This window comes from Podarcis vaucheri, assembly GCF_965113315.1.
Source record: "Podarcis vaucheri genome assembly, chromosome: 4".
Taxonomy (NCBI): domain Eukaryota; kingdom Metazoa; phylum Chordata; class Lepidosauria; order Squamata; family Lacertidae; genus Podarcis; species Podarcis vaucheri.
In genome coordinates, this window is record NC_138762.1 from 7567492 (window position 1) to 7710741 (window position 143250).

General features: G+C 45.9%; 3 protein-coding genes and 2 long non-coding RNA genes across 7 annotated transcripts in view; 2 read left to right on the forward strand and 3 right to left on the reverse strand.

The window, feature by feature from the left end:
* Positions 1-423: 423 nt before the first annotated feature.
* LOC309530423 (uncharacterized protein) lies at positions 424-57030 on the reverse strand. The gene is made up of 3 exons (XM_082219387.1): positions 56950-57030; positions 9097-9223; positions 424-2088 (listed from the first exon to the last, which is right to left on the reverse strand). The coding sequence occupies exons 2-3, from the start codon at positions 9128-9130 to the stop codon at positions 578-580; spliced, it is 1545 nt and encodes a 514-aa protein (XP_082075513.1). The 5' UTR covers positions 9131-9223; positions 56950-57030; the 3' UTR covers positions 424-577.
* LOC309530613 lies at positions 15310-18875 on the forward strand. Its single transcript, XR_014218769.1, has 3 exons — positions 15310-17121; positions 17500-18718; positions 18803-18875. It is a non-coding gene; the product is annotated as an uncharacterized lncRNA (long non-coding RNA).
* Positions 46303-74063, reverse strand: LOC309530296 (uncharacterized protein). Of its 3 annotated transcripts, XM_082219049.1 has the most exons (6): positions 74044-74063; positions 69191-69683; positions 68921-69002; positions 68553-68635; positions 54296-54422; positions 46303-50272 (listed from the first exon to the last, which is right to left on the reverse strand). In XM_082219049.1, exons 1-6 carry the CDS (start codon positions 74046-74048, stop codon positions 48006-48008), a joined length of 3057 nt encoding a protein of 1018 aa, XP_082075175.1. In that variant the 5' UTR covers positions 74049-74063; the 3' UTR covers positions 46303-48005. The 3 variants fall into 3 exon arrangements, with proteins under 3 accessions (XP_082075175.1, XP_082075174.1, XP_082075176.1); XM_082219048.1 differs by lacking the exon at positions 74044-74063 and having other exon boundaries at positions 69191-69790; XM_082219050.1 differs by lacking the exons at positions 68553-68635; positions 68921-69002; positions 69191-69683; positions 74044-74063 and adding an exon at positions 55756-56257.
* A 258-nt stretch (positions 74064-74321) lies between these two features.
* On the forward strand, positions 74322-79804 carry LOC309530635. Its single transcript, XR_014218794.1, has 2 exons — positions 74322-74695; positions 78712-79804. It is a non-coding gene; the product is annotated as an uncharacterized lncRNA (long non-coding RNA).
* Positions 79805-91111: 11307 nt separating this feature from the next.
* Positions 91112-143250, reverse strand: part of PGM2L1 (phosphoglucomutase 2 like 1) — a 53070-nt gene continuing 931 nt past the window's right edge. Inside the window, exons 2-14 of the mRNA XM_082219342.1 lie at positions 129361-129528; positions 112918-113024; positions 110663-110747; positions 107569-107652; positions 105187-105380; positions 104269-104458; positions 104065-104162; positions 101959-102139; positions 100471-100564; positions 99871-100000; positions 99055-99244; positions 97701-97834; positions 91112-96540 (exon numbers count right to left, since the gene is read on the reverse strand). Of these exons, the coding sequence (XP_082075468.1) occupies positions 96438-96540; positions 97701-97834; positions 99055-99244; positions 99871-100000; positions 100471-100564; positions 101959-102139; positions 104065-104162; positions 104269-104458; positions 105187-105380; positions 107569-107652; positions 110663-110747; positions 112918-113024; positions 129361-129528 (1758 nt within the window). The 3' untranslated portion in view covers positions 91112-96437. The remainder of the gene's footprint in view (positions 96541-97700; positions 97835-99054; positions 99245-99870; positions 100001-100470; positions 100565-101958; positions 102140-104064; positions 104163-104268; positions 104459-105186; positions 105381-107568; positions 107653-110662; positions 110748-112917; positions 113025-129360; positions 129529-143250) is intronic.

Below are 143250 nucleotides of genomic sequence, written 5' to 3' on the forward strand. Positions count from 1 at the left end.
GAAACAAGCAAAGGAGTTTAAAGTTATGAAAAACGGATTTGTTTTTAACTTTTTCTTATTTTTTCTTTGTCTTTTGTATGTTGTATTTTTTATTTTTATTTTTTTTCTTTTCATGTATTTTTTGTTTTTTTATGTATTTTCCTTTTCCATGTGTTTTTGTATTCATGCTTTAAAACTTTAATATTTTTTTTCTTTAAAAAAGAAAAGAGAATGTTTCTCCCAAACTGCAAGTATGCCACAAGTAATGTAGTACAAAATGCAACATGTTATTTTTTATGTGATATCCTATGTCCAGCTATGTGCACTGCTACACTTGCAAATAGCCTTAAGAGGCCTGACATGCAAGTCTCTTAAGATTTACACGAAGGCATATAAATGTACCAAGCAAACACATGTATTTTATGGGGGGCAAAGACCCCTAGGAATTTAAGAGTGGCTGTATTCCCTACACCCACAAGTTTCAGAATGCTTAGAACATAAAAACACAACATAAAAACCCAAAACATCACGTGTTAAAATAGCATTAGATGTCAATAAGAAAAAGGCCTGGTTAAAAAGGTGCAGATTTGCCTGGCTCCTAAAGCTGTATAATGGTTTTTCCGACCTTTGTATGGATTCTTTGGTGGGAAGTGAGTTTAGAGCTAACAGTGAAGCTCTTTCCACATTCCACACACCGATAAGGTTTCTCCCCTGTATGAATTCTTTGATGGGAAGTGAGATGGGAGCTCTGATTGAAGCTCTTTCCACATTCCATACACTGATAGGGTTTCTCCCCTGTATGAATTCTTTGATGGGAAGTGAGATGGGTACTATGACTGAAGCTCTTTCCACATTCCACACACTGATACGGTTTCTCCCCTGTATGAATTCTTTGATGGGAAGTGAGATTGGAGCTGTTCCTGAAGCTCTTTCCACATTCCACACACTGATAGGGTTTCTCCCCTGTATGAATCCTTTGATGGGAAGTGAGAGAGTAGCTATCAGTGAAGCTCTTTCCACATTCCACACACTGATAGGGTTTCTCCCCTGTATGAATTCTTTGATGGGAAGTGAGATGGGTACTATGACTGAAGCTCTTTCCACATTCCACACACCGATAAGGTTTCTCCCCTGTATGAATTATTTGATGGGAATTGAGAGAGGAGCTCCGTCTGAAGCGCTTTCCACATTCAAAGCACTGATAGGGTTTCTCCCCTGTATGAATTCTTTGATGGGAAGTGAGAGAGTAGCTATCAGTGAAGCTCTTTCCACATTCCACACACTGATAGGGTTTCTCTCCTGTATGAATTCTTCGATGGGAAGTGAGATGGGAGCTCTGACTGAAGCTTGTTCCACATTCCACACACTGATAGGGTTTCTCCCCTGTATGAATTCTTCGATGGAAAGTGAGATTGGAGCTGTTCCTGAAGCTCTTTCCACATTCCACACACTGATAGGGTTTCTCCCCTGTATGAATCCTTTGATGGGAAGTGAGAGAGTAGCTATCAGTGAAGCTCTTTCCACATTCCACACACTGATAGGGTTTCTCCCCTGTATGAATTCTTTGATGGGAAGTGAGATGGGTACTATGACTGAAGCTCTTTCCACATTCCACACACTGATACGGTTTCTCCCCTGTATGAATTCTTTGATGGGAAGTGAGATTGGAGCTGTTCCTGAAGCTCTTTCCACATTCCACACACTGATAGGGTTTCTCCCCTGTATGAATCCTTTGATGGGAAGTGAGAGAGTAGCTATCAGTGAAGCTTTTTCCACATTCCACACACTGATAGGGTTTCTCTCCTGTATGAATTCTTCGATGGGAAGTGAGATGGGAGCTCTGACTGAAGCTTGTTCCACATTCCACACACTGATAGGGTTTCTCCCCTGTATGAATTCTTCGATGGGAAGTGAGAGAGGAGCTATGAGTGAAGCTCTTACCACATCCCATGCACTGATAGAGTTTCTTTTCAATGAGATTTTGTTGATGGGAAGTGGAATTGGAGCTCTGACTGCAGCTTTCTCCATACTCCAATTTTTTGTGTGGCTTCTCCTCTCTGGGGATTTTTTCGTGGTCACCTTTGTTCTCGATTTCCAATTCATCACAATCTGCATTGGGGACAAAAAGGGATTTGAGCCTCAGGAACAAATGGAGAAGAACTGAAGGGAGTTGCGTGTGTGTTCATTACCTGTGTTGTTTGTTTAATATGAGATTCGGATGAGTTGTTGAATGTTGCTTTGTTTATATAAAGCAGTGATCAAAATTGTGAAAGACTTTTGGAAAAAAAGTGTATTTCAGAGTTTTTATGGCTTACAACACCACTTCATTTGGAATAATGTCATAAAATTATATATCAATGGAAAGATAATTTGATCAAGAATGCAATCAAGAATGCAATCCAAGAAAGTTTGTTCAATTACCCATATTCTATCAAACGTTATAGCCAAATAACCAGAAAAAGGAAGCACAACTTGCTTTGGTTGACTTTTGTCAGTGTGTTATGTGATTGCTATCAAGTTGGTTGGTTTTTTGTGTTCTTTCATTTAGTGAGGGTGTAAGACATAATAAAATTATAGAAATGGCACAAGGAGTTGAGTGGTCCCCAGAAAGTGATGTAAGATTGTACTATTAAGTGAGCAAGGCTACAGTTATGAAGAAATTAGAAGAGAGATTGGGGAAAACGTAACCAAAGTTGGCCTTTCTATATAGGTATAAGGAGACTCAGTCACTACAAAAGTGACGATCGAAGAATGGAGAGACTGTCCCTACATGACAGAAGAAAATCATCTGGGTGTATACAAGATGACATATAATGGGAAGTTGAGTGCAAGGACTGGTCTAAATTAGAATTCTAAGAAAAAGCCATTGTTATCTCTCAAGCAAAGGTTGAAAAGATGAAACCCATGTTAACTGGACAGTGGAACAATGGGGCAGTGTTATTTGGAGCGATGAGACCCAAATCTCCTTGCTTGGTAGTGATGGCATGAAATACCCGAGGAGAAGAATCAGATAACATTTACATCCTATTTGCATTACACTGACCGTGAAACACCCAAACAGTGTGATGGTCTGGGATTGTATCGCAGCAAAAGGTGTGGGCAGAATTTGCGTCATTAACGGGAATATAAAAGCGGGAATATAATAATAATAATAATAATAATTTATTATTTGTACCCCGCCCATCTGGCTGGGTTTCCCCAGCCACTCTGGGCGGCTTCCACAGAAACCAAAAAAACATTAAAATATCATACATTAAAAGCTTCCCTGAATAGGGCCGCCTTAAGATGTTTTCTGAATGTCAGGTAGTTTTCCATCACCTTGACATCCGATGGGAGGGCATTCCACAGGGCGGGCGCCACCACCGAAAAGGCCCTCTGCCTGGTTCCCTGTAGCTTCGCTTCTCGCAATGAGGGAACCGCCAGAAGGCCCTCGGCGCTGGACCTCAGTGTCCGGGCAGAACGATGGGGGTGGAGACGCTCCTTCAGGTATACTGGGCCGAAGCCGTTTAGGGCTTTAAAGGTCAACACCAACACTTTGAATTGTGCTCGGAAACGTACTGGGAGCCAATGTAGGTCTTTCAAGACCGGTGTTATGTGGTCTCGGCGGCCGCCCCCAGTCACCAGTCTAGCTGCCGCATTCTGGATTAGTTGTAGTTTCCGAGTCACCTTCAAAGGTAGCCCCACGTAGAGCGCATTGCAGTAGTCCAAGCGGGAGATAACTAGAGCATGCACCACTCTGGCCAGACAGTCAGCGGGCAGGTAGGGTCTCAGCCTGCGTACCAGGTGGAGTTGGTAGACAGCTGCCCTGGATACAGAATTGACCTGTGCCTCCATGGACAGCTGTGAGTCCAAAATGACTCCCAGGCTACGCACCTGGTCCTTCAGGGGCACAGTTACCCCATTCAGGACCAGGGAGTCCTCCACACCAGCCCGCCCCCTGTCCCCCAAAAACAGTACTTCTGTCTTGTCAGGATTCAACTTCAATCCATTAGCCGCCATCCATCCTCCAACCGCCTCCAGGCACTCACACAGGACCTTCACCGCCTTCACTGGTTCTGATTTGAAAGAAAGGTAGAGCTGGGTATCATCTGCATATTGATGGACACCCAGTCCAAACCCCCTGATGATCTCTCCCAGCGGCTTCATATAGATGTTAAAAAGCATGGGGGAGAGGACGGAACCCTGAGGCACCCCACAAGTGAGGGCCCAAGGGTCTGAACACTCATCCCCCACCACCACTTTCTGAACACGGCCCAGGAGAAAGGAGCGAAACCACTGTATAACAGTGCCCCCAGCTCCCAACCCCTCTAGACGGTCCAGAAGGATGTTATGGTCGATTGTATCAAAGGCCGCTGAGAGATCCAGCAGAACTAGGAAACAACTCTCACCTTTGTCCCTAGCTCGCCGGAGATCATCAACCAGTGCGACCAAGGCAGTTTCAGTCCCATGATGAGGCCTGAACCCTGATTGGAAGGGATCCAAATGGTCCGCATCCTCCAGGCGTGCCTGGAGTTGTTCAGCAACCACACGCTCAATCACCTTGCCCAAGAATGGAAGATTTGAGACTGGGCGATAGTTGGCCATACTGGCCGGGTCTAAAGATGGTTTTTTAAGAAGCGGTTTAATGACCGCCTCTTTCAGCGGATCTGGGAATGTTCCCTCACAGAGGGAAGCATTCACCACCCCGCAGAGCCCATCGCCCAGCCCTTCCCGGCTAGCTTTTATAAGCCAGGATGGGCAAGGATCAAGGAGACAGGTGGTTGGTTTCACTCGTCCAAGCAGCCTGTCCACATCCTCGGGGGTAACGGATTGAAATTGATTCCATGCAACTTGACCAGACAGGGCTCTAGCACTCTCCCGCCCCAGCCCTGCTCCCACGGTGGTGTCTAGCTCCTTCCGAATATGAGTGATTTTATCTGCAAAAAACGTTGCAAAATCGTTGCAGGAGATCTTGGGGTCTTTACAAGGCCCCGATGGTAAAGGTGGTTCCGTTAAGTTGCGGACCACCTGAAAGAGTCTCCTGCTACTATTTTCTGCAGATGCAATAGAGGCGGTGAAGAAAGTCTTCTTCGCCGTCGCTATCGCCACTTGGTAGGCTCGACGTTGAGCTCTTACCTGTGTCCGGTCAGATTCGGAGTGAGTTTTCTGCCACCGACGCTCTAGCCGTCTCAGCGATTGTTTCATCGCCCTCAGCTCCGAAGAAAACCACGGGGCTGTCCGGGCTCCATGCAATCGGAGAGGGCGCTTCGGAGCCAGACAGTCGATAGCCCTGGTTAACTCCGCATTCCAGCGGGCCACCAGGGAGTCAGCTGAAAGGCCATCAACATGGGATAAAGCATCCCCTACCACTCTCTGGAAACCATTTGGATCCATTAAGTGGCGGGGGCGGACCATCCGAATTGGTCCCACCTCCCTGCAGAGGGGAAGGGTCGCGGAGAAGTCCAGTTGCACCAGGAAGTGATCTGACCATGGCACTTCTTTGGTTTCATTTTTACTTAGTGTCAGATCACCCACGTCGCTAGAGGTGAATACCAGGTCTAAGGCATGTCCATGACTATGAGTTGGGCCCAACTTATTCAGGGACAGCCCCATGGAGGCCATGCTTTCCACGAAGTCCCGAGCGGCCCCTTGTAAGGTCGTGTCGGCGTGGATGTTAAAATCCCCCAGGACAACCAAACTAGGTGTCTCCAGGAGAACATCCGCCACGACCTGAAGCAGCTCGGACAGGGAATCCTTGGTGCAGCGGGGAGGTCGGTACACCAAAAGGAATCCTGTACTGCCCCTATTGCCCAACTTCCAGAACATGCACTCAGAAAACTGGGTCTTCCCAGTAGGACGCCTGGTGCAGACTAATGACTTTCTAAAAATCACTGCAACCCCCCTCCCCGCCCACATGACCTGGGTTGCTGTGCGTAAGAGAAACCTGGTGGGCAGGCGGCAGCAAGGACAGGCCCATCTGTCTCATTCAACCAGGTCTCTGTCACACAAGCCAGGTCAAATCCTCCATCCACAATCAGGTCGTGGATGGCAGTGGTTTTATTCACCATTGACCTGGCATTACACAGCAACACCTTCAGGTTATGTGGGTTTCCCCTGTTGATTCCAGTATCCATCTGGTCAAGGCCAGACCCGGAGGCAGGGATAGTCTTCAAACAACGACTAAACCTGCCTCCTCGGTAATGACATGGTCTGGTCTTAGCGTAACTCCGCCTCCTGCCCATGATCACCGAGATCGGATGTCCCAGTGCTTCCCGCCCTGTGGAACTTGTCCCAGCCATCGTGTTGGCTGGGGCCTCACTCCCAGGCAGCCCTGGTCCCACCCCTTAAAAACAAAACACAAACTATACAGAACCAATAAAACAACAGAAAACAAAAACAGAACAATTACACTAAAATTAATCCCCAACCAAATATCCATTACACCCACCCACCCCCAGCAAGAGAAAAAAGGAAAAAAAAAGAAATACAAATTTAAATTGCCACCGACTGCTTGAGGACATTTTAAAACACATTGGAACAGGGAAGCAATTGCAGAACACTTCCCAGCTTCCCCAAAAGTTTGTTCCAAATAAGGGCCTGGGCCACGCCCCCTGGGCCAGTTGGAGAAGGCCCTGGAAGGGAGCAGGCCCTGCAGTCCTCACCCAGCCGATGGTCCGAGGCTTCCCTGCAGCAGGAGTCCCTTTATAGCCGGGAGAAAGGGCCTGGGCCACGCCCCCTGGGCCAGTTGGAGAAGGCCCTGGAAGGGAGCAGGCCCTGCAGTCCTCACCCTGCCGATGGTCCGAGGCTTCCCTGCAGCAGGAGTCCCTTTATAGCCGGGAGAAAGGGCCTGGGCCACGCCCCCTGGGCCAGTTGGAGAAGGCCCTGGAAGGGAGCAGGCCCTGCAGTCCTCACCCAGCCGATGGTCTGAGGCTTCCCTGCAGCAGGAGTCCCTTTATAGCTGGGAGAAAGGGCCTGGGCCACGCCCCCTGGGCCAGTTGGAGAAGGCCCTGGAAGGGAGCAGGCCCTGCAGTCCTCACCCAGCCGATGGTCCGAGGCTTCCCTGCAGCAGGAGTCCCTTTATAGCCGGGAGAAAGGGCCTGGGCCACGCCCCCTGGGCCAGTTGGAAAAGGCCCTGGAAGGGAGCAGGCCCTGCAGTCCTCACCCAGCCGATGGTCCGAGGCTTCCCTGCAGCAGGAGTCCCTTTATAGCCGGGAGAAAGGGCCTGGGCCACGCCCCCTGGGCCAGTTGGAAAAGGCCCTGGAAGGGAGCAGGCCCTGCAGTCCTCACCCAGCCGATGGTCCGAGGCTTCCCTGCAGCAGGAGTCCCTTTATAGCCGGGAGAAAGGGCCTGGGCCACGCCCCCTGGGCCAGTTGGAAAAGGCCCTGGAAGGGAGCAGGCCCTGCAGTCCTCACCCAGCCGATGGTCCGAGGCTTCCCTGCAGCAGGAGTCCCTTTATAGCCGGGAGAAAGGGCCTGGGCCACGCCCCCTGGGCCAGTTGGAAAAGGCCCTGGAAGGGAGCAGGCCCTGCAGTCCTCACCCAGCCGATGGTCCGAGGCTTCCCTGCAGCAGGAGTCCCTTTATAGCCGGGAGAAAGGGCCTGGGCCACGCCCCCTGGGCCAGTTGGAAAAGGCCCTGGAAGGGAGCAGGCCCTGCAGTCCTCACCCAGCCGATGGTCCGAGGCTTCCCTGCAGCAGGAGTCCCTTTATAGCCGGGAGAAAGGGCCTGGGCCACGCCCCCTGGGCCAGTTGGAAAAGGCCCTGGAAGGGAGCAGGCCCTGCAGTCCTCACCCAGCCGATGGTCCGAGGCTTCCCTGCAGCAGGAGTCCCTTTATAGCCGGGAGAAAGGGCCTGGGCCACGCCCCCTGGGCCAGTTGGAAAAGGCCCTGGAAGGGAGCAGGCCCTGCAGTCCTCACCCAGCCGATGGGAAAATGCATAAACGAAATATGTGAGCCCAGGTGATCATTTCCCAGATACCGAAGCATTTTTATATTTTCAACAGGATTCAGCTCCATGTCGTGTTGGTGCTGTGTGCAAAAGGAGCATTCAAGATAATGATATTTCACTGCCGGAATGGCCTGGGAATAGCCCACACTTTAACCCAATCAGAAATCTTTGGAGCCGACTAAAGAAACTTGTTAATAAGAGGCAACCCAGCAATAAAGCCCAATTAACATAGGCAATAATTCAGTCTTGGTTTCACATTATTACAGCTGCAGAACTAAAGACTTGGTTCACTTCATGGGAAGGCGTTGTAAGGCCGTAATTAAAGCTAAAGGTTACCAATGGTTACACGTTTTTTTCTTTATGACTGCTATTCTAATAAATACTCCTTCATAAAATTCATCGCATTAGATTCTTCATTAAATTATCTTTCCATTGCTATATAATTTTATGGTATTACTCCATACAAAAGTGGTGTCAGGAGCCATCAAACCTCAGAAATACACTTTTCACAGGTTTCCACAATTTCGGCCACTAGGAGAAGTTGTTCATTTTAAAGTTAATGTTCTTTTATATGGAATCAGATTATTATTATTTATGTTTCATGTTTATATGTGTGTTGGAAGCTGCCCAGAGTGGCTGGGGCAACCCAGCCAGATGGGCAGGGTATAAATATAAATTATTATTATTACTACAGTGGTACCTTGATTTAAGAATAGTCCTGTTCCGGAAAGTTTGTAAACCGAGGTACCACTGTATCATCATCATCATCATCACCACCACTGCTACTTTTCCTGAGATTCAATAAGTCTAGCTCTTCTCTGGAATGAATTTTGTTTGGCCCAGTCATGGCATCCCCTCCATCTCCAATGTCAGTCGTCTCTTTGGTCAACCCAAAACTGACAGCAGCAAAAACAAAAGCAGAAAACCTGAAGCTACTTATCTTTCCTAACAATTCTGAAGCTGACATTTAAGATGGCCTGGGAAGTTGAGACCAGCCCAATCGTGGTAGAAAAAGGAATAATTTGAGGAAGATTGCTAAAAAACACACACTGTAATTTACTCTTTATTGTGGGGGTGTTAGGTTCCCAGGTGTTACAGGGGGCGCTGTTGAGCTCTGTGAAAATATATGAGGTTGGTCCATAGAGGTATTTTTTGAATTTCCAGGCAGATATGACGATCCCACAGGGAGCCTTACCGAGAGAGGCCACGATCCCACAATTCTCCTCCATGACGTCCTTATGCAGAGCTCTCTGGTCAGGATCCAGCAACGCCCACTCCTCGTCCGTGAAACGAACAGCGACATCTTCAAAGCACACTGGACCCTAAAAGAAAAAGGAAAATGTCCTCCTCTGAGACAGAAATATGATCTGCTACACAATGCTCTGTTGTTTCCTTCCTGTAAATTGCAGTGTTGTTTCAATAGGATTGCTTTGCTGCACATTTTATTTATGGATGCTTATTTTATTCTGCATTTTAATTATGGGTATTCGTCTTTGTTCAAATAGGTGGCACTCCACCTTGTGTTATTCAAGTCATTCTGCCTAGGCAAGCATTCCCGTTTCCCCAATGGAAGGATCCACATTCTCTTCTCCTCGTGAGCTGTTCTGGGGAGTTCCCACCCAATGCCCTAGAGCCAAATTCAAGGGATTCATGGAGGCATGGAGAGGGGGAGAAATGGGGGGCAGGTCCCATTTTGCAGCCGATGGGGCTGGTTAGGTGAATCCAGGCCACTATTTGTTCTGAGTTGTTCACTACGTAGAAACCAATTTTAGCATTCAGTGATCAATCTGGAAATAAAATAAGCCTATTTTGGATGTCCATCTGTCTTGGATGATCTAGCAGAGATTCCTGCATTGCAGGGGGTCTCCTGGCTCTGAGAGACAAGCAGGGAGGGTGGCTTCTGGCAAAAGGAGAGGGAGCCACCGGTGGCTCTTCCTTACCCTGACTCACCTCTGCCTCTCGACCTTCCTCTCCCACTCGCCTCCTTCCTCTTCTGCCTCTGATTCTGCACTGCATTCTGCCACAGAGTCTCCCAGCTCACTAAGGCCTGTAACCCCTTCAGCTTCTGACACCTCCTCTCCCCAGCCTTCTCCCTTTCCCCCCTCTAACCACCCATCCTTCTTCTACCTCCACTTCTTGGGCTCTCAGCCGTCTTCCCCTCCTGGTTCCCCGGCTGCTTCCTCCCACCATTCCTCTGTCCCCAACCAGTACATGACATTGCTCCATCCCTCAGCCTCTGTCCCCACAAGGCAGCTTCCCCTGACCTGATCTGGTTCCACAGCCGCTGCTTCCCTTCTGCCCCCATGAAAAGACATATCAGGAGGTCTTGCCGGCATCATTCTGTCACCTGCAAGAGACAAAAGGTAAACAGGACGCCAGGAGTGTCTGCTTCTCTCACAGGTGAAACAGGGCATCTCTAACTGCAGATGGGGCTTTGATAAATCCTTACCTGCTGAGAGCATTTGGACGTTTGTGCCCATTTCATATGTTTGTTGTGCAGAAATACATCTCCCCTCCTCTGGACCCTTGTTCCCAACTGTCTCCCACCAAAACAAGATGAAAAGAACCCTCAGATGAGTTGGAAAACCAACAGAATGAGACCAAATGGAGAAAACCACCTTCCTTCTTACCCAGTGGCCTCTCTCTGGTGTCCAGCGGAGGCCTCTCTGCCTCACAGGAATCCAGGTCCATTTCTGCAAAGAGATCCTTTCCCTGAAAAAGAAACACGGATTAAAAACACAGAAAGGTGAGAAATATTAGAAAGAGAATGGCAAAAAGTTGAAGGGTGTGAGGTCTCATTCCATAGATGCTTTCCTAGAAAATGGATGGGTCATCAGCAGATCATTATGGGGTGTTCTCTGTCCTGTTTGGAGCCCCTTGGGAGTATCCAGAGGAAAGTCTCTCTCACCTGCTTTCTCTCCTCTGCCTGACTCAGGAGGAAACCTTCGGCCAGGGCCACCGCCTGGGAACTGGTCTCCACTCCGCATTCCCTCACCCAGCTCTCCATCTCCAGAGGAAGGACAGCCAGGAACTGCTCCAAGATCACCAGGTCCAGTATCTCAGCTTTCGTGTGCCTTTCCGGCTTCAGCCACTGATGGTCAAGGTGGTAGAGTCGGCTGCAAACCTCTCGGGGTCCTTTGGCCTCCTGGCAGCAGAACTGCCTCAACTGCTGGCTCTGCACCTCTGAGCGGAGGGTGTCCTCCTCACCCAGGATCTTCTGCACTGGGTTTTCCCAGAATCCCCCACTGCTCCCAGTTTGGCTGGCATGGCCTCTTCCTGCTTCGGGGCAAGCCGAGTCTTGCTCATCCATCTGTGCTCTCAGGAAGCCTCTGAGAGATCGGAAGGAACCCTTTGGTCTTCTGCCAATTCCTGCCTTTCTAAATGAGAAGCTGCAGCAAATCCTACAAAGCAAATACATTGTTCTGTTACAGAATTTGTGTGTGGGGAGGGAAAATGGTTCCCTGAGCAAGCATGGATGAGTCTTGCTGGGAACCAGAGCTGGACTGCACCGCATTCCAGACCATGAGCTATCTTTTTGAAAAGAAAGAGGAGGAAGAGGAGGAGAAATGAATCTCTAGACTTCTAGCCACGCAAAATGTGGAGGCAACTGAAGGGATTTCTGGGAGATTAATCAACCTGGTTTCTGCAGCCTTCCAGTCAATGCATGAAGTCAGAACCGACTGACAAGGGAGTCATTTGTATTTTGTGAAAACGGATGCTTGGCTCTAGTGGGGGTCTTCACCCAGGGGTCCTCAGGAGTTGCTCCCCAACCCCACTCCCCTGCTTCTGTCTCCTTTTCTTGCACTTGGACTCTCTGCCGCTCTCCAGACAGACTCCTGGGGTGGGGTCCCTTTTTCTTTGCTCTGAGGGCCAGGTATGTATCTGATCAACCCCCTGAGGGCCAAGTGGGCAGAGCCAAAGACATCTCCCTTGATATTTAGCCGGGTAATTTATTATTATTATTCTGTTCACACACACACACACAGCCATTGATGCCAAGGTCCCAGGAGGCTCGGTGAATAGCAGCGCCCATTTCCGGCTGCTTTGCCAGCAACAATCCCTTTGGGACAGAGAGGATGTGGTCCTGGGATGCCCTGCTCTGGGTGCGAGGGGATTGCTGCAGTGGCCTCCCTGGGGAGCTGCCCTTGGAGACGACTGGGGAAACTGGTCTGCAATGCAGCAGCCAGACTAGGGGCTGGGATCCCTCTCTTTGTTCCTGGCCTTCCTCTCCCACCTTTCCTTCTTTCCTTCCTCCACGTGGGGTTTTCTTTGGGGGGGGGGCTAGTCCACCTCCTCCTCCAAACCATTTGCACATACTTCCTCTGTCGTGCAATGAGGCTGAGCGATGTCACACAGAGTTACAGTCCCAGGGACTCCTTTGTTTAAAAAAGGGAGATATTTTCTGAAGGGGGGGGCGGAGGGCCAAGTGAGTTTGGGATCCTCTGATCTCCAGGAAGGAGAGCGTGGCAGACCTGGCCCCTCCCGGATCAGGCCCCCCAGGCACCCTCCCCGGCTGCAGCCCTGGGACCCCCCCCGTCTCCCCACTGCACCCTCTGGGGGGAGAGAGAGGAGACTCACCAGATCCCGGGAGGGGAGAGCGAGGCAGCCCTTGCAGGAGAGACCCCAAAGCAAGGGAAGGACTGGGGAGGGAGGGGCCTTGGCTCTGGAGGACCTGCCCCCCTCTTGCTTCCTGGCCTCTCTAGGAAGGCAGCTCACTTCCCTTTAACCCTTGCCAAGCCGAGTCCCTCCACCTCAGCCCTCTCTCGCTTGGCAGAACCTCAGATTTCTATTATTTTTTATGGATTTAGGGGGCAGCTGCCCCCCTGGCTACGCCAATGCCCAGATATCCTTTTGGGGGTGAGGCTCTTGGCTGGACTCTGAGCATCTCCCTCCCTTGGCCAGAAACCAGAGGAAGAGCTTGCAGGGAAAAGGGCTTTGCAGGAGGCAAGGAAGCTCCTCCTAGAATTCAGGAGTGGAGAGATAGGAGGGGATCCCAGGGTCATCTAGTCCAACCCCCAGCAATGCAGGAATCTCCGCTAAAGCATCCATGGCAGATGGCCGTCCGATCTGTGCTTAGAAACCTCCAAGGAAGGAGAGTCCCCCACCTCCCAAGGGAGACCTTTCCCCTGCCCAACTGCTCTTAGATGTCCCTCAAGGCAGCGGGTCCTGAGTTCTAGCCCTGCTGAAACAATCGCACTGGCTGCCAAGGAGAAACCCAGCGAGGTTCAAAAGAAATAAATCCTATTCTCATCATAAATGAGTAATACTTTCTCATGCATGCTTTTTATGCTAATATACAAAAGTATGCCATTTCCCTTTCCAGAAATGCTTAATTGCTAATTCAAAGGACTGAAAATGGATTGTTGCTATTTTTATGTTTAGGGAAGCTTTGAATATTTGATGGACTATTGTATTTTAATATTTTGTTGGAAGTCGCCCAGAGTGGCTGGGGAAACCCAGCCAGATGGGCAGGGTATAAATAAATTATTATTATTATTATTATTATTATTATTATTATTATTATTATTATTATTATTAAAATTGATCCAGTGAGTTTTCTCCTTTCGAAAGAGGCAGGTGGAATCTCCACTGTTGCTAATAGCATAACATTGAATGGCTAGTGAAATATGGGGAGCCCTAGAGCATCTGCTTGGCATGCAGAATGTCCCAGAGTCAACCCCTGACATCTCCTACAAGGGCTGGACGAAATCCCTGCCTGAAACTCTGGGGAGCTGCTGCCAGTCAGTGTAGACCAGGGGTCCTCAAACTATGTCCCATGGGCTGAATCCAGCCCCCCAGGGTCGTGAATGTGGCCTGCATGGCCATTTCAGAACCCGCCAAGTGTCCGAGGCTGAAAGCATGTATAGATGGTATATTACACCGATTAAGCTAGCAAAAATGTATAAAACATGTAATAAGTGTTGGAAATGTAAAGAAGGATCATTTTATCATATGTGGTAGGAGTGTAAGAAAGTGAAGGGTTTCTGGGAAATGATATATAATGAATTGAAGAAGATGTTGAAATATACATTTGTAAAGAAACCGGAAGCCTTTCTGTTAGGAATAACAGGAAGAGAAATAAATAGAAGGGATAATAAACTTTTTCAATACGCAGTAACAGCAGCAAGAGTATTGATGGCCCAAAAATGGAAACAGGAGGAACTACCGACTCTTGAAGAATGGAGAATGAAACTTATCGACTCTGCAGAACTGGACAAATTAAATGGGAAGATTAGGTATCAACGGGACCACAAGTTCATCGAGGACTGGGGAAAATTTGTAGAATATCTGAAAAGTATATGTGATGAACAAACAACGCTAGTGGGATTTAAAGAGGCTTTGTGAAAGGTAGAGGAGTATTGTTAAACAGAAAGAGTAAAGGTAATATTAAAATGCAATATCAAATTTAGAAAATGTGTAAAAATGGGAAAATACGGATGATTGGCAGAGAAGCTGATGGAAGTCCAAAAAGTTGAAATTTGTGAAAAATGTTTGATATTGGAATTTGTATAATGGAAGAATTTTAATAAAAATTATATATAAAAAAGAAAGAAAGCCTGTCGCCGTCAGCTCAGTCAGTCCCCGCACAGCACTGAGGTAAACGCCACAGGCGTGGTGGCTGCTCTACCAATGAAAGGCCAGGAGTTTCGCCTGGGGATGGGAAAGTGTTGTCTTTTGGCTTGAAGAGTAAAGTTGAGGTTCCTTACGTATACTTTAAAGGTGGGAGAAGGAGGTATAGTCCCATTTCTGTGAGTGGAGCAGAGGTCTTTCCACTCCTGTGATTTACATGCTCTGAAAGTTGGGATCTGTTTTGATATTTAAATTTTTAAAGGGTGGAGTGGAACCAGATATTGACCATCTCCTTAGCCTGGGGAGCCACATTCTGGTAGAAGGAGGCCAGGATTTGCCCCCAAGGCCTGGGATGTCCCTCCTCCCCTGCAGTAGGACTTGGAATCCAGGAGAAAACTCTTGGAATAGCCTTGCCAGGTGCTCAGGGATGGACTCACCTGTCCCCATGTCCTTCTCTTTGCAGATGTGCTGCAAACTGTGTTAAAATGTGACATCAAGCTTTATTTACAGCGGAAAATAACAAAGAAACATGGCGTGAGCTGTCTTCCACATGCGTCTCCTCCTCGGTCAGAGTAGAAGAGTACAAAGGCCAGAAGTGATTTACAGACTGACTTCCATTCTTACACCGACAGTACAGAAGGTGTAAACCTGGATATCATGTTACACTAGCAATGGGAGAATGAAATACTGACAGTTTGGCCCCCAATTTGGTCCAAGACCAAAATCTGCAACCCTCATGGTCCAGGAGTGCCAGGGACTCCGTGGTGGGGGCAGTGGGGGCCGCTTTGGCCGCTTTGGCCCCTGACTCTGAGGCATCTTTCCTCCCGCAGGACGGCCTTTGGGAAAGTGGGGAGGAACAGAAACCAGCAGCCAACAGCATCCCTTCTCTGCTGGCCTTTGCCCAAAGGTTCCCCCATCTCAGAGCAAGTAGCTCTCCCTCGTGGATTCAGTCCTTTCAACACTTCCATCTCCCCAAGAGGCTCCCAAGGCTACTCATCCTCTGCAGTTGAGAACAGACCTAACTGAAAAGAACGGCTTCCTCTTCTGGTGACACCAGAGAATTCTAGAAGACTTTCACCCTTTCCATAACATTATGGATGCACGATTCCCACAGACAAGTTTCTTGGCAAGACAAGGGCCTTCGCTGGCCATAGAGTGTCCTCCTCAGCATCCCCAACGAAGGAGCTGGGTTGCAAGAGCTGCAGCTAATGGAGGGGCTGTCCTCCTCCCTCCCATCTCACCTGGCTGCTAGGTAGGAAAGCAAGACCCAGAGAGAGTTGTGGGAAACCCCGAAACCAGCTTGCTCTGTGCCGGATCCAAAGCTGCGACTAATAGAGAAGCAAGATGGGTGTTGATGCTGTGAGCCCCTCCGTCCTACACTCCGGTTGTGTATGTGAGTAAATAAAACTAGATATCATAAAGACGCCACAGTCTCCGCTGACTTTCGTTCCAAGGAAACCGAAGATGGGAAAGCGCCTGGGACCCCTGGAATCTCACCGCTCAGAGACTGGGGTAGTTTGCAAATACAAACACACACACACAATAATTTGTGCCTGTGTTCCTAATAGATAACTAAGTGTGAAGAGCATGTCATGTGCTTTAGCAACAGCCCTCCTGTAAATAAGGAAATGCAACCCCCATTGCTGGTTGACTCAAAAAAGCAACAAGGGAATCTGCTCTGGTGTCCCATGAGGTCTGTGGGGCCCTTAAGTAAGAGGAGCCATTGCTTTGCTTTCTTTTTTTAAAAAATATATAACTTAATTAAAGAAATTTTAACATAATCAAACATTCAAATTTCATTTTACAATTTTAATTAACACCCCCCCCCCACCATGCGAATTCCCCCAACTTCCCTTCCTGGTTTATAACACCTCTGTTTCTTTTGCTTATAAATTTGTATTCCTTATATATTAAAATGAAGGTTATAACATTTGTCTCTTCTTCTCATTTTTACCTCATAATTGCATTTTCTGTTTGTATTTGTCCATTGTAAGTGTATCACTCAAATCCTGCCAGTGAGTTCATTTCTATGCATTGTTTCTGTATATACATCTTAAAAGGTTCACAATCTTTTTTAAAGTCATTATTGTCCTTCTCTTTAAGTCTCTGAGTTAGCTTCACCATTTCAGCCTATTCCATCAACTTTTCTTGCCAGTGTTCTTTCGCTGCTTTTTCATTGCCTTTTCATTTTGAGCTAGTAAAATTCTGTTGTCACATACATGAAGGGAATTTCCTTATCTTTTGGTAAATTCTTCCCTAAAGTACCTAATAAAAATGCTTCTGATCTTTTAACAAAGGTTATCTTAAAACATTTTTTTATTTCATTATAGATCATCTCCCAATAGGTGGAGCCAGGTCCAGGTGAGGGGGGGTTGCCATGGTGACAAGGACCACAGACTTGCAGGCGGCCATTTTGGGTTAGTAGTGAGGCGAGTGGAGGAGAGAGCAGTTGGTGGCAGTTGACGGAGGACAAGGCGAGGCAAACAGTGGATTCTTATTTTCTCAGTTTCTTATTTCGCTTCTTATTTCATTTATTACTTATTTATTTATTTTTTATTTCTTTCATTTGTTCTTCTATATGTGTTGCCAGTAGAAGCCACAATTCTGTGGGTACTCTAGGTGGCGCAGAAAGCGCCTAGAAGCTCCCAATGTTGGAGTCGGAACTTAAGAGGTTAAGTTTTTCCCATGATGCATCAACATTCTGACGTCAGCTTTCGAAGCTGGGAGGAGTTTTCTGTTCTGTTTCCTCTCGGTTGTTGAGGGAGAAGGACGCAGTTTGTGATGGCTGCAAGGAGTCCTGGAGGTTTCTGAGAAATGTCGCAATAAAGAGCTGTAAATAGACAATCTGATGCTCTGTGTGTCTGTCGGAGGCAACGTGACAGCTTTGACGCTGTGTTTACTCTGCTATGCGTGACCGGAGGAGAGCAGAATGCGCAGCTGATGGAAGCGTGCCGGACCGCTGTTAAGAGCTAAGTTGGGTCGTAAACCAATTAGCAGGTCACGCAAGATAAATATCGTAACACCCAAGAGGTTGAAGTGCCGATCAAACTTCAGTTTTGGGCTCTTTAAATTCCAATTAGCAGTACTGGGGGTGGTTCAGATTCTGGGGCAGTGCTTTTGGCCAGCAGAGGGTGTCACAGGGCCAGCCTACTTTCCCTTTAAAGCAAACTTGGGTCTCCAGCTGGTTTTGGACTATGGCTCCCATCATCCCTAGCTAGCAGGACCAATAGGGAGGGATGATGGGAGCTGTAGTCCGAGAGCTACTGGGGACCCAAGTTTGGGAAAGCCTCTTTTAAAGAAACTTTTGCGTTTTGCCCGGAAAGATGGGACCTGCCCACGTTTGTATTTTCTGGTATTTTGTTTTCTTCTGACCTTTGTGCGTTTTTATTTTTTATTTTTTAAGAGGGCAAATTGAAAGAGAAATTGTATGGCAAGTTGCAGAAGAATAAAAGGTTGTGTTTGGAAAAAAACCAAAATAACCTGGGAGGTGGCCTTGTGGCGACCACACAGGGTCCCCAGACATTTGACAGTCTATTGATCCCTGTGCCACCACTGTGATCGCTTCCCCGCTGCCACCAACCCATTTCTCTTGGGTACACACTGAGTCCAGACAGTTGTTAACATTAAACCAAATAAACAAGTTTATCTTATAAGCATTAACAAGTTTATGGTTTCAGATAATTAACCTTAGTTTCTTTACTGGCCTATACCTTCCTAATACCTTCTAACTGATTATCCCAGCTGTTTAACTGACTCCTCTTCACAGATTCTCTCCCTCTCTCATATCAGACTAGCCCAACCCACAGACTTATCCTCCCTCTCCCTTCTCTAACTCCAGACTCACTTCCTAACAACTCTAAGTCCTCCCCTTGGGTTCCTATTGGTTAATCATTTTACACTTAGTTAACCCTTTCCTTATGACCCAGTATGATGTCACACGCCTAGGAGGGCAAACCCCACAGGCCGCCTTAAATATTTTATGGGGGGGGGGAGACGCCTAGGTCTTTAAGCATTGGTGCCTATTCCTACACCTACAGGTCTCAGGATGGTTACAATATACAAACACAAAACACCAGATGTTAAAAAGGCATTAGATGTCAATCAGCCAAACGCCAGGTAATAAAGGTGCGGATTTCTTGGCTCCTAAAGCTGTATAATGGTTTTCCCGACTTTTGTATGGATTCTTTTATGGGAAGTGAGTTGGTCCTTCTTCCTGAAGCTCTTTCCACATTCCACACACTGATAGGGTTTCTCCCCTGTATGCATTATTTGATGGCAAGTGAGATGGGAGCTCTGACTGAAGCTCTTTCCACATTCTACACAGTGATAAGGTTTCTCCCCTGTATGAACTCTTTGATGGGAAGTGAGACTATGGCTGTGATTGAAGCTTTTTCAACATTCTACACACTGATAGGGTTTCTCCCCTGTATGAATTCGCTTATGGGAAGTGAGACTGGAGCTGTGACTGAAGCTTTTTCCACATTCCACACACTGATAGGGTTTCTCCCCTGTATGAATTCTTTGATGGGAAGTGAGATGGGAGCTCTGACTGAAGCTCTTTCCACATTCCATACACTGATAGGGTTTCTCCCCTGTATGAATTCTTTGATGGCAAGTGAGATCGCCGCTCTTCCTGAAGCTCTTTCCACATTCTACACACTGATAGGGTTTCTCACCTGTATGAATTCTTTGATGAAATGTGAGAATGTCCTTCCTCCTGAAGCTCTTTCCACATTCCACACACTGATAGGGTTTCTCCCCTGTATGAATTCTTTGATGGGAAGTAAGATTGCCCTTCTTACTGAAGCTCTTTCCACATTCCACACACTGATATGGTTTCTTTCCAATGAGATTTTGTTGATGGGAAGTGGAATGGGAGCTCTGACTGCAGCTTTCTCCACACTCTAAATTTTTACGTGGCTTCTCCTCTCTGGGGATTTTATCGTGGTCACCCTTGTTCTCGATTTCCGATTCATCAGAATCTGCAATGGAGACAAAAAGCGGTTAGACACTCATGAACAAATGGAGAAGAACTGAAGGGAGCTGGGGGGGGTGTTCATTACCTGAGTTGTTTGTCATTAACCAACATATTTATTATGAGATTCTGATGTGTTTTTGAATGTTACTTTGTTTGATATACAGTAGTGGTCAAAATTGCGGAAGCCTTTTGGAGAAAAGTGTATGTCAGAGGTTTGATGGCTCAAAACTCTGCTTCTTTTGGAGTAATATTATAAAATTATATATCAATGGAAGGATAATTTAATCAAGAATGCAATTCAACAAAGTTTGCTTAATTATCCATATTCTATGAAACATTATAGCCAAATAACCAGAAAAAGGAAGCACAACTTGCTTAGGTTGACTTATGTCAGTGTGTTACGTGATTGCTAACAAGTTGGTTGGTTTTCTGTCTTCTTTCATTTAGTGAGGTTGAAAAACATAATAAAATTATAGAAATGGCACAAAGAGTTGACTGGTCACCCAGAAAGCGATGTAAAATTGTACTATTACCTGAACAGGGCTACAGTTATGAAGAAATTAGAGGATTGGGGAAAACTTAACCAAAGCTGGCATTTCTATATTTTGGAAGAGGTATAAGGAGACTCAGTGACTACAAAATCAGACCGGTAAAGGCAGGAAAAGGTGCACAAAGGCAAGTGACAATCGAAGAATGGAGAGACTTTCCCTACATGACAGAAGAATATTATCTAGGTGTATACAAGATGACATGGCGCAATGTAATGTGAAGTTGAGTGCAAGGACTGGTCTAAATGTTAGAGTTCTAATGAAAAAGCCATTGCTATCTCTCAAGCAAAGCTTGAAAAGATAGAAGGAGGAGGAGGAGGAGGAGAAGGAGGAGGAGGAGGAGAGTTTGGATTTGATATCTGTCAGGGAACTGACATCAGAGGCACGGGAGAAGGAGAGGGTCTCTGATTCTGCAGGAGAAGGTCCCAGCGCTAGGGGGAGACTCAGCTGGGAAAGAGGGGAAGAGAATGAGTGTAACACCAGGGATCCAGGAGAGCAACGGGACAGGGAGGTGCAGGGGCTCCAGGACTCTTCGTTGGAAGTTAGTGAGGAGAGCCCAAGCACCCCGCTGCCCACGCCCACCCTGCGCAGGAGACTCCCGCGCAGTGAGAGGCGGAGACGCTTAGGCGTCAAACAACTCTTATGTTGGCAGCGCTTTAAGAAACGCCCACAGACAGATTCTACGAGTGACTAAGGGCAGTCACGCTGAGATGGGCTGTGCAGTCCGGAGGGTTTAACCAGGCAATCCGATGCTCAAACGGGGCAGGATTACGCACGAGTAACTCCCAACCACTACAATATCCCACCTTTCACTCCCCTTCAGGAGTCTCAAAGCGGCTAACAATCTCCTTTCCCTTCCTCCCCCACAACAAACACTCTGTGAGGTGAGTGGGGCTGAGAGACTTCAAAGAAGTGTGACTGGCCCAAGGTCACTCAGCAGCTGCATGTGGAGGAGTGGAGACGCGAACCTGGTTCACCAGATTACGAGTCTACGGCTCTTAAGCACTACACCACGCCATGACTAAACCCTTGTAAACTTCAGTTTTGCGCTCTATTAATTCAAATTAGCCAGCAGAGGGTGTCACAGGGCCAGCCTACTTTCCCTTTAAAGCAAACTTGGGTCTCCAGCTGTTTTTGGATTACAACTCCCATCACCCCCAGCTAGCAGGACCAATGGTATTTGTATTTTTTTTGTATTTTGTTTTCTTCGTGAACTTTGTGTGTTGTTTTTTTAAAAAAAATTAAAAATTTTTAAGAGGGCAAATTGAAAGAGAAATTGTATGGTAAGTTGTGGAAGAATAAAAGGTTGCGTTTGGGGAAGAAACAAAACAAAACATGGGGGGTGGCCTTGTGGCGACCACACAGGGTCCCCAGACATTTGACGGTCTATTGATCCCTGTGCCACCACTGTGATCACTTCCCCGCTGCCACCAACCCATTTCTCTCGGGTACACACTGAGTCCAGACACTTGTTAACATTAAACCAAATAAACAACTTTATTTTATACACATTAACAAGTTTATGGTTTCAGATAATTTTTCTTGTCAGTTTCTTAACCTTAGTTTCTTTACCGGCCTATACCTTCCTAATACCTTCTCACTGATTATCCCAACTGTTTAACTGACTCCTCTTAACAGGTTCTTGCACTCTCTCATATCAGACGAGCCCAACCCACAGACTTATCCTCCCTCCTTCTCTAACTCCAGACTCACTTCTTAACAACTTTAACTCTAACTCCTCCCCTTGGGTTCCTATTGAAGCACGTGAAAGTTAGTGGTTTTGGCTAGGTGCACAAAATAAGGATCAAGCAGACGCAGCACTGGAGAATAAGAAGGTGAAGTTTATTGCCAGGCAATAAGGACCCAGTTGGAATATCTTCCAAAGAACTGGGACCCCGATTGACAGAAATACAGGGGTCTTTATACCTGAGCAAATCACAGCAAATCATAGATCATAAGACAATCATGAGGGACTCATAACTTGGTCAGCAAAAATCAGCCAATCAGCAAGCAGTTGTCACGCTTCTAGCTCCTGGTCTAGCACTGGTCAAGCGCAGGGTTCCAGTTCTGCTTTCCAATGCTCCCAGTGACGCTCAGTCCAACCTTTCCCCTAGTTATGACAGGACAGGGAGCTTGGACATTTTGTGGTTTTGCTCTTCCTGTTCTGTGGATTAATTTAGCCTGTATCTGAGGGGAATTTGTACCAGAATCTCTGATTCATGTCTTTCCCCTTTGTCCGGGGTACACAGATGTTTTTAGGGGAAAGGTCGGTTCCTAACTTTGCTGTTTCAAGCAGTTTGCAGTTAGCTAAGGCACAGCTTCCCTTTTGATTCAAAATGGATTATAAGTACTGTAATCCTTGATTCGTGTAAGCATATATGAATATATATTGAATATATTGATTATTGATAACTGGTTATATGGATAGTATAGGGGTAGCCCTTCCTTCCTTGCCTCACTATTGGTTAATCATTTTACACTTAGTTAACACCTTCCTTATGACCTAGTATGATGTCATACACCTAGGAGGGCAAATGCCACAGGGCTCCTTAAATATTTTATGGGGGGGGGAGAGACACCTGGGTGTTTAAGCATTGGTGCCTATTCCTACACCTACAGGTCTCAGGATGGTTACAACATACAAACACAAAACACCACATGTTAAAAAGGCATTAGATGTCAATCAGCCAAACGCCAGGTAATAAAGGTGCGGATTTCCTGGCTCCTAAAGCTGTATAATGGTTTTCCCGACTTTTGTATGAATTCTTTGATGGGAAGTGAGACTGGAGCTCTTCGTGAAGCTCTTTCCACATTCCACACACTGATAGGGTTTCTCCCCTCTATGAATTCTTTGATGGGAAGTGAGGGAGGAGCTATGAGTGAAGCTCTTTCCACATTCCATGCACTGAAAGGGTTTCTCCCCTGTATGAATTATGTGATGGGAAATGAGACTATGGCTGTGACTAAACCTCTTTCCACATTCCATGCACTGAAAGGGTTTCTCCCCTGTATGAATTATGTGATGGGAAATGAGACTATGGCTGTGACTAAACCTCTTTCCACATTCCATGCACTGATAGGGTTTCTCCCCTGTATGAATTCGCTTATGGGAAGTGAGATCGGAGCTCTGACTGAAGCTCTTTCCACATTCCACACACTGATAAGGTTTCTCCCCTGTATGAATTCTTTGATGAGAAGTTAGAATGTACTTCTTCCTGAAGCTCTTTCCACATTCCACACACTGATAGGGTTTCTCCCCTGTATGAATTCTTTCATGGGAAGTGAGATGGGAGTTCTTCCTGAAGCTCTTTCCACATTCCACACACTGATAGGGTTTCTCCCCTGTATGAATTCGCTTATGGGAAGTGAGATCGGAGCTCTGACTGAAGCTCTTTCCACATTCCACACACTGATAAGGTTTCTCACCTGTATGAATTCTTTGATGAGAAGTGAGATGGGAGCTCTTCATGAAGCGCTTTCCACATTCCACACACTGATAGGGTTTCTCCCCTGTATGAATTCTTTGATGGCAAGCGAGATCGCAGCTCTTCCTGAAGCTCTTTCCACATTCTAAACACTGATAGGGTTTCTCCCCTGTATGAATTCTTTGATGGGAAGTGAGATGGGAGCTCTGACTGAAGCTCCTTCCACATTCCACACACTGATAGGGTTTCTCCCCGGTATGAATTTTTTGATGGGAAGTGAGAGAGGAGCTATTGGTGAAGCTCTTTCCACATTCCACACACTGATAGGGTTTCTCCCCTGTATGAATTCTTTGATGGGAAGTGAGATCACGGGTGTGATTGAAGCTCTTTCCACATTCCACACACTGATAGGGTTTCTCCCCTGTATGAATTCTTTGATGGGAAGTGAGATCACGGGTGTGATTGAAGCTCTTTCCACATTCCACACACTGATAGGGTTTCTCCCCTGTATGAATTCTTTGATGGGAAGTGAGAGAGGAGCTCCGACTGAAGTTTTTTCCACATTCCACACACTGATAGAGTTTATTTCCAATGATATTTTGTTGATGGGACGTGGAATGGGAGCTCTGACTGCAGCTTTCTCCACACTCTAAATTTTTACGTGGCTTCTCCTCTCTGGGGATTTTATCGTGTTCACCTATGTTCTCGATTTCTGATTCATCACAATCTGCAATGGAGACAAAAGGGGTTAGAGCCTCAGGAACAAATGGATAAGAACTGAAGGGAATTGGGGGGGGGTCATTACCTGTGTTGTTTGTCATTAACCAACATATTTATTATGAGATTCTGATGTGTTGTTGAATGTTGCTTTGTTTGATATATGGTAGTGGTCAAAATTGTGGAAGCCTTTTGGAGAAAAGTGTATTTCAGAGGTTTGATGGCTGAAAAGTCAACTTCTTTTGGAGTAATATTATAAAATTATATATCAATTGAAATATAATTTAATCAAGAATGCAGTTCAACAAAGTTTGTTTAATTATCCGTATTCTATCAAACATTGTAGCCAAATAACCAGAAAAAGGAAGCACAACTTGCTTAGGTTGACTTTTGTCAGTGTGTTATGTGATTGCTAACAAGTTGGTTGGTTTTTTTGGGTTCTTTCATTTAGTGAGGTTGCAAAACATAATAAAATTATAGAAATGGCACAAAGAGTTGACTGGTCACCCAGAAAGCGATATAAAATAGTACTATTAAGTGAAAAAGGCTACAGTTATGAAGAAATTAGAAGTGAGATTGGGTGAAACATAACCAAAGCTGGCCTTTCTATATTTTGGAAGAGGTATAAGGAGACTCAATCACTACAAAATCAGAGTGGTAAAGTCAGGAAAAGGTGCACAAAGGCAAGTGACGATCGAAGAATAGAGACTGTCCCTACATGACAGAAAAATATCATCTGGGTGTATACAAGATGACATGGAGCCATTTAATATGAAGTTGAGTGCAAGGACTGGTCTAAGGCTAGAATTCAAAGGAAAAAGCCATTGTTATCTCTGAAGCAAAGGTTGAAAAGATTAAACCATTGTTAACTGGACAGCACGGGGCTATCTGTTTAGCCCATTTTAGTGTTGGCTAAGTTCTAAAATCTTCCTGGAGCTTTTAACTGTGTATTGACAAATGTACTTTTTTCTGACTGACGGTCGAATAAAAGGTTGATGATGATGATGGTTAACTGGACAGAGGAACAATTGGATAGTGTTATTTCGAATGATGAGACCCAAATCTCCTTGCTTGGTAGTGACGGCATGAAATACACAAGAAGAATCAGAGAAGATTTACTGTATTTTTCGCACCATAGGGTGCACTGGACCATAGGGCGCACCCAGTTTTTAGGGGGGGAAATCAAGGAAAAAATATTTTTCCCCCAGCCCCAAAGAGCAGCATACAGGCTGCACACAACCTCTCCCTGCCAGAGAGGTTGTGCGCAGCTATGGAAGAAGGCAAGGCAGCGAGCGGGATGGATCCCGCTCGCTGTTTTGGCTTCCCCTTTAGCCCTGCGCAGCCTCTCCTTGCCGGGGGAGGCTGCATGGGGCTAAAGAAGCCATAGCCCCACGCAGCCTCTCCTTGCGGAGGGGTTGCGCGCAGCTATGGAAGAAGGCAAGGCAGCGAGCGGGATGGATCCCGCTCGCTGTTTTGGCTTCCCCTTTAGCCCCGTGCAGCCTCTCCCGTGCAGCCGGAGGGGTTGCACGCGGCTATGGCACAAGCCTGCATTCGCTCTATAGGACGCACACACATTCCCCCTCAATTTTTGGAGAGGAAAAACTGCGTCCAATAGAGCGAAAAATACGGTACATCCGACTTGCATTACACTGACCGTGAAACACCCACATAGTGTGATGATCTGGGGTTGTATGGCAGCAAAAGGTGTGGGCAGAATTTGCATCATTAATAGGAATGTAAAAGCCGCAAAATACATAAATGAAATACTTTAGCCCAAACTGAAGCATTCCACAGGTGATCTTTTCCCAGATACTGAAGCATTTATTTATATATTTATTTTCTATTTCAACAGGATTCAGCTCCATGTCATGTTGCTGCTGTGTGCAAATGGTGCTTTCAAGATAATCCTATTCCACTGCTGGAATGGCCTGGAAATAGCCCACACTTTAACCCAATCGGAAATCTATGGAGCCGACTAAAGAAACTTCTTAGTCAGAAGTAACCCAGTAATAAATCTCAATTAACAGAGACAATAATTCAGTCTTGGTTTGACATTCTTACAGCTGCAGAACTAAAAACTTGGTTCACTTCATGGGGAAGGCTTTGTAAGGCCGTAATGTTGTAAGGCCGTAAAGGTTACCAAAGGTTTCACGTGTTTTCTTTATGAATGCTGTTCTAATAAATACTCCTTCATTAAAGTCATTGCATTACATTCTTCATTACATTATCTTCCCATTGCTGTATAATTTTATGGTATTACTCCACACAAAAGTGGTGTTATGAGCCATCAAACCTCAGAAATACACTTTTCACAAAAGGTTTCCACAATTTTGGCCACTAGTATAAGTTGTTCATTTTAAAGTTAATGTTCTTTTTATACGGAATCATATTATTATTATTATTATTATTATTATTATTATTATTATTAATGTTTCATGATTATATATGTGTTGAAAGCTACCCAGAATGGCTGGGGCAACCCAGCCAGATGGGCAGGGTAGAAATAAAAATTATTATTATTATTATTATTATTATTATTATTATTATTATTATTATTATTATTACAGTGGTACCTCGATTTAAGAACAGTTCTGTTCCGGAAAAGATTAAGTTTGTAAACCAAGGTACCACTGTATCATAATCATCATAATAATCATCACTGCTACTACTACCTGAGATTCCATAAGCCTAGCTCTTCTCTGGGATGGATTTTGTTTGGCCCAGTCATGGCATCCCCTCCATCTCCAATGTCAGTCCTTGTTATGGCTTGGTCTCTCCCACAAACATGAGATGACTCTGGCTGTTAATACCATATTTTTTACTCTATAACACGCACCCGAACATAACACGCACATAGTTTTTAGAGGAGGAAAATCCGTAGGCATGCCACCCATAGGCATTCCCTCCATAACACGCACAGACATTTCCCCTTACTTTCTAGGAGGGAAAAAGTGAGTGTTATGGTGCAAAAAATACGGTAATTTCAGATTTATTGCTAAAACAACAAACTTGGATGGAGCTCTTCTACTCATCGTCCTCCCCACAAGATGGAGTTGCCCAGACTGAGCTCCTCCCCCTTCCCCAGCACGGAAGCCCCCACCTTCTCTTCCAGTATCTTTTGTGCTGGACCACTTTTCAGATCCTACGAAATTGGGCAGAGAATGCTTCCTGCATTCCAGCGTCTGACTCACTTCTGTAGCTCTCACGCAGCTGTCTGTCACTCTGTCTCTCTTTTTCTTCTCCCCTTTGTTCAGAGCTCAGATGACAGTTGCTCTCCCCCTCCTCTCTGCCTTCCGCTGCTAACTCTCCTCTCCCTAGGCCTGCTTCTTCTCTGGCTGGCAGCACCTGAGCTTTGCTGCCAGTCGTCTCTTTGGTCAACCCAAGACTGACAGGAGCAAAAACAAAAACCTGAAGCTACTTAGCTTTCCTAACAATTCTGAAGCTGACAGTGAAGATGGCCTGGGAAGTTCAGACCAGCCCAATCTCTTGGGATGTGTCCAAGGGAAACGGGGGCATTTGGAATTTTTATTGGTTGTTCACCTTTTATATAGACAAATACACACACAAAAACAAACAAAAAACAAAACATGTATAATTTCCGAAAATCTTATTTTCCTAACCCTGCTCGCTGACTTCCCCCCACCCCCTCCCTTGCATCCCTATTCCCAAAATTATGTCAGCAAATTGGTATTTCTCCTCTTAACCATCTTAATATTAGTCCTTTTATAAAGAAAAATATTTTTTTTTCTAAGTTGGACCCCAGTTCCCTTCCATCGATTTCCCATTTTGTCCTAGATAAAAATCATATTAACTGAACCCCATGGTCTTGAGTGTTTTTTTTTTTTTTTTAATTCCATTCTTCCCTCCCTCCCATCCCCGGTTTTCGTCCCTTCCCAATACATGTCCAAAATGTCAGTTCTTAGCCTGGGTTCCTCACGTCCGAGGCTCTCAAGTCTCTTTCAGTCCCTCTCCGCCGGTCTTGTTGGTAGTCCTTTATGTCGGTCATCGAATCTCGAAAGAGTTCTATCACCATCAACCCATAGTCTCTTCCCATAAGGGTGTTTGAAAACAGCTGCTGGAAAATTTCCACAAGGCATAGATCTTCAAGATCAAAGTCAGAGTCAGTGTGGAGGCCCCAATTAATTTCTTTATTTTGAATTCCTGCGTTCCATAAACTCCCGGGGCCTCCACTTTCGTCTTTTGCATCTTTCGCAGATTTGTAGTAGATTTAATCCAAAGGTCTCCTTGCTTATGTTCCACAGGTGTCAGTTTCTGGTTGGTACTTTCCAACTTTACTTTCTCTTTTTCTTGTTTAGTCTCTTCCACTTCTTTAGATATCATTTCCGATGCAGCTGTGGATTCTTTCTCATTCAGGTCCTCACTACATTCAGCAGAACTGCTTGTTCCAGAAGTCAAGGTCATAAGTTGTTTATTCATAGCCAGAGTCTGCTCTTGTAGGATTCCCACCAGCTGAAACATTCTTTCGATTTCCACTAGTATCTTTCCATTCACAGCCATTGTAGTTTCACAGAGTTCCCCCTAGAGGGAATCTGGTTACTTGGTGTTCTTTTCTCCAACAATCCTCTAACTTGTTGTTATTACTTTGTTTCCAACAATTTTAGTTCAATTGTAACTCATTTTAGTCCAGAGGGATCTTAAGTAAGAATTTTTCCACTCTAAACTGTCCGTTTGACAGCTTTGACAGCTGTCAAACTCTGCACCTCTTACACAAGCTCCAAAACAGGACGCTCCCGGGCCCGGGAGGGGGGGTTGTTTACAGCGACAAAGGAAACTTCCGAAACTCCACTCTCCTGCTCAAAATTTCTTTTTTGCCAAATCTTGGAAGTTACTGTCTTTTTTAACTCACCCCTCAAAGGGTAGGCTCTCCAGCTTAGTTCTTATATCGTTGCTCTAGATCGTCTGCAAAGGGGGGGGGGTGCGGACTTCCTTTTAGCACACCCCCCGGTCGTCTCAAATTCACAGGAAAGAATTCTTAAAGTCCAATTCCGTTTTACTCACGGGTTATTCTTTTCAGTCCGAATTTCAAGGAAGGAAGTCAGCGCTCCCCAGTCCTGGCTCGCGGCTTCACTCAACGGAGGTAGCGATCGACTCTCAGCGCCACGCCACCCCCCGTATCCTCTCCGCAGCCTTTAAAAAGGCTCTTCGTGAATCGGGGGGCGCTTAAGGCGCCCACCGAGTCTTCAGTCCGCAGGCTTCCGCGCCTGCGGTTTTTAAGGGTCCCCGCGTCGCCGGCGCGGCAAAGACCCGTCCTCCGTTGAGCCGATTCCCTCCGCAGCTCGGAGGGAATCTGCCATTTCCAGATCGCGCCAACCCGGAAGTTTTTGAAATGGGGGCATTTGGCAGGCTCCCAACTGGCTCCAGCCCACCGGCCGGTAACCAGGCAAACTCCGGTCCTCGGAACAGCATCAAACAGCGACCCGCAGCTTCAGAACTCTTCAGAAGCTGGAGCACCCTCTAATCAGCAGAGTAATTAACTCTTTGCGACAGAAGGGTGGCAGGGGAGGAAACCCAGAATTAAACACAAATTACTTACGGATTCCAAAGAAAGAGGGGGATTCTCTCTGTCAGACTTAAAAATCTATTTTGAAGCTGCCACACTTTGTTGGATTAAAGAATAGATGAAATTAGAAGATACAGATTTAGTAGATTTGGAGGGATTTGATAATGTGTTTGGTTGGCATGCATATTTGTGGGATGATAAATTAAAAGCCCATAAAGCATTTAAAAATCATATAATTCGGAAATCGTTGTATTATGTTTGGATAAAATACAAAGACCTTTTAGAAAGACACCCAGATGGCTTTCACCAATGGAGGCAAAGGCCCAGAAAAAATTAAATATGGATACCAAATGGTTGAGATATTATGACTTATTAATAGAGGAAGAGGAAGGTTATAAATTAGGACCATTTGAGCAAATTAAAGATAAGCAAAATTGGCTACATTACCACCAGTTAACGAATTGTATATACAGTGGTACCCCGCAAGACGAATGCCTCGCTCAACGAAAAACGCGCAAGACGAAAGGGTTTTCTGATTTTTTAGCCGCTTTGCAAGAGAAATTTTCCTATGGGCCTTTCTCGCAAAACGATATTTTTTTTTTGAGTTTTTCCCCACAGGCTCCCTCTAAACTTCAGCGGAGCGGGGCGGGCTGGGAGGGAATCCCTTGGACCCCCGCCGGACTTCAAAAGAGCTGCGGGAAGTCCGGCGGGGGTCCAAGGGATTCCCTCCCAGCCGCCCGCATTTAAAAGCGCTCGGGGAAAGCAGCAAAGCGCGCTGCTTTCCCCGTGCGCTTCTAAAGGCGGGCGGCGGTGAGGGAATCCCTTGGACCCCAGCCGGACTTCAAAAGAGCTGCGGGAAGTCCGGCGGGGGTCCAAGGGATTCCCTCCCAGCCGCCCGCGTTTAAAAGCACTCCGTTCTCCCCCCGCCTGCCTGCAGAAGAGGTTCGAGGAAAGAGGCGAAGGAGCGCTGCCCCTTCACCTCTGTCCCCGGAGCTTGCCGTTCTCCCCCGGCCTGCCTTCAGAAGAGGTCCGGGGACAGACTGTCCCCGGACCTGGTCTGAAGGCAGTCTCCATAGGAACGCATTAATTGATTTTCAATGCATTCCTATGGGAAACCATGCTTCGCAAGACAAAAAACTCGCAAGAAGAAAAAACTCGTGGAACGAATTAATTTCGTCTTGCGAGGCACCACTGTACTGGATAAGAAAAATGGTTTTGCCTTGGAAAAATCTATGTTGGAGATGGAGTTGTTAGATACTGAAGGTAAAAACTTATCTAAAATGTACAAGCTTTTGCTGGAGTGGCATACAAAAGATGAACAAGTTAAATCGATGATGATAGATTGGGCAAGAGATTTAGGACATAACATAATGTTTCAGGACTGGGAAAGATTGTGGAAGAAAGGGGTTAAGTTCACCGCATGTACTTTGTTAAAGGAAAATATTATGAAAATGATGTATAGATGGTATTTGACTCCTGTAAAATTAGCAAAGATGTATCATAATTGTGATAATACATGTTGGAAATGTAAAGAAAAGGATGGAACATTCTTTCATATGTGGTGGACCTGCTCCACGGTGAAAGACTTCTGGGAAAAGATTTATAATGAATTGAAAAAATGTTGAAATATACATTTATAAAGAAACCAGAGACCTTTCTTCTTCGAATAACAGGTTCGGAATTGCCCGAGAAAGATGTTAATCTGTTTTTGTATGCAACACCTGCGGCTCGTATTTTGTTAGCTAAAAAGTGGAAAACTCAAGAATTACCAACAGTAGAAGAATGGCAGATGAAGATGATGGATTGTATGGAGCTAGCCGATCCGAAGAGTCCGCAACCAGAAGGAGGAGGAACACCACGAAGAATGGAAGAAATTTAATGATTATTTAGCTAAATTTGTTAAGCTAAAATAACTGGAAATAGCGTCCAGATACTTAATGGGCTTAGGATTGTATTTATGTTAACTGATAAAATAATATGTTTAATACAAGAAGGAGAAGATTTAAAGATGTTAATGTTTAATTTAAAGGGTATTAAAATTGGGATTTGGAAAACCGTTATAAGGATATGCAATGAAATTCAACTAAGGGGAAACGAGGAAGTCGTTTTACAAAGTAAATAACTGTTATTTTCAATAAGGTTATGATTTATGTTTGTTATGTTTTGTTTGTTTTACGTTTTTGTTTGTCATTGATATTGTAAAAACTAATAAAAAAATTTGGGGGGGGGGAAAGAAGGGTGGACAGAGGCATGTGTAAAGCATATTTACAAGCAGTATATTCAGCATAGATCAAGACAAAGAAAAACATGTCTGCTCTCCTTCATGTCTAAGAGCAGGAAGCATGAGGCAAAAGCTATACACAAACGGAATTTCCCATGTAAACAGAAATGTAAACAGAAACGTGACAGACGATATCTCCACACATCAGTTTAGGTGGAAAGGAACATCAATATCCTAACACAATCATGGTAGAAAAAGGAATAATTTGAGGAAGATTGTTCAAAGAAAAAACTGTAATTTACTCTTTATTGTGGGGGTGTTAGGTTCCCAGGTGTTACAGGGGGCGCTGTTGAGCTCTGTGAAAATATATGAGGTTGGTCACATTGAGGTATTTTTTTAATTTCCAGGCAGATATGACGATCCCACAGGGAGCCTTACCAAGAGAGGCCACGATCCCACGATTCTCCTCCATGACGTCCTTATGCAGAGCTCTCTGCTCAGGATCCAGCAACGCCCACTCCTCGTCCGTGAAATGAACAGCGACATCTTCAAAGCACACTGGACCCTAAAAGAAACTGGAAATGTTCTCTTCTGAGACAGAAATATGATCTGCTACACAATGCCCTGGTGTGTTCTTCCTGTTAATAGTGGTGTTGTTTCAATAGGATTGCTTTGCTGCACATTATAAAAAAGGATGCTTATTTTATTCTGCGTTTTAATTATGGGTGTTCATCTTTGTGCAAATAGGTGGTACTCCACACTGTGTTTTTCAGGTCATTCTGCCTACGCAAGTATTCCAGTTTCCCCAATGGAAGGATCCACTTTCTCCTCTCCTCGTGAGCTGTTCTGGGGAGTTAGCTCCCAATGCCCTACAGTCAAATCCAAGGGGGTCATGGGGGCATGGAGGGCGGAGGAATGGGGGGCAAGCCAAATTTTGTAGTAGATGGGGCTGGTTAGGTGAATCCAGGCCGCTATTTGTCCTCATTTGTCCACTGCTTAGAAACCAATCTGAGCATTCAGTGATCAATCTAGAAATCAAATAAGCCTCTGTTGGATGTCCATCTGTCTTGGATGATCTAGCAGAGATTCCTGCATTGCAGGGGGTCTCCTGGCTCTGAGAGACAAGCAGGGAGGGTGGCTTCTGGCAAAAGGAGAGGGAGCCACCGGTGGCTCTTCCTTATCCTGACTCACCTCTGCCTCTCGACCTTCCTCTCCCACTTGCCTCCTTCCTCTTCTGCCTCTGATTCTGCACTGCATTCTGCCACAGAGTCTCCCAGGTCACAAAGCCCTGTAACCCCTTCAGCTTCTGACACCTCCTCTTCCCAGGCTTCTCCCTCTTCCCCCTCTGACCACCCATCCCTCTACTTCTTGGGCTCTCAGCCGTCTTCCCTTCCTGGTTCCCCAGCTGCTTCCTCCCACCATTCCTCTGTCCCCAACCAGTGCATGACATTGCCCCATCCCTCGGCCTCTGTCCCCACAAAGCAGCTTCCCCTGACCTGATCTGGTTCCACAGCCGCTGCTTCCCTTCTGCCCCCATGAAAAGAAAGATCAGGAGGTCTTGCCGGAATCATTCTGTCACCTGCAAGAGACAAAAGGTGATCAGGATGCCAGGAGTGCCTGCTTCTCTCACAGGTGAAACAGGGCATCTCTAACTGCAGATGGGCCTTTGAGAAAGCCTTACCTACTGAGAGCATTTGGACGTTTGTGCCCATTTAATATGTTTGTTGTGCAGAAATACATCTCCCCTCCTCTGCACCCTTCTTCCCAACTGTCTCCCCCCAAAAGAAGATGAAAAGAACCCTCAGATGAGTTGGAAAACAAACAGAATGAAACCAGACAGAGAAAAACCACCTTCCTCCTTACCCAGTGGCCTCTCTCTGGTGTCCAACGGAGGCCTCTCTGCCTCACAGGAATCCAAGTCCATTTCTGCAAAGAGATCCTTTCCCTGAGAAAGAAACAAGGATTCAAAACAGAGAATGGTGAGAAATACTAGAAAAAGAATGACAAAGACTTGAAGGGTGTGAGATCTCATTCCATAGATGCTTTCCAAGAAAAAAGATGAGACAGCAGCAGACCATTATGGGATGTTCCCTGTCCGGTTTGGAGCCCCTTGGGAGTCTCCAGAGGAAAGTCTCTCTCACCTGCTTTCTCTCCTCTGCCTGACTCAGGAGGAAACCTTCGGCCAGGGCCACCGCCTGGGAACTGGTCTCCGCTCCGCATTCCCTCACCCAGCTCTCCATCTCCGGGGGAAGGACAGCCAGGAACTGCTTCAAGATCACCAGGTCCAGCATCTCAGCTTTCGTGTGCCTTTCTGGCTTCAGCCACTGGTGGCAAAAGTGGTAGAGTCGGCTGCAAGCCTCTCGGGGTCCTTTGGCCTCCTGGCAGCAGAACTGCCTCACCTGCTGGCTCTGCACCTCTGAGCGGAGGGTGTCCTCCTCACCATGGATCTTCTGCACTGGGTTTTCCCAGAATCCCCCACTGCTCCCAGTTTGGCTGGCATGGCCTCTTCCTGCTTCAGAGCCGGCTGAATCTTGCTCCTCCATTTGTGCTCTCAGGAAGCCTTTGAGAGATCGGAAGGAACCCTTTGGTCTTCTGACAAGTTCTGCCCGTCTAAATGAGAAGCTGCAGCAAATCCTACAAAGCAAAGACATTGTTCTGTTACAGAATTTGTAGGCGGGGGGGGGGGCGAGGTAGGATGGTTCCCTGAGCAAGCATGGATGAGTCTTGCTGGGAACCAGGACAGGATTGCACAGCATCCCATACCATGAGCTATCTTTTTGAAAAGAAAGAGCAGGAAGAGGAGAATAACTAAGTCTCTAGCCTTCTAGCATTGCAAAATGTGGAGGCAACTGAAGGGATTTCTGTGAGATTAATCAGCCTGGTTTCTGCAGCCTTCCAGTCAATGCATGAAGTCAGAACCGACTGACAAGAGAATCGTTTGTATCTTGTGAAAAATGGATGCTTGGCTCTAGTGGGGGTCTTCACCCAGGGGTCCTCAGGAGTTCCTCCCCCACCCCCACTCCCCTGCTTCTGTCTCCTTTTCTTGCACTTGGACTCTCTGCCGCTCTCCAGACAGACTCCTGGGGTGGGGTCCCTTTTTCTTTGCTCTGAGGGCCAGGTATGTATCTGATCAACCCCCTGAGGGCCAAGTGGGCAGAGCCAAAGACATCTCCCTTGATATTTAGGCGGGTAATTTATTATTATTATTCTGTTCACACACACACACACAGCCATTGATGCCAAGGTCCCAGGAGGCTCAGTGAGTAGCAGCGCCCATTTCCGGCTGCTTTGCCAGCAACAATCCCTTTGGGACAGAGAGGATGTGGTCCTGGGATGCCATGCTCTGGGTGCGAGGGAATTGCTGCAGTGGCCTCTGTGTGGAGCTGCCCTGGGAGACGACTGGGAAACTGGTTTGCAATGCAGCAGCCAGACTAGGGGCTGGGATCCCTCTCTTTGTTCCTGGCCTTTCTCTCCCACCTTTCCTCCCTTCCTTCCTTCCTCCACGTGGGGTTTTCTTTGGGGGGGGGCTAGTCCACCTCCTCGTCCAGCTTTGGAAAACCATTAGCACATGTTTCCTCTGTTGTGCAATGAGGCTGAGCGATGTCACACAGAGTTAAAGTCCCAGGGACTCCTTTGTTTAAAGAAGGGAGATCTTTTCTGAAGGGGGGGGGGCGGAGGGCCCAGTGAGTTTGGGATCCTCTGATCTCCAGGAAGGAGAGCGTGGCAGACCTGGCCCCTCCCGGATCAGGCCCCCCAGGCACCCTCCCCGGCTGCAGACCTGGGACCCCCCCCCCCGTCTCCCCACTGCACCCTCTGGGGGGAGAGAGAGGAGACTCACCAGATCCCGGGAGGGGACAGCGAGGCAGCCCTTGCAGGAGAGACCCCAAAGCAAGGGAAGGACTGGGGAGGGAGGGGCCTTGGCTCTGGAGGACCTGGCCCCCTCTTGCTTCCTGGCCTCTCTAGGAAGGCAGCTCACTTCCCTTTAACCCTTGCCAAGCCGAGTCCCTCCAGCTGAGCCCTCTCTCGCTTGGCAGAACCTCAGATTTTTATTATTTTTTATGGATTTAGGGGGCAGCTGCCCCCCTGGCTACGCCAATGCCCAGATATCCTTTTGGGGGTGAGGCTCTTGGCTGGACTCTGAGCATCTCCCTCCCTTGGCCAGAAACCAGAGGAAGAGCTTGCAGGGAAAAGGGCTTTGCAGGAGGCAAGGAAGCTCCTCCTAGAATTCAGGAGCCGAGAGATAGGAGGGGATCCCAGGGTCATCTAGTCCAACCCCCAGCAATGCAGGAATCTCCGCTAAAGCATCCATGGCAGATGGCCGTCCGATCTGTGCTTAGAAACCTCCAAGGAAGGAGAGTCCACCACCTCCCAAGGGAGACCTTTCCCCTGCCCAACTGCCCTTAGATGTCCCTCAAGGCAGCGAGTCCTGAGTTCTAGCCCTGCTGAAACCATTGCACTGGCTGCCAAGGAGGAACCAAGCAAAGTTCAAAATAAATAAATCCTATTCTCATCATAAATGAGTAATACTTTCCTATGCATGCTTTTTATGCTAATATACAAAAGTATGCCATTCCCTTGCCCAGAAATGCTTACCGTATTTTTCGTCCCATAGGACGCTCTGTCCCATAGGACGCACCTAGTTTTTTTGGGGGGAAATAAAGGAAATTCCCCCCCTTTATTTCCCCCCCAAAAGCCGGTCGGGGAAACCGAACCAGGTCGAGGAACAGCGGGATGGCGGCGCTGCGCCTCCCTGCTGTCCCCCGAACTTGTGGGGCTGACCGATGTCTGCCCGGCGCGAAAGGGCGCTCTGCTTCAGGGCGCCCCGCCCTTCAGGCAGCAGGCTGCTATCCGCAGCGTGGGGAGCCCTGCAGGGAACTCCCGCAGGGCTGCCTAGGCTGCGGATGTGTTCCCGAAGCCTGGAGAGCAAGAGGGGTTGGTGCGCACCGACCCCTCTCGCTCTCCAAGCTTCAGCGAAAGCCTGCATTCACCCCATAGGACGCACCCAGATTTCCCCTTCATTTTTGGAGGGGAAAAAGTGCGTCCTATAGGGCGAAAAATATGGTAATTGCTAATTCAATGGGCTGAAAATGGATTGTTGTTATTTTTATGAATTACAGATAGGTAGGCGTGTTGGTCTGCCATAGTCAAAATAAAAAAAATCCTTCCAGTAGCACCTTAAAGACCAACTAAGTTAGTTCTTGGTATGAGCTTTCGTGTGCATGCACACTGGTATCTGAAGAAGTGTGCATGCACACGAAAGCTCATACCAAGAACTAACTTAGTTGGTCTTTAAGGTGCTACTGGAAGGATTTTTTTTATTTTTTTATTTTTATGTTTAGGGAAGCTTTTGATATTTGATAGACTATTGTATTTTAATATTTTGTTGGAAGCCGCCCAGAGTGGCTGGGGAACCCAGCCAGATGGGCGGGGTACTATTATTATTATTATTATTATTATTATTATTATTATTATTATTATATTTGATTAGGTGAGTGTTCTCCTTTCTAAATACTTCCATGTCCCCAAGAGGCTCCCAAGGCTACTCATCCTCTGCATTTGATAACAGACCTAACTGAAAAGAACGGCTTTCTCTTCTGGTGACACCAGAGAATTATAGAAGACATTCACCCTTTCCATAGCATTATGGATGCACAATTCCCACAGACAAGTTTCTTGGCAAGACAAGTCCTTCGCTGGCCATAGAGTGTCCTCCTCAGCATCCCCAATGAAGGAGGTGGGTTGCAAGAGCTGCAGCTAATGGGGGGCTGTCCTCCCCCCTCCCATCTCACCTGGCTGCTAGGTAGGAAAGCAAGAACCAGAGAGAGTTGTGGGAAACTCCGAAACCAGCTTGCTCTGTGCCGGAGCCAAAGCTGCGACTAATAGAGAAGCAAGATCTGTTCGGGTCTTGATGCTGTGAGCCCCTCCGTCCTACACTCCAGTTGTGTATTCGAGTAAATAAAGCTAGATATCATAAAGACAACACAGTCTCCGCTGCCTTTCGTTCCAAGGAAACCGAAGATGGGGAAACGCCTGGGACCCCTGGAATCTCACTGCTCAGATTGGGGTAGTTTGCAAATACAAACACACACACAATAATTTGTGCCTGTGTTCCTAATAGATAACTAAGTGTGAAGAGCATGCAGTGGCGTAGCGTGGGTTGTCAGCACCCGGGGCAAGGCAAGTAATTTGCGCCCCCTAACCCGTGGATTTTAGCACTCGAGTCTCTTCCACTAGATTAGCACCCCCCCTCAGATGTTGTGCCCGGTGCGGCCGGCCCCCGCTGCACCCCCCACGCTACGCCACTAAGAGCATGTCATGTGCTTCAGCAACAGCCCTCCTGTAAAATAGGAAATGCACCCCCCATTGCTGGTCGACTCAAAAAAGCAATAAGGGAATCTGCACTGGTGTCCCATGAGGTCTGTGGGGCCCTTAAGTAAGAGGAGCCACTTTTAATAACTGAATTAAAGAAATTTTAACATAATCAAACATTTAAATTACATATATTAGAATGAAGGTTATAACATTTGTCTCTTCCTTCTCATTTTTACCTCATAACTGCATTTTCTGTTTGTATTTTTCCATTACTCAAATCCTGCCAGTGAGTTCATTTCTATGCATTGTTTCTGTATATACATCTTAAAAGGTTCCCAATCCTTTTTAAAGTCATTATTGTCCTTCTCTTTAAGTCTCTGAGTTAGCTTCACCATTTCAGCATATTCCATCAACTTTTCTTGCCAGGGTTCTTCCGCTGGTTTTTCGTCGCCTTTCCATCTTTGAGTTAGTAAAATTCTGGCCGCTGTTGTCACATACATGGTGGGATTTTCCTTATCTTTTGGTAAATCCTTCCCTAAAATTCCTAATAAAAATGCTTCTGATCTTTTAACAAAGGTTTTTTTTTCCATTTCATTATAGATCATCTCCCAATAGGTGGAGCCAGGTGGGCCCAGGTCCAGGTGAGGGGGGGGTTGCCATGGTGACAAGGACCACAGACTTGCAGGCGGCCATTTTGGGTTAGCAGTGAGGCGAGTGGAGGAGAGAGCAGTTGGTGCCAGTTGACGGAGGACAAGGCGAGGCAAACAGTAGATTCTTATTTTCTCAGTTTCTTATTTCGCTTCTTATTTCATTTATTACTTGTTTTTCTCTTCTTGAAGATGTGCCACAGGCTTTCTTCATCCAGCAATGGTGAGTATTGGAGGAAACAAGAGTAGGGAGAGCATAGCTGTCAACGTTTCCCTTTTTTAAAGGGAAATTCCCTTATTCCGAATAGGATTCCTCGCAAGAAAAGGGAAAAGTTGACAGCTATGAGGGAGAGGATCCCTCAGACCTGATCCCCGCTGCCAGGACTCTCAGTTGCGAGGAACTGATAGCATGACTTTTGCTGGAGCCAGAACAAGATCTCTTGCTCCAGGTGATGCAGAGCTGCCAGGCAGCTGCCCTGAGAGGCCTCCACGCCCTTCAGGTGTCCAAGCACCAGACAGCGGAGGCCGTTCTGGGGCCGCCGGAGAGGAGGACCCTGCTGGCTTACGTTCAGGTATCCTGTCTGAAAGGGGAATCATCTTAGGGACTTCCTGTGAAATTCTGCGTCAGGGATGCTGTTCCTAGAATGGAGGTACGTGCAACAGGTCAGTCGCGATCTACAGGTGGATCCACAACTCTGGTCACTGCTCCCTGAGAAAAGCTCCACAACTCTGGGCAAAGACAATGGGTAGATGACTGGCAGGATTTTTATTACTGGGAGTAGATCTCAGCATCTTGGAAGTTGGACGTCCTGTAGCCTTTCTAGGCCTTTTAACCATGGGTAGGAAAACGTTGCACCTGGGCAGAGACGAAAAGGGTCAACCGACGCCAAGGGGTTAAATCCAGAGAAAGAGCTTTATTCTGCCGTGGGGGGGGAGGGGGGCAGAGGCACCTGTGTGATGGATTCACAAAACAGGCCGCAGAAAAAAAACATTTTACAGCAGGTTTTTACCCTTTTCCCCAAACCCCCTTTTCCCCTCTCCCCCTTCACAGGATTGCATAGAAATGTTTCTCTTGTTCCCTGGCTCTGTTCCCGGAAAAGTTTGCAACAATCTAGATGTACTGTTTGACAAGGTCAGCTAGGCCTGAGAAGCGAAAAGGCTTTGTTCTAATTCAGCTACCTTTGTTACATAGAAAGATGCTGAGCTAAAAGCTTTTAGCCTTAGAGAGAGAAAAACTTTGAAAAGTGCAGTTTGAAAAGTGCTTGAGGCTTTGAGGCCTGGCTGGGGGAGGAAATTCACAAACAGTTTTAGGGTAACCTAACTGTTCCCCCTAACTGTTCCCCTTCAGTCCCTGCTATAATGCATAGGTATATACACACAAAACAAAACCTGATAAAATCGATAAAAAACCATTAAATAAAACAACTACTCAGAGACAATTCAGAGTGGGAGAACTCTGAAATTTACCTGTGGAAAGAATCTTGCATGTTAGATTTGGACCTTGGCAACCTTTCTTCCATTGTTGATGGTTCAGTACTTCACCCTTATTTCTCCTTTGGGACCCCCTGGGGCAAAGCTTTAGGGCAACCAACCATTTTACACAAACACACAAAAGGGGTCCTTCTTACTGCCGTTCCCTCAATGGCTCCCAATTTTACAAAAAGAAATTTCAATCAAGTTTCATGTGCAGAGCATAGCTTTGTCACCTCTTGGTTTAAACCTACTTTTTCTTTTTCTTTTTTAAAACTAACGTAGCCACTGTACATGTACAGGGTACATGATTCAGCAATCTATTATACCATTTGAAGTGTTGCATCACCTGACTAAATTACCATTTGAATAAAGCCATGATTGGCTTGTCCTACCAGGGACTCAAGGAAGGCGAAGGGGTAGATTTAAGATTTAAGAGACCAAATTCCCAAGGGCATAAAACCTTTTCAGTTAGTTTAAAATCCCCTTTCCCAGTTTGATGTCCTAAGATGTTTCTGATATGTATGCTTTCCTGTTTCTTTTTGCTTAGCAAGCAGGCTTATAGATCTGAAACTTTAAATAGATCAGAACTTCAACATTCAGACAACCCAACAACTCAACTTTCCCACCAAAAGCCAGTAATAAAAGTTTGGTCAAGGCACATTCCACCTAATTATGAATTTGTATGTGCTTTAAACTTTGGCTGGACTTTAGCCTATTTGAAGTCCGATTTGAATAACAGACAAAGTGATGAAAATCCCCAGATAATCACTCAAATGCTTGATATCGCCAGCTCTGCTCCAAAACATCACTTCCTTCACCTCCCACTTCTTTTTTTTTAAAGTAATATTTATTCCTTTTCCAACAATTTAAACACTACAAAAGAAAAAGAAAAGAACAATACAATACAGAGACACTACATAACACTAACACATTAAGCTAACAATACAAAACAAAAACAGTTTAAAACACATCAAACAATTTCAATATCTTCTCTTTCATTGACTTATTTCAACGACCTCCTCACACCTCCCTTTTTTGTATTCGACTTCTGTTAATTGTTTCAGCAATTCCTTTCCATCTTCCTCTGTTTTCTATCCTATAATTATCTTAACACATTCTAACCTTATTTTTCCCTTTAATATTCTGTTAATCTATTTATACTTAATTCCTTATAACATTTCTACTAAAGCCATATAACTTCATTCCAACATTCTTCTAACATTCATTAATTTTACAGTATTTCTGTAAATAGTCTTTAAACTTTTTCCAGTCTTCTTCCATCAACTCTTCTCCCTGGTCTCGGATTCTGCCAGTCATTTCCGCCAGTTCCATATAGTCCATCAACTTCATCTGCCATTCTTCCCGGGTGGGTAAATCTTGTGTCTTCCAATACTTCGTGATGAGTATTCTTGCTGCTGTTGTTGCATACATTAAAAAAGTTCTATCCTTCTTTAACACCAATTGGCCGACCATGCCCAGGAGAAAGGCCCCTGGTTTCTTCAGGAAGGTATATTTAAATACCTTTTTCATTTCATTATAAATAATCTCCCAGAATGTCTTAATCCTTGGGCATGTCCACCAAAGGTGAAAGAATGTACCTTCAGTCTCATTACATTTCCAACATTTGCTGTCGGGCAAATGGTAAATTTTTTCAAGCTTGACTGGTGTCATGTAGCACCTATAAATCATTTTCATTAAATTTTCTCTTAGGGCATTACATGCCGTAAATTTCATACCTGTGGTCCATAACTGTTCCCAGTCAGCCATCATTATGTTATGTCCAACATCTTGTGCCCATTTAATCATAGCTAATTTCACCATTTCATCCTGAGTGTTCCATTTCAATAGCAAGTTATACATTCTTGACAAATTCTTGATTTTTGGATCTAACAGTTCTGCTTCCAATTTTAATTTTTCCACCTGGAAACCAACTTTTTTGTCCAAATTGTATGCCTCCATTATTTGGTAATAATGGTGCCAATCTCGCACTTTGTTTTTCAATTTTTCAAAGCTCTGCAATATTATTCTATCTCCATCGTGTTCCAGAATTTCCCAATATTTCGGCCATTTGGCCTCCATATTAAGTTTTTTCTGTGCCTTCGCTTCCATTGGTGACAACCATCTTGGGGTTTTCTTTTCTAACAAATCCTTGTATCTTATCCAAACATTAAACAATGCTTTTCTAACAATATGGTTTTTAAACGCTTTATGTGCTTTTACCTTATCGTACCACAAATATGCATGCCAGCCAAATGCATTATTGAAGCCTTCTAGATCCAACACTTCAGTGTTTTCAAGAAGCAGCCATTCTCAGCCAGCAAAAAGCAGCTGATTCATAATAAAGTTTAAGGCAGGGGTCTGCAACCCGCGGCTCCGGAGCTGCATGTGGCTCTTTTACACCTTTGCCTCGGCTCTGGGGCGGATACTAGCGAGGGGAGGAAGCACACTGTGCACCCCGACACTCCCCACTGTGGCGGGTGCTGTACTGGCTGTGACGTCGCATGGGGAGGTGCGTGCGTTAGTCACACACCATCCTGACATCACCTTCCCGCCCGCTGTCAGATCACGGCTCCGGAGATATATTTGTTTTAAATGTCGCAATGGTTTTGCGGCTCCCAGGTTTTTTTTCTTCGGAAATGGGTCCAAGTGGCTCTTTTTGTCTTAAAGGTTGCAGACCCCTGGTTTAAGGTCTGGCAGGGCAAATCCACCTCTTTCTTTGTCATCAGTTAATATTTTAAATTTTATTTTAAGGCTTCTTGCCCTGCCAAACAAATCTAGAAATACCTTTCTGCCACTTCTTGAAACAGTCCATCTTATCCAAAATTTGCAATGTTTGAAACAAAAACAACATCCTTGGCAACACATTCATTTTTATCACAGCAATTCGGCCTAACAATGATAACTTCAAATTTGTCCATATTTCTAAATCCTTTTTCACTTCAGTCCAACATTTTTCATAATTATCCTTAAATAAATTCACATTTTTGGCAGTCATGTTAACCCCTAAATATTTCACTTTCTTAACCAATGTTAGTCCTGTCTCCTCCTGAAACTTCTCTCTCTCATTCACAGTTAAATTTTTCTCTAAAACCTTAGTTTTCATCTTATTCAACTTAAAACCTGCTACCTGTCTGAATTCTTGAATCAGTTCCAATACCCTTTTAGTACAAGATTCTGGCTCCTGTAAAGTCAATACTAAGTCATCAGCCAATGCTTTCAGTTTGTACTGTTTAGCTCCCACTTGTATACCTTTAACCTCTTGGTCCTTTCTAATCATATTTAACAAAACCTCAAGGACCGATATAAAGAGCAATGGAGAAATTGGGCAACCTTGTCGTGTCCCTTCCTCAATCTTAAACTCTTCTGTCACTACATTGTTCACAATTAATTTTGCCTTTTGTTCTGAATAAATTGCACCTATACCATTTCCAAAACCTTGACCTACCCCCATCCCCTGTAGATTCTTCTTCATAAAACTCCAAGAAATATTGTCAAAGGCTTTCTCTGCATCCACAAATATCAAGACTGCCTTAGTATTGATATTCACTTGTAGTTTTTCTAGAATATTAATTATATTCCTCATGTTGTCAGACAAATGTCTGCCCGGGAGAAAGCCCGCTTGGTCTTTATGAATTTCTTCTACTAACACCTTTTTTAATCTTTTAGCCAAAATATCTGCAAAAAAATTGTAATCCACATTAAGCAGCGATATAGGGCGGTAGTTCTTGAGCTGTGTCTTTTCAGTCTCTGTTTTCAGTATAAGTGTAATGTAAGCTTCCTTCCACGACTCTGGTGCCTTTCTCCCTTCCAATATTTCATTGCAGACTTCCTTCAACGGTTGTATCAACCATTCTTTCAAAGATCTGTAATATCTTGAAGTCAAACCATCTGGTCCTGGAGATTTACCTAATTGCATGTTCTGGATGGTCCCTTCCACCTCCTGACCCGTTATTTTGTAATTCAACATTTGCTGTTTTTCCTGAGAGATTTTGTGTAGTCCATTTATTTTCAAAAATCGATCAATGTCCATTTCTTTCTGCTTCTCCTGTGTATAAAGTTGTTTGAAATACCTCTGAAAACACTTCCTGATCTCCACTGGGTTCTGTATATTCTTTCCTTCCACTTCCAAATTCATAATAGTATTGAGTTTTTGTCTTTTTTTCATTTGCCAAGCCAACAATTTTCCACACTTATTTGCCACTTCAAATGTCTTTTGCCTCATCTGTTTAATCTTCCATTCTATTTCCTGATTCATCAGCTTCGTATATTGTACTTGGTATAACTTTATCTCTTTCAGGATCTCCTGTGACTTTGGTTTTGCTCTCAGTTTCTTCTCTCCTTCCTTTATTTTCCCCAGGATTTTATCCCTTTTTTTCATTCTGAGTTCTCTTCTTAATTGCATTCTGTTGTATTAGGAATCCTCTCATAACCGCTTTGCTTGCGTCCCAAATTACTCTTTTTCATGTTTATCTCAAAATAGTCTCCTAGAGTTTTTTGGGTCTTCTTGGTCACCTCTTCATTCCTGAACAGAGTATCATTCATCCTCCATCTAAAGGAACCAATTGGCGTCAATTTCATTTCCATCTTCACAGCATTATGGTCAGAACAAGTTTTGGGGCAAATCTCCACTTTGCTGATCTTCGGAACCAATCCCCTGGTTACCCAGATTTGGTCAATTCTTGTCCATGTCATTTTAGCCTCAGAGAAGAAAGTTCCCTCTCTTCCCAGAGGGTTCTTCATTCTCCAAATGTCAACTAAGTCCATACTTTCAGTCATGTCAAAAAAGGTTTTTGGTAGTCTACCATCTTTGGTGACTACCTGTCTCTGTGCCTTGTCCATATTTGTAGACACCACTCCATTCATATCTCCCATCAAGATCATATTATAGTCCATAATCTCGTGTAACTTCTTAAAGAACTCCGATTTTCCTTCATTTGGTGCATATATACCTACAATCAGAAATTTCTCTCCTTGTGATTGAATTTCAATTGCAACAAATCTTCCTTGGTCATCTTTGAATATGAATTTCGGTGATAGGCTCTCCTTTGCATAAAGGACCACTCCTCTTTTTTTAACTTTATCTGATGAAATAAATTCTTGGCCCAGTCTTTTATTACTCAATATCTTCCTGTGTAGCCTTATCACATGTGTTTCTTGTAAACAAATCAAGTCCAAATGTTCTTTTTTCAATAAATGAGACTCTCCGCCTTTTTTCTGGAGAATTTAGTCCATTCACATTCCAGCTCGAAACCTGTAACGCCATCAGGTAATTACGCTGATATTCCTCCAACTGCACCCAATGCTTGCTCTTCTTCTGTTGTTGGTGGTGGTGCCACATTCACTGGGAGATCCAATCCAGAGGGTAATGCTGATATATCCAATATTCCCCTGTTTGGTGATCTTCTATCCGATGCTCTTTGCTCTAGTCCTCTATCTGGTGATCTTCTATCCGATGCTCTTGGCTCTTTTCCAAGTCCCTTCTGCAGATCTTCTTCGTATTTATACAAAAACTTTACTTTATCTTCTACTGATCTTATTTTTATTTTCCTTCCTTTGAAACTGAACGATAGACCTTGGGGAAACTCCCACCTGAAGATGATTTTATTCCTTCTCAGCAGGGCAACAATATCTCCGTAGTTAGGCCTAAAATCCAAAAGATATTTTGGGACGTCTTTAAAAATTTCCACTCTTGACTGTTGTACTTCACCTCCCACTTCTTAACACTCTATTCCAAACTCTGAAAACCAATCCTTCCATCTTTTTCTACCAAAGAGCAAAGCTTGGATGAATTTACTTTTTTTAAAAGAATATTTATTGAATTTTATAACAAAAATACAGATCTCAATCATCATGTTATTTACCATTGTTTACCCTCCCTTCCTCTGGACTTCCCTCAACTTCCCCTTGGGTGAGTTATTTAGCTTTATTTGTTGTATCCTGCTTTTCTTATATAAAAGCAATTTCCCAAATCATTTCTCTAAAGTATCTGTTACTGAAATAAAGTTGTGAACGTTTATTCAAACCCTGCCAGTGAATCCAGTCCATTTTGTTGTTTCTGCAAATAGACTGTAAATGGTTCCCAGACTCTTTTGAAGTCCTTTTTGTTCTTCTCTCATAGTTTATCTGTTAGCTTAGCCAACTCTGCATAGTTCATCAGTTTTTCTGGCCATTGTTCCTTTGATGGTATGTCTTCCGTCTTCCAATATTGTACAATCAAGATTCTGGCCACTGGTGTAGCATGCATAAATAATATCCTTTATTTTTTGGGCAGCTCTTGGTTTGGGATACCTAACAAAAAGGCTTCAGGGTGTTTAGGAAAGTTCATTTTGAACATGAAGCTGTTTACTTTCCTAGGATTGGAAAGTGTAAGAACGAAAGTCAGTCTTATCTCTTCCGCTCTGCTGTGCTTTTGCACTGTTCTTTGTCTCCCTGTCTGTTGCTGTAAGAAGAGAGAGGATGCCATTAGGATCTGTTTGGTGTTGTCTGCAAATGTGATGAGCATCCCCTCAGTCCCTTTTATCCAAGTCACTTATCAAGACGTTGAACAACAACGGGCCCAGAACAGAACCCTGCAGCACTCCTCTTGTCACTTTTCCACAGGATGAGGAGGAACCATGAAGGAGTCCTCTTTGGGTTTGGTCAGTCAAATCCACCTAACAATTACCTCATTCATCCCACATTTTACCACCTTCCTCACATAAACATCACAGAGGACTTTGCGAAAAGCCTTACTGAAATTGAGATGCACAATTTCCACAGCAGTCCCCTGATCAACAAACTTTGTAACTCCATCCACAAAAAGAAAAGAAGAAAAGGAGAGATTTCTTTGGCATCACTTGTTTTTGAGAAAGCCATGCTTTCATCCTGTATGTTTATAATGTAAAATCTTCAGATGAAGGGCAAATAAATTTTAAAAATAATAAATGAGGATACTGACATGTGCAAAGGAAGGCGATTTATGTCTTTATTTAATTTGGAAACCACCCGACCCAGTGCTGCCAACTTGAATAAAATATTGATGGGGGGCCAGGTAAGGCCCGCCTTGCACAATCAATCACATGATGCATGCATGCCATTTGAATGGCAATGCCGATAATGGCAAAAACTTTTTAAAGAAGTAATATTTTGAGCCCGTAGTTCAGTTTCCCAGCAGCTCCCCTTGCCCTGGAGACACTTCTAGCACTCTATCTCCTCTACCTGTGGCATTGTTCAGCAGTGGGGAAAGTGACCTCTTCACACCGGATGTCCATTTGGTATGGCCCTTTCCAGGTTTTTTCCTGCCCTTTGTGTTTGTCTTTCATTTGTTCTCCTATGCGTGTTGCCAGTAGATGCCACAATTCTGTGGGTACTCTAGGTGGCGCAGAAAGCACCTAGAAGCTCCCTAGAGGTTGAAGTGCCGATCAAACTTCTGTTTTGCGCTCTATAAATTTCAATTAGCAGTACTGGGGGCGGTTCAGATTCTGGGGCAGTGCTTTTGTCCAGCAGAGGCTGTCACAGGGCCAGCCTACCTTCCCTTTAAAGCAAACTTGGGTCTCCAGCTGTTTTTGTACTGCAAAGACCCCTAGGCCTTTAAGAGTTGGCACCCAAAGGCCTCAGGATGGTTACAACATAAAAAAACAAGAAACAAAAAAAAAAGGGCATTAGATGTCAATCAGCCAAAAGCCTGGTTAAAAAGGTGTGTCTGCCTGGTTCCTAAACCTGTATAATGGTTTTTTTAACCGTTGTATGGATTCTTTGATGGTAAGTGAGAGAGGAGCTATCAGTGAAGCTCTTTCCACATTCCACACACTGATAGGGTTTCGTCCCTGTATGAATTCTTTGATGGGAAGTGAGATGGTGGCTGTGACTGAAGCTCTTTCCACATTCCACACACTGATAGGGTTTTTCTCCTCTATGAATTCTTTGATGGGAAGTGAGATTCTGACTGTGACTGAAGCGCTTTCCACATTCCACACACTGATAGGGTTTCTCCCCTGTATGAATTCTTTCATGGGAAGTGAGATCGGAGCTCTTCCTGAAGCTCTTTCCACATTCCACACACTGATAGGGTTTCTCCCCTGTATGAATTCTCTGATGGGAGGTGAGACCGCGGCTGTCACTGAAGCTCCTTCCACATTCCACACACTGATAGGGTTTTTCTCCTGTATGGATTCTTTGATGGGAAGTGAAAGCGGAGCTAACACTGAAGCTCTTTCCGCATTCCACACACTGATAGGGTTTCTCCCCTGTATGAATTCTCTTATGGGAAGTGAGATCGTGGCTCATTCTGAAGCTCTTTCCGCATTCCACACACTGATAGGGTTTCTCCCCTGTATGAATTCTTTGATGGAAAGTGAGAGAGGAGCTCTGAATGAAGCTCTTTCCACAATCCACACACTGATAGGGTTTCTCCCCTGTATGAACTCTTTGATGGGAAGTGAGAGAGGAGCTCTGACTGAAGCTCTTTCCACATTCCACACACTGATAGGGTTTTTCTCCTGTATGGATTCTTTGATGGGAAGTGAGAGAGGAGCTATGACTGAAGCTCCTTCCACATTCAACACACTGATAGGGTTTCTCCCCTGTATGGATTCTTTGATGGGAAGTGAGAGAGGAACTATCAGTGAAGCTCTTTCCACATTCCACACACTGAAAGGGTTTCGCCCCTGTATGAATTCTTTGATGGGAAATGAGATGGTGGCTGTGACTGAAGCTCTTTCCACATTCCACACACTGATAGGGTTTTTCTCCTGTATGAATTCTTTGATGGGAAGTGAGATTCTGACTGTGACTGAATCTCTTTCCACATTCCACACACTGATAGGGTTTTTTTCCTGTATGAATTCTTTGATGGGAAGTGAGATTCTGACTGTGACTGAATCTCTTTCCACATTGCACACACTGATAGGGTTTCTCCCCTGTATGAATTCTCTGATGGGAGGTGAGACTGTGGCTGTCACTGAAGCTCTTTCCACATTCCACACACTGATAGGGTTTTTCTCCTGCATGAACTCTTTGATGGGAAGTGAGATCGGAGCTCTTCCTGAAGCTCTTTCCACATTCCACACACTGATAGGGTTTCTCCCCTGCATGAACTCTTTGATGGGAAGTGAGATCGGAGCTCTTCCTGAAGCTCTTTCCACATTCCACACACTGATAGGGTTTCTCCCCTGTATGAATTCTCTGATGGGAAGTGAGTTCGTAGCGTGTCCTAAACCTCTTTCCACATTCCACACACTGATAGGGTTTTTCTCCTGTATGAATTCTTTGATGGGAAGTGAGTTTGTCCTTCTTCCTGAAGCTCTTTCCACATTCCACACACTGATAGGGTTTTTCTCCTGAATGAATTATTTGATGGGAAGTGAGTTTGTCCTTCTTCCTGAAGCTCTTTCCACATTCCACACACTGATAGGGTTTCTCCCCTGTATGAATTATTTGATGGGAAGTGAGATGGGAGTTCTTCCTGAAGCTCTTTCCACATTTCACACACTGATAGGGTTTCTCCCCTGTATGAATTCTCTGATGGGAGTTCAGACAGTGGCTGTGACTGAAGCTCTTTCCACATTCCACACACTGATAGGGTTTCTCCCCTGTATGAATTCTTTGATGGGAGGTGAGACTGTGGCTGTGACTGAAGCTCTTTCCACATTCCACACATTGATAGGGTTTCTCCCCTGTATGAATTCTTTGATGGGAAATTAGATGGGAGCTCTTCCTGAACCTCTTGCCACATTCCACACACTGATAGGGTTTCTCCCCTGTATGAATTCTTTGATGGTAAATTAGATTGGAGCCGTGACTGAAGCTCTTTCCACATTCCATGCAGTGATAGAGTTTCTTTCCAATGAGATTTTGTTGATGGGATGTGGAATGGGAACTCTGACTGCAGCTTTCTCCACACTCCAAATTTTTACGTGGCTTCTCCTCTCTGGGGATTTTATCGTGGTCACCTTTGTTATCGATTTCCGATTCATCACAATCTGCAATAGAGACGAAAAGGGATTAGAGCCTCAGGAACAAATGGAGAAGAACTGAAGGAAGTTGCGTGTGTGTTCATTACCTGTGTTGTTTGTCATTAACCAACATATTTATTATTAGATTCTGATGAGTTGTTGAATGTTCGTTTGTTTAATATACAGTAGTGGTCAAAATTGTGGAAGACTTTTGGAATAAAGTGTATTTCAGAGGTTTGATAGCTCATAACACCACTTCTTTTATAGGAATAACATAAAATTGTATATCAATGGAAAGATAATTTAATCAAGAATGCAATCCATCAAGAATGCAAGTTTGTTCAATTACTCATATTTTATCAAATGTTATAGTCAAATAACCAGAAAAAGGAAGCACAACTTGCTTAGGTTTACTTTTGTCAATGTGTTATGTGATTGCTATCAAGTTGGTTGGGGTTTTTTGTGTTCTTTCATTTAATGAGGTTGTAAAACATAATAAAATTATATAAATGGCACAAAGAGTTGACGGGTCACCCAGAAAGCGATGTAAAATAGTACTATTAAGTGAACAAGGCTACAATTCTGAAGAAATTTGAAGAGAGATTGGGGAAAACATAACCAAAGCTGGCCTTTCTATATTTTTGAAGAGGTATAAGGAGACTCAGGCACTACAAAATCAGACTGGTAAAGGCAGGAAGAGATTCAGCTCCATGTCATGTTGCTGCTGTGTTGAAAAAGTGCTTTCAGGATAATCTTATTCCACTGCAGGAATGGCCTGGGAATGGCCAAAACTTTAACCCAATTGGAAATCTATGCAGTTGACAAGGTGCCCCATGATATTCTTGTAAAGAAGCTGGTAAAATGCGGTCTTGACTATGCTACCACTCAGTGGATTTGTAACTGGCTGACTGACCAAACCCAAAGGGTGCTCATCAATGGTTCCTCTAGTGGGGTGCCACAGGGTTCTGTCTTGGGCCCGGTCTTATTCAACATCTTTATCAACGACTTGGATGATGGACTCAAGGGCATCCTGATCCAATTTGCAGATGACACCAAACTGGGAGGGGTGGCTAACACCTCAGAGGACAGGATCACACTTCAAAACGACCTTGACAGATTAGAGAACTGGGCAAAAACAAACAAGATGAATTTTAACAGGGAGAAATGTAAAGTATTGCACTTGGGCAAAAAAAATGAGAGGCACAAATACAAGATGGGTGACACCTGGCTTGAGAGCAGTACATGTGAAAAGGATCTAGGAGTCTTGGTTGACCACAAACTTGACATGAGCCAACTTGACATGTTGTCCCTATTTTCAAAAAGGGGAAAAGAGAGGACCCAAATAATTACCGCCCAGTCAGTCTGACATCAATACCAGGGAAGATTCTGGAGCAGATCATTAAGCAAACAGTCTGTGAGCACCTAGAAAGGAATGCTGTGATCACCAATAGTCAGCATGGATTTCTGAAAAATAAGTCATGTCAGACTAACCTGATCTCATTTTTTGACAGAATTACAAGCCTAGTAGATGAAGGGAACGCAGTGGATGTAGCCTACCTTGATTTCAGCAAGGCATTTGACAAGGTGCCCCATGATATTCTTGTAAAGAAGCTGGTAAAATGCGGTCTTGACTATGCTACCACTCAGTGGATTTGTAACTGGCTGACTGACCGAACCCAAAGGGTGCTCATCAATGGTTCCTCTTCATCCTGGAGAAGAGTGACTAGTGGGGTGCCACAGGGTTCTGTCTTGGACCCGGTCTTATTCAACATCTTTATCAACGACTTGGATGATGGACTCAAGGGCATCCTGATCAAATTTGCAGATGACACCAAACTGGGAGGGGTGGCTAACACCCCAGAGGACAGGATCACACTTCAAAACGACCTTGACAAATTAGAGAACTGGGCCAAAACAAACAAGATGAATTTTAACAGGGAGAAATGTAAAGTATTGCACTTGGGCAAAAAAAATGAGAGGCACAAATACAAGATGGGGGACACGTGGCTTGAGAGCAGTACATGTGAAAAGGATCTAGGAGTCTTGGTTGACCACAAACTTGACATGAGCCAACAGTGTGACGCGGCAGCTAAAAAAGCCAATGCAATTCTGGGATGCATCAATAGGAGTATAGCATCTAGATCAAGGGAAGTAATAGTGCCACTGTATTCTGCTCTGGTCAGACCTCACCTGGAGTACTGTGTCCAGTTCTGGGCACCACAATTCAAGGAGGACACTGACAAACTGGAACGTGTCCAGAGGAGGGCAACCAAAATGATCAAAGGCCTGGAAACGATGCCTTATGAGGAACAGCTAAGGGAGCTGGGCATGTTTAGCCTGGAGAAGAGGAGGTTAAGGGGTGATATGATAGCCATGTTCAAATATATAAAAGGATGTCACATAGAGGAGGGAGAAAGGTTGTTTTCTGCTGCTCCAGAGAAGCGGACACGGAGCAATGGATCCAAACTACAAGAAAGAAGATTCCACCTAAACATTAGGAAGAACTTCCTGACAGTAAGAGCTGTTCGACAGTGGAATTTGCTGCCAAGGAGTGTGGTGGAGTCTCCTACTTTGGAGGTCTTTAAGCAGAGGCTTGACAACCATATGTCAGGAGTGCTCTGATGGTGTTTCCTGCTTGGCAGGGGGTTGGACTCGATGGCCCTTGTGGTCTCTTCCAACTCTATGATTCTATGATTCTATGACTAAAGAAACATTTTAAACAGAGGCAACCCAGCAATAAAGCCCAATTAACAGAGGCAATAATTCAGTCTTTGTTTCACATTATTACAACTGCAGAACTAAAAACTTGATTCATTTCATGGGAAGATGTTGTAAGGCCGTAATGAAAGCTAAAGGTTACCAATGGTTACCAAAGGTTTCACGTTTTTTCTTTATGACTGTTGTTCTAAAAAATACTCCATCATAAAAGTCATTGCATTACATTCTTCATTAAAATATATTTCCATTGCTATATAATTTTATGGCATTATTCCACACAAAGGTGGAGTTATGAGCTACCAAACCTCAGAAATACACTTTTCACAAAAGCTTTCCACAATTTTGGCCACTAGTATAAGTTGTTTATTTTAAAGTTAATGTTCTTTTTTATATGGAATCAGATTATTATTATTATCGGCAGGGTAGAAATAAAAATTATTATTATTACTACAGTGGTACCTGTTCTGGAAAAGCTTAATTTTGTAAACTGAGGTACCACTGTATCATCCTCATCCTCATCACTGCTACTACTACCTGAGATTCCATAAGCCTAGCTCTTCTCTGGGATGGATTTTGTTTGGCCCAGTCATGGCATCCCCTCCATCTCCAATGTCAGTCCTTGTTATGGCTTGGTCTCCCACAAACGTGAGACGACTCTGGCTGTTAATAATTGCAGATTTATTGCTAAAACAACAAACTTGGACGGAGCTCCTCTACTCATCGTCCTCCCCACAAGATGGAGTTGCCCGGACTGAGCTCCCCCCCTTCCCTAGCATGGAAGCCCCCACCTTCTCTTCCAGTATCTTTAAATTTGGCAGAGAATGCTTCCTGCATTCCAACGTCTGACTCACTCCTGTAGCTCTCACACAGCTGTCTGTCACTCTGTCTCTGTTTTTCTTCTCCCCTTTGTTCAGAGCTCAGATGACAGTTCCTCTCCCCCTCCTCTCTGCCTTCCGCTGCTAACTCTCCTCTCCCCAGGCCTGCTTCTTCTCTGGCTGGCAGCACCTGAGCTTCACTGCCAGTCGGCTCTTTGGTCAACCCAAGACTGACAAAAACAGAAAACCTGAAGCTACTTATCTTTCCTAACAATTCTGAAGCTGACATTGAAGATGGCCTCGGAAGTTCAGACCAGCCCAATTGTGGTAGAAAAAGGAATAATTTGAGGTAGGCTGTTCAAAGAAAAAACTGTAATTTACTCTTTATTGTGGGGGTGTTAGGTTCCCAGGTGTTATAGGGGGCGCTGTTGAGCTCTGTGAAAATATATGAGGTTGGTCACATTGAGGTATTTTTTGAATTTCCAGGCTGATATGACGATCCCACAGGGAGCCTTACCAAGAGAGGCCACGATTCCACGATTCTCCTCCATGACGTCCTTATGCAGAGCTCTCTGGTCAGGATCCAGCAATGCCCACTCCTCGTCCGTGAAACGAACAGCAACATCTTCAAAGCACGCTGGACCCTAAAAGAAAAGGGGAAATGTCCTCTTCTGAGACAGCAGAAATATGATCTGCTACACAATGCTCTGTTATTTCCTTCTTGTTAATAATAATAATAATAATAATAATAATAATAATAATAATAATAATTTATTTATACCCCGCCCATCTGGCTGGGTTTCCCTAGCCACTTTGGGCGGCTTCCAACAAAACACTAAAATACAATAATCTATTAAACATTAAAAGCTGCCTTTAGATGTCTTCTAAAAGTTTGGTAGTTATTTTTCTCTTTGACATCTGGTGGGAGGGGGTTCCACAGGGTGGGTGCCACTACCGAGAAGGCCCTCTGTCTGGTTCCCTGTAACCTCACTTCTCGCAGGGAGGGAACTGCCAGAAGGCCTTCCGTGCTGGACCTCAGTGTCCGGGCAGAACGATGGGAGTGGAGATGCTCCTTCAGGTATACTGGACCGAGGCCTTTTAGGGCTTTAAAGGTCAGCACCAACACTATGAATTGTGCTCAGAAACGTACTGGGAGCCAATGCAGGTCTTTCAGGACCAGTGTTATATGGTCTCGGCAGCCACTCCCAGTCACCAGTCTAGCTGCCACATTTTAGATTAGTTGTAGTTTCCGGGTCACCTTCAAAGGTAGCCCCACATAGAGTGCACTGCAGTAGTCCAAGCGAGAGATAACTAGGGCATGCACCACTCTGATGAGACAGTCTGAGGGCAGGTAGGGTCTCAGCCTGCGTAACAGATGGAGCTTATAAACAGCTGCCCTGGACACACAATTGACCTGTGCCTCCATGGACAGCTGTGAGTCCAGAATGACTCCCAGGCTGCACACCTGGTCCTTCAGGGACACAGTTACCCCATTCAGGAACAGGGAGTCCCCCCACACCTGCCCGCCTCCTGTCCCCCCAAAACAGTATTTCTGTCTTGTCAGGATTCAGCCCCAATCTGTTAGCTGCCATCCATCCTCCAACAGGACTTTCAAACAGGACTTTCACCGCCTTCACAGGATCCAATTTGAAAGAGAGGTAGAGCTGGGTATCATCCGCATACTGATGAGCACCCAGCCCAAACCCCCTGACGATCTCTCCCAGCGGCTGCATGTAGATGTTGAAAAGCATGGGGGAGAGGACGGAACCCTGAGGCACCCCACAAGTGAGAGCCCAGGGGTCTAAACACTCATCCCCCACCACCACTTTCTGAACACGGCCCAGGAGGAAGGAACGGAACCACTGTATGACAGTGCCCCCAGCTCCCAGCCCCTCAAGACGGTCCAGAAGGATGTTATGGTCGACGGTATCAAATGCCAGCAGAAGAGAGCCAGCAGAAATATGAGACAGCTCTTACCTTTGTCCCTAGCCCGCCAGAAATCATCAACCAGCGCAACCAAGGCAGTTTCAGTCCCATGATGAGGCCTGAATCCTGACTGGAAGGGATCCAAATGGTCCGCTTCTTCCAGGCATGCCTGGAGTTGTTAAGCAACCACTCGCTCAATCACCTTGCCCAAGAATGGAAGATTTGAGACTGGGCGATAGTTAGCCATATTGGCAGCATCTAAAGATGGTTTTTAATAAGCGGTTTGATAACCGCCTTTTTCAGCGGTTCTGGGAAGGCTCCCTCACAGAGAGATGCATTCACGACCCCTCAAAGCCCATCGCCCAGTCCTTCCCGGCTAGCTTTTATAAGCCAGGATGGGCAAGGATCCAGGAGACAGGTGGTTGGTTTCACTCGTCCAAGCAGCCTGTCCACATCCTCGGAGGTAACATATTGGAATTGATCCTACGCAACTTGACTAGACAGGACACTAGCACTCTCCCGCCCCGGCCCTGCTCCCACGGTGGAGTCCACCTCTTCCTGAATCTGAGCGACTTTATCTGCAAAAAACTTTGCAAACTCATGGCAGGAGATCATGTGGCCCCGATGTAGCAGGTGGTTCTGCTATATTGTGAACCACCTGAAAAAGTCTCCTGCTGCTGTTTTCTGCAGATGCAATAGAGGCGGTGAATAAAGTCTTCTTCGCCGTTGCTACTGCCACTTGGTAGGCTCAGCATTGAGCTCTAACCTGTGTCTGGTCAGCTTCAGAATGAGTTATCCGCCACCAGCGCTCGAGCCGTCTCAGCGATTGTTTCATTGCCCTCAGATCCGTGGAAAACCACAGGGCTGTCCAGGCTCCATGCAATCGGAGAGGGCGCTTCGGAGCCAAAAAGTCAACAGCCCTGGTTAACTCCACATTCCAGCGGGCCACCAGGGAATCAGCTGAAAGGCCATCAACATGGGATAAAGCATCCCCAACCACTCTCTGGAAACCATTTGAATCCATTAAGTGGCGGGGGTGGACCATCTGAATCGGTCCCACCTCCCTGCAGAGGGGAAGGGTCGCAGAGAAGTCCAGTTGCACCAGGAAGTGACCTGACCATGGCACTGCAACCCCCCCTCCCCGCCCACAAGGCCATAGCTGTCAACTTACAGATTTGAAAATAAGGGACCAGCAGCCTTGAAAATAAGGGACCAGCAGCCAAAATAAGGGAACTGCAGCCTCACCTGTTCCAGGCACTCCAGTCTTCCTGTCCTCCTGCAGTCTGGTCAAACTCATGCTGGGTAGCTTCGAGAACACTGTCCAACTAACTTTGTAACCAGAGGTTCAACTGAATCGAATCTGAATCACATGCACCACAAGGCCTATGCAGCCTCAACTTAAGATGGCTCCCCGGCCTGGCTTTGCACTGTAAAGTTTGCAGCAGCACATGCAACAAAATGGCGTCCAGCATTCAAAAACACCCTCAGCTTGCATTAACTAGCCACACACAACGCATGCAAGCTCCACCCCACAGTCGTTCTTAGACTTCTTATTGGGTGAGCAACACAGCCAAGCAACACAGTTGGAGCCTCCCTCCTCCCTGGCAGGAAGGGAGGGAGGGAGAGGAGCTGCTTCCTTTGAAATTTAAGGGACATCATTTAAGGGACATCTATCAATAAGGGACAGCAGTGGGACATGGCGCTGGAATAAGGGACTGTCCCTTCAAATAAGGGACACTTGACAGCTATGCACAAGGCCTGGGTTGCTGTGTAAGAGAAACCTGGTGGGCAAGCAACTGCAAGGACAGGCCCATCTGCTTCATCCAACTAAGTCTCTGTTACACATGCCAGGTCAAGTCCTTCATCCATGATCAAGTCAAGGATGGCAGTGGTTTTATGAATCATTGACCTGGCATTGCACAGCAGCACCTTCAGGTCATGTGGGTATCGCTTGCTGATTCTAGTATCCGTCCAGTCAGGACCAGACCCGGAGGCAGGGATAGTCCTCCAACAACGACTAAACCTGTCTCCTCTGTAATGACATGGTCTGCTCTTAGCGTAACTCCTCCTCCTACCCGTGATCACTGAGATCGGTTGTCCCAGGGCATCCCCCCTGTGGAACATGCCCTAGCTATTTTGTGGGCTGGAACCCCTCCTCGGCATCCCTGACCCCTCCCCTTAAGAACAAAATAAAACCTTTAAAGAAAAGAAAGAACCCACAATAAAACAATACAAACAAAAAACTGTAAAAATTACAATCAAAATCAAACAAATTCCCGAGCCCAACCAAACATCCACCCTACCCCCCACAAAAAAAGTAATCAAAAGGAAAAAAGAAAGTTAAAAAAACATTTTAAAAAGAACATTGCGCCGCTCCGAGTCCTCCTGGCCAGCAGGAGCAGCAGCCACAACCGTCCTTATGAGGCCTGTCAGGCCCCACCCTGGGCCAGGTGGTGAGTAGCAGGAGCAGGGCCCTCAGGCAGGGGAGTTGTTTCAATAGGATTACTTTGCTGCACATTTTAATTCTGGATGCTTATTTTATTCTAAGTTTTAATTATGGGTATTCGTCTTTGTGCAAATAGGTGGTTCTCCACTTTGTGTTTTCCAAGTCATTCTGCCTATGCAAGCATTCCACTTTGCCTGATGGAAGGGTCCACTTTCTCCTCTCCTCCTGAGCTGTTCTGGGGAGTTCCCTCCCAATGCCCTAGAGCCAAATTCCAGGAGTTCATGGGGGCATGGAGAGCAGGAGGAATGGGGGCACAGACCCCATTTTGCAGCCAATGGGGCTGGTTAGGTGAATCCAGGCCACTATTTGTTCTGATTTGTTCACTGCTTAGAAACCAATCTGAGCATTCAGTGATCAATCTAGAAATAAAATAAGCCTATTTTGAATGGCCATCTGTCTTGGATGATCTAGCAGAGATTCCTGCATTGCAGGGGGTCTCCTGGCTCTAAGAGACAAGCAGGGAGGGTGGCTTCTGGCAAAAGGAGAGGGAGCCACCGGTGGCTCTTCCTTATCCTGACTCACCTCTACCTCTCGACCTCCCTCCTCCCACTCGCCTCCTTCCTTTTTTTTTTTTTATAAAATTTTTATTAGTTTTACAAAAGTTTTTATAACAAACAAACATAAAAGAAAGACAGACAAACAAACAAATATAATTTCAAAATGTCCTTTCATAGACTTCTTTCCTCGGACTTCCCCATACCTCCCCTTTCTGCATCCTCATGTCCAAATTTTATAGCAACTTATAAATGTTTTTTCCCATCCTAATTCATCATAGTCCTTTCTTAATCTGATCTTATATTACTGCAACCCTTTCTCTCTGTAAAATCTCGACATTCTAAGCTTCATCAAGTTTATAATAGTTCTTAAGATAAATCTTAAATTTCTTCCAATCTTCTTCCGCAGTCTCCTTTCCCTGGTCACGAATTCTGCTTGTCATTTCCGCCAATGTCATATAGTCAATCACTTTCATCTGCCATTCTTCCAAGGTGGGTAAATCTTGTGTCTTCCAATACTTTGCGATCAGTATTCTTGCTGCTGTTGTTGCATACATGAAAAAGGTTCTATCCTTTTTTGGCACCAATTGGCCGACAATGCCCAAGAGAAAGGCCTCTGGTTTCTTAAGGAAGGTATATTTAAATACCTTTTTCATTTCATTATATATCATCTCCCAGAAAGCCTTAATCTTCGGGCATGTCCACCAAAGATGATAAAAAGTACCTTCAGTTTCCTTACATTTCCAACATTTGTTATCAGGCAAATGGTAAATTTTTGCTAGCTTAACTGGGGTCATGTACCACCTATAGACCATTTTCATAACATTTTCCTTTAAAGCACTACATGCCGTAAATTTAATACCAGTGTTCCACAACCTTTCCCAGTCAGCAGACATAATATTATGACCAATATCCTGTGCCCACTTAATCATAACTGATTTAACTGTTTCGTCTTGTGTATTCCATTTCAACAGCAAGTTATACATTCTTGACAAATTCTTAGTATTGGGTTCTAACAATTCTGTCTCAAGTTTTGATTTTTCCACCTGGAAGCCAATTTTCCTGTCTTGTTTGAAAACCTCCATTATTTGATAATAGTGGAGCCAATCTTGTACTTTGGGTTTTAGTTTTTCATGGCTGTCAGAGCTGCTACCAGGTCCCAGCTCACATAGGACCACGCCACACAGCGTCCACTTTAAAAGAGTCTTTATTGAGTTACAGGTTTCATTTCCGAACTGCAGCGTGCAGCTCTACACCTTCTGCCCTAGGTCGGCGAAGACCCATCTGAGTCCCCGCCTCTTGCACACCAGCTTAATACCTTAGCCTTGCTCCACCTCCTTCGCCTCTCCCTACGTCTCTGGGTCCTTCTGCCCCCCTGGGACTCCTCCCTTCTACTCTCCTCTGACGCTGACCCCCCTGATCCTTCCGCTTCCTTTCGGCGGGCTTTGGGACCTGGCTCACTCTCCGGGCTGCTTACTGCTCCAGCTTCCGCTGCATTTGAACTTGGCGCGCGCGCCCAACTCTCTACTTTCCTCTTGACCGTTGCCTCGCTCTCTGAGGAGGGCGTGACCACCCCTGACTCGTGCCCTCCCTCCTGCTGACGGCCTCCGGAACCCGATGCCTGGCTGCCTTCCTCCCTGCTGCTCTCAGTCTTGAGCGTGGGTCCCGACTTCCAGCTGCTGCTCTCTGAATCTCCTCTGTTCCCTTCCTCCTGGGGTGTCCCCCCGGATCCCCCCCTTGCTCTGCTCACTGGGGCTCCCTTTTGGGAGTCCTCTGACTCACTGCTTAGGCTTGGAGATCTCGGGTCGTCATCATCACTCATTCTCCCTTCGGCTTCCTCCCCCTCGCTCTCTGTTTCCACCCTTCTCTGCGTCTCTGCTTCTGAACCCCTGACATCCATCCCCCCCTCGAAGCCCCCCCTTCCCCCCTCCCCGCTGTCCGGTGTGGGTGCTGGGTGCTCCATCATCATGGGAGGGAATGCTGGATACAGGTCGCTCCCCGTGGGTGGCCGCCAACTGAAGACCTCCGAGTCTTCCCCCTCGCGGTCGTCGACGTTGACTTGTTGCTCTTCCATCTCTGTACCGCCGTGCTCGAACCCGAGGTCCTCCCCGAACACGTCCATGTCAGTCTCTGCGTCGGTCGCTCGACCTGGCATCTCCAGCCACTTCCTGCGCCATTGCTCCTCTGGTCGATCGTCCCACCAATACGAGTTGCCTGATGCCGAACCTGCCGGTGAACCTTCTGGGGAACGGGTGCTCCGTGCGGGTTCCCCTTCTGAGTCGAATCCATGGAACGTGCTGGAAGAAAGTGTGGGTGTGAACAACCAGTCGTCGAAGAAGCTCGCTGGCATGGGTTTGTGTGGGAAGAGGGCATGAAACTCGTCCTTGAGCAGGGGTTCCTCCAAAGCGTAGTCTGGTACCCAGCTATTGGCGCTGGCCCGGGTGCCCTCTCTGGCTAAGAGGTATTCGACTCCCTCTTCCCCCCATCTGGAGTCCAAAATCTCCGTGACCTCGTTGATGTGGTCCTGGTGCTTCACCTCCCGCGTCTCCGTCCGTTCCCGGAGCGGACTTGGCGCCGTCCCTGGCTCCTGGAACCTGTGAGGTGCCTTGTAGGGAGTGAGCACCGACCTGTGGAACACCGGATGCATTCTGGAACTCTCCGGCAGCGCCAGTCGGAAGGCTACCGGGTTGATCTGCGCTTCGACTTGGTACGGACCGATCTGCTTGTGCCCCAACTTCTTCTTGGCAAGTGACCTGGTCGGCACTGCGTGGGCTGCCAACCAGACCCAGTCTCCCACTTGGATCACTTCGCCAACCCGCCTGTGCTTGTCAGCTTGCACCTTGTAGGCGTGCTTAGCTAGCTCCAGCTGCCGTCTGAGTTGATCGTGGACCGCCTGCAGCTCTGACGCGAACGCGTCCGCCGTCTGTGGTTCTCCTTCCCCCACTCTCTCCAGTCCCGGGAAGGTTCTGGGATTCCTCCCATTGTTGGCAAAGAACGGCGTCACTCCTGTGGACACGTGCTTCGTGTTGTTGTAAGCGAACTCGGCTAGCGGCAGGTAATCCACCCACGTCGCAGGCTGTTGATTGGCATAGCATCTCAGGTACTGCTGCATGATGGCATTGACCCTCTCTGCTTGCCCGTTGGTCTGCGGGTGTCTTGCTGATGCCAGATTGACCTTGACATTTAGAAAACCCATCAGCTTCTGCCAGAAAGACGAGATGAACTGGCGTCCGCGGTCGGACAGGATAGACCGTGGCAGGCCATGCACTTTGAACACGTGATCTATGAACAGTTTGGCGGTTTGTTCCGCCGTGGCCACCTTCGCACACGGAATGAAATGTGCCATCTTGGTGAACAAGTCCACCACCACTAGCACAGCTGTCTTGCCTCTCGAGCTGGGTAGATCCGTAACAAAGTCCAGGGCCACCCTCTCCCACGGTTCAAACGGTGTTTGCAGCGGTTCTAACAGTCCCGCCGGTGGTCTGTGTACCGGCTTGGCCCTCTGGCAGGTGTCGCACCTCGCGACGTAGTCCGCGACCTCCCCTCTCAGCCTGGGCCACCAGAAGTCTCTCGCGACTAATTCCATCGTTTTCTCTGTGCCAAAGTGACCGGCCGTGGGTGCGTCGTGCAACTGTTGCAGTACCTTGGCGCGAAGGTCGTCTCCTGGTACATAGACAGCCCCTTTGCGTAGGAGCAAGCCGTCCCGCACCTGGAACTCGTCCGTGGTAGCCGTGCCTCTGAGCAGTTCCGCCATCTTGTCTTGCGCGAATGAGTCGTCCCGCAATGCACGTCGCACCGCATCCAGGTCTACTGTAGCTGAGGCACACGCCCACGCCGTCGGTGCGAAGATGTGCATGGCCGCCGCTGGCGTCACCTCTTCTAGGTATTGCGGTTTTCGGGACAGTGCATCCGCCATGATGTTGGTGTCGCCTGGGACGTACTCTATTCGGAAATTGAAGTCAGCAAAGAACTCCGCCCAACGTATCTGCCTCTGGTTCAGGAACTGAGCCGTGCGCCAGTGCTCCAGATTCTTGTGGTCCGTGCAGACCTGCACCGTGTGCTTGGCGCCGATTAGGAAGTGCCTCCACGCCTTGAAAGCTGCATGAATGGCCAGCAACTCCCTGTCCCAGATGGTGTAGTTCTGCTCCGACTTGCTGAGCTTTCTGGAGTAGAACGCTCCCGGCCGCCACACCCCCTGCGGGTCTCGCTGCAGCAGGACAGCTCCCACGGCTCTGTCTGACGCGTCTGTCTCTACCCTCAACGGTTTACTGGGGTCGATATGCAGCAGTTGCTTCTCCGATGCGAAGAGCTGCTTGAGCGCTTGAAAGGACTGTTCCGCCTGCTCCGTCCAGATGAATTTCTTTTGTTTGGAGCTGAGCGTGTCCGTAATTGCTGCCGTCTGCATCGCGAACCCCTTGATAAACTTGCGATAGAAATTGGCGAAGCCGACAAACCGCTGGACCTCCTTCCGGTTGCGCGGACTCTTCCAATCCAATACCGCACGAACCTTGGTGCTGTCCATGGCTATCCCCTTGTCCGACAACTTGTATCCCAGGAAATCCACCTCCGTCGTGTCGAACTGGCACTTCTCCAGCTTGGCGTACAGTCTATGTTGTTGCAACCTGCTGAGCACCTCCCTCACGTCTCGGTCGTGAGCTTGCTGCGAGTCAGAGAAAATCAGGATGTCATCCAGGAAGCAGACGCATGTCTTGTAGAGGAGTCCCTCCAACACGTGATGCATAAAAGCTTGAAAACAGTGAGAGCCATTTTGTAATCCAAAGGGCATAACTCTGTATTCGTAGGTGCCCAGCGGTGTGAACATGGCCGTCTTCCACTCATCGCCCTCCCGCATGCGGATGAGATTGTACGCCCCTCGCAGGTCCAACTTGGTGAACACGCGTCCCTTGCGCACCGTCGCGAGGAGGTCGTCAATCCTGGGCATGGGGTAATCAGACGGTTTGGTCATCTGGTTCAAAAGGCGGTAGTCCACAACGAGTCTTTTTTGGGGCGTGTCTTTCTTTTTCACGAAGAAAACGGGACTGCCCCCCACTGCCTTGGACTCTCTGATGAAGCCACGCTCCAGATTATGCTCGATGAACTGTTTGAGTTCCTGCATTTCATCTTCAGACATGGAGTATAGCCGCCCCTTCGGCAGCGTCGCCCCCGGTAGGAGGTCAATCTTGCAGTCATATGGCCGGTGAGGGGGTAGCTTGTCCGCCTCCTTCTCGCAGAAGACCTCCAAAAAGCTCGCATATTTGTGGGGGACCGCTTGCAACGTTCCCAACTGCAGTTGTGATTCCTCCTCCTCTCCCTCCCGTCGGGGCAGGATGCAGTGTTCTGCGCAATAAGAGGAGCCGAAGATCAGTTGTCTCTGGTACCAAGCCAGTGTCGGACTGTGCCTGTCCAGCCAACTCATGCCCAACACAATGGGCGTGTCCGACAGTTGGGTGACATTAAAACTGATGACTTCCCTGTGGTTGCCAAGGCGCATCACCATCGGTGGCGTCTGCTTCACCACCTGCCCCCCTAGCAACTCTCTGCCATCCACCGTGACGACTTGCAGGGGCAGAGTGGCAGGCAATAGCTGTATAGCGTGCTGCTCCACAAAGCTCTGCGCTATAAAGTCTGCGTTGCTTCCCGAATCCACAGAAAGCGGCACTTCGATAGTGACGCCGTCGGGTAGCTGGAGAGATGCTGTGAGCTGCACTACTGGTTTGGGTGGGAGGGGATCCGTGGGTTGCAATATCGCTGGGGACTGCTTCACAGATGCGTCTGGCTGGGCCCCAGTGCCTCCGTCTCCAGCCAGACATCGTCGTTTCCCTGCTGTGGTTCTCCTTGCTGCGTTGCTGCAGTCACCATTGCTGAGGCTGCAGTGTGCTTGTGGAGCCTCCGGGGACACTCCTTCGCCAAATGGCCTGGATCCTCGCAGATGTAACACTTCCTGTTCCCTCTAGGAGGCTTCGCTTTCACTGCTGCCGGTGCTAGGGCTCTGGCTGCTGACTGAGCCCTTGCACCTCCAACCTCCATCGGTTCCCCTCCCCCTCCTGGCGGAGGTGTGGATTGCGCACGCGCTGCTTCCCTCGGAACGAAAGAGAAACTTCTCGCTGCTTCGCGCCCTCCACGTCCTTCATCTCTGCACCATGGACGTTCTTCCAGCCTCACCCCCACAGTCAGCGCCCTTTGGACCACCTCCTGCGTGCTTCGGGGCCTCTCCCCCCTTGCAATTTCATCCTTAACCGCAGAACTTAGACCCTCCCAGAAGAGGTCTCTGACAGGGGGCGAATCCCGATCCCATTCTAAAGCACTGACCAGCGCAAAAAATCGGGCGTGATACTGCCGGACGCTCGCCCTCCCTTGTTTTAGTCCATGAATCTCCCGTCTGGCAAGATCCACATCAATAGTAGACAAAAAACACGCATCCATCGCTTTGATAAAGGCATCTGCATTCTGAAGCGCCGGATCTTTATCCCTCCACAAATTGCGCAGCCAGGCTTTGGCATCCCCATGCAAATGGGACAATATGAACCCCACCTTCTCTTCCTCATCTCTAAAGTCTTTTGCCAGCAGTTGCAGTGCGCACATTACGTCTGCTCTAAAATTAGGGTACTGTTGCAAAGTCCCATCGAAGTGAGCCACAAGCCCTCCTGCTCTCCGTGCCAATCCCACGCCCTCCGGTCTGGGTCCCGGTTGCCCTTGCTTAACAAGCATCTCAAACCTGGCGTGTAGGTCTCTGTAGGCGGCTGTAGTCTCCTCCTCCCGTTTCTTGGAAGCCAATACCTCTGAGGACAACTGGGTCACTGCCTCTTGCAGCGCGGAGATCCTCTGTTCTTCCGTCATCTTGCTAATCTTTGTGAGCTTGCTTACAGACACCCCTCTTCCTCCCCTAGCGGCTTCTGCTCCCGCTGCGAGGTTTCAGGTTTCTGAAGCTTTGATGGGATGGGTCTTACTGTCAGAGCTGCTACCAGGTCCCAGCTCACATAGGACCACGCCACACAGCGTCCACTTTAAAAGAGTCTTTATTGAGTTACAGGTTTCATTTCCGAACTGCAGCGTGCAGCTCTACACCTTCTGCCCTAGGTCGGCGAAGACCCATCTGAGTCCCCGCCTCTTGCACACCAGCTTAATACCCTAGCCTTGCTCCACCTCCTTCGCCTCTCCCTACGTCTCTGGGTCCTTCTGCCCCCCTGGGACTCCTCCCTTCTACTCTCCTCTGACGCTGACCCCCCTGATCCTTCCGCTTCCTTTCGGCGGGCTTTGGGACCTGGCTCACTCTCCGGGCTGCTTACTGCTCCAGCTTCCGCTGCATTTGAACTTGGCGCGCGCGCCCAACTCTCTACTTTCCTCTTGACCGTTGCCTCGCTCTCTGAGGAGGGCGTGACCACCCCTGACTCGTGCCCTCCCTCCTGCTGACGGCCTCCGGAACCCGATGCCTGGCTGCCTTCCTCCCTGCTGCTCTCAGTCTTGAGCGTGGGTCCCGACTTCCAGCTGCTGCTCTCTGAATCTCCTCTGTTCCCTTCCTCCTGGGGTGTCCCCCCGGATCCCCCCCTTGCTCTGCTCACTGGGGCTCCCTTTTGGGAGTCCTCTGACTCACTGCTTAGGCTTGGAGATCTCGGGTCGTCATCATCACTCATTCTCCCTTCGGCTTCCTCCCCCTCGCTCTCTGTTTCCACCCTTCTCTGCGTCTCTGCTTCTGAACCCCTGACAATGGCTCTTTAATTTCAGTTTCTCTCCATCCTGTTCTAAGATCTCACAATACTTTGGCCATCCGACCTCCATATTAACTTTCTTGTGGGCCTTAGCCTCTAAGGGTGACAACCATCTAGGGGTTTTGTTTTCCAACAGATCTTTATATCTCATCCAAACATTAAACAACGCTTTCCTTACAATATGATTTTTAAAGGCACTATGCACTTTGATTTTGTCATACCATAGATATGCATGCCAGCCAAATGCATTATTGAAACCTTCTAAGTCCAAGATATCTGTATTCTCGAGGAGCATCCACTCTTTCAGCCAGCAGAATGCTGCTGCTTCATAGTACAATTTTAAGTCCGGCAGGGCAAATCCCCCTCTTTCTTTTGCATCTGTTAATATTTTATATTTTATTCTGGGCTTTTTGCCCTGCCAGACAAATTTCGCAATGTCTTTCTGCCACCTCTTGAAACAGTCCATCTTGTCAATAATCTGCAAAGTTTGAAATAAAAATAACATTCTAGGCAATACATTCATCTTAATCACTGCAATTCGGCCTAACATTGACAATCTCAAATTTGACCATATTTCTAGATCTTTTTTAATTTCTGACCAGCATTTTTCATAATTGTCCTTATACAGATTCAAGTTTTTAGATGTTAAATTAACCCCTAGATATTTCACCTTCTTAACCACCGTCAGACCTGTCTCTTCTTGAAACTTATTCTTTTCCATATCTGTTAGGTTTTTCCCTAAGACTTTAGTTTTTTGTTTATTCAATTTAAATCCGGCTACCTGCCCAAATTGTTGGATTATTTCCAACACTCTTTTTGTACTAGTGTTTGGCTCCTGCAAGGTCAATACAAGGTCATCTGCGAACGCTCTTAACTTATAGTGTTTAGTTCCGACCTGTACACCTTTAACTTGCTGGTCATCTCTAATCATGTTCAGCAACACCTCCAGGACCGAAATAAAAAGCAATGGGGAAATTGGGCACCCCTGTCGTGTTCCTTTTTCTATCTTAAGTTCCTCAGTTATTACATTGTTTACAATCAACTTAGCTTTTTGTTCGGAATATATTGCACCCATACCATTCTCAAATCCTTGTCCTACCCCCATCCCATGAAGATTCTTTTTCATAAAACTCCACGAAATATTGTCAAAGGCTTTCTCCGCGTCCACAAATATCAAAACTGCTTTAGTATTTATATTCACCTCTAACTTTTCCAAAATGTCTATTATGTTCCTAACATTGTCTGAGAGGTGTCTTTTTGGGAGAAAGCCTGCTTGGTCTCTGTGAATCTTCTCCATCAGTACTCTTTTAAATCTTTTTGCTAAAATGTCTGCAAAAATTTTGTAATCCACATTCAATAACGAAATTGGGCGGTAGTTCTTCAGTTGAGTCTTTTCAGTCTCTGTCTTTGGTATGAGTGAGATATATGCTTCTTTCCACGATTCGGGTGCCTTTTTTCCCTCTAAGATCTCGTTACAAACTTCCTTTAACGGTTGTATTAGCCATTCCTTTAAAGATTTGTAATATCTGGAAGTCAGTCCGTCTGGCCCTGGAGATTTGCCCAATTGCATATCCTGAATGGCACCCTCTATCTCTTGTTCTGTTATTCTCTGGTTTAGCTCCACCTTGCTATGATGAGAGATTTTTTGTAATCCATATTTATTAAGGAATTTATCTATGTCCTCTTCATTTTGTAATCCTTGGGAATAGAGTTTTTTAAAATAACTCACAAAGCAATTTCTTATCTCGTTGGGTTTAGATATATTTTTTCCATCCACTTCTAGACTTGTGACTGTATTTAATTTCTGTCTTTTCTTAAGTTGCCATGCCAGAAGTTTACCACATTTGTCTGCCACTCGCCTCCTTCCTCTTCTGCCTCTGATTCTGCACTGCATTCTGCCACAGAGTCTCCCAGCTCACTAAGCCCTGTAACCTCTTCAGCTTCTGACACCTCCTCTTCCCAGGCTTCTCCCTCTTCTCCCTCTTCCCGCAAGTCCTTCCTCCACCTCCACTTCTTGGGCTCTCAGCCGTCTTCCCTTCCTGGTTCCCCAGCTGCTTCCTCCCACTGTTCCTCTGTCCCCAACCAGTCCATGACATTGCTCCATCCCTCGGCCTCTGTCCCCACAAAGCAGCTTCCCCTGACCTGATCTCGTTCCACACCCACTGCTTCTCTTCTGTCCCCATGAAAAGACGGATCAGGAAGTCTTGCCGGCATCATTCTGTCACCTGCAAGAGAAAAAAGGGTGATCAGGACGCCTGGAGTGCCTGCTTCTCTCACAGGTGAAACAGGGCATCTCTTACTACAGATGGGCCTTTGAGAAAGCTTTACCTATTGAGAGCATTTGGACGTTTGTGCCCATTTCATATGTTAGTGGTGCAAAAATACATCTCCCCTCCTCTGGACCCTTCTTCCCAACTGTCTCCCCCCAAAACAAGATGAAAACAACTCACAGATGAGTTGGAAAACCAACAGAATGAGACCAGACAGAGAAAAACCACCTTCCTTCTTACCCAGTGGCCTCTCTCTGGTGTCCAATGGAGGCCTCTCTGCCTCACAGGAATCCAAGTCCATTTCTGCAAAGAGATCCTTTCCCTGAAAAAGAAACAAGGATTCAAAACAGAGAATGGTGAGAAATACTAGAAAGAGAATGACAAAGACTTGAAGGGTGTGAGATCTCATTCCATGGATGCTTTCCCAGAAAACCACCAGCAGACCATTATCGGATGTTCTCTGTCCTGTTTGGAGCCCCTTGGGAGTATCCAAAGGAAAGTCTCTCTCACCTGCTTTCTCTCCTCTGCCTGACTCAGGAGGAAACCTTCAGCCAGGGCCACTGCCTGGAAACTGGTCTCCGCTCCGCATTCCCTCACCCAGCTCTCCATCTCCGGGGGAAGGACAGCCAGGAACTGCTCCAAGATCACCAGGTCCAGCATCTCAGCTTTTGTGTGCCTTTCTGGCTTCAGCCACTGATGGTCAAGGTGGTGGAGTCGGCTGCAAACCTCTCGGGGTCCTTTGGCCTCCTGGCAGCAGAACTGCCTCAACTGCTGGCTCTGCACCTCTGAGCATAGAGTGTCCTCCTCACCATGGATCTTCTGCACTGGGTTTTCCCAGAATCCCCCACTGCTCCCAGTTTGGCTGGCATGGCCTCTTCCTGCTCCAGGGCCAGCTGAGTCTCGCTCATCCATCTGTGCTCTCAGGAAGCCTCTGAGAGATCGGAAGGAACCCTTTGGTCTTCTGCCAAGTTCTGCCCTTCTAAATGAGAAGCTGCAGCAAATCCTACAAAGCAAATACATTGTTCTGTTACAGAATTTGTAGGACAGGAGGGGAAATGGTTCCCTGAGCAAGCATGGATGAGTCTTGCTGGGAACCAGGGCTGGACTGCACTGCATCCCAGACCGTGAGCTATCTTTTTGAAAAGAAGGAGGAGGAAGAGGAGGAGAAATACGTCTCTAGCCTCCTAGCCACGTAAAATGTGGAGGCAACTGAAGGGATTTCTGGGAGATTAATCAACCTGGTTTCTGCAGCCTTCCAGTCAATGCATGAAGTCAGAACTGACTGACAAGGGAGTCATTTGTGGGTCTAGAGGGGTCCTCACCTGGGGTCCTCAGGAGTTGCTCCCCACCCCCACCCCCACTCCCTGCTTCTGTCTCCTTTTCTTGCACTTGGGCTCTCTGCCGCTTTCCAGACAAATTCCTGGGGTGGGGTCCCTTTTTATTTGCTCTGAGGGCCAGGTATGTATCTGATCAACCCCCTGAGGGCCAAGTGGGCAGAGCCAAAGACATCTCCCTTGATATTTAGCCGGGTAATTTATTATTATTATTCCGCTAGATAACTTAACACACACACAGCCATTGATGCCAAGACGACTGGGGAAACTGGTCCCCAATGCAGCAGCCAGACTAGGGGCTGGGATCCCTCTCTTTATTCCTGGCCTTTCTCTCCCACCTTTCCTTCCTTCCTCCACGTGGGGTTTTCTTGGGGGGGGGGCTTGTCCACCTCCCCGTCCAGCTTTGGAAAACCATTTGCACATGTTTCCTCTGTTGCGCAATGAGGCTGAGCGATGTCACACAGAGTTAAAGTCCCAGGGACTCCTTTGTTTAAAGAAGGGAGATATTTTCTGAAGGGGGGGGCGGAGGGCCAAGTGAGTTTGGGATCCTCTGATCTCCAGGAAGGAGAGCGTGGCCGACCTGGCCCCTCCCGGATCAGGCCCCCCAGGCCCCCTCCCCTGCCCCAGCCCTGGGACCCCCCCCCGTCTCCCCACTGCACCCTCTGGGGGGGGAGAGAGGAGACTCACCAGATCCCGGGAGGGGACAGCGAGGCAGCCCTTGCAGGAGAGACCCCAAAGCAAGGGAAGGACTGGGGAGGGAGGGGCCTTGGCTCTGGAGGACCTGGCCCCCCTCTTGCTTCCTGGCCTCTCTAGGAAGGCAGCTCACTTCCCTTTAACCCTTGCCAAGCCAAGTCCCTCCAGCTCAGCCCTCTCTTGCTTGGCAGAACCTCAGATTTCTATTATTTCTTATGGATTCAGGGGGGCAGCTGCCCCCCTGGCTAGGCCCATGCCCAGATATCCTTTTGGGGGTGAGGCTCTTGGCTGGACTCTGAGCATCTCCCTCCCTTGGCCAGAAACCAGAGGAAGAGCTTGCAGGGAAAAGGGCTTTGCAGGAGGCAAGGAAGCTCCTCCTAGAATTCAGGAGCCGAGAGATAGGAGGGGATCCCAGGGTCATCTAGTCCAGCCCCCAGCAATGCAGGAATCTCCGCTAAAGCATCCATGGCAGATGGCCGTCCGATCTCTGCTTAGAAACCTCCAAGGAAGGAGAGTCCACCACCTCCCAAGGGAGTCCTTTCCCTGCCCAACTGCTCTTAGGTGTCCCTCAAGGCAGCGGGTCCTGAGTTCTAGCCCTGCTGAAATAATCGCACTGGCTGCCAAGGAGGAATCGAGCGAGGTTCAAAAGAAATAAATCCTATTCTCATCATAAATGAGTAATACTTTCTTATGCATGCTTTTTATACTAATATACAAAAGTATGCCATTCCCTTTTCCAGAAATGCTTAATCGCTAATTCAATGGACTGAAAATGGATGGTTGCTGTTATTATGTTTAGGGAAGCTTTTAATATTTGATGGACTATTGTATTTTATTATTTTGTTGGAAGCCGCCCAGAGTGGCTGGGGGAACCCAGCCAGATGGGCTGGGTATAAATATATTATTATTATTATTATTATTATTATTATTATTATTATTATTATTATTAACTGATCAGGTGAGTGTTCTCCTTTCAAAAGAGGCAGGTGGAATCTCCAGGGTTGCTAATAGCGTAACATTGCTTATAGTGTTTTGTTAGCATTGGGAGCCACATTCTGGTAGAAGGAGGCCAGGATAATCCCCCAAAGGCCTAGGCTGTCCCTCCCCTGTAATAGGACTTGGAATCCAGGAGAAAACTCTTGGAATAGCCTTGCCAGGTGCTCAGGGATGGACTCACCTGTCCCCATGTCCTTCTCTTTGCAGATGTGCTGCAAACTGTGTTAAAATGTGACATCAAGCTTTATTTACAGCGGAAAATAACAAAGAAACATGGCGTGAGCTGTCTTCCACAGCCATCTCCTCCTCGGTCAGAGTAAAAGAAAACAAAGGATGAAAGCGATTTACAGACTGACTTCCATTCTTACACCGACAGTACAGAAGGTGTAAACCTGGATATCATGTTACACTAGCAATGGGAGAATGAAATACTGACAGTTTGGCCCCCAATTTGGTCCAAGACCAAAATCTGCAACCCTCATGGTCCAGGAGTGCCAGGGACTCCGTGGTGGGGGCAGTGGAGGCCGCTTTGGCCCAGACTGGCCCCTGACCCTGAGACGCTCTTTCCTCCCGCAGGACCTCCGATGTTACGCCCTTTGGGAAAGTGGGGAGCAACAGAAACCAGCAGCCAACAGCATCCCTTCTCTGCTGGCCTTTGCCCGAAGGTTCCCCCATCTCAGAGCACGTAGCTCTCCCTCGTGGATTCAGTCCTTTCATCACTTCCATCTCTCCAAGAGGCTCCCAAGGCTACTCATCCTCTGCAGTTGAGAACAGACCTAACTGAAAAGAACGGCTTCCTCTTCTGGTGACACCAGAGAATTATAGAAGACATTCACCCTTTCCATAACATTATGGATGCACGATTCCCACAGACAAGTTTCTTGGCAAGACAAGGGCCTTCGCTGCCCATAGAGTGTCCTCCTCAGCATCCCCAACGAAGGAGCTGGGTTGCAAGAGCTGCAGCTAATGGGGGGGCTGTCCTCCCCCCTCCCGTCTCACCTGGCTGCTAGGTAGGAAAGCAAGACCCAGAGAGAGTTGTGGGAAAGCCCGAAACCAGCTTGCTCTGTGCCGGATCCAAAGCTGCGACTAATAGAGAAGCAAGATCTGTTCGGGTGTTGATGCTGTGAGCCCCTCCGTCCTACACTCCGGTTGTGTATGTGAGTAAATAAAACTAGATATCGTAAAGACGCCGAAGATGGGAAAGCCCCTGGGACCCCTGGAATCTCACCGCTCAGAGACTGGGGTAGTTTGCAAATACAAACACACACACAATAATTTGTGCCTGTGTTCCTAATAGATAACTAAGTGTGAAGAGCATGTCATGTGCTTTAGCAACAGCCCTCCTGGAAATAAGGAAATGCAACCCCCATTGCTGGTTGACTCAAAAAAGCAACAAGGGAATCTGCTCTGGTGTCCCATGAGGTCTGTGGGGCCCTTAAGTAAGAGGAGCCACTTTTAATAACTGAATTAAAGAAATTTTAACATAATCAAACATTCAAATTTCATTTTACAATTTTAGTTAACAACCCCCCCGCCATGCGACTTCCCCCAACTTCCCTTCCTGGTTTATAACACCTCTGTTTCTTTTGCTTATAGATTTGTATTCCTTATATATTAAAATGAAGGTTATTGAAGCCTTATTTACCTAGGGATCCATTAGCCACGCCATCCCCGGACCTCGGAGGGAACAAAAGTACCAGGAAAGCAAAATCTTCTTTGGAGAAAAAGAGTTTATTGAAAATCTGTGCACAGAGATAATCTGTACCCAGAGACAACCAGCTGGATAGCTCCTGAAAATATTCTGGCTGTAGAGCAAGACACTTTTGCAGACTTTTCTTATACTTTTCTGAACACTCTTCCCCCTCCCACATCTTCCCCAGACTTCCCCTATATGGAACATCCATATTGCTTGCTAAACACATTTTATTGCTTGCTAAACATTCCTGTCTTTCTGCTAACCAAGCACTCCCTCCCTTCTCCTTCATACACGTGTCTTTTCTCATTCTTGCATTAGTAAGCATAAGACAGGAAAAGGGGGCCTCTTTAGCAACAGGTCTGGTTGGTTATTGCTTACAGTAGCAGCTTCTGCTAGCCAGCAAGGCAGGAAATGAACTTTTGTCCTGCCAGCCAAATTTAGCACTTCAGTCACTGGCGGCGTGCTAACTGTCTGGCCAAAATTTGCAGAAGTTGCAGAAGCACAGGATTAGCACAGGAATTTACTGCAGATAGTATTTGAGAGCAACCTTTCTTAGGTACAGAATACAAAGCACAGAAAATATTGAGAGAAACCTTTCCCATCTTCCTTTAGTTATAACATTTGTCTCTTCTTCTCATTTTTACCTCATAATTGTATTTTCTGTTTGTATTTGTCCACTGTAATTGTATTACTCAAATCCTGCCAGTGAGTTCATTTCTATGCATTGTTTCTGTATATACATCTTAAAAGGTTCACAATCTTTTAAAAAGTCATTATTGTCCTTCTCTTTAAGTCTCTGAGTTAGCTTCACCATTTCAGCCTATTCCACCAACTTTTCTTGCCAGTGTTCTTTCGCTGGTTTTTCATTGCCTTTCCATTTTGAGCTAGTAAAATTCCGGCCACTGTTGTCACATACATGAAGGGATTTTTCATATCTTTTGGTAAGATATCTAAAATGCCTAATAAATACCTAATAAAAACGCTTCTGGTCTTTTAACAAAGGTTATCTTAAAACATTTTTTTATTTCATTATAGATCATCTCCCAATAGGTGGAGCCAGGTCCAGGTGAGGGGGGGGGTTGCCATGGTGACAAGGACCACAGACTTGCAGGCGGCCATTTTGGGTTAGCAGTGAGGCGAGTGGAGGAGAGAGCAGTTGGTGGCAGTTGACTCAGGACAAGGCGACGCAATCAGTGGATTCTTATTTTCTCAGCTTCTTATTTCGCTTCTTATTTCATTTATTACTTGTTTTTCTCTTCTTGAAGATGTGCCAGAGTCTTTCTTCATCCAGCAATGGTGAGTATTGGAGGAAACAAGAGTAGGGAGAGAATAGCTGTCAACGTTTCCCTTTTTTGAAGAGAAATTCCCTTATTCTGAATAGGATTCCTCGCAAGAAAAGGGAAAAGTTGACAGGTATGAGGGAGAGGATCCCAAAGACCTTCCCCCCCGCTGCCAGGACTCTCAGTTGCGAGGAACTGACAGCCTGACTTTTGCTGAAGCCAGAACAAGATCTATTGCTCCAGGTGATGCAGAGCTGCCAGGCGGCTGCCCTGAGACACCTCTATAATAATAATAATAATAATAATAATAATAATAATAATAATTTTTATTTATATCCCGCCCTCCCCAGGCGAAGCCGGGCTCAGGGCGGCTAACAACAACAAAACAGTACAACAGTACAACATAACACAACACAACACTCTAAAATCATTCATTATATTTTTATTTTTTAAGATATTTATTAAGATTTTCAAAATATTACAAAATAGAAAAAGGAAAAAGAAAAATACAAAATAAAAGTAGTTAAAAACAAGCCAGCCTTTCAATCATCTTTCATTTGCTTATTTCCCGGACCTCCTCACGCCTCCCTTTTCTGTGTTCCAATTCAGTTTGTTAGTTCAGCAAATCCCTCCCCTCTTTGTTTATCCTAGTCTTCAATCTTAAAGTATTGTAACATTAGATTTTTGCCTAATAATAGTCCATTTTTTCATATTCCCTTATAACATTACAGCTGAAAACCACTTAGTTTCTATCCAACATCATTCTAACATTCATTAATTTTACAATATTTCTGTAAATAGTCTTTGAACTTTTTCCAATCTTTTTCATTATAAAATTAATTCAAATCAAACCGATGGCAACCATTGGGCCACAGCTCTGCAAAGATTGCCGAGGGAGGGAGTCAGGCTGTGCCCTGGCCAAAGGCCTGGTGGAACAGCTCTGTCTTGCAGGCCCTGCAGAAAGATGTCAAGTCCCGCAGGGCCCTAGTCTCTTGTGACAGAGCGTTCCACCAGAATGGAGCCACAGCCGAGAAAGCCCTGGCTCTAGTTGAGGCCAGCCTAACATCTCTGTGGCCTGGGACCTTCAAGATGTTTTTATTTGAAGACCGTAACTTTCTCTGTGGGGCATACCAGGAGAGGCGGTCCCGTAGGTACGAGGGTCCTAGGCCGTATAAGGCTTTAAAGGTTAAAACCAGCACCTTAAACCTGATCCTGTACTCCACTGGGAGCCAGTGCAGCTGGTACAGCACCGGGTGCATGTGATCTCGCAGCAAGGACCCCGTAAGGAGTCTCGCCGCGGCATTCTGCACCCGCTGGAGTTTCTGGGTCGGTCTCTCTCTCTTTTTTAAAATAATTTTTATTAACAAATCACATTAATTCCAAATTATACCAATACATAATAAACTCCAAATATTTCCAAATATTTAGCCGAATTTTAATTTTTGTTGGGGGTACCCATGCTTCAAGCTCAGAAAGCTTTGATGTTCACAGTTCTATCGTTCCATCTCTTTGTTATTATCCTTTACAAATTGTCTTCCAATCTTCTTGTTGTTATCGTTTTTTGGCCCCCCCCCTTTCTTTATAACCTCTGAGAGTCTCCACAAGCGAGTTGAAACAAACATTGTTGTAGTCCTGTGTGGATTTTAACATTAATCCAAAGGTCCTGTTCGAACGGCAGACGCCATTTCAGCATTTCCCGTAAAATACAGTCTAAGCGTCTGCTCATTAACTTTCCCAGACCTGTTGCTCCAACATCAGTCTTTTCAGGGGAGTTCTTGCCAGACCAAACGTAGAATTCAGATGTAATAGCAAAGCCGTGGCTTCCTCCCCCTCTTGACCATAAATCCTGCAACAAAGCCTGTCTCAGTTAGAACTGTGTCACCCAAAAGCCTTTCATTTCCTTTCCAGATCTTCCACAAAACAAAGCCTCTGGTTAATAATTCATTTCCACACAGTTTATTATTCCATCTCGTTTGCTATCGGTCGTGCGACGGTTCTTCTTAGGGAGGGGTTGTTAGGTAAATCACACAGAGAAAAAAAGAAAAGCCCCCCCTTTCCGCTCCATTTCACATACCGACATAGCTGTGCTTCTTTGATGTAGTCTTCTTTTGATGTAGTTTTCTGTTCAATCCAACCCATCACTCAGCTTATCAGAGGTCGATTCAATTAGCAATCAATACTCCCTTTCTTTCGCTTGAAGCATGTGCATTTACTCTTCCTCAATTGTTTATCTTGAGTCATGCAACTAGGGTCGTGATCAGAAGCAGCGTCCGGGAGAGCCAAAAACTCACACAAGGGCTTTCTGTCCAGTGCCCTCACCCCCTCCTTCTTTCGAACTCAAGGGTGATTTATAGGCATCCGCGGACGAGGCAGCGTTTTCCCATTCTCCCTGGGAAAAGCCAGGAGGCTAATTACTCCCATATTAGCCTCTTAATTACCTTGTGTGAGCCGGAGAGATGGTATTGTTGGCCATCTTCCAATGTGCCCCTAGCGCCCCCCCCCGGTTTCTGGGTCAATCTCAAGGGCAGCCCCACGTAGAGCAAGTTACAATAATCCAGTCTGGAGGTGACCGTCACGTGGATCACGGTGGCTAGGTCAGGGCGAGAGAGGTAAGGAGCCAACTGCTTAGCTTGGCGGAGATGAAAAATGCCGCCTTTGTTATAGCTGTAATCTGCGCCTCCATGGAAAGGGAGGTGTCGAAGATTACACCCAAACTCTATGCCCTTCAGGTGTCCAAGCATCCGACAGCAGAGGCCGCTCTGGGGAGGAACCCCCATGGAGAGGTGGGGGAGGGAGGGGAGGGGCTTTGGGGAGGACCCTGCTGGCTTAGGGCATGGGGTTGCCAATTCTATAAAGGAGCTGACTTTTGTTGTCAACAAAAATTGCCCTTTTCCCTTGTGGGATATCCAAGAGCCCATATAGAGTCTTTACATAGGTTCCCTATTGGTAGGAGAAAATGACAGAGGCCAACCAGAGAATACTGAGAAGCAAAGCAGCTCGCAATCCTGATCTTTATTGAACTGTTGCAACAGGGTCCTCACTCACCACATGCAGGAAAGGAGGACCCAGAATCGAGGTGTGTCCGCCCTTATATAGACATTTTAAATTGCTCACCTTGGAGTCAAAGACCACTCCCAGAAACATCATACATACATCACAGAAGGGGTGTAACCTAAGACCACCCCTCAGATACATCATACCTACATCACAGAAAAGGCGGTCTAAAACAGAAATTTGAATGTTGTTTTTCTCCTGTCGTTGTTTATCTCCTGACTGGCAGGTTACTTGACTGGATTGCCTGGGGAGCCTGGCCATTCTTTTGTAGTGATAAATACTTAGTTCCTGGGCCAGTTCACAGGCTCACACCCTATTCATATCTTAAATGTGCCCTTAAGACAGGATTTGTGAGGAAAGAGACAATGGGGAGGTTTCCCACTTTGACCTTGCAGAGAAAACATTTGCTCAGTTTAGGAGTCAAAATGGTTCCAGATCGGTCTTCCTGTGCTGATCTATGTACATGCTTGGTTGGTACGCTTGGTTGGTACGCCCTCCTCCAGCTAAGGTGAATGGGGTCTTTGGGATGGACAGGGTGGGGGGCAGAACTCCAGGGGGAGCTCTGGGTGGGGAAGAGCAAGCAGGAAGGAGAAGGGGACAAGGGAGACTCGGCGGAGGCAGCATCTAACCGTCTCCCCTTCATCTCTGCAGCATCACGAGACCCCAATTTATTTTCTTCTTTTTTAATTGTTTTATTCACATAATGTACATTCTTTACAACAAAGCACTTCAGATCCAGAATAAAATCATTTATAACAAAACCTTAAGCCTCCTGTTTTCATTTACACTGATCTTCTTTCCAACACCTTTCTTGCTGTTTCCTCCCTTGTTTTCATTCCTTATTTTAAATCTCCTCAATCCTGTACAATCTTTAACAATTTCAATTTCAATTAATACCTTCATCTCCCTCCCCCTAAACCCAATGCATGGGAGACTTGGAGGAGGCAGCGTCTAACCCTCTCCCCTTCATCTCTGCAGCAACATGAGACCCCAATTTCAGCTGTGATATGGGAAGTGCGATCCTGCACAGGACCATGGAGACCATTCTTGGGGACACAGAAAATGATGACGACAGAGAGGTATGTCCTCTGTCTTGACTTCCCTTCATTGCAGCTCTTTCTTCTTCACACAGTTACGGAAATTACCGGGGGTGTGTGTGTGTGTTACATCTTTAAAGTTAAATATTACAAATATTATGCCTGAATGTATCCTTTCAACTTGACAGCTCAGGGAAGTTACCTAGCTTTAAAAATAATATAAAATCATCTCCTTTGCCAGTTTTCTCCATTCCAAAGCTATTTCCCCCCCCTTGAAAAAGGACTCCAGGAAGTTCCCAGAGGTGACAATTGCTGGGCTCATTGTTAGCCAAAGGAAGCCAGATCTCATCACCTGACTCGCCTCAGGCTCCAGACATGCAAAGGAACTTCTATTGTACTTTTGGGTGGTGGGTACTTAAGACATATTTGTCTATGCTAATCTTATACCTGAGTCTTGCCCTGCCATGTCTGCCTATGCTAATCTTGTACCAAGGACTTGTCTGGACATGTTTGCCAAGGTTAACCCCTCCCCTTTTGTGACATGTCGATGAGGTAGCAATGATGCTGTATGAACTGTATTCTGGGATATGGTGGGAAAGTTTTAAAAGTCTTTGTCACCCCATCCTCGGGGTTCAAATTTGCTCTTAGAACCTATTGCGCAATAAACTTTGGTCTACAGCTATTTGCTCCGGTTGGCTGGACTCCTTCTTTTATTCCGCAGGGACCCGCGGGCTCTGCCTGACGAGCTGGGTGACTGAGCAGCCTCACACCTTGATTTTCCATAACATTACATTTGCAAAATTTAACCCAGCACTCTCTTCTCTCTTTTCCCACAGGCACTTCAAGCGCTTGCTGTGGGGTCTCCTGGAAGCCCCCAGTGCTGCCCCCTCCTCCAGCTGCTCAGTGTCAGTGTCCTGATGGCATCACGAATGGTTTTAAGGTTGCTCCCCTTACCCAACAGACTTCCATTTCTGGGACACAGAGTCCCCTGTCCCGTTTGGCTCCCGTTTTTGAAGTCATGTTGGAAATGCACTGTAAAAGAGGGAAATTTTCTCCACATGTGGTGGTTGTGTGACAAGGTGAAGACTTTTTGGGATAGTGTGTATAATGTTGATATAGCAGAGTCCTATTGCACAACGGAATGACGAATAGTACGTGCCACATGCTTTAAGTTGCTTTATTTTCAGTTCATTGTAGAGAATTTACAAACATGCATCTTGCCTCTGCGGGAGCAGAGAAGCAACCGTCCTTCTCCTCGAACACCGAGAGAACAGAGAGAAACAGGAAACCAGTGTACGTCACATCCAGCTTCCCATTCCCGTGGGAAAACCCAACAGTGCTCTGACTGTGGAATGTAAACATTGTCTTGTGACAAGCACTTCGCTGCACAGTGAAGAGAGCAGAAACTAACATCCTCCCCCTTTCTGTGAACATCACTGGGCAGCGTGTTCGTACAATATCAGTACAAACCCAACTTCTGTACATAGGTACAGTGTTGATCCCTTGATACAATCTTGGACAATACATCAGCAGGAATTTCATTACCTGGCATATAGGACACCTTTACGAGTCCTTTCTGAATATGTTCCCTAGCATGTTGCACCTTCAATTGCAAGTGCTTCGTGCTTTGCTTACAACCTTCCGAATTCAGCAAAGCCAAACATGCTTTGTTGTCCTGGTAAACCTGGATTGGACATTTGACAGGAATTTTCATGTCTTTGCACAATTGTAACAACCATTCACAATCCTTAAGTGAATAAGACAGTGCATTCAATTCAGCTTCACATGTACTTAAGCTAATTGTTGTTTGCTTCTTGCATGACCAATCAAATAGACCCTGATTGTACATGTAGCAAACTCCAGACGTACTTTTCCTGTCTGTAGTGTCACTTCCAAAACTTGCATCTGCAAAAATCTCAAGACCACCAGACTTCTGATTGTAAAATCTCAGTCTGTAATGCATAGTGCCTTTCAAATAGCGTGCTATGCGTTTCAGAGCTTTCCAATCCTTAACAGTAGGATTGTTGACTTGTCTGCTTAGCAAATTACAGCTAACAGCAATGTCAGGTCTTGAACATCTGGCAATGAAGTTTAGCTTGCCTAGCACACTTCTGTACAGTGTAGTGTCAGAAAATGTTTCTTCAGTGTCTTCTACCTGATAACCTGTTGTCATCGGTGTGTCTACAGGGTTAGCATCCATCAGGTTCAGTTTGCTTAACACATCAGCAATTTTCCGTGACTGGTGTACTAGAATGTTACCACTTTGATCTTTCTCTATTTCCAGAGATAGGTAATTGTTTACCACACCAAGATCTTTCATGTCAAAGTGCTCTTTCAGTTGAGCTAGGGCATTATTGTACATTGTGACATCTTTCCAAAAGAATAAAATGTCATCAACATAAAACAAACAGTACAGTTTCTTTTGCCCCTCCTCTTTGACAAATACACATGGATCAGCTTTCCCTTGCTGAAAACCTAGAGAAAACAATGCTTCAGTGAGTTTTGTGTGCCAACACCGTGCACTTTGTTTGAGACCATAAAGGGACTTCTTTAGAGCACAAACAAATCCCTGTTTTACCTGTACGCCATCAGGTGGATGCATATAAAGTGATTCACCTAGAGATCCGTACAAAAAAGCTGTATTCACATCGTGGTGACTAATGTGTAGATTCTCCTCTGCAGCTAGCTTGAGCATAAGCCTAATGCTCTCATACCTCACCGTGGGTGAGTAGGTCTCGTGATAGTCTTCACCTGGTACTTGTGCAAAACCTCTGGCTACCAATCTGGCTTTGTGTCTGACTATCTTGCCATTTTGATCAGTCTTCGCTTTGAAGACCCATTTGTTTCCAAGCAGTTTCATTCCTGGAACTTCTGGAACTAGCTCCCAAGTTTTGTTTTTTTCTAAGGAATCAAGCTCAGCCTTCATTGCATTTAACCATGGCTCAGCTTCCTTAGAATCCAAATCCTGGATTTCTTGGAAACTTGAAGGTTCAAATACCTTCTTGGAGCTTTTAACAGCTGCTACTGCTGTCTTAGCATATTCATCAGCAAATCTCTTTGGAGGTCTGCCTTTTGTAGCTCTTTGTGACCTGCGAATTAGCCTTTGGTCTTCAACACTCTCCTCTTCCTTCTTAGGAGAAAAGTGACCTATTGTGAACAATGGTTCTTCTAATTCCTGATCAGAGCTTTCAGAGGGTCGCATAGAGGCTTTCGCACTCTTGAAATCCTCTGAAGTATCCGATTCAGTTTCAGACTCAGAATCAGAACCTTCATCAGTGGGTGTGGGTTGTTGTTGCTTATCCTCAGTCTCATCACTGTCATCAGGATAACATTGAAAAATTCCCACGTTCTCCCCCCACTTGGCATTGTACTCAACACTTCTTGTGAGCCTAATTGTCTTAGAGTCAGTCATCATTATTCTGTAAGAACCTTTCTGATAACCTAGAAAGATACCATGCAATCCACGTTTGCCTAATTTGGAGCTTTGTGGTGAATGAATCCACATGTCAGAACCAAAAATTCTCATGTGTTTGATGTATGGTTTCTTGCCAAACATCTTCTCATAGGGGGTACAACCAATCGCTGAAGATAACCTGCGATTGTAACTGTAAAGAAAACATGAGAGAGCTTCGGCCCAATAACTCTCTGGAAGATTTGCATCATGCAGCAAGGTTTTTAACCCTTGAAGCAATGTTTGATTTGCCCTTTCGCAAAGCCCATTCTGCCATGGCGAGCGAGGACTGGACAAATCGTGTTGAATTCCTTTCTCAGTCAGAAAAGCTTCAAACTGCTGAGAAGTGAATTCTCCCCCGCGATCTGTGAAAAGAATTTTTATCTTCTTACCATGCACATTTTCTAACCAAGCACAGAATTCCTTAAACCTTGGAAAAGCCTCTGATTTCTGCTTGAGATTGTACACGTAAATATACCTAGAAAATGCATCAATGAGGACCATGAAGAACCTATTGCCACCTAAAGAGGGCGATAGTGGACCAACTAAATCAGCATGAACAACCTGGTATGGTTCTGTAGCTTGCCTACTAGACACCTTACCTTTCGCAGCCATTTTCACCTTGTTTGCTGCGCATGCCTTGCACTTCATGTGGTACCTGCAGGGTTTAATAGTCATACCTTCAACCAAGGTAGGCATTTTAGAAACCGCCTCAAAATGCAAATGACCAAATTTTCGGTGAAAATCATGAATACATCCTGCATGCAAACTTTTGTTAGAACCTGCAATGCAACAAGTCTCATTCTGCACAACATCATCATAATACAAAACAAACAAACGATCAACACATTCAGCATGCAATACATAATCGTCTTTCTTTGTGATGGTGCATTTCTTGTTCTTGAAGGAAACGTCAATGTTCCGTTCATTCAGCTGCATCACACTTAAAAGATTGTGTGTGGCATCTGGAACGTAAAGTACATCATGTATCGATAAGTCCAAACTGTGAAGAACAACAGTTCCGTAGCCTTGACTGGGGATCGTGTGGTCATCCGCCTGGTGAATCGCACCTTCCTGCGGTGTAAAAGACACGAACAGTCTCTTATCGTTGCACATGTGGTGGGTAGCTGCTGAATCAACAACGAAGAAAGATCTAGACGTCTTCTGGACCTTTGCAACCTTTGGAGTGAAGCGTGAGACCATTGCCTTGTGCTGCGTTGTCCTGGACACCGGACCTTTGCCTTTGCTTTGGCCTTTTCCACGCGCTGAACTTCCACTGCGCTGCTCTGTCTTGGCCTTGGGATATCTGCATTCCCTCTTTATATGGCCTAGACGTCCACACGAGTAGCATTTCACTGCCTTCAAAGCTTTGGCGCCCTCTGGTGGTTCCACTGCACTCTGGGATGACGTCTGTGAAGACTCCCTCTCACCCATGCAGCTAGCACCCCGGCGATCTGCTTCATTCTGGATCACGGCAGTAACAAAGGCTACTGTGAGCTGAGCAGTTGGTTGAACAGCAATCTGAGTGGCAACGGACTCCCAACTTGGACCCAAAGAATGTAGTTTCATGAAGGAATACACAGCCTCTGGAAAGTTGAGTCTTCTCTGTTGCAACTCATGTCTCAGATTCTGCATCTCCATTAGGTGTTTACGCACATCTCCACCTTCAGCAAGAGCCATATCATGCAGCTTGGCATAGTAGTACATTGAGGAACCAGCCTCTGTCCTCAAGTGAGCCTCTCTTAAAGAGTTCCAAATTTCTTTGGCTGTGGTCTTTCCACGCAACAGACAGAGCTCTTCTGGGGATACTATCAACGTAAGCGTTCCCCGTGCTTTGGAATCCTTAGCATTCCAATCAGCTGTAATTGGAGCTGGGGGGTTGTCTGTAATAACATTAAACAGACCTTCTTTCCGCAGAACTGCCTCTGCATACTGCACCCACTCCGTGTAGTTATTCTTATTGAGCTTAGGAATCCCAAAAGCATCAACCAGCCTTACGTTAGCCATTTCTGCTGCGTCACAGTCCTGCAGCTTCAGCCAAAAGCACTTGTAAAAGTACTTTCGTTTTCCCAGCCATCCAAGCCTGTGAGCTTGTGCCTTTAGAGCCTTGCCTGTAACACGGCAAAACGGCTTTAAAAGTTCAAAGTCCAGCCATAAAACCATAAACTAGGAGCTGGCAGGCTGCCAGGCTGCTCCGGGCAGCATGAGCACATACCTTCATCAATCAAACTTGACGCGCAGAGCAGATAACGCGATCCGTTCCTCTGTACCTCTGCCGGCATTCCGACTCGATCGCTGGAGTCTTTGATCCTCAGTTTGATTTACGTCTTTCTGGGCCCATAACCAAAATGTTGATATAGCAGAGTCCTATTGCACAACGGAATGACGAATAGTACGTGCCACATGCTTTAAGTTGCTTTATTTTCAGTTCATTGTAGAGAATTTACAAACATGCATCTTGCCTCTGCGGGAGCAGAGAAGCAACCGTCCTTCTCCTCGAACACCGAGAGAACAGAGAGAAACAGGAAACCAGTGTACGTCACATCCAGCTTCCCATTCCCGTGGGAAAACCCAACAGTGCTCTGACTGTGGAATGTAAACATTGTCTTGTGACAAGCACTTCGCTGCACAGTGAAGAGAGCAGAAACTAACATATAATGAGTTAAAAAAAGATATTTAGATACACTTTTTATAAAAAACCAGAGGCATTTTTGCTAGGAATGGTTGGAGAGGACATTAAAAAGGAAAACCAGAAATTCTTACTGTATGCCACAACAGCAAGAAGACTACTCCTCGCACAGAAATGGAAACAACAGGCTATTCCGACAACTGAAGAATGGCAACAGAAAGTATTGGAGTACGCGGAAATAGCAAGGCAAACTGGAAGAATCCGACAGCAGGATGATGAGAAATTCCAAAAAGAATGGTTCAAATTTATGGTATACTTAGAGAAAACGGTACATAACAAATGGTTTTGCCTTGGAAAAATCTAAGTTGGAGATGGAGTTATTAGATACTGAAGGTAAAAACTTATCTAAAATGTACAAGCTTTTGCTGGAGTGGCATACGAAAGATGAACAAGTTAAATAGGTGATGATAGATGGGGCAAGAGATTTAGGACATAATATAATGTTTGAGGACTGGGAAAGATTGTGGAAGAAAGGGGTTAAGTTCATCGCATGTACTTTGTTAAAGGAAAATATTATGAAGATGATGTATAGATGGTATTTGACTCCTGTAAAATTAGCAAAGATGTATCATAATTGTGATAATACATGTTGGAAATGTAAAGAAAAAGAAGGAACATTCTTTCATATGTGGTGGACCTGCCCCAAGGTGAAAGACTTCTTGGAAAAGATTTATAATGAATTGGAAAAAAATGTTGAAATATACATTTATAAAGAAACCAGAGGCCGTTCTTCTTGGAATAACGGGTTCGGAATTGCCCAAGAAAGATGTTAATTTATTTTTGTATGCCACAACTGCGGCTCGTATTTTGTTAGCTAAAAAGTGGAAAACTCAAGAATTACCAACAGTAGAAGAATGGCAGATGAAGATGATGGATTTTATGGAGCTAGCCGATCTAACTGGAAGAGTCCGCGACCAGGAGGAGGAGGAACACCACGAAGAATTTTAATTATTATTTAGCTAAATTTGTTAAGCTAAAATAATTGGAAATAGCTTCCAGATACTTAATGGGCTTAGGATTGTATTTATGTTAACTGATAAAATAATATGTCTAATACAAGAAGGAGAAGACTTAAAGATGTTAATGTTTAATTTAAAGGCTATTAAAATTGGGATTTGGAAAACCGTTATAAGCATATGCAATGAAATTCAACTAAGGGGAAACAAGGAAGTCATTTTATAAAGTAAATAACTGTTATTTTCAATAAGGTTATGATTTATGTTATGTTTTGTTTGTTTTGTGTTTTTGTTTGTTGTTGATATTATAAAAACTAATAAAATTTTTGTTAAAAAAAAGAGAGAGAAAACTGTAGATAAATAAAGACACTCACAGGACTGGAATAAAACTCATAACGTTTATTGTAAACATTTGGTTAGACCACAAGATGTAATGCTGTAATAAGGAATGTATGTCTAAAGTATAATACAAAAATTTATTAAGGAATTATAGACATTTATAGAATGTATATATAGTAATCACGCTTAAGTAAGAGCAATGTGGAGAAGCCGGAAGAGGGGTGGAGGGAAGTTAATTTGGATAAGATATAGATTGAAAGGAGAATAATATTATTATTGTGTTTACGACATTTGGAAAAAAATAATAAAAATTATTGGGGGGGGGGGAGAGAACAGAAATTGGCCCTTGTGGGCTCCCCCCCAACTTGCTCAGGCACTTGAGCCTGCCCTCCTCTCCAAAGCCGGCCGGCCGATGGACGCTTCAGGCCAGCCCAAGGTGGAGCAGCAGCCTTCTCCAAGCGTGGAGAGTTTATTCTCCACAGCAGAGGCAGGGAGGCAGGAAGGAAGGAGTCTGTATAGCGTAGTTTAGTTCCGTTTGCAGGATGAGGTACTATTTCTGGGTTAGCGGAGTCTGTAACCTGAAGCATCTGTAGCCTGAGGTACCACTGTATTAGCGTTTTCTCCCAGAAACAGCAGCTCTGGTGCCTGTGCAAATGAGGGATCTTGGATCCTATATTAATCCTGCCCTGTAATTGTTTTGGAAATATGTTTTCCCTCTTGTCGAACTAAATGCAGATTTTAGGATGCCACCTGTCATCTGCCATTGTTACAACTGATTGTGGGGTTTTTTTATTATTAAACCCCCCCCTTATTTTTCAGCACTTAGACCCCTGTATTGCAGACCCACCTTGTGACCCCTTATAATACAAACGCAGGGGCAGGAAGCAGAGACTGGCAGAATCGCTAACTCTTTAGTGACTTTCCTTTAGGCCAATGCGGAAACTCCAAATGGTGACCGTGCTCTGGGAAGATGTTCCTGTCTGTCTGCTTCAATAGGCAGGATGGGGTTGGTCCAAGACCAAAACTTGCAGCCCTCATGGTTCAGGAGTGCCAGGGACTCCGTGGTGGCCGCTTTAGCCCAGACTGGCCCCTGACTCTGAGACACTCTTTCCTCCTGCAGGACCTTCAAGGCTGCACCCTTGGGGAAAGTACCGGCCAGCAACATTTCTGAACTGCTGGCCTTTGCGCAAAGATTCCCCCACCTTAGAATAAGTAGCTCTCCTTCCTGTATTCATTTCTTTGGTTGCTTCCATCGCTCCCGAGAGCACACCCCCAAACAACTTTCAACACAGATGATGCAGTATGTGTCCCTGGGTGCCAGGATGAGGCCAGAGGCTTTTCCTGCCCCCTTTCCTGTGTTGGGATTCAAGCCATTATCAGGAGAAACTGGCCACTCTCCAGGCACCCGGCTTGAATCACCAGTTGACCTCCCTGTCTGCATTCTCCGGCAGGATCCAGGCAGAGGTCGCGATCGGCGATCCTCCTCAGCGTGAGAAGAACACACCACTCTTTCCTGCCCTCCCAGGCAGGGGAAAGAGATAGACAGAAACGTATTTACATGCCTTTATTTCTGTCTTTGCAGCGTTACAGAAAAACACGTCTGCTCTCTTCAAACTCCAGCAGCCAAGAGACGAACTCCTCCTGTACTTCCTGTACAGCTCATATTACACTCTGAGCTAATTCCGGTGCTTCACCCTGTGAATAGACTGTCCCACTGTTTCCCACAGAACAGTCCCAACATTCCCATTTATATATTCCCATTTATGTTTTGCTTTCAAGCTAGCAGCTCGCGGCCGCATTGCTTCTATATTGTAACATCCTGATGCTGCCCTTCCACCTCTGCCCAGGAGACTGTGGGGCTCAGGGAGGTCCTCTGGGGCAAGGGATTGGTCCAAACCAGGGGGAGGCCCACCCTTCCTGGCTTGGGCTGCTTCTGTGCTCTCTTGCAGCCATCCAAGGTGGGTTTTGTGGTGTCATCTGACGCAGATTTTTATTTCCTCTTCAGAAAGTAATACAGGTGAAACTCAGAAAATTAGAATATCGTGGAAAAGTTCATTTATTTCAATAATTCAACTTAAAAGGTGAAACTAATATATGAGATAGACTTATGACCGGCAAAGCGAGATATGTCAAGCCTTTATTTGTTATAATTGTGATGATCATGGTGTACAGCTGATGAAAACCCCAAATTAACAATCTCAGAAAATTAGAATATTACGGTAAATGAAATCAGCAAAACAAGGATTGCAAATAGAGCGATATTGGACCTCTGAGAAGTAGAAGCATGCATATGTACTCAGTACTTGGTTTGGGCCCCTTTTGCATCAATTACTGCCTCAGTGCCGTGTGGCATGGATGCTATCAGCCTGTGGCACTGCTGAGGTGTTATGGAAGACCAGGATGCTTCAATAGCAGCCTTCAGCTCTTCTGCATTGCTCGGTGTCATGTCTCTCATCTTTCTCTTGGCAATGTCCCAAAGATTCTCTATGGGGTTCAGGTCAGGAGAGTTTGCTGGCCAATCAAGCACAGTAATCCCATGGGCATTGAACCAGGTTTTGGTACTTTTGGCAGTGTGGGCAGGTGCCAAAGTCCTGATGGAAAATGAAGTCAGCATCCCTATAAAGCTTGTCTGCTGAAGGAAGCATGAAGTGCTCCAAAATCCCCTGGTAGACGGCTGTGTTGACCCTGGACTTAATGAAGCACAGTGGACCAACACCAGCTGATGGCATGGCTCCCCAAATCAACACAGACTGTGGAAACTTCACACTGGACTTCAAGCATCTGGCATTGTGTGCCTCCCCGTTCTTCCTCCAGACTCTGGGTCCTTGGTTTCCAAATGAGATGCAAAAGCTGCTCTCATCAGAAAAGAGATTTGGGGAGCCATGTCATCAGCAGAGAGAGCGCTATTTGTTCACACCCATCATGCTAGAACCCAACCCTTGGTCTGACGGAAGCCAGCCGTCACAAATGGCGCAGTTTAGCATAAAATAAAGACACAGAGAGCCAGCAATATTTTCAGGGTGGTATGAGCAGCTCCTTTCGAACTTCTCTCCACATCGGTATCTTTTATTATCCTTTGTTCTCTCCTCTTGCATGGCTGTTTGCCAATGTCTCACGTTACCTACATCCGGTCATGGCTTTTACCCACCCATCGCCATCGCCATATAAGGTTATGCACTTAATACACTGCAAGGCACGGACATGCAGGTCACCAAGGTCAGCGAGGCACCAGGTGGCACTACAAGCCTTTGCCATGACTTCATGGCTCCCACATTGGAAGCTCCCACATTCCACTGGCTCCCACATTGGAATCCCAATGAAGCTGAATGCCAGACAAAAAAGCATGTCACACAGCACATAGTTAAACTAGGAACGCCTCTTCTTATGTCGACTGAAACACGTGCACACAAATAAAATTGGTTTCTCTCTCCCCGCATCCCAACTGCTGCAAAGTTTCTGGCTTGCCTGGAATGCTGAACAACAGCACTCCTGTTAGGGACTGAGAGGGGACATACCGTATTTTCCCCTCTATAGGATGCACATTTTCCCCTACAAAAATTAAGGGGAAATGTGTGTGCGTCCTATAGAGCGAATGCAGGCTGCTCAAAGCCAGAACAGGGAGATGGAGCGCTACGCAGTGTTGTAAATAAAAAATATGCCCTTTTCCCTTATGGGGTATCCAAGAGCCCATATAAAGTCCCTATTGGTAGGAGGTTCCCTATTGGTAGGAGAAAATAACAGAGGCCAACCAGAGAATATTGAGAAGCAAAGCAGCTAGTAAGCTTGATCTTTATTGATCTGTTGCAACAGGGTGATCCCCTCACACGCAGGAGAGGAAGAGGACCCACAAAAATGCTGTGCAAGGGCTTATAAAAGGGCTTATGAAATTCCCATCCTGTAGATCAAGACCACCCCCAGAAACATTATGCATACATCACAGAAGGGGTGTAACCTAAGACCACCCCTCAGATACATCCCACCTACATCACAGAAATTTAAATGTTGTTTTTCTCTTGTCCTTGTTTATTTCCTGTCTGGCAGGTTACTTGATTGGATTTCCTTGGTAGCCTGGCCATTCTTTTGTAATGATAAGGCTCACACCCTTACTCAAACACAGACATACCCTTAAGACAGGATTTTTGAAGGAAAAGACAATGAGGAGGTTTTTCCACTTTGACCATGCAGAGAAACATTTGCTCAGTTTAGGAATCAAAAAATGACTTCAGGTCAGTCTTCCTGTGCTTGATCGATGTACGTGCAGTTATGAACATTGCCATATATCTAGACCTCAAAATTCCTATCACAGCAGCACTCCATCTCGCTGTTCTAGCTTGGGGTTAGTTGCGCAAAGCCTCCTGTCTTGCAGAGTCTGTGCGTCAGTGTGCTTACAAGAGAAGCCCCAGCTCTGCCATCCTGTCTCCACTGACAAGGTCATCCATTAAGCGTCACGGACTGATGAAGGAGAGAGCTGTTGTTTATACAGCTGGGTTCCTGTTACACATTTGCTCAAGTGCTTACATTGATGGTTTTTAGCTAATGCATCCGTGGAGGAGGAAAAATGGAGATTTTGGGGCCCGTATCAGACTGACTGCACAGTCAGGTTTTAGATTTGGGAAACCCATTCCTTCATTACCTTTTTATATAATCCTGGCTGCCCTGTTGCCTCCATGGGTCCATCAGGGAGCCACAAGCAAGTCTGCATCTAGACTGCAACCCCCCACACAGAGCACAGAAGGCAAAATACATCTGCCTCACAATTTGGTTTTAATTAGAAACAAACAAGGGTTCGAGTCTCCGTCCAGAGAGCCCAGGAAATTATCTGGTCACCAAGACACCCCCCCCCCCGTAGTCCTTTTCAAAAGCTGGAGAAACAAAGTCACAGAAAAACACTTCTACAAGGAGAACGTTTTATTAACTTAACACTTTATTCAACTAAACCCACTTCATAATCCAGACACAAAAAAATACTTCCAACAGAATCAAAGTGCAAATTTTCAGTCCATATTGATAATACACCCATTGTCTCTTAGGCAGAAAAGCACATCTGAAATGAAAGAAGGGTAATGAAAAGCTTGCCTGGTACCACTCTTTAGATTCAGTTGAAGGGCAGTCCAAGATGGTGACTACCCTGGTTAAAGCAACAGTCCTGAAAATGAAGTCAAGTAGGATACATAAAAAGGAAGCTGAAGGTTGGGCTGGGCAGGTGCTAAGTGCATCACCTCCTTCCAAGCTAAGGGAGCTACCAAACGAAGGCAGACACAGTAAGGGGCGAAGCCTTGCTTTGCTTTTTGTACTCAGTGTTTTGTACTACACACACCCCCTGTCTTGTGGGAAGGGTACACCTATGTAAACTTGGGACATGCGCATCTTTCAGAACAAAACAAAAAGAAGAGACATGGAATCTTAACAGTTGTAAGAATCACACCCTCAACTCCTACCATTCCAGCTTTTGAGTGGCAGATAACGCTGCAAGGTCCCAGAGGGAACACACAAGGTCTCTCACTATGGCACATAAGATGTGTATTTCCAATAAAGGGCAAAACACTCTCTCTCTCTCTCTCTCTCTCTCTCTCTATATATATATATATATATATATATATATATATATTCTTGAAGCCTCTCAACTGTTTGGAGCTTTGAGAAAAGATGAAGAGGGTGGTGCCACATTATAGCTTGGGATGTTGCTGGGTTGGGGCAGCCAAACAAGTATTCCAACCGAGTCTCATCTCAGTTGGCATTCCTGCTGCACTTGGGCTGTCTGCAATAAAAAGCCCAGAAGAAGCGGTACACATTTCTGAAAGTCTCAGTACACACTGAACAAAAATTATGAAGGAAGGTCTTGCTTTGAGTCAAACATCTATGGACTATGAATGGTCATGCCCCACCTGCAAAAAACTGAATTATCTTCACACTGATCAACAGAATGCTTTATGGCCTTAAGTTCTACACAAACTCCAGTGCTTGTTTGCGCAAGCGCACATTGCAGAGCATGACTCCCCATGCCCTGAAAGCATCCTTAAGTGAGATGAAATTGGATGCAGTGAGGCACAGGTGAGCTACGAAGCTCCATTCACCAGAACCAACAACGTGTCAGTCAAAGAGACTCATCTCCGCTTGACCAGTTATTGCTGTGATTCTCTCTATTTGGCCTAGGAGAGTTCAGCTCCCCGAGATGTTGCTGGGCTCCCTCTCAGCGCAAAGCACAGCTGCTCAGGCAGCAGTCAAGGCTGAAAGACATGCAGGAGAGGGCCCCACCTGGGACTTGTGAACCTGGCACAGGGAGTGGCAGGAGCTGGAAGAAACTGAGGCAGGGGACTGGATGTGCCCTGCCAGTTTCGAAAGGTTATTTCAACACACTCTGTTGGCATGAGGACTTAAAAACTTACTGAGTGTGATTTGGAGCTCAAGTATACAGAGCCCACTATAGCACTGGACTCTGCTGATAATGGAAATAATCTTGCTTGCATGTGCAGGGCTTCTTCTTTATGGGATGTGATTCATCAAGTGCAAGGCTGCACCAGAAAGGGAGTCTTCTCCATAATAAAAATGAGACCAGATTTTAGGCTCTTCCTTTGAGGTTGATATTACAAGGGAAAGTCTGTTCTCTCCCTCACCTATTCCCAAAACAGTGGTTGCCATTTATTGTCATAACAGACGATTAAGACGATGAAGACCATTAAGACGTTTTCTTATTGGGTAGGAAAGGGGAGGTTTTCTCAAAAGCATACTCAAGTAAACCAAGCAGCCAAAGTGAATTATAAATATTCTAAACTAGCAAACTTCATGTGTGTGTGTGTTGCTTTTCAAAGCCTGCATTTTAAGCTGCAAACCTATACTCTTTTAGCTTGGAGTAAGTCCCACTGTATTCACTGGGATTTACTTCTGAGGAGACATGCAGAGACCATGCTACAGAATTTCAGGAGACGAAAGTGCTTTCAGCAAATCATTTCAAGATTTGAAAGAGCAAAACAACAAACCACCCCCCACCTTATCAAATCATCATACAACAACCTGGTGATATCGCTCCACACCAACATCTTAGAAGGGAAGAGGCATCTTAAACAAACCACAGTGTGCTTCTGAAGTGGTTTCAAATACTTTTGCCCGTCATGCCACATTATAAATGTTCCTGGCATCAGTCAAGAGAAACCCCTCAGGGAAGGAGGGTGGGAGCAGAAGCCCAAAGGACCTCCATGTTGCTCATTGGTGAGGTAAGAGGAGGAGGTGATCTTTCACAGTTAAGAAAAGCAGGGAAGCGAAGAAAAAGAAACTTCCCCCAATGGAATAGGATGGATTTTCAAGCATTGTGAACAATTGAAAAAAATTAAAAAAAACCACCGATAGCAGCGGTTCCAGCAGAAATAATAAAATCCTTAACAAGTCAGCTTTCTCAGGACACTAACAAAACTGGAGCCATAGCCCTCTTTCCCATACATTTTGGGGGGTACGGAATATATGCCCTCTCTCTCTTAAACTCTTGTCCCAGGACAGGATCAATCCGATAGTGATCCCTAAGCTACTCACCCCATCATGTGAATTGGGTAGAAAACTTGTCAATGAACATGTTGCTTTGTTCTTCCATGACTTATGTTTGTTCAAACTAAACCACAGAAAGAGGGTTCTTTCCCCCAAAATCAGCAAAGGATTCAGAAAGAGCTTCTTAAGGCCTTCGATTCTGCTCTCTCTGTTCCAAACAGCAACACTTTAACGAGATGGGAATTGGATTCTTAAAGGATGACAAAACTCCCACGAGGCAAACATTTGCCCCCACTGTCTTTGGATGCCTTCTGGCACGTAGGTTGGGGCAGCTCTGTCGCTTTAATTGCCCCCTCGTAATTTCTCCTCGCTACGCTGCAGCACTTTCAAATATACAGTAAATGAAAAAGAAAACAAAGAGTAAAAAATAAAATAAAAAGGAAGGTTTTTTGGCATTCAATACATTTCACTCAGATATATACGAACAACCTGGAAGGCATTTAAGCATTAAATAATAAAAATAATAAATAAATATTGCATGTAAATCAACGGCAAAACACAGCAGGAATACGTCCCGCGCACAGGACGAGTTCCTGGTGGATCTTGCCCCGAAAGCCTCGTGCAATACAAGCAAGTTCCTGCTGTCCACATACATTCAGATACCACAAAGGTACTTTGTTATGCCACAGAGCAAAAGCTTCAGTTGGCATCAATCCCCCTCTTTCCCCCCAAACCCCCAACCCGGATGTACAAGAAATGGAGTTTCTTGTCCTTGTGGCCTAAAGCTGGGTCATCAGGACAGAAGTCACCTGCACCACCTTATCAGATCCAACTCACAAAGGGCGTAAGGAGAAAGAGGAGGACAAAGTCAAGCAACAGTGGCAAAGCTATATCAACGGGGCTACCAAAACTCAGCTTTTCCGTCAACTCAGAAGAAAGCAGCTACTGGGTTGCTACTGGGTTTGGAAGAAGAAAAATCTGCTTGGAAACTTTGGTAGTGCCAGATGGGGAAATGGATGGGACTTCTCCCTATTTCAAATATATACTTGATCAATTTAACCAAACGGCATTATGTCTAGTTCTGAGGTGGCAAAGCTGTGTCTGGGCTGTACCATTTCGCATTGCAGCTTGGAGGCTCCCATGACCAATAAATAGCTCCATTTGGGCCTGGGTCAAGCAAGATCTGTGGTCAGGCAAAGAATCATGGCTACAGAGAGACAACAGGACTGCTTGAGGTCCCCCAGTTATATAATTGCAGACAATGAGAGATATGTTGTGGCCCCGGCAGTATACCTCTACTTTCTCGCATCAAGAACCACAAGAAGGGCTTTTACTCTAGCCAGAAGCTCGGCCTTGCCCTCGCCAGTTTTGGAAGGAACATTTGGAAAAGTCTTGCCCCACCCTCCAGCCCTCTCTGGGAGCCTTTCCATGACTTTGAGAACAGCAGAACCAGCTGGGAAGAGAGGCGTTCAGGGATATTTTAAAAAATAATAATTATTAGTTGTGTGTGACTGTTTCTCCATTTGACCCTTTTACATGGTTTTGTGGTATTTTATGCATTGCGATTTGGTGTTATCTTTATTGATTATAGATTAGTAATTCTTTGTTGTAACTGATAGGTGCAAACTGCTTAGTTATTATTCGCTGATGCTTTACTGTTTACTCTTAGATTTGGATGGATTATTGAATATTGCTTTATTTGATGTAGGTTGTTTATTTTAAAGATAGTGTGACTTTAAAATAGTGGCAGGGGCAAAGCTGGTATGTCTAGACTAGAAGGATTTCTAATGGTGGCAGGTGAAGGCAAAGCAGGCACAGCAATGATCAATTTTGTATCCCCTTGAGCCAAGAGGTCTGCATTCTGTCTTGCTTCCTAACTTCCAAGAAGCCCCGTAGGCAGTCCGAGGGCCAAAAGAGGAATGAGGTGGCCCATCATACCTGCTTTGGCCCCAGGGCTAGCCAGCTACACCTCATATGATATAGCTTGCCACTACTGCTCAACTGTCGCGTAAACTTCAGCAAATACACAGACAGATAAGAATACAATGCACAAAGAGCACCTTTCAAAAGAAGAGATTTAAAGAGCTGGAACCTTTATGACTTCTAAACAACTTCTGCACTAGAAAACCCTAAGTACTGAATTCTACTGAATAGACTGATTTTTTTAAAAAGGTAAGACTCAACAGTACAGTAAAGATACCTACACTCAAAACAGCTACAAGGAAGCAGGACCATTCTGCCAGCCCGATATGATCATCCAGGCCAGCTGCCAAGGGACTGAACAAGTTGAAGACTTCAGATACCCAACACTGGTTTAATACAAGGCGGCAGCCAGGAAAGCCTCCAGGTTTGCATTTATTTCGTTTTTGAGGTGCGGCGGTAGAGGAAGTCCCTTTCACCAATCACTCCTGGCAAATTTGCCAGAAGCTGCTCAGCCTTTTCCTTTTGGCTTGATGGATCTCTGTGGGAGCCCAAAGCTGTCTGGTAATCTGCTTCTCATTTTGGAAAGAAAGCTGACAAAATGATACTGCTTCCATATAAATATGCTGGCTAAGGAACATATATATCTATATATAAAACACACATATACACACACAGAGGCATTCTCATATATATATATATATATATATATATATATATATATATATATATAAATGCAAACAGGAGTTATCATCTTGGTTCCTTTGTTCCACATTACGCAGTGCATGGAGTGACTGCTATCACAGCCAATGGCAGCAGCAGCAGCAGGAGGAAGGCTACACCGAACGCCAGATTAGTCCATTCTTACTAGGCTCCAGAAAATTCTCAATCAGGGCATCAATGAGGTTCTGTAGATCCTCTTCCAGGAAGACCGTGTCGCTAAAAGGGAAGAGGAGTCAGAGGTTATTAAGATACCTCTCCACAATCCAAAATGCCAACTCACATTCTGAAAAGAAAAGTTCTATCAGACTTCCATTCATTTTCTTCATGCCAAAGCTACTCTGCTGTCATAGAATCACAGAACTATAGAGTTGGAAGGGACTAGGGTCATCTAGTCCAAACCCCTGCAATGCAGAAATCTTTTGCCCAATATGGGGCTTGAATCCACAACTCTGAGATTAAGAGTTTCATCCTCTAGCTTTCAGAAGACCATGCATGCTCCACCTGGCTGGACTTTGCAGAGATCAAGTGAGAAGTCAGGAAGGCAACTGCACAGCCTGCCTCCAATGGCAAAGGGTCTCTTCTGCTTGTACATTTCCACTAGCTTCAGCAAAAAAAGTGTCAGTTCAGGCACATGTCTTATAGGCCATGAGTGGTGGGCTGAATAGGAGAGACACAGTCTCAGCTTTCAAACAACTATTGTGTCAGCTACAAGATGTGAGAGAGCAGTCAGTGAGAAAGGGACCGCTGTGATGATGGTCATGAATTTCACTAGGTGACCTAGTGGACACGGAGCAATGGATCCAAACTAAAAGAAAGAAGATTCCACCTAAACATTAGGAAGAACTTCCTGACAGTAAGAGCTGTTCGACAGTGGAATTTGCTGCCAAGGAGTGTGGTGGAGTCTCCTCCGTTGGAGATCTTTAAGCAGAGGCTTGACAACCATATGTCAGGAGTGCTCTGATGGTGTTTCCTGCTTGGCAGGGGGTTGGACTCGATGGCCCTTGTGGTCTCTTCCAACTCTAGGATTCTAGGATTCTATTCTATGATTCTATGACCTTGGGCCAGTCATTCTCTCCCTCAATTAAATCCGCCTCACTGGGTTGTTGTGTACTGGGGAGAGAGGAGAGAAGAAGAGACCACGCACGTTGCCCTGAGTTCCTTTGAGGAAGCGTGGGATAAAAAAAGAAAAAGGAAATCACAATCCCTACTAGCTGCCCTGCAGCTTGGCCATTCGGCAGCAACGGTGTGTCCACATCAAGCCATAATGAGACGCCTCCTGCTTTGTAAGTGCTTGGTTCAGACAAGACTGTTCACAGAACCACTGGCAGGCATCAAACCTAACCCATGGGAATGATGGCACAAACAGAATTCCCCACCTCTGTTCCGGTGGTGCGCACATCTCTGCATAATATTTTATCTTTGGTTCAGTTCCACTTGTCCGAAGGGTGGCGACACAGCCATTCTGAAAGGTGAAGGTGATCATCTGACTGTTTTTACTCACAGGCAGTACCTGCAGCGACAGCAACAAGAGCAGCAGAATATCAGGAGAAAAATCATTGTGGAATTGATGTAGGGTTTCCTGCAGCCTCCCCCTCCCACTAATTAAATATCAAGTGCTCCCAGTTAAGTGTTTTGTGGACAAGTTTCAACCCAAAGACTAAAAACACTGCATTATGATGGTGATAGTGATAGTATCTGTAGACATGAATCTACTCTCTAAAGCACTGATGGCACGGTACAAATAAATCTGGCACATGTTCGTTGCTGTTCTGAGATTTTAAGTTACAGAATTGTGCAAATGAACCCATAGTTAGACCTTGTTCAAAGTATATACAACAGCATTTATCAACTACTGTTTATTTATAGAGAGGTTCCTTTGACTCTCAAGTTAGGAATGGTAAATTCCTTAGCCAGTTCTGGCAGGAGGAAAAAATTATTTGAACACTGCAAGAAGAGTCCTCCTAAAGGATTTTGAATCCAGTTAGCCTGTTTTACATCCCGAACCTTGTGCCCTCCAGATGCTTCAAAGTGCATCTCCTATTGGCTGAGGCTCATGAAGTTGTAGCCAAAGACATTTAGCGGGCACCAGGTTGGGGAAGGCTGTTCTGTATATAGCCTAACAATTTCATATTCTGCTCTGAGAATTTGGTGTCAGGTATCTTTGAACCAGACTCAGTCCTGACCGGAGTTTACTTTTCGTTGAGGGAACATGGGATGTGGATGTAATTTTAATACGCAGGCTTGCAATTGAAGCACACAAAACTCTGCACTGTGCTCAACTACAACCTAACACATAAGGCAGCTGAAGTTTTTGTGAACCATCATAAGTATCTGCATGTCAATATGATCTTTTATGGGTTTCCTCCTTTAAGGTGGCAACCCACCTGCTGAGAGGTGGTCAGGCCAGTGTGTCCCCAACCTGGATCTCCAACTGTTTTCAGACTATAATTCCCATCATCCCCTAACACTGGTCTTGATAGCTAGGGATGATGGGAGTCGTAGTCCACAAAGAGCTGGAGCCCCAAGGTTAGGAAACACTGGCCTAGACTGAAATGACATACTCGCTTCTCCTTCTCAACACCCAAGCCTACAATCTAATTGCTGATTTCCTCCAAGCAACACCTCTGTTACTTGAAAACTCTGCAAAGGGTTGCAAGGCAAAAGGGTTCACATTAAAGCTATTATGAGAATGATCTGCAACAGCTTCCTAACAAGAGTTGCACAACTCACCGACTTCTTATTTGGCTGGCTGCTGTCATACCCAGTGGTCACATCCCGGATGTCCAATATACTGAAAGTGCCACAAACTGCTGGGTAAGAATTAGGCGATGCAAAGTTCCGGAGTCTTTCAAATATCCTTTTGATAGTAGGAGGATCATAACACAGGAAATACGAGGTTTTTGAAATGTGGTAGCCATACCTACACAAAAACAACATATAGTCAGCCACAGTAATCTAGATCTCTAAATTCAGTCACTAGGGGAAAAAAGGAAAGCTAAGCACAAACCAGAGTCCTTCATATCACTAAACGTATCTATGATGTCTCTACAAATGGTGGCACAGAAAAGGGATAAAGTAAGGCCCCGCCAGAAGTTCTTTTTCGAATGCTACCCCTTCAGCCACTTCCAACATTTCTGAGTTATCTCACAGGCAAAAACACAGGAAAGACAATTCCTACTCTTTTCCATTCAGATTTATTTATTGAAAGCATTTTAACGTCAACCTTTGGCCAAAAAGGCTCCCAGAATGGCTTACAAAAATCAGCACTAGAAGACACTCCCTACCTCACACTTATAATCTAAAAAGGCACAACACACAAGGAAACAATGTGGGGGAGGACAAAAGCAAGATCAGGCTTTAAGTTACAGTTCTATTAATGACTAAATTTATTTTTCACCAGCTGGAATTGATGCATGAGTAATTTCCGTGATGGAAAGTCACTTTAACTGTCTTCAGCATTGTGTTTCAATGTTGTAACCTGCCCTGGGACCTCAGGCGAAGGGCGGGTAATAAATCAGAATAGCGATGATGACACACAGAACTTACATTTTATATATTTCTGTTAGTTGGGATGCCAGCATTTGGCTCTTGGTATCTAGATAAGCAGCCATTTCTGCAATCACCACAGCTGCGCTGACGCCATCTTTGTCCAGCACGGAAGTGCCACACATGAAGCCTGGAAAACAAAGATTTGCAAAACAGCATTTTGTTTTATTTTATCCACATGTCGCCTTAAATCCATCATCTTAACATTTCTGTACAACAGAACCAAACACAAAGAGTGGCTTCCTAGAAATTTCCTTATCCAGCTCATCCGAGCATCTAATACGCGGAAATCTCAGCTCCAAGTTGGTAGGCCTGGGGGGGGGGTTCAAGTCTGTCATTACAGAATAGGTCCCTTTTTACATCAAAGTGGAAGCAAAGCGGTAAGTGATCATTGTATACCCACCCCTCCACCCTGCATTCAAGGGATCTATTCAGAAGGTTATATGACGCTAGAACCAAACACAAAGCGTTTGAGAGTTAGACCATGCAATGGAGTGATGGGAAACAACAGCCTGAAGGGAGAGGGCAGATTCTAGAACTGGGCTCTGGCTCTGGCCCCACCTTCTGCCTGGCATAGCACCCAACACTTCCTGTGCTTACCAATGGACTCTTCAAAGGCAAAAAGGACTTCTTTGCCGCTGTCCAGGAGGTTTTTAACTCTGCTGCCAATCGATTTGAAGCCAGGGAGTGTATCCTGAAAGACAGGAAGGTGCCTTCACTTAATACAGATCGTTCTCATGGAACATGCCAACTGCACGCAAACTCACCAAGCTGCTCATTCCAGGAGGCCTTCTGAGAGCAACTCTCTTTTAAGTATGCAGCCCTCAGTGGGCTTAGAATTGCAGCTGGGTCACCCAAGATTTGGAAAAGGTTACTCAGAAGAGAGTTCTAAGCACGGCTCCCAAGGGAGCATCCCTGAACTCCCTAGCCAACCAGGTGTACTGCCTCTGCTCTCTAAATGGCCAAAAAGGGCTCCTTCTTATATGCCAGCACATTGTAGAATGGTACCCAAATTAAAAACAGTCCTCTGGCCCAAGATCAGTGGTCCTGGAAGACGTGACTGAAGTTTCCTTTTCTCAAAAGTCTACCATAACTAAACAATTTCTTTTGACCATTAGAATAATAGTCTGCCCTGTTTAAACTGCACACAAGGACAGTGCTGCAAAACAGAAACTGAAGGCTTAAAAGACCTAACAAACAAAACAGATTTTCTCAGAAAGATGCCACAGCAGCTGTGCTCCAGAAGGGGCACTAGAGGGCAGTAAGAGTTGCAATAATGAAAAGGAGTCAATGCTCTCTCTACAGCTTTAATCATCTTAGCCCTTGCAATCTAGTCACATGGCCTATAAATTATATAGTCTATAAATTCATTTTATATCACATTGAAGCTGACCAGAGCTAGGTAAATTGCCTGCAAGAAGCAAAAGACAGATCCTGCCCGAACCCAAACTTGTACATCTGCACACCATCTGGATCAACTCAATACTCCCCCCACAAAAATTTTATTCAGAGTAAACCCATTGAAATTAATGGATCTAACAAGTCTTCTCCATGAATTTCAATGGGTCCCCTCTGAGTATAACTTATTACATGTCAAAGGCATAAGTGAGGGGGTGCTCACTGCTTCATTCCTTCTAACATCTCGCGTGTCCTTTAAAAAGACCCCTGAATTGCACCCTGAACGCTCAAAAGTTTCCCCTTCTCCCTGGAGCTCCTTCCCAGAGCAGCTTCAGTTCTCTCCTTTAGCTCATAATGAATGTAGTGATATTCCATATCTCACCATGGTCAGATGGACCCTGTACAGTGGTATCTCGGGTTACAAACACTTCGGGTTACAAACGCCGCTAATCCGGAAGTAGTTGCTCTGGGTTGCGAACTTTGCTTCAGGATGAAAACAGAAATCATGCACTGGCAGCGTGGCAGCAGCAGGAGGCCCCATTAGCGAAAACGCACCTCAAGTTAAGAACAGTTTCGGGTTAAGAACGGACCTCCGGAACCAATTAAGTTCGTAACCCGAGGTACTACTGCACAAAGACGGCTGGGATTTACTCAGCCAAACCACAACCCTAAACACCATTCAGCTCTTACTTCAAAGTGAAATCCTTCTTTTTGTGCGATGGCCTTCAGGATCTTAGAGGAGACCGTGGTGGCCAGCATGTAAACATTCTTAACGTCGGCATCTTTGGAACAATTCTCCTTCCAACAAGTAAACATCCACCACCCAAACAACGCTGCCAGCTCATTGCCAGTGAAGACTTTCCAGCGGCCACTGCAGGAGGAGGAGGAGGAGGAGGAGGAGGAGGAGGAGAGGAGAGGACCAGAGGTCAAAAGGAATGCGCACGAGAATCCAAAACACAGAGGAATGCAGCCACAAACACAGTTGCTTTAAAAGTTTCTTCTGTGCAGAAGAGGAGACTTGTCCACCAGCAGGGCTTCTTAAATGTGGGTGCCAATACAACACCCCATCATTTTCAGAATGGTCCAGGAAGCAGAGTTTCCCAGGTGACTGAAGCTCCTCCCCTGCACTCATTGCACTGTGGCTGGCTTGTGGACTCATTCATTTGAAAGGCACTCAAGGGACTTTCAGGTTGAGGCTTAATTTTTCAAGCAATTCAGACTTTGGTAACAGGTGAGTTTTAAAAAAAGTTATTGGATTTTTCACTGGATGGGTAAATTGAGATTTATTTATTTTTAATTGAATTTATATATACCACCCTATACCCGCAGGTCTCGGGACAGTTCACAGAATAAAATCAAAATATAAAACCATAAAATATATAATCAAAATATTATCATGATATAATCATAATATATAATCAAAATAAAAACAAACCAATAGATGGATATGGGAATACGGGTAGGAATCCTGATGACGACATCAATGCTGTGCAGATGATGCAAAAACCCTGCAGGTATGAAGAATCCCCCATCCCCCAACACAACTTGTTTGGAAGTGGCCTGAGAATTAGCGGTGGAAGGAGAGTCGGGGGAGTACTAGGAGAACTCAGAAGAATAAGTTGTGGCAGAAAAGTCTTCCAGTTGGAAGGTTTATGGAGAACGAAACAAGAGGAGTAAAGGAAGGAAGAGAGGGCGATATCGGGGAGAACAAGCTGGTAGCAAAGGGGAAATGAGATGGGCCAGGACAGAGAGAACAAGAACAGCTCCACATTTTTATGCAATTTTTGCTTCTTATAGGCACACTGGAACCTTTGGGCATTTCCCTAAGCACTCCCTGCTCCCAAACTGGGAGCATCCTTGCCAGTGATTTTTTTCTAGAAAAATAGGTGCCTGTACTCACCATAAAGTTGTTACAGTAAGTGCCACATTTTTTAACAACTACAAAAAGAGGTGCTGGTACCAAGTACCATTGAGTACCCCCTGAAAAGAAAAGGCACTGATCCTTGCTGTGTACAGTATAGAAACAATCTAAGAGCTTGCTAACTGGAACGGAGCCATGGAATAACAGTGGGGTGGGATGGGGTTGGAGATGGTGGCAGAAGGGAAAACAGAAACCGGGCTGCTTTTATGCGTAGGTGCTGTGTATCTGTTTCTCTTCTGGTGTAGCCTGAGAGAGGCAGGTGCAGATATATTCCTGGACTATAGAGGGATCTGAGGATTTTCATGTCCTTTCCAAGCCTTTAATTCAGTTTCTTGGAATATCTGAAGCACAGGGAGCTTCAGCTATATGTGCTTTTAGTGGCGCTGTGGGTTAAACCACAAAGCCTAGGACTTGCCTATCAGAAGGTCGGCGGTTCGAATCCCTGCAACGGGATGAGCTCCTGGCCACCTAGCGGTTCGAAAGCAAGTCAAAGTGCAAGTAGATCAATAGGTACCGCTCCGGCGGGAAGGTAAACAGCGTTTCCGTGCGCTGCTCTGGTTCGCCAGAAGCGGCTTAGTCATGCTGACCACATGACCCGGAAGCTGTACGCCGGCTCCCTTGGCCAGTAAAGCAAGATGAGCGCCGCAACCCCAGAGTCGGTCACGACTGGACCTAATGGTCAGGGGTCCCTTTACCTTACCACCACCCCACTTACAATTACTGGTGTCATTTTTAAAACAGAAGTTTAGATATTCAAACATTATTCAGTATGGAGGTCTGCATCTCAAGGAACACCCACAAGACTTGCCTGTCTTTTCCCCTTCACAGAGTAAAAACTCTCTCTCTCACACACACACACAAACACACACACTTACTTCTTCTGCAGTTCTGCCACAGCTAATCTGTCTGCATCAGGGTCAGTTGCCACCACCACCCTGGCACCTTCCTTCTCCGCAAGCCTCAAAGACAATTCCTGGAAGAGGAAAGTTATTATTTTTACTCAACACAAAACAGCCAGTCAGTTTCGCCCACCCTTATTTACAGACAGAACTGTTGACGAAATCGCCTGCCAAACTTACTAGCACAGATTCTCCTTCTTCAGGATTCGGACATTTTACAGTGGAGAAATCTGGATCTGGGTCTTTTTGTTCAGGAACTGGAATGGGAGGTTGAAAGCCAAACGCCTGAAAAGCCAACTGCACGTAGTCGTGCCCAACCCCATGAAAGGACGTGTGAACAAATTTCAAGCTGCTCTTTGTGTTCAGCTCCCTATAAAGAAAACAACAGAATGGATTAATAGGAGACCTGCTGTTCCCAAAAGGTGGCGTGGCATCACATGAGATGGTGGCATGCCCAGACGCCAAAGCAGACTTCATATAAAAACAGCTCACAGCACATGTCCAGCATCTGCAGAATGAGCCAGGCTTTCATGGGACACTGCAACTAAAAATGATAGACATGGATAACCAGCAAATCTAATGTGGGCTCAGCCGTTACCTTTTCCCTTCTCCTAGACTTCAAGTGCGCTGTCTGGTAAAGTTCTCTGGGTGGCTCACAGCAAATAAGGGGGGGAAAGCCAAAGTAAATACAAAACTAAACATAAAATCTGAGGGAGGTGCAGAAGGTGGCTGCATGAGAATGAGCCTTTTCAGTGGTGGCCCCTTCATTCGTGGAATGTTCTCCCCAGGGAAATGTGGCCTGGTTCCATTGTTCTCAATTTTCAGGCACCAGGCTACGTCATTTTTATTCAGTCAAACCTTTGGTAACTAAGTTTTCCTCTACAGTGGTGGCCATCTTTCAGTGGTCTTTGTCCAGAAAGGTGGTCTTATAAACAAAAATTAAAAAAATACACACTCTTCTTCTGCTCTTCCCTGTTCAAATATCTACGCCCAAGCCAAACATTTGCATCTTACCTGCTTCCAATTCTGAACCTCCACCTTTGAGGGCTTCTAACATATGGAATTGATGCTTACAGGAGTTGTGCTTTGATTTCTTACCTATGGTAACAGATCTTTTTCAGGTCCTCCATGTAGCTTGCACAGATTTCCTTCAAGGGATCTCGCGTAAGAGGGCTGCTTTCTACCAGATTCTCATTCCAGGAGTCGTTCCACGGCTCAACACATTCTTCTATACACTTCAGGATTTCTTTGTCATGAGGAGATGTGATCTGAGCGCCATTTTCCCAGTATACCTAAAGTAAGAGTTGGGAAAGTGTAAGAGTTCAATCACTGCAAGACCTCTGGGCGGGGTCTGAGCACTCCAAAATTTAAATGCCCAATGTTCAGCAACTATAGCACAAGAATGCTATATGTTTAAATAAACATTCACATCTTTATTGATAAAGAACAATTAACGGGATGAAGGAATGATATAGTGGATTGTATGAAACAGCAGTATAATAAGGAGGCAATAAATCAGAAATGGAAGCTGAGGGAAGTCCGGGAGGGAGGGGGTGACCATGTGTAATATGTATGTTATTGATATGAGATGTTTTTAAATAATAGAAAAGAAAATTAATTAAAAAATTCTTTAAAAAAGAAGAAAAAAAATGCATGTAGTGATGCAAGCTCTATGAGAAAAGTGAGGAACCTGAGGCCTAGGGGCCAATGTGGCCCCTCAGCCATCTATACTTGGCTCTCAGAAGTCTCACCACACCACAGCTCCTTAGAAGCCCTCCTCAAGTGCTTCTGTCCCACTAATACCTCCTGCTTGCCTGGAGAGAAATGTGGGTGGGTGGGCTTGCAGGGCTAGATTGCAGCCTACTGTACGAAGCTAAGCGTCATATCTGTTGTTCTGCCTGCTTTGACTTCATTTGGGCTGAAAAAGCCTCGATCTATAAAATGCAACAGCAGCACACTTTTTCAAAAACGGTATATCACTTTTCTATGTAAGTATTCTCCACTTGGTTTGTATTTTTGAAAACAAAATTGAAATGATCAATAAACATACATGCTCATTTAGCTCTGAAGGGCAAATAGGTCAATATTTGATAGTCTGATGTATCAGAATAATAAAAGGCTGTGGTTGGTGTTTTATTATCTACTTTTAGAAATTCATAGTAAAGACAGTAATTAATTATATCAAAAACTGGGAGGATACAACAATCCATGGATTGTATTCAACCAACTTTTACTCTGCATAGATCCACTGAAATCAACAAACCTAAGTTATTTATAGCCATTAAGTTCAGTGAGTCTGCTCAAAGTAAAATAATAATAATAATAATAATAAAATTTATTTATATCCCGCCCTCCCCAGCCGAAGTCGGGCTCAGGGCGACTAACAACAATCAAATAATCAGTCAAATAAATACAACCCTAGTATTTGTAAAGGCCAGGGGCTATTTGGAAAGAGGGGGTTTCTTGTTGCTCTGTGCTGCTCATTCAGGCAGGCTCCCTTGAAAGTTGTGTTAAAATGATACCTGATGGCATTGAGATGCAGCTACAGTGCCAGCTTTCAATACTCTGGGGGTGTCAAAATAAAAAGTCTTTTCACCAAAGTGTGAAAAACGCCATTCACTCTCCCCTGGAGGGTATTTTCACCCAACATCATCCTATCAGCAGAGCTCGGCAGATGGACCAGCCCAAAGGTCCATTTAGCCCAGCATCCTTGTTCTTACAGGACAGGGACAGGGAAGTTTTTAATGTGTGACGTATTTTTAATCTTTGTTGGAAGCCGCCAGATGGGCAGGGTACAAATAATAAATTACTATTACATCTGTTTGTCTTTGGGAAGCCTGCAAGTAGCACTGAGCTCTCCCCACCTGCAAGTCTCAGCAACCAAGTTTTAGCAGACATTTTACGTATAAACACAGAAAAAAGAACAATTTATTGCAGGGAACCTTTTACAAAGTATTTAAAGAGGCAACAAAGTGAACTGGACTCCTTGGCAGGCTTTGAATAAACACTCACAAACTTGTTATTGATAATAATCAGTCAGATAAATTAAGGATTTATACAATTTTTGTAACATGCAGAAAATAGCATCTATAGAGAAACCAGAGATTGGAACTGAGGGAAGTTGTGGGGGGGAGGGGGGTTGTTTTATTGGGGGGGGGAATTAAGGATGATATGTTTTGTTTATATTCCATATATATATATATATATATATATATATATATATATATATATGACCATTGAATCCATCTAGCTCAGTACTGTCTACACTGACTGGCAGTGACTCTTGAGGGTTTCACGCAGGAGTTTTTTCCAGCCCTATCTAAATATGCCATTGGGGACTGAACCTAGGACCGTCTGCTCTACCGCTGAGTTAGGACCTTTCCCCAAACAACTCCAGTATCTAACACAGATCTGTTCTTAGACTCTTGATTTAAAGGATTGTTAAAAGCTAGCAGGCATCTAGAGAGTTCTTCAACGTACCTTGTAGCCATTGTCTTCCTTACGGTTATGGGAAGCAGTAATCATCACCCCAGCTACAGCTCTGAGCTGCTGAACTGCGTAGGGCTGCAAGACAAAAACCACATTCACTCTCCAGCATGACAGGATTTCCGAAACAGCCCAGATAGGAACTCAGGATATTCCAAACGTCTGCACAACTGATGCAAGAAGAATATGTGGACCCTTGAATGACAACTGCCATTCAGTATGACCTTTGAGTTACGCAGTGTTTTTGGCTTAACAATGCTATTAAACAAGGACTTCCGGGTTGGTGCGATTTGGTGCGATCTGGAAATGGCGGATTCCCTCCGAGCTGCGGAGGGAATCGGCTCAACTGAGGACGGGTCTTGCCGCGCCGGCGACGCGGGGACCCTTAAAAACTGCAGGCGCTGAAGCCTGCGGACTGAAGACTCGGCGGGTGCCTTAAGCGCCCCCCGATCCACGAAGAGCCTTTTTAAAGGCTGCGGAGAGGATACGGAGGGTGGCGTGGCACTGAGAGTCGATCGCTACCTCGGTGGAGCGAAGCCGCGAGCCATGACTGGAGAGCGCTGACTTCCTTCCTTGAAATTCGGACTGTGAGTAAGACGGAATTGGACTTTAAGAATATTATCCTGTGAATTTGAGACGACCGGGGGGTGTGCTAAAAGGAAGTCCGCACCCCCCCTTGCAGACGATTTAAAGCAACGATATAAGAGCTAAGCTGGAGAGCCTACCCTTTGAGGGGTGAGTTAAAAAAGACATTAACTTCCAAGATTTGGCAAAAAGAAATTTTGAGCTGGAGAGTGGAGTTTTGGAAGCTTTCTTTTTGTTGTAAACAACCCCCCCTCCCGGGCCCGGGAGCGTCCTGTTTTTGAGCTTGTGTAAGAGGTACGGAGTTTGACAGCTGTCAAAGCTGTCAAACGGACAGTTTAGAGCGGAAAAATTGTCATTTAAGATCCCTCTGGACTAAAATGAGTTACAATTGAACTAAAATTGTTGGAAACAAAGTAATAACAACAAGTTAGAGGATTGTTGGAGAAAAGAACACCAAGTAACCAGATTCCCTCTAGGGGGAACTCTGTGAAACTACAATGGCTGTGGATGGAAAGTTACTAGTGGAAATTGAAAGAATGTTTCATTTGGTGGGAATCTTACAAGAGCAGAGTCTGGCTATGAATAAACAACTCATGACCTTGACTTCTGGAACAAGCAGCTCTGCTGAATGTATTGAGGACTTGAATGAGAAAGAATCCACAGCTGAATCGGAAATGATATCTAAAGAAGTGGAAGAGACTAAACAAGAAAAAGAGAAAGTAAAGTTGGAAAGTACCAACCAGAAGCTGACATCTGTGGAATACAAGCAAGGAGACTTTTGGATTATATCTACCACAAATCTGCGAAAGATGCAAAAGACGAAGGAGGAGGTCCCGGGAGTTTATGGAATACAGGAACTTAAAATAAAGAAATATGATTGGGGCCTCCACTCTGACTCTGACTCTGAAGATGCAGGCTTTGTGGAAATTTTCCAGCAGCTGTTTTCAAATGTCCTTGTGGGAAGAGAATATGGTTTGATGGTGATAGAACTCTTTCGAGATTTGACGACCGACATAAAGGACTACCAACAAGACCGGCGGAGAGGGACTGAAAGAGACTTGAAAGCCTCGGACGTGAGGAACCCAGGCTAAGAACTGCTATTCTGGACATGTATTGGGAAGGGACGAAAACCGGGGATGGGAGGGAGGGAAGAATAGAATTTTTAAAACACTCAAGACCTTTGGGTTTAGTTAATATGACCTTTAACTAAGACAAAATGGGAAATCGATGGAAGGGAATTTGAGTCCAACTTAGGAAAAATTTATTTTTCTTTATAAAAGAGGTAATATTAAGATGATTAAGAGGAGAAATACCAATTTGCTGACACAATTTTGGGAATTGGGATGCACGAGGGGGGGGTGGGGGGAAGTCAGGGAACAGGGTAAGGAAAGTAGGATTTTCTGAAATTATACATGTTTTTGTCTTTTGTCTTTTTTGTGTGTATTTTGTCTTTATAAAAGGTGAAAAACCAATAAAAATTTTATAAAAAAAACAACAATGCTATTAAACAAAAGAAGAATCCCTAGATATTTCCCAAGTCACATCCTCTAAACAAGCAAGTTATTATAAGTGGCTCAGAGCTGTTCATCAACTTAGTGCCAAAGATACAGGAAAATCAATATGCCTAACTGAGCCCAAAATGGTGTTGTGAAGACACGCACATTCCAATGATATCAAAAGGCCTGGAAACATGTTCAGCTCTCTCTGTATTGCACCCAAGACTGCAGTCCAGAAAGCCCCAGGCACATGAAAGCAAAGGCTTCGGGTCTTGTTTCTAAGCACAAGCCACTCCATACCCAAGGGAAGAGTTCAAACATCTACTGCGCATGCTGAGATGGGTTGGAGCCCAGGATTTTGACCTTTCACGACTCTGGAAAGCAAGTGCTACAAACGGTAATAATGGTAATCCATACATTTGAGGAGCACATCTGCCATAAGTCGAGATATGTTCAGTGGGCAGACCTTCTGTAATGTTATTTGTGCAATTTCTGGTATGAGAAAGAATTGCCGCTCCAAGAGACTTCAGGTAACACATATTCACCCCCCCCCTATTTAATTATATGATTGATCAAATTTATATACCACCCTTCATCCAAAGATCTCAAAAATAAATAGTGAAAACAAAAACAAAACAAAAAATAACTCCCAAGGCATCTGACATATACATGTTGATGTTGCAACAGATTTCAAATGGTTTTGAAACAGGGGTTCAAGTCACCTATTCCTACTCTAGCAAAGGATCATATACCGGTAATTTCATCAAGCCAAGGCCTGACATTATTCAGAATTCTAATTTCTACTTTAAGTATCAAGCACACCACTGCTCCATTAACGTATGTAAATGCTGGCCCTTACAGCAAGCAAACTAACTGTGATCAATCCAAACATTCATTTCTTACCCCTGGGACTGCTGTTTCGCACTAGAGATGTGGATCCAGTTTAGAACCTGCTGGCCATGTTCCCAATAATAATAATAATAATAATAATATAAGGATGGACTTACCACAAAAGGAGTGGGAACATATCTTGAGAACAGGTAGACAGGTACACCCTTAGCAAGCAGGACTGCTGCTGTGAGCTTTGCAAGTCTGTGGAAAACAAAAAATGATAAAGCTACTCTCCTGTCCATTGCACTCTCCCCAAAATCCTAAGACAAGACAAAATCCCATTTCCTTTTTAAAAAGAAGAAGAAAGTGGCAAATGGATAAATAAATGGGTAATGCCACCTGACCCAATGTAGGGCAGCTGCGCAAAGGGTAGCTTCCCTGTTAAGAATCATTACGAAAGGGATCAACAATAAACTGCAAATATCACTATGCTTTTATAGGCATCTATAGTATTGATCTATAGTATCTAAGTATCTATAGTATCTCAGGGACGCGGGTGGCGCTGTGGGTTAAACCACAGAGCCTATGACTTGCCTATCAGAAGGTTGGCGGTTCGAATCCCCGCGATGGGATGAGCTCCCGTTGCTTTGTCCCAGCTCCTGCCCTTGTGGCAGTTTGAAAGCACGTCAAAGTGCAAGTAGATAAATAGGTACCGCTCTGGCGGGAAGGTAAACGGCATTTCCGTGTGCTGCTCTGGTTTGCCAGAAGTGGCTTAGTCATGCTGGCCACATGACCCGGAAGCTGTACACCGGCTCCCTCAGCCAGTAAAGTGAGATGAACGCCACAAACCCAGAGACAGCCACGACTGGACCTAATGGTCAGGGGTCCTTTATAGTATTGCCACACCTGGAATACTATGCACAGTTCTAGTTCCCACATCTCAAAAAAAGGATATTGTAGAGCTAGAAAACATGCAGAGACAGGCAATCAAAATAATTTGGAGTCTGGAGCTACTCTCACACAAGGAAAGAGCGCACCGTTGGGGGCTTCTTAAGGTGTGTAAGGGGAAATATGACAGAGAAATATAAAATTGCGCCTGGTGCAGAGAAAGTGGATAGAAGAAGAAGAGGAGTTTGGATTTGATATCCCGCTTTATCACTACCCGAAGGAGTCTCAAAGCGGCTAACATTCTCCTTTCCCTTCCTCCCCCACAACAAACACTTTGTGAGGTGAGTGGGGCTGAGAGACTTCAAAGAAGTGTGACTGGCCCAAGGTCACCCAGCAGCTGCATGTGGAGGAGCGGAGACGCGAACCCGGTTCCCCAGATTACGAGACTACCGCTCTTAACCACTACACCACACTGGCTCTCTCCCCCTCATCTAATTTTTCTCCCCTTCATCTAATAAGACTATAATTTGGGATCATCTAATGTAGCTGAATAGTGGGGGTCAGTTCAGGACAGAATACAGGGAAGTCCCACTTGATGACAATCAACTTGGACAGCTTTAAGAGGGGATTAGTCAAATTCATGGCAAAAAAGGCTATCAACAGCTGCTGGTCATGGCAGCAATATGCCACCTCCAGGATCCGAGGCAGGCAGCATATGGGGAAAGAACAGCAGGAGGGCTATGGTGTTCATGTGCTGCTCGAGGGCTTCTTGCTGGGCAATGTGGGAAACAGGATGCTGAATCAACTAAGAAGGGCTTCTCTTGTGTTATGCTTGAGACGGAGAGCTGAGTCAGCATTCAGTTCACTGGTACAAAAACCTGTCACTTGAGTTGCAAGGCGAGAAGGAAGCTAGGCTGACTATGTTCCTTATACTGTTTGTCTGCACTCCAAATCTACTATGGTTCTCTCCCTCTCCCTCCAGGGGGCACAATTTGATGTCTGTAATGTGCCAAACATGGGACATATCTGCGCTCTAATTCTAAACTACTGAAACTCAAAGAAAATACAACAATACACACACACTGCCCCAAGGTCTCTCTTGAACTGGCCTCATATTAAATAGCTCAGTGGCTTTTGGGAGAAGTTTTTAAAGCATCAGGAAGGCTTGGGCAGAGGTTCTGCAAATCTGCCTGATCCTAGGCCTTATCTGTAGGACCTGACACAAATTATGCATTTAATGAAAAGAGCCAGGCCTGTGCAACAGGTGTAACGCCTAAGTATCAAATCCATGGCTTGAGTTACTCTGTGCCTGACTTCATCCACCAAACTGCCCCTTATGACTGAAATGAGATCTGTAATGTGGCAGAACGGAGGCTACGCCTTCGTGTCGCTTTCAGACACAGACGTTCACATTCAAAAAGAACTGATATATCTTCCAGGTTTCTTCTCGTCTTCAAATTTTAAAAGTTTGATTTCTGCTTAGTGAAAAGGGGACTTAGTCATTCCATGGCAATCTTGTTTCTACTCCCAACAAAGCCCATACCTTAAGCTGCTGCAACTGCTGGTTATCTGGCCTCGCGTGTCATATCCAACAACAAAACCACGTTGCTTGAAGTCTGGAAACGATTTCTCAAGGTATTTGTACATCCCCTACAGCAAAGTAAAAAGAGAAGTCCCATGCATAAAGCCTCCTATTTGATTAGGTTTTCAGACCTTCCCTATTCCACTAGCACAGGGAAGTTGTAATAAAGAATTCTCTGTCCCAATTATGTAATCTGAATTTGTCATGGTGGACAAATTATATTATCAATTAGAGTTGTTTCCTTCTTTATTGAGCAATCTCAGGAGAAGCTATAGTACAATGTTTTCTCATTTGTAACTTCACATCAGTCCTGCAACATTGGCTACACCAAGTTAATTACCCAAAGCCTCCTCGTTAGGGAGCAGGTGGAACATCTGAACCTTGGTCAACCATAGTCTCAAATCTGGCACTGATGACTGCCATCAGCAAGGCAAGAGAAACAAAAGAAAATCCATAAATTTGACTATAATTCACCCTTACCAACTGTCTCCAGTGCTATTCAATGAAAAGTTTCCCTACATAGTAAGCCAGGTATCAGGGGATGATTAGCTGCTTGTGCTTAAAATAGTGCCCCTTCAGAGTTTGTGCGACCCCACAAACCTCTGTGTGTGACAGAGCTCCTCAGACATGTCTGCTCTAGTCACTTGTAGAGTCCGACAGTGGCTGTCTGCGGAAGCGCTTCCAGCAAAGAAGTTCCTTAACGGAAACGCGTCTCCTGGACTCACGACGTGACAGCTTCCGGCGAAGCATAGGTCTCCCTGCAGTTGCTTCTGACACCTCCCCGCTATTTTCGCTCGAAGTGTCTCTCACCCCTTTCTCTCCCCTGCTGCTTCCTGCCTGGGCTGCTGCGTCTCTCTCAGCATTACTGAGATCCTCCTCCAGAGACCCCGCGCTCCCCCTGCTGGTCCCTGCTTTGGCTGTTGACTCTCTCCCAGTCTCTGGGAGCCCTACCACTTCCCTTTCCTCCGATGTCAGTTCCCTGACATCCACCTCCCCTCCAGGGCCCCCCTCTCCCCCGCCCCTACTCTCTCCTCTGGGCGGTGAGGAGCTGAAACCCCTAAAAGAATCCTCTTCATCTTCCGACGTCTCGAACATTTCCCTCCATCGGTCTTCGTTCCGACTCGCTGAATCCTCCTCCACCTCGGAATCGGCGAACCCCTCCAACTCTTCTTCTTCGTCGGTGGTGGCGAAGTATTCCCTCCGGAACCTCGCCACTGGCTGGGGTTTCCGAGGGAATCTCTGATGAAAAGTTTCAATCAAAACCTCGTCATCTACATCCTCTGCCCTGACCCAGGTGTTTTCCGACTCCGGCTCCCCTTCCCACATTACCAAATACTCTACTTGCTCTCCCCTCCACCTGGAATCGAGAATCTCCGCTACATGGTAGCTGTGTTCTTTTTCCTCCATAGCTGGTCCCCTATTGACCCTCCCCTCTCTGTCCCCTATATACGGTGACAGCAATGATCTGTGGAACACTGGGTGCAACTTCATGTGGTTAGGTAACCGGAGTCTGAAAGCCACTGGGTTGACCTGTTGCGTGACTTCAAATGGGCCCAGCCTTTTGGGTCTTAACTTCTTACAACCTCCTTTAAATGGTAACCCTTGGGTGGACAACCACACCTGGTCCCCCACCCTAATGCTTTCTCCTTCCCTTCTGGTTTTGTCTGCCTGCCTCTTATATTCCTCCTTCGCCCTGTTTAAATTAAGTTGGAGCTGGCGATGGATCGCTTCCATTTCTTCAACGAACTGTTCTGCGGCTGGAACGCTCCAGTTCTCCCCCTCCCCCCCTGGGAAGGCTCGGGGATGACACCCGTGATTGGCCAAAAAAGGGCTCATTCCCGTGGACACGTTCTCCGCATTGTTATAGGCAAATTCTGCCAACGCCAGCTTCTCCACCCAATCATTCTCTCTGTCATTCACATAACACCTCAAATATTGCTGGAGGACACCATTAGCTCTTTCCGCCTGCCCGTTGGTTTCTGGATGGCGGGCAGTGGAAAAATTCACCTCTACATGCAATAAGCTCATGAGCTTCCTCCAGAACCTGGAAGTAAATTGTTTCCCTCGGTCCGAAACCACCCTCAAGGGGGCACCATGCAATCTAAACACATTTTCCACAAACAATTTAGCGGTTTCTTCTGCTGTGACCGCATGTGAGCAGGCTATAAAGTGGGCCATCTTGGTTAACAGGTCTACCACAACCATAATGGCTGTCTTCCCTTTGGACCTGGGCAGATCAGTCATAAAATCTATTGCCACTGCCTCCCATGGTCTTTCCGGCGTGGGTAGTGGTTCTAATAAACCTGCCGGTGCCCGCCTCTCCCCCTTGGCTCGTTGACATCGGTCACACCCTCTCACATACTCCCGCACATCTTCCCTGACCTTGGGCCACCAGAATTCCCTGGTAACCAGCCACATGGTTTTGTGTTGCCCAAAATGCCCTGCTGTGGGGCTATCGTGCAGTTGCTTGAGTACCTTTTCCCTCAATTCTCCTTCAGGTACGTATAACGCTCCCTTGTAGTACAACGCCCCGTTTCTCTCCTCAAAACCCCCGGGTTTGTCTCCCTCCCTCCTGAGACCCCTGAGTTTGTCCTGGGCATATTCATCCTGCACCGTTCCCTCTATCAGTTCCCTTAGCCCCACCAATGCCGCCCCACACACCCAGCGATCCTCGGGAATGACATGGGTCTCTTCGGGTGCACCCTCTCCCTCCAAATATTCAGGTTTGCGTGAGAGAGCGTCCGCCCTAACGTTCTCCGGGCCTGGTACGTAACAAATCTCAAAGTTAAATTTGGAGAACTCCTGGGCCCATCTCAACTGCCGTTGGTTGAGCACTCGCGCAGTTCTCCAATACTCTAGATTCTTATGGTCCGTGCGCACTTGCACCTTCTGTTGTGCACCAATTAGTAGGTGCCTCCATCTCCGGAAGGCCTCATAAATCGCAAGAAGTTCCCGGTCGTACACCGTGTAGTTTCTCTCAGATTTGTTCAGCTTTCGCGAAAAGAAGGCACACGGTCGCCACTCGGACCCCTCCTTCCCCGGCTGCAGAAGAAGCACCGCCCCTATGGCTCTGTCAGAAGCGTCTGTTTCGACCCTCAGCTTTTTTTGTAAATCCACATGTAGAAGTTGTTCGTCAGAGGCGAAGGCCTTTTTCAGTTCCTCAAACGCTCGCTCCGCCTCCCCCGTCCAAACAAACTTCTTTTTGCTGCTGAGACAGTCCGTGATGGGCGCCGTCAGGTGAGCGAAGTTTCGGATGAACTTACGATAAAAGTTTCCAAACCCTAGGAACCTCTGCACATCCTTCTTAGTCTTGGGTGTTTTCCATTCCAGCACCGCTTGAACCTTGCCGGGGTCCATGGCCAACCCCTTGTCTGACAAGCGGTACCCCAGGAATTCCACCTCCTTGGTATGAAACTGACACTTCTCCAGTTTCACCCACAGTCTGTTGGCTTGCAGCCTGCTCAACACTTCTCTGACGTCTCTCACATGTTGCTCCTCATTCTCCGAATACACCAACACGTCATCTAAGAAGGCCACGCAATTCTTGTAGAGCAAAGGCCCCAGTACATGGTTCATAAAGGCTTGAAAACACGCGGAGCCTGCTTGTAATCCAAAAGGCATAACGAGATATTCAAATGCCCCCAAAGGGGTGAACATGGTGGTCTTCCATTCATCCCCTTTCCTTATACGTATCAGGTTGTACGCCCCCCTTAGGTCCAGCTTTGTAAAAATCTTTCCTTTTCGCACCCTGGTCAAAATATCATCAATCCTGGGCATAGGAAAAGCCACCGGCTCTGTCACTGCATTTAGGGCCCGAAAGTCACATACCAGCCTCGGCTTGTCCGTGTTCTTTTTATCCACAAAAAACACTGGGCTACCCCCCGCTGCCTTGGACTCTCTGATGAAGCCTCTCTTCAGGTTCTTGTCAATGAACGCTCGCAACTCCTGCATCTCCCTGTCTGACATGGCATACAACCTGCCTACAGGAAGCTGTGCTCCAGGGAGTAAATTGATCTGGCAATCAAAGGGCCTATGCGGGGGTAGTTGGTCAGCTTCCTTCTCGCTGAACACGTCGCTGAGATCAGCATACTGTGATGGCACCTTCCCCTTCTCCATCACTTCCGTCCCTGCTAGGGTGGCTTGGGCCCCTGCTGACCCCTTTTCCCCCCTGCAGTGTTCTAAGCAATGTGCGGAACCGAAGGAAACCACTCTTTGATGCCAGCCCACCAGCGGATCATGTAGGGCTAGCCAGCTCATTCCCAAAATAATGGGAGCGCCTCCCAAGGTGGCCACATTAAACGCTATCAGTTCTGTGTGCCTTGCCACCCTCATTATCATTGGGATGGTCTGCAAGCTGACGCCTCCTCCCAACAGTTCTCTGCCATCGATCGTGGTCACCTGCAGGGGGTTGCTTAAGGGGATAGTCTGTATCTGGTGTTCAGCAGCAAACTCCTTGCTCATGAAATTGCAGGAGCTGCCTGAGTCCAACAGCGCCTTTATTTTTAGGGGGTGTCCATTTTGCAACTCTAGCGACACTTCAATCACTAGAGCAGGTCGAGGAGCTTCTGGCACTGGCACTTGGGGAAGGGGCACTTTCACTGCTCTTTGGCCTGGCTGCAGTGCCCTGCTGGCAACCAGGCGTTGGCTTTTACCTGCTCCGTTTCTCCCTGCTCTTCCCCCTCAACAGTTCCCACCATCCCTTGCCATTCCTTCCTCTGGGGGCAGACTCTGGCAAAGTGGCCTGGCTGTTGGCAGAGATAGCATTTCCGGGGTCCCTTTCCCTCCTTCTTCGCCCCCTCACTGGGCTTTGAAACTGCGCGCGCGCGGGCTGTTCCGATTTCCATCGGCTCTGCCGGCGGGAAAGCTGGCTCAGGAATGTCTGGAATGCGTAACTCCTTCCAACGTTCCCCTCTCCCTTCCCGCCTCTCCAAGGCTCTTGCCTCCTGGCGCACTCCAATGGTCAGCGCAGATTTGGTCAGCTGATCCATAGACACCGCCCTGGGGCTCCTGGCCAGCTCGTCTTTCACAGCTGAAGAAAGACCTTCTTCAAATAGCATCTGAATGGGTGCTGCCGATAAATCCCACCCCAATCTGTGAATCAGCATGGTAAATTCAGTCCAGTACTCACGGACAGATCTGCTTCCCTGCTTGCAAGCCATTAGCTGTCTGCGCACTACCCCCTCCTCAATATCGCTGGAGAACATGATATCCATTGCACGAAAGAATTTCATAGTGTCCTTCAGGATATCGTTGTGCGTTGCCATCAGGGGTCGAACCCAATCTCGCGCCCCCTTCTCAAGATGCCCAATTACGAAAGCAACTCGGGATTCCTCATCAGGGAACTCATCAAACTGCACATTCAGGGCATATTGCATTTCAGTCCTAAAGGCATGGTAATCCTTGGGGTCCCCCCCAAACTTCTGCACTAATCCTGGTACCTTTCTGGGGAACTGAGTGGTTCTCCCCTTCTTGTCTGCATCTTGAGCCCTCCTCTCCTCGAGCCTCGCCGTCTGCAGCGCAAGTTGGACCTCCTCCACCCCCTGCGGCTCCGGCTCCTGCTGGGTCGCTCATGATGCCTTCTCCTGCACAGGCAGCGTACAGAGACTGTCGGACTGCTATCAGGGGATGATTAGCTGCTTGTGCTTAAAATAGTGCCCCTTCAGAGTTTGTGCGACCCCACAAACCTCTGTGTGTGACAGAGCTCCTCAGACATGTCTGCTCTAGTCACTTGTAGAGTCCGACAGTGGCTGTCTGCGGAAGCGCTTCCAGCAAAGAAGTTCCTTAACGGAAACGCGTCTCCTGGACTCACGACGTGACAGCTTCCGGCGAAGCATAGGTCTCCCTGCAGTTGCTTCTGACACCTCCCCGCTATTTTCGCTCGAAGTGTCTCTCACCCCTTTCTCTCCCCTGCTGCTTCCTGCCTGGGCTGCTGCGTCTCTCTCAGCATTACTGAGATCCTCCTCCAGAGACCCCGCGCTCCCCCTGCTGGTCCCTGCTTTGGCTGTTGACTCTCTCCCAGTCTCTGGGAGCCCTACCACTTCCCTTTCCTCCGATGTCAGTTCCCTGACACCAGGTATGAGGAATCTTTTTGGCCCAGAGAGCCAAATCTTTAGCTTCCCCCAATCCATCAGCCAACTCTGACAGGTGGGTAAGGCCACCCACCTATCAATCATCTGATGTCACAATTATGCCAGGCGACTGAAAGATGGGTGGTACTATGGGGGTTCTCTAAAGGCGACCCACAGGGGAAGGGTCTGCTTCACTAGCAAAGCAGCACCCAAACAGTACTGAACTTCACACATCAGCCGACATCACCCAGTGATGTAAACTGATGGTCAGGAGGGTGTGGTTTGGGGGAAATAACCTTATGGGACAATCTTGGCAGCAGGTCAAGACTGGCCCAAAGGCTGGAGGTTCCCCACCCCTGCCAGAAAACCTTCACAATGAATGGTACAGTGGTACCTTGGGTTACAGATACTTCAGGTTACAGAAGTTTCAGGTTACAGACTCCACTAACCGAGAAATAGTACCTCGGGTTAAGAACTTTGCTTCAGGATAAGAACAGAAACCGCACGGCGGCGGCATGACGGCAGTGGGAGGCCCCATAAGCTAAAGTGGTACCTCAGGTTAAGAACAGTTTCAGGTTAAGAACGGACCTCCAGAACAAATTAAGTTCTTAACCCGAGGTACCACTGTATTTACCCAACAGTAAAACAAATTATTCTTCACATAAGAATGGCTATTACTTATTCATACAGTCTCCAGCAAACATGGCATCTGCAGTTGTAGAACACTGTGGCCCAATTCAAACCACCATAGCTTGATTTAATTAGCTAATATGAACAAATATTGTGCCTCTACTCATAGACCCTTCCCACTCAGGGAAAATATTTAAAATATGGTTACCAGGCTTGGAATAGGCCAGGATAGTGAGCCATCTTCAACCGTGTTTTAAGAACCAGCCTTTTCCCAAAGTTGGTAACCATGGTGGCCCTGTTTAGACATTAACAGGAAATTATGGTTAACTGAAGACTTCCTGGTTTATTTTAGCACAGTGAGAATTGGTGCGGTCATTTATTTATTTAAAAGTATTTCTAAGCAGTGTGCAAACTGACATTAAAAACACTACCATACAGAAATCCATTGGTTTTTTGCATGAGGGTGACATGCATGGGCAAATGGATCATGCTCATCTCGGTTTATTCAGCTGTGGTATGAACATCCAAACTAGATGTCAGGGAACTGACATCAGAGGGAAAGGAGGTGATAGGGCTCCCAGAGACGGGGAGAGACTCAACAGCCAAAGCAGGGACCAGCAGGGGGAGCGCGGGGTCTCTGGAGGAGGATCTCAGTAATACTGAGAGAGACGCAGCAACGCAGGCAGGAAGCAGGGGAGAGAAAGGGGTGAGAGACACGTCCAGCGAAAATAGTGGGGAGGTGTCAGAAGCAACTGCAGGGAGACCCATGCTTCGTCGGAAGCTGTCACGTCGTGAGTCCAGGAGACGTGTTTCCGTTAAGGAACTTCTTTGTTGGAGGCGTTTCCGCAAACAGCCACTGTCGGACTCTAATAGTGACTAGAGCAGACATGTCTGAGGAGCTCTGTTACACACAGAGGTTTGTGGGGCCGCACAAACTCTGAAGGGGCACCATTTTAAGCACAAGCAGCTAATCATCCCCTGATAGCAGTCCGACAGTCTCTGTACGCTGCCTGTGCAGGAGAAAGCATCATGAGCGACCCAGCCGGAGCCGGAGTAGCAGGGGGAGGAGCTGATCCAAGCTTGGAAGAAAGATACCGAGCATTGGAGGTCCAACGGGCGCTGCAGACGGCGAGGCTCGAGGAGAGGAGGGCTCAAGATGCAGACAAGAAGGGGAGAACCACTCAGTTCCCCAGAAAGGTACCAGGATTGGTGCAGAAGTTTGGGGGGGACCCCAAGGATTACCATGCCTTTAGGACTGAAATGCAATATGCCCTGAATGTCCAGTTTGATGAGTTCCCTGATGAGGAATCTCGAGTTGCTTTTGTAATTGGGCATCTTGAGAAGGGCGCGCGAGACTGGGTTCGACCCCTGATGGCAACGCACAACGATATCCTAAAGGACACTATGAAATTCTTTCGTGCAATGGATATCATGTTTTCCAGCGACCTTGAGGAAGGGGCGGTGCGCAGACAGTTAATGGCTTGCAAGCAGGGAAGCAGATCTGTCCGTGAGTACTGGACTGAATTTACCATGCTGATTCACAGATTGGGGTGGGATTTATCGGCAGCACCCATTCAGATGCTATTTGAAGAAGGTCTTTCTTCAGCTGTGAAAGACGAGCTGGCCAGGAGCCCCAGGGCAGTGTCTATGGATCAGCTGACCAAATCTGCGCTGACCATTGGAGCGCGCCAGGAGGCAAGAGCCTTGGAGAGGCGGGAAGGGAGAGGGGAACGTTGGAAGGAGTTACGCATTCCAGACATTCCTGAGCCAGCTTTCCCGCCGGCAGAGCCGATGGAAATCGGAACAGCCCGCGCGCGCGCAGTTTCAAAGCCCAGTGAGGGGGCGAAGAAGGAGGGAAAGGGAGCCCGGAAATGCTATCTCTGCCAACAGCCAGGCCACTTTGCCAGAGTCTGCCCCCAGAGGAAGGAATGGCAAGGAATGGTGGGAGCTGTTGAGGGGGAAGAGCAGGGAGAAACGGAGCAGGTAAAAGCCAACGCCTGGTTGCCATCAGGGCACTGCAGCCAGGTCAAAGAGCAGTGAAAGTGCCCCTTCCCCAAGTGCCAGTGCCAGAAGCTCCTCGACCTGCTCTAGTGATTGAAGTGTCGCTAGAGCTGCAAAATGGACACCCCCTAAAAATAAAGGCACTGTTGGACTCAGGCAGCTCCTGCAATTTTATGAGCAAGGAGTTTGCTGCTGAACACCAGATACAGACTATCCCTTTAAGCAACCCCCTGCAGGTGACCACGATCGATGGCAGGGAACTGTTGGGAGGAGGAGTCAGCTTGCAGACCATCCCAATGATAATGAGGGTGGCAAGGCACACAGAACTGATAGCGTTTAATGTGGCCACCTTGGGAGGTGCTCCCATTATTTTGGGAATGAGCTGGCTAGCCCTACATGATCCGCTGGTGGGCTGGCATCAAAGAGTGGTTTCCTTCGGTTCCGCACATTGCTTAGAACACTGCAGGGGGGAAAAGGGGTCAGCAGGGGCCCAAGCCACCCTGGCAGGGACTGAAGTAATGGAGAAGGGGAAGGTGCCACCACAGTATGCTGATCTCAGCGACGTGTTCAGCGAGAAGGAAGCTGACCAACTACCTCCGCATAGACCCTTTGATTGCCAGATCAATTTACTCCCCGGAGCACAGCTTCCTGTAGGCAAGTTGTATGCCATGTCAGACAGGGAAATGCAGGAGTTGCGAGCGTTCATTGACAAGAACCTGAAGAGAGGCTTCATCAGAGAGTCCAAGGCAGCGGGGGGTAGCCCAGTGTTTTTTGTGGACAAAAAACACACGGACAAGCCGAGGCTGGTATGTGACTTTCGGGCCTTAAATGCAGTGACCGAGCCGGCGGCTTTTCCTATGCCCAGGATTGATGATATTTTGACCAGGGTGCGGAAGGGAAAGATTTTTACAAAGCTGGACCTAAGGGGGGCGTACAACCTGATACGTATAAGGAAAGGGGATGAATGGAAGACCACCATGTTCACCCCTTTGGGGGCATTTGAATACTTAGTTATGCCTTTTGGATTACAAACAGGCTCCGCGTGTTTTCAAGCTTTCATGAACCACGTACTGGGGCCTTTGCTCTACAAGAATTGCGTGGCCTTCTTAGATGACGTGTTGGTGTATTCGGAGAATGAGGAGCAACATGTGAGAGACGTCAGAGAAGTGTTGAGCAGGCTGCAAGCCAACAGACTGTGGGTGAAACTGGAGAAGTGTCAGTTTCATACCAAGGAGGTGGAATTCCTGGGGTACCGCTTGTCAGATAAGGGGTTGGCCATGGACCCCGGCAAGGTTCAAGCGGTGCTGGAATGGAAAACACCCAAGACCAAGAAGGATGTGCAGAGGTTCCTAGGGTTTGGAAACTTTTATCGTAAGTTCATCCGAAACTTCGCCCACCTGACGGCGCCCATCACGGACTGTCTCAGCAGCAAAAAGAAGTTTGTTTGGACGGGGGAGGCGGAGCGAGCGTTTGAGGAACTGAAAAGGGCCTTCGCCTCTGACGAACAACTTCTACATGTGGATTTACAAAAAAAGCTGAGGGTCGAAACAGACGCGTCGGACAGAGCCATAGGGGCGGTGCTTCTTCTGCAGCCGGGGAAGGAGGGGTCAGAGTGGCGACCGTGTGCCTTCTTTTCGCGAAAGCTGAACAAGTCTGAGAGGAACTACACGGTGTACGACCGGGAACTTCTTGCAATTTATGAGGCCTTCCGGAGATGGAGGCACCTACTAATTGGTGCGCAACAGAAGGTGCAAGTGTGCACGGACCATAAGAATCTAGAGTATTGGAGAACTGCGCGAGTGCTCAACCAACGGCAGTTGAGATGGGCCCAGGAGTTCTCCAAATTTAACTTTGAGATTTGTTACGTACCAGGCCCGGAGAACGTTAGGGCGGACGCTCTCTCACGCAAACCTGAATATTTGGAGGGAGAGGGTGCACCCGAAGAGACCCATGTCATTCCCGAGGACCGCTGGGTGTGTGGGGCGGCATTGGTGGGGCAAAGGGAACTGGTAGAGGGAACGGGGCAGGATGAATACGCCCAGGACAAACTCAGGAGTCTTAGGAGGGAGGGAGACAAACCCGGGGGTTTTGAGGAGAGAAATGGGGCGTTGTACTACAAGGGAGCGTTATACATACCTGAAGGGGAATTGAGGGAAAAGGTACTCAAGCAACTGCACGATAACCCCACAGCAGGGCATTTTGGGCAACACAAAACCATGTGGCTGGTTACCAGGGAATTCTGGTGGCCCAAGGTTAGGGAAGATGTACGGGAGTATGTGAGAGGGTGTGACCGATGCCAACGAGCCAAGGGGGAGAGGCGGGCGCCGGCAGGTTTATTAGAACCACTACCCACGCCGGAAAGACCGTGGGAGGCAGTGGCAATAGATTTCATGACTGATCTGCCCAGGTCCAAAGGGAAGACAGCCATTATGGTGGTGGTAGATCTGTTAACCAAGATGGCCCACTTTATAGCCTGCTCACATGCGGTCACAGCAGAAGAAACCGCCAAATTGTTTGTGGAAAATGTGTTTAGGTTGCATGGCGCCCCCTTGAGGGTGGTTTCGGACCGAGGGAAACAATTTACTTCCAGGTTCTGGAGGAAGCTCATGAGCTTACTGCATGTAGAGGTTAATTTCTCTACTGCCCGTCATCCAGAAACCAACGGGCAGGCGGAAAGAGCTAATGGTGTCCTCCAGCAATATTTGAGGTGTTATGTTAATGACAGAGAGAATGATTGGGTGGAGAAGCTGGCGTTGGCAGAATTTGCTTACAACAATGCAGAGAACGTGTCCACGGGGATGAGCCCTTTTTTGGCCAATCACGGGTGTCATCCCCGAGCCTTCCCAGGGGGGGAGGGGGAGAACTGGAGCGTTCCAGCAGCAGAACAGTTCGTTGAAGAAATGGAAGCGATCCATCGCCAACTCCAACTTAATTTAAACCGGGCGAAGGAGGAATATAAGAGGCAGGCAGACAAAACCAGAAGGGAAGGGGAAAGCATTAGGGTGGGAGACCAGGTGTGGCTGTCCACCCAAGGGTTACCATTTAAAGGAGGTTGTAAGAAGTTAAGACCCAAAAGACTGGGCCCATTTGAAGTCACGCAACAGGTCAACCCAGTGGCTTTCAGACTCCGGTTACCGAACCACATGAAGTTGCACCCAGTGTTCCACAGATCGTTGCTGTCACCGTATATAGGGGACAGAGAGGGGAGGGTCAATAGGGGACCAGCGATGGAGGAAAAAGAACACAGCTACCATGTAGCGGAGATTCTAGATTCCAGGTGGAAGGGAGAGCAAGTAGAGTATTTGGTAATGTGGGAAGGGGAACCGGAGTCGGAAAACACCTGGGTCAGGGCAGAGGATGTAGATGACGAGGTTCTAATTGAAACTTTTCATCAGAGATTCCCTCGTAAACCCCAGCCAGTGGCGAGGTTCCGGAGGGAATACTTCGCCACCACCGACGAAGAAGAGGAGTTGGAGGGGTTCTCAGATTCCGAGGTGGAGGAGGATTCAGCGAGTCGGAACGAAGACCGATGGAGGGAAATGTTCGAGACGTCTGAAGATGAAGAGGATTCGTTTCGGGGTTTCAGCTCCTCACCGCCCAGAGGAGAGGGAGGGGGCGGGGGGGAAGGGGGCCCTGGAGGGGAGGTGGATGTCAGGGAACTGACATCAGAGGGAAAGGAGGTGATAGGGCTCCCAGAGACGGGGAGAGACTCAACAGCCAAAGCAGGGACCAGCAGGGGGAGCGCGGGGTCTCTGGAGGAGGATCTCAGTAATACTGAGAGAGACGCAGCAACGCAGGCAGGAAGCAGGGGAGAGAAAGGGGTGAGAGACACGTCCAGCGAAAATAGTGGGGAGGTGTCAGAAGCAACTGCAGGGAGACCCATGCTTCGTCGGAAGCTGTCACGTCGTGAGTCCAGGAGACGTGTTTCCGTTAAGGAACTTCTTTGTTGGAGGCGTTTCCGCAAACAGCCACTGTCGGACTCTAATAGTGACTAGAGCAGACATGTCTGAGGAGCTCTGTTACACACAGAGGTTTGTGGGGCCGCACAAACTCTGAAGGGGCACCATTTTAAGCACAAGCAGCTAATCATCCCCTGATACTAGACCTCTGCCATGGACTCTCCAAGGAGTCTCTAGGACCTGGCATCAGAAATTATGCTTAGTGCAAAATGCAACTGATGTCAGCCCTAGCATGTTTCGTAGCAGTCTGCACTTGAGGTCTCTGATTAAGCAGATGGTTCCATAGGGAAGCAAGCAACACCTCACCCTTTCCAAATGCAGTACCACAATTTGTAATTTTACTTGGTCTGGGAGAACTTTTAGTACCAATTTCACTTTCAGAATGGCTGAAATAATGGTGCTGCTCATATTGAAAAGCCCTTTTTCTTCAGCTTCCCACAAATCCAGCATGGATGTGTACCATAGGACACCTCTTCTCTTGACTCAGCACAAAGCCAACATAGAGAGAGGCTCAAAACCTGAATGCTGATTAAGCTCCTGGCACTTCAGCCACGGCCAGCAGAAATCTCAGTCATGAGATTGCTGACCAGCTAGTTAGCATGCTTATCTGAGGCTCAGTAGGACTGCACTGCAAAGCCTTTCCCCCATCATGCTGACTTTGATATAGATTTAGCTGGGACACCATGAAGGGCTTGGGGGTCTGCAAGTTCATGCAAGGAGAATGGTGGACAGAGTTTCATACTGCCTCTTTCCCCCACAAAAGCGTAAGAACGGGGAGCTCCAGAATCTGAGGTGTAAGGTGCCAAAGGTGGCCAACTCCCCATTCCCATGCCAGCCTGCCAGATGCAACCCAGGCGGATGTGTGCCAAAAGAGGAGAGCAGCTGCACTACAATAAGTGCTTGATTAGCAAATAGTTCCAAACAGTATTAGCAAGCCAGCCAGGATACGATACAGGAGGGCATATGCAACCCAAGGCCGTTAACCAGTCTGTCCTAAGGGGAATAATCTTCCCAATCTAAATATTTCATTTCATTTCACTTTTCATTTGTATACCGCCTTTCTACATTACTACGTTACTATATGCAAGTCAGTTTACAACAAAATATCATACGGTAGACAACAAAGATGGTTTTATAACACTCTAATCCAATACAAAAAAGTCATAATAAAAACATAACTTTAAAATAACAACTTATATCAAATAGTTCTATTCAATAATCTAAGGTATACCTGTACAGTAGTACATCAGGTTAAGTACTTACCACATTTTTTGCTCTATAGGACGCACCGGACCATAGGACGCACCTTGTTTTAGAGGGGGAGAACAAGAAAAAAATAATTCTCCCCCTCTCTGCTCAGCGCCCCTTCAGCGAAGTGGCAGGAGAAACGGAGCCCCTTCCATTTCTCCTCCCGCTTGGCTGAAGGGGCGCTGCGCAGCTCTCCCTCTCTGCTGAAGCCAGGAGAGCAAGACTCTCCTGGCTTCAGCAAAAGGAACCTGAAGCCTCCGGAGTGTATCGGGAACTTGTGCTGTGCTCCGAAGGCTTCAGGTGGCTATCCCTGAAACCTGGAGAGTGAGAGGGGTCGGTGCGCACCAACTCCTCTCGCTCTCCAGGCTTCAGCGAAAACAACGCGAAGCCTCCACAGTGCGGAGGGAGCGCTCCCCCTGCGCTTCGGAGGCTTCACGTTGCTATCATTGAGGCCAAGGAGCCTGCATCCGCTCCATAGGACACACACACACATTTCCCCTTAATTTTTGGAGGGGAAAAAGTGTGTCCTATAGAGAGAAAAATACGGTACTTCGTTCCAGAGGTCCATTCTTAACCTGAAACTGTTCTTAACCTGAAGCACCACTTTAGCTAATGGGGCCTCCTGCTGCTGCTGCCGCGCCACCAGAGCACGATTTCTGTTCTCATCCTGAAGCAAAGTTCTTAACCCGAGGTACTATTTCTGAGTTAGCGGAGTCTGTAACCTGCAGTGTATGTAACCCAAGGTACCACTGTATTTGGCATGGCAAAGCTGGACCAGCCCTGTACTTATTTATTTTCTAGTCAATGCAAAATGCAAAAGTTTAGTCAAAACCAGCAATAGCTGGCAGCCTCCCAAAATGATTTCCCAGTCTTAGCCTTCACCAAAATGCAAATATAAACCTGAAACAAAGGGCTTGAAGAAGACAAACAAGGATTTTCAAGAACTCTTGAAGTTCAGGGGAAAACCTGCCTTAACCCACTTGTCAAAGAATGCTGTCTTATGCAACAAGAAATCATTACCGAAGAAAATAACCACCGGTCAGGGAGATAACCAGCAAAGCTAGCACAACAGTGTTCGCAGAGACTTCCTGGTATCTGAACTGAAGTCTTCTGCCAAGAATGCTTATTATTACTTAGCAGCCAATCCAAAGTTCCTCGTGCTTCCAGTAGACCAAAACACAAAGCTGGCACGTGCTCTTCAGGCTGTCACAGCATGAACACTTTCAAAGTGAACAAAACAGAGAGGTCAGAAAGTACAAAGCTGTGTTTGCTTCCTCAGCAGTCCAGCAAGGCCCATGAGCACGTTGAGTTCCTTAAAGCCTGCCCTGCAGTGAAAGTGCTTTGGTACTCCACATATGCACATATTAATTCAGCAATCATTTATAGTTGAAGGCTTTCAGCTTGTTAGCCGCTCATGTTCAACAAAGGGAATTACATTGACCATATGCACACGGGAAGCTCAAATTTATATAGCAAGGTAGTTGACTTTTGTGTGAAACAGCTCTCTTTTGGAGCTTCTGAACTTTCAGCAAAGCCAACATAAACCCCCAAAAGAGGAGCCACATTGATGTGTCGCTCAGCTCCTTGGGCACAGTTTTGCACAACTGGGTTCCTGCTTAGTGAGGCAGCCACGATGCCACTCTTTGTTTCCTCTGAATATACTGCCTTGGTGCTTCCACATCTTCAAAACACTTTTTAAAAACCCTTGCTATTCTGGCAGACCACAGACACTGAAGATTTTTTAAAATGAAAAATGTTTTGAAACCATAAGGCGGCAGTTCAGGGAGGCATTGACTGCTCCACCTGGTCTTTTTAACTGCACAATAACCCTGTGCGGTAGATTGAGAGCTAGAGACTGGCCTTAGCTAACTGCTCTAAACAGACAGACAAATTTGTTCCCCTGAATTCCCTGTGCAGACTCAATTGGACAAAGCTTTTGTTCACCATCCACTGTCCAGAGGTCTGCTCCCTCCAAAGACTCTGCCCTTTCTCCCTTGCTACCCTGTTTGCTCAGAACTCCTTCCCAGAACACCAATATGATGCCATCTCTCTTCCTTGCTATCCCTCATGGCCCACCTCTACCATGAAGGTTTCATTATAACCTGCTATTTCCTTGCCCTACTTTAACTCATTCTGCAATTATACCTTAGCATGTGCCAGTGCCACTGAAACAGCTGTACATGGGGCTCCACATGCCTCCACTCCCCGCACCGTTGTTTCCATTGTGCTGTATTTGATTGCAAGCTCCTCGGGGCAGGGATCTGTCCTCTTGTGCACACAGGTGACACTTTATAAATAACAATTTTTTTCCATTTCCTCTACTAATTGACTCCACTGCATCCATACTCTATGGGGCAACTACCACACACCAGAAAGGCTCAGGACTGGAAAGTGAAATGTTTGTATTTGTAAAATAATGTTGCAAGTTACTCGGAGTAGAAGAGGGACAGGCAGTAGCACATAGATTTCCTGCCGGCACCCTGTTGCCTGGAACTCACCTGTGTTGACTGGATCACAGTAAGATCATTGATGTAGCAAAAGCCGGCGCCCATAGCAGAGCGGAGCCCGGCAGTTCCAAAGGTAAGCCGATGGCACAGACGGTCCCGCAGCTCCTTATTCTTCCCATTTCGTAGCAAGTTTTCAATTTGCTCTTTCGTTTTCGGATTCTGCAAATGAAACACACAATAGGGTTATGTTTTACAAACACAAAACTCAGAACTGGACAGCATTTATGCTGCATGAAATCATGTATGTTTGGGTTGTATCCGAGGACTAAGTCTCACAGCCCTTTCAGCACACAAAAGCCACAATTGTTACGTCAAAATCTGCAGTAGCACACCAAAGCCAGGCCAAGTACAGAGCACCTGCCCTGCTGCCTTGACACAGCCTGACATGGTTATACACCAACATGAGCCTGGGGTGTGTGTGTATGTGCAGAATCTCTGCTGCTGTGGACAGGGAGGTTTGGTGAATCAACCCTCGCTGTTCTTCATCTGATTATGTCTTTACCCCTCTAGGGAAGTGAGTAAATGTGTCCCAAATACTCCAAACCAAGCTGATGTCAGTAGATAGCATCTTAATAAACCTCATGGCTGACTGCAAAGTCCGAACACTAGGATATAAGGGGTCACGGGCATTAACAGATCATACAGTTCATAGCATGCAGGATCTACTCCCTTCAAAACAAAACAAAGCAGATAGACCTATGTAAATTGTGCCAAGAAACATTTTCAAGCCAGAGAACATGTAGCATAAGTAGGTACGCTGCCCAGTTAGTCAATATGGAACACAAGGCAACAAAACAGCCACTTGTCAATAAAATATCATTAAAAACAGAGAATCAAATAAAATACAATAAGCAGCAGCGATAGTATCTGTAGCAACCCGCCCCCAACAATTACTACATGGTCCAAATGCCTGGCATCTCCAGACGCCACTGAGAAGATTGCCATCCTAGCCTGTGTTATGTGCAGGATGACGATCTAGTTCAGAGCTTTCCAAACTGTGTGTTGTGACAGGTTAGTATGTCAGCTATAGTGTGTAGGTGTGTTATGCACCATAAAAATATATTCAAGTTTACCTGAGAAGACGAAGAAAAACTAGAGGAAGAGCTAGTGTAGAGTAGTGATTAGAGTGCTGGAGTAGACTCAGGCCTGGGAGACCAGGATTCAATCTCCACTTGGGAATGAAGCCCATTGGGTGACTTTCAGCCAGTTACTGTCCTACAGCTTAACGTACTTTACAGGGTTGTTGTGAAATAAAAAGAGGGGGGAAAGTGTGTATGCCAACTTGAGCTCTTTGGAGAAAATGTGTGATATAATAATAATAATAATAATAATAATAATAATAATAATAATAATTCATTTAACCGATTCCCGTTCCCCCACCTTCTTAATGTCTATTTCCCATTCAGGTGTCCCCAGGGCACATGTATGAAGCACCAGCAACTCATTCCAGTCATATTCACTAAATGCTAAGAACAAGACAAAACCTGTTCTGAGATTAGGGGAAAATTCCAAGGTGATTTGTGGGAGCCTTGCACATATGCAAAGATTTGTTCTGCCAGACTCTCTGAAGTGGATATGTAATCACAGCAACCTTTGCTAGTTATTGCTTTCGTGCTTCAGCCAGAACTTGGAGCTGGCTGGCTGACAGCACGGAATGATCTTAAGTGCAATTTGTACTACATAATAAAACCAAACTACTTTTGATAACATAGAGTTGCTCAACAATATGCATGTCTCTGAAGCCATTCTCCACGGTGAGCAGGGTAAACAGGACTCCTCAGCAGGGGTTTAAAAAAGGCAATGGAATCTGAAGTCTCAAGGGTGAGTGAGCAACGGTGACATTTACCACAAAGAGGTCAGCCAGCTTCTAGGTCCAGCAACTGCAAGGCACCAATCAGCTTGTGAAGCCTGAATAATATTTATTTCAGAATGAGGAAAACACCCATGGTGCAGTTTTAATATTATTCAGTCTCCAGATCTAGCATTGAAAGCAGTTCAACAGAAGAAAGTCCTGAGAGTCACAGACGGAAACTTTAAAAAAAGTTTCATTTCCTGTTGAAACCAAAGCAACTATGCAGCACCATGGAAATGAATATCAACAAACGGTTCTTCGTGTCTGTTTTTTAATTATTCTTCATCTGAAGATATCAAGGCGGTTTACAATATAAAGACAAAAATACACACTGTAATAACAACCTGCCACTAGTTAATGAGTTTAATAGAATGCAAAAAAATAAAAAATCTATACAAAGAATCAAAGTGTTCAAAGTGTTGGTGCTGACCTTTAAAGCCCTAAACGGCCTCAGTCCAGTATACATGAAGGAGCGTCTCGTTCTGCCCGGACACTGAGGTCCAGCGCTGAGGGCCTTCTGGCGGTTCCCTCGCTGCAAGAAGCCAAGTTACAGGGAACCAGGCAGAGGGCCTTCTCGGTAGTGGCACCCGCCCTGTGGAATGCCCTCCCACGAGATGTCAAAGAGAAAAATAACTACCAAACCTTTAGAAGAAATCTAAAGGCAGCCCTGTTTAGGGAAGCTTTTAATGTTTAATATTTTAGTGTTTTGTTGGAAGTCGCCCAGAGTGGCTGGGGAAACCCAGCCAGATGGGCGGGGTATAAATAAATTTTTTTATTATTATTATTATTATTATTATTACCAACATCCAGATTACACACCCATATTCTGGAACACTTGAGCGTTTGGTGGGTGGTGGAGCAGATGCACTGACTGCTTTAGTCCTCACCCACTTCATTTAGTCCTCACCCACTACTGCCAGCATTATAACCCAAGTTCCCCTGATTCAAAACTATTTCTATCAGTTTCCATTCATTTATCGACAGATGCTCTATGCCACTGGCACCTGGCGGCCAGCTTTTGCAGGGCTTCAAGCCAATGACTTGGCTCTGATCAGGGTTGTAGGCATTCTGCCATTCTACAGCTGCATCATGAAGGAGTGGAATTTTATTATTTTTAGAATAAATCAATCAATAACAAATGCAGCTGGCTCCATGGCAATGAATATAGGGCAGCAGCAAAGCCATTCCTGCTACCACACTCCCCGCCTGCCCACTCCTGAGCAGCTCCTGCTTTGCGCATCTGCTGCAGGGTGGCTGTTCTCCAGTGCTGTAGCTTCATCCCACTCCACTCCATCAGCAAGACAAAAGGGGCAGAAGCTGCTGAAAATGGACCAGGATGTTGCTTAGGCCCAGCGCCAGCTGCTCTCCCCACCAATTAGAGGGCCTCGGAATTGGTTAGGCAGAGACGTAGTGCCACTATTATTATACTTCTTTCTGCACGAATGGGGTGGGGAATTGAATCTTGCCGAAAGGGTAAGGTGTGAGCGACTGCAAATAATGAACAAAGCAGAGGGATGATTCATAGACTGAGGGAAATTAACCTTGGTTGAACTCTACTATTTTCTAGGAATTAATGCTCCTTTCACCACTGCGGCCTGGAAAAACAGAATCTTGCATCCCCAACTATCTCTTCTACAAACAACACCAGGTCTAATTTTTGCTCTGAACTTTATTTGTAAAACAGGAGGATAAGAAAAATAAATTATATATCATAGAATGAGTAATAAAATGAAAAGGAGGTAGAAACTGTGAGCTGAATTCATGTTATGACGAATGTTGTTGCCAGACAGAATGACCCCCCTCTCCACCAGCCCCCACACACTGTTCTGGGGGTTCTCCCAACCCCCTCCTGCTGTTTTGGGGGCACATGGGGGGAGGAGGGCAGGGACAGCACCGTTGCACAAGCTTATGTCCTTGCACAGGGTTTTTGCTGATGGGATTTGATAGGTGAATCCCACCCTGTAGATTTATATCTCTAAATAACACTCAATGGAAGGTAAGCATTTATTGATAAATGCCATTTTGCATTTTCTTTTGCAGGGAAATGAAGGGCTAGACTCACGCATGGCTGCGCATCGGGAGGTGAGCTGTAACAGTCACTCAGTATAACTCCTTGTACTAGCACTGTTTTACAAACCTTGGCTGGATCTGCTGGCAGGGTTAGTAAAGAGTTTAGCCAAGGACGATTTGAAGTTTGCTTAGTCAAAATTTGTCCACTATTTTTTGTTGAAGAAACAGAAAATTTTAAGTGGGCGCAAAACCCATTTGCAACTGATGTCACAAAGTTGTCTTTCTGCAAAAAGAGCGCATTTTAAAAAATATTTATTTATTGCTTTTCATAAATATATTATTTTATTTATTTATTGCACTGTAAAATACTTGCTCTTCAAGCACAATATTCCATTAAATTCAGAGCTGCCTTATTGCTGCATTTTAACTATTCTCCCCTGCCCCACCCACTCTTTGCATCTCAACTTGCAACTCTGTAATGACAGGTCATGGCAAGGAGAGGGAAGGCTGGGTAATGAAAGGCTCTTGAAAATGTGTAGAATGGTCACTTTCTTCCTACGGCTACCATATCAGACAGTGGAACTCTAGCAAACTCTTCAAACACCCCACCCCACCAGCTTAGGAGAAGAAAAAGACAACATACTACACACACTTTCCCATAGTGCTCACTAGTAGCTAGAAACTACTTGCTTTTTCCCCCCAGGTACAAATTATAAGCATGCTTTTTATTTTATCTATTTGGGTTGCATCCAACAATTCTGCCTTCCAGGGAGGGAAGAAATTTCCAGCAATTCTCCCTCTCGCTGCTGCTCTCCCCCCCCCCCCCCCGCATTCTGGAACCCTCCAGACAATTTTAGGAAGGGGAGGAGGGGAATTGCTGAAAATTATTTCCTTCCCCATTCCGATGACAGAAACCTGTCAACTGAACAAGGTTGTTTGATACAACCCTTCATAGCTCACCTCTCCTGATTCGTCAGACACAAGACTACAACAATTAAACTCTGACAAATATAAAACGGTAAAAGAGGCACACACACAATGCAATATCCTCTAGGCATGCAAAGGAACAGCACCAGCGCAAGCTTTCGAAAGCCAAAGGAACAGGTTTCTTCTGCTTTTCCAAGAACCAACTTGATGATTTACTTTCATCTCTCACCTGGAAAGAAGAGAGGAGGAGGCGAGCACCAGAATGCAAAGAAAATTAAAGACCAACACCACCTCTCCTACTATTTTTTAAATTTATTAATTAAGGTATTCAGCAAAGATTTAATCAGAGTAAAGGTAAAGGTATAGGGACCCCTGACCATTAGGTCCAGTCGTGACCAACTCTGGGGTTGTGGCACTCATCTTGCTTTATTGGCCGAGGGAGCTGGCATACAACTTCCGGGTCATGTGGCCAGCATGACGAAGCTGCTTCTGGCGAACCAGAGCAGTGCACGGAAATGCTGTTTACCTTCCTGCCGGAGCGGTACCTATTTATCTACTTGCACTCTGACGTGCTTTCTAACTGCTAGGTTGGCAGAAGTTAACCAGAGTAGACTCAGTTAAATGGACATGACTAAGCTAGGCCCATTAATTTCAATGGGTCTGAGTAAAACTTAGCTGAATAGCATTCTAAGTTTATATCCTGCCCTTGATCCCAAAGGAGCCCAGGGTGGCAACTGGACCTGGCGAACAGGTAGAAGCAGAACAGCTGCCTGCCACTGTGTGTGGCTGAATATGATCCCATCTCCCCACACCCAGGAGCTGAAATATGCAGAATGTTTCAAAGGACAGCCCCACCTGGAGCACCTACTATAGCCCTGGAACCAATGGAAGGACAAAAGGACGGGAGGCTGAAGAATCAATAAAGGGGCTGGGACTGATCCTCCCTTCTAGGGAGTCATGATGCTGCTTTTCAGAGCAAGACAAATGATGCACATATGCCCCCTGGGCTCTTCCGCCATCCAGCAACAGGTTGGATTACTTAAGATCAAGGCAATTCAGGTTTTGACCTGAAATAGCCAAGCAAAATATATGTGATGGTGATGATGATGAATTAAATATATATACCACCCTTCATCCAAAAATCACAGGATGGTTCACAAAATTATAATACAAAATGAGAACACAAAATACATCATAATAAAAATTTCAAAAAACAATAAGCCCTATCCCACTCCCATTATCATCTTGCCCATAACATTTTATTTATGTATAGCCATACTTTCTAAATCAGCATGCATACCCAAAATAAAATTAGCACACGCTAATCTTAAAAAGACCTGAAAGATATGAAAGTAAGCCTAATTCAACTGAATGGGTATATCTTTGAAAGATGTGAATTATTTCTACATGAAATTTAGTGATATGGGCGGAAGGTTTTCCAATATGTGGAGTTTTCCAGTGCTTATTTTTTCTGCAGAAAAAATTCCATTAATAAGTTCAGCTTTAACCATGAATGGATGCCAAATGCAAAGACACTATTAGGAAAGCTTGGCAGGTTCAAGGTTTTTAGCACTGTTCACTAAATACAAGTAAAATAAACAAGAGTATCAGAATTTTTTCCCAGTGAAAGGGTTCCTATGCAAAATTACCATAACATTTTTTTTCTGGAAAACCCACACCACCAGTTAAAATGGTGTAGAGTTTGTCACACTGTAAAATTGCATCCCTATTCTCTAACCAGTCCTTCTGCACCCTGCACGCTATGCTGGAAGTTTTACTGAGCAAGCCAGATTAGATCTTACATCCCTAGGCTGTTATTTTCACAGCAACACAGCACCTGAGCATGCACAATACTGATTCACCAAGCTCCAGCATAACTCTTTGCTCTACACACCGCCATCTTCAACAGAAATCGGACATTCACAATGCAAACCAAATGAAGAAAGTCGTTTAGTGTAATGTGAGAAACATTTAAGTATCTTCTTTATAACACCAGAGAACAAGCTGCAGTTACGCACATATCTTAAATGGTCAGCTTCACAAGAGTACATTTTTTGAATATTTTTAAAACTGAGAAGTGATCTCATTTGTGCAAAATTCCAAGCATGAGAAAGGGCAGTAGCTCAGTAGTAGAGCATTTCTGTTTTGCCTGCAGAAGGTCCCAGGTTCAATCCCTGGTATCTTCAGGTAAGGTTGGGAGAGATGCCTGCCTGCCAGAAACCCTAAAAAGCCACTGTCAATCAGAGTAGACAACATGGAACTAGATGGACGGCCCGTCTGACTGAGTATTGTATAGGGCTGCTTCCTATGTTCCTATGTTCCACTGAGAAGAGCGAGCTGATAAAGATGAGGCAGATCTGTGTTTTTCCACAATTTGAAAAGTTTCCATAGTGGGTGCAGAATCAAAAGCCTGAGATAGGAGCCAAGCAAAGAAAGCCCTGCTGTAAAACACGGCTAAAAACAAGGGATTAAGCTCTTACACTGTAGACAATCCTAATGTGATTCATATTGTTGTTTCCTAAAACCTTTACAGTGGTACCTCAGGTTACAGACGCTTCAGGTTACTGACTCTGTTAGCCCAGAAATAGTACCTCGGGTTAAGAACTTTGCTTCAGGATGAGAAGAGAAATCGAGCAGCGGCAGCGGGAGGCCCCATTAGCTAAAGTGGTACCTCAGGTTAAGAACAGTTTCAGGTTAAGAACGGACCTCCAGAACGAATTAAGTTCTTAACCTGAGGTACCACTGTATATAGATTTATATTTGTCTTATCTAAATTCATAGCCAGTGCCCTATAGGACTAATCCCCTTTACAGAGTGTTCGTGACTTATCAGCGCAGACATCCCTGCCCAACTATCCATAAACCTATAAGCCTAAGAATTTGATGTACTGTAAATTATATTCACCTCCTCCTAACTATGGCTCATTAAATATGACAAAATACTAGGCCAGCAAGAAGTTACAAGGAAGGAGCAGTTTTACTGTCTTCATGGACGCAGTACATTAAGCTTCAGTTTAATTATATGCTGCTTTCCACAAGAAACTGTGCCCGCAGTGGTTCACAATACACAATAATTTACCAAAATTCTGGCAAAAAAAAGGTTCCCTGCCATACATTCCTACTTCATAATTCCCCTGACATTCCCAGTGAATTGTGGCAGCGATTAAGCTCTTCAAAATGCAGCTGCCTGAGGTGAAGTGAATTCAGCTGCATTACATCTACATTTTGGAGGCTTGCTCACCTGGATCAGACCCTGGCGCAGAAATCAACATGCCAAAGATGAAATCCAGGATCACTTGAGCAAGGCTTCAGAGAGCTTGCATAGAAGCAATCTACAGCCTGTTATCTGATGTGCCAAAATAAATACACGCATGAACTTCATTCCTTACAAGTTTCCATTAAGAACCAGGCCTTGTATGGGTTTTAGTAGGGAGGTAAAAAGTCGCTTCAAGTTATCCAAATAATAATATGAATACATTGTATGTGGTATCCAATTGGGTCATTCTCACAGGAGACCCACATAAATCAATTTCAGTGGAATGACTCTGAGGGTGACTGTCAGATATGTAATCCTGTAAAATAATTTACCGTAAATTTCGCTCCATAACACGCAGATTTTTCCTCCTGGAAAGTAAGGGGAAACGTCTGTGCGTGTTATGGAGCGAATGCCTACAGATGGCGGGGGAATCTGCTGCAGTCGTGAGCAGTCCGTGGCTCGCTTTGAAACAGCAAAGCGGGTGTAAGCGGCTCCTGTCAGATAGCGGAGCCGGGAAGGAGGGAGAGAAGCAGAGCGGGAGTTGGCTGCTTTAAAACAACCCCGTGCTCTCTGTCCCTGCCTGCAGTTTTTTGCTGTCCGATTTTGGATTAGGCACTGTAGGGGCTGTGTGTGTGTGTGTGTGTGTGTGTGTGTGCTTGAGCTATCGTTCTCCTCCTCCTGCTTCCCCTTCACTCTCCCGACGTTAGAATCCACACTCTGTGTGTCTGTGTGTGCGTGAGGGCTGCTTCTCCTCCTGCTTCCCCTTCACTCTCCCCACGTTAGAATCCACACTCTGTGTGTCTGTGTGTGCGTGAGGGCTGCTTCTCCTCCTGCTTCCCCTTCACTCTCCCGACGTTAGAATCCACACTCTGTGTGTCTGTGTGTGCGTGAGGGCTGCTTCTCCTCCTGCTTCCCCTTCACTCTCCCCACGTTAGAATCCACACTCTGTGTGTCTGTGTGTGCGTGAGGGCTGCTTCTCCTCCTGCTTCCCCTTCACTCTCCCGACGTTAGAATCCACACTCTGTGTGTCTGTGTGTGCGTGAGGGCTGCTTCTCCTCTTGCTTCCCCTTCACTCTCCCCACGTTAGAATCCACACTCTGTGTGTTTCTCTGTGTGTGATTTGCTTCCCATTCACTCTTCCTGCGACTTTAGAATCCACACTGTGTGTCTCTCTGTGTGTGAGGGCTCCTTTTCCTCTTGCTTCCCATTCACTCCCCCAGCGCCCCTGCGACTTTAGAATTGACACTCTGTGTGTCTGTGTGTGTGTGAGGGATCGTTCTCCTTCTCTTGCTTCCCATTCACTCCCCCAGTGCCCCTGCGACTTCCAGCGCCCTGCAACTTTAGGGCCAGTTCTCTCTCTCTCTCTCTCTCTGTGTGTGTGTGTGTTGACCTCACTGTGCTTGTTGGGGGAGAGTGTTGGTCGCACTTTTTCTTGATTTGTCTCAGAGTGGTTACTATCGTGGTTTCCTTGCTGGGGAGGAGGGAGAGATGCAGAGCCTGCTTGTTCTAAAGGAGCAAAGCCGGAGAGGAGCCTCTCCTGCATTATTAGCAGCACCCTTCTCCACACACCCCCCCCACGTGTGCTCCTTGTCCCTTGAGTGCTTTTCCTTCCTTCCCCACTTAAAACGTGGTTACAAAGCACAGATCCACATGGATCCTCAGGATTTTTGCACTGGGTCACCCCAAATTCACCATCAGATCACATAGCATGTCCATGGCTACAGCCTGCACAAAAAACACACACGCACCCACTGTTTCATGGGGCCGCAATGGGGCAAAAACGTGGTTACAAAGCATGGACCCACATGGATCCTCAGGATTTTTGCATTGGGCTACCCCAAACTCACCGTCAGATCACATGTCTGTGGCCACAGCATGAACCACAAAAATCATACATCCACTGTTTTGTTTAGAATATTTTTTTCTTGTTTTCCTCCTCTAAAAACTACGTGCGTGTTATGGTCAGGTGCGTGTTATAGAGCGAAAAATACGGTATCCATGGCAGGTCTAATTCCAAGACCTACAGCCTTATCAACTATGCACATTTATTATGCATGCTTTTTGCTTATGACACCATAAAATATCATATACAATCAATTTGCTAGATAAATAATACATCCCACTGTAATCAATGGAGTTTATTCCCTGAAAAGTGTGCATATAATTGCAGTTTTAGTCTTACTAGTTAATATATTATTTTGTTTTCTCTCTTTTAGTTGTCAATTCATTTTAAAGTTCTAACATCTTCAAGTCTTCAAAACACGTTTTTCTTATTCCTAACTCTTAAAAGAAAGCAATATTTATTTCACTGGAAGACAGGCCCAGATACCAAAACACTACAAGCTCTTATTCAGCCAAATCAATCTGTTATAGCCGCTTTAAGGTGAAAGTCAAAAATATCAGTTTTGTGTCAGTCTGTGCATGTTCACCCACAACTGAGTCCCACTGTGCTCAATAGGAAGTATGTTACGGGGGAAACAGTTACAGTATTCCCTTCTTCCAATATTGGGAGTGGATGTCTTGCAGACAAGCATCCAGCTACACATCAGGTACCAAGGCCACAAATAGAACCAATTTTATCAGCATCTTTTAATCCTTTAGAGGCTAATTTGGTGATGGTTTAGTAAGCGCGTGTGGGGCATGAACAGTCCCTCTTCCCGCTGTAGATGGCAGGTCCAGACAGCTTGATTCCTATTGAAACCATGGCAGGAGCAAAAAGTTGAAGTCTCCCTTCCCCACCACACTGTCCCCACCACAGTGTCTAGATGGGGACACTTGCATTTATATATTTAAAACCCCAAACACTCAAGGGCTAAAAACATAAATAATGTGACTTTTAGTTCGGCCCTGAAAACCAGAGATTCTAGGCTGGCTTCAAGCATCTGGGCAACTCAAGTCAGCTATCTGTGGTACAACTCCTGTAAATAAACTCTGCCCACCATAGTTCTAGGTTTCCAAATACTGGACAAAGCTTGATTCTAATTTCTAGAAGTCAAATCCCAAAGAAAAAGGAGACAAGAATGTTCCATATATTGTTGTTGTTGTTGTTAAAATTTATAGTCTACTGTTAGCTTCATAAAACCATTATCAACTTATCTTCTGAATTATTGGTTTTATTTGACAGTTTTTCAGTAAATCAAAGATAACAAAGCAGTAGTGAATTGCCAGAATTATGCATGCACTTCTGCTAAAACAAAACTTAAATCTTACCTAAGAAGTCCCAATTTCATGGCCTAGCTTTCACATACATTCACAGAGAGAGAAACAGGCACACACACAACTTGTTTTATTTCTACAAGCTCATCTGTTTCTAGAATAAGATGACAGAGGTTGCAAAAAAGTATTCTGACATTTCTCCAAATGTGATATCAATTATCATGTAATGCTCCAAGTCTACACCTCATGCCTGAATAAGAAATGTCACAGAGCTTATGTGGGTCACCATGATTACACCTTTAAAGTTATACCTTTATTCCGCTTGATCCAATTAAGCAAAAGTACTTCAATTTAAATTGGATGTGAATCTAGCCATGTGCTGATCTCCTGTAACTCAAGGTAATTTCAAGGCACAGGCAAGTACATTTAGGAGCACAGGAAGCTGCCTTATCCTGGGTTGATTCACTCACCTAGCCCAGAACAGCTACTCTGACTTCCAGCATCGCAGGCAGGGCTATTTCACATCACCTGCTACCTGACCCTTTTTTAATCTGGAAATTTTAGGGATTCAACCTGGAATTTTCTGTAAGCAAAACATCTCCTCCATCACTGAACTACAGCCTCCCCCCCTCCATCCTTCACATTTCAAATGCAGGATGATTATTTTTTTACTAACTTTCCTCACTTATACAATTGGTGGCATGCATTATTCATCGCTTGCTACATCCAACCTCAGAGGCAACAGTTCCTAAAAATAGGCCCCAAGCCAATCTGCAGCATCAGCAAGCTGCACAGATAATGAAATATTGATGTATGGCCATTGTTACCAAAAAGGGGGAAAAAAGAGCTGCGGTACTTGGGTACAATTTTGACGTCACATACAGGGGCTCAGGTGCCACCTGCCTCTTTGTAAGATTTTGTATTAACAAAGGAACAATTAAGCTCAAAATGAAGCAATGACCCATGTAGGCTGCCATCTACATCACAAGCCCAGGTTAACTGCTGGAAGTGACAAGAGTGGAAAAACTGAAATATGTGGCATTATGTAAAGCTGTTGAAGAGCATGGAATAAAATGTTGAAACATCAAAGAGATGCAAGGTTTGGAGAAGCACGTTTTTAAATGCCTAGAATTCCCATAGACAACCATAGTCATCCAAGGATCTAACTATGGCGCACCTGGAAGCAGTAAAACACGTTAAGCTTCTTTTACATATTATACACTAAATTTTAGAGTGTGATAATGCACATAGCCACGTCAGTCCCATCTGCAGTAAGGCAAGATCACCCTTTTGCATTAATGTAGAAACTGTTGGTCTCCCGAGTTTATTTGAAAAATGCAGGCACCAAAATGTCCTCCTTCCCCTTGAAAAAATACATCCGTAGTCCACCTGCAAGATGTCATGTTCTTTTCCACTATTTCAGTTTTATTGTTGTGCTATATATAAAAGCTATTTTACAGAGAACCTTCCCAATGACTGAGAATTCAAAAAATAAAATTGTCTGTTTCCAAATTACTGATTGTTGCTTTTCAGACAGCTCTCACAGACTACTTCAAAAGGTTCCCTCTGCACAATGCTAATCAGACTCTGTATGACATCACCAAGCAAGCAGGAGGAGGAAGAGTAAGACATCAGGGAACCAGATCAGCTATAACTGACCAAAAGACCTACACACTACTGATAACCAAGTACAAAAGCAAATTTGATGCCAGACTGAAATAGCTTCCCGGAGGAAGCAGAACAGTGCAAAACAAAACAGGCAACAAAGCAAAGCCACACAGTTTGCAGCACTGCCTAGTTTTAAAAAAAAGAAGAAGAGAGAGAGAAAAGGGAAGTGTCTTAAGACAGTAACACACAAATTGTGACTTGCAAATTAATTTGTATTCTGCAATGTCATACCTTTCCAAGAATGATAGTGTCAAAAGAACTTGTGGGGCACTTACGGCAGAACAGCCCAGCCAAGAAAGTTGTTTAAGCTTGGTCTTAGAATTGCACAGCTTTGCGAAAACAAAATGAAATCAAAATAGCAGAGCTGCCCTCTGCTGAAAACAGAAATTTCAAAGCAGGAAAGTGCAAAACATCCAGCTCTCAGAAACACTTTCCTTTGTCTACAACATAGATGAGTCACTGCTCTACATTGCATCACTGTTTATTAAGCACTACTGCTTAAGGATAGCAGTACATGGTGCTGAAATAAGGGAGAAGCATCTCTTTTGAAGTGAGGGGATGCATTCATTTCTTTCTTCCAGAGCCACATGAGCCTCCTACTCAGAGAGGGGCTTCACCCCAATTTTAAACTATGGTCTTATGCCTAATTACATGGACCAGGAGCCCTATTTTAAGGGAACATGAATGCAAAGGTTTGATGGACACTAAGGAATCCCTCGCAATATGAGTAGCCATGTTAGTTGTTTGCAGAGAGTCTTTGGCAACTTAAAAGACTTAACAAATCTATTATGGCGCAAGCTTTTGTAGACTACAGTCTTTAGATGCACGAAACGTTATGCAGCGGGGCTTCGTTCTTGAGAGAGGGGAGAAATGGCAGTGGCAAGAGAAAACACGCACACCGATCTCGATCGCACAATTAAAGGCAATCGATAACGGTGCATTTCTTGCCAGCGCCGAAAATTCACCTACGCTGCAAAGGAGGGAGATGTGAGTTTCCCCGAAGCCTTCCCACC

What these genes read in the sequence shown, in the direction of transcription:
- LOC309530423 (XM_082219387.1), bottom strand. Translation starts at nt 9,130, where the DNA reads ATGGAGGAGAATTGTGGGATCGTGGCCTCTCTCG. An exon ending in TGGGATCGTGGCCTCTCTCG is followed by an intron (nt 2,089 to 9,096) that starts GTAAGGCTCCCT and finishes TCCCCAATGCAG; the next exon opens with ATTGTGATGAATTGGAAATC.
- LOC309530296 (XM_082219048.1), bottom strand. Translation starts at nt 69,700, where the DNA reads ATGTATTTGCTTTGTAGGATTTGCTGCAGCTTCTCATTTAGAAGGGCA. An exon ending in CACCAGAGAGAGGCCACTGG is followed by an intron (nt 68,636 to 68,920) that starts GTAAGAAGGAAG and finishes TTTCTCTTGCAG; the next exon opens with GTGACAGAATGATGCCGGCA. An exon ending in TGGGTGTGGAACGAGATCAG is followed by an intron (nt 54,423 to 68,552) that starts GTCAGGGGAAGC and finishes CTTTTCTTTTAG; the next exon opens with GGTCCAGCGTGCTTTGAAGA.